This window comes from Alexandromys fortis, unplaced genomic scaffold (genome assembly GCF_014885135.2).
Source record: "Alexandromys fortis isolate MF-2015 unplaced genomic scaffold, M_Fortis_MF-2015_v1.1 scaffold_18, whole genome shotgun sequence".
Lineage (NCBI taxonomy): Eukaryota > Metazoa > Chordata > Mammalia > Rodentia > Cricetidae > Alexandromys > Alexandromys fortis.
In genome coordinates this window covers 14,239,819-14,380,805 of record NW_026067897.1, presented here as the reverse complement: position 1 = coordinate 14,380,805, position 140,987 = coordinate 14,239,819, and the positions used below count along the sequence as shown (strand labels likewise).

The following is a 140,987-nucleotide window of genomic DNA, read 5'->3' as shown; positions in this document are numbered from 1 at the left end:
CTCCCTCCCTCCCTCTCTCTCTCTCTTTCTCTCTGTGTGCACAAAATATATATGACAAATAAGAATCATCTTTGGGGGCTGGAGAGATGGCTCAGAGGTTAAGAGCATTGCCTGTTCTTCCAAAGGTTCTGAGTTCAATTCCCAGCAACCACATGGTGGCTCACAACCATCTGTAATGGGGTCTGGTGCCCTCTTCTGGCCTGCAGGCATACACACAGACAGAATATTGTATACATAATAAATAAATATTTTTTTAAAAAAGAATCATCTTTGCCTTTAAAATTAAAGTAAAAAACTAGCAAAATGCTTTTTATTTGTTCCTATTTAATGGGAATGAAGCACGGCAGCTCTGTAGAGGTTAATGCACTGTGTTTGGTTTTTACAATTTTTATGTGTATGTTAATTGTACAAAAAGAGTGGGGTTCTTTTTTTATTTCTACACATCACATGTAATGTACTTTGATCAGACTTAGTAACCTTTCTTATCTCTCTTCCCTCCACTCCCTTTTCCCCTTCCACATTCACATAAGTTGGATACCCATCTCTCCCCAGATTTCTTCGTATGAGAGAAAGTGAGCAGCCCTTATCTCTGTAGACCGATTTGTTTCTTCCTCACAAGGAAATCTCCGGTTCTATTTGTTTTCCCGAAAACAGCCTAATTTCACTGATGGCTGGATAACGCTCCATCGCGTACGTATACCACCTTTGCCCACTCGCCCACTAATGGGCACCTCGGCTGAGCCCTAGGCTGCTGTGCAGAGTGTAGTGATAACGTGAGTGTGTACTTATCTCTACCCTAACCTGATGTCGAATGTGTGCTGTGCATTCTCGGGGGGGGGGGGGGCAAGAGGCTGGGTCGTTCTATTGTTACGGTTTTTCAGAAACTTCCATACCGATCTCCATAGCTGCTGGACTAATTTACACTCTACATTCAGAGTATATTGTAACCCCACATCTGCCGTCTTTTCTTCCTCCTCTTCTCCTTCTTCTTTCTCCTCTTTCTCTTCCTCCTCGGACTCCTTCTCCTCCTCTTCCTCCTCCTTCCCAGCCATTCTGCCTGGGACATGGAATCTCAGTCATCCAAAGATGTTAAATATTTATGTATGTATGTATGTATGTATGTATGTATGTATTTACCATTTGTCTGCTTTTGAGTAGGGCGTGTTCAGTTCACCTTCCCATTTATTTACTGAGTGTTTTGCTTTCTTGACTATGTAATTGTTTTTGCGTTTTGCATCTGTCTGGATGCTGATCTCCTGCTGGGTGGAGTGTCTCCTCACCCCGTGGCCCTGCTGTGCAGAGACGTTTTCATGCTGACTTTTGTTTCTCTAACCTCAGGCCCAGCCCTATCACTGCTTACCTTCTCCCACGTGTTTGCGAATCGTCAGGCCAGTGCCCTTGTAGCAATGCTTTTCTTTTTAGTAGGTTAAGAGAGGAAGTGAGCTTGGTCGTTTAAAATGTGGACATGGTGCTCATTAGGGTAAGAACAGCTTAGTATTTAAAGATAATCAATAATTCTGACAAATCTCCAAAAGTCTGGATTTTAAGAGATAAAACATGCCCCTACTGTATGCTTGAAGGCTGTGGGAAGAAAAACAAATGAACCTTAGGTAAAGCTAAGCCCAAAGAGCGAAACAATTTGGAGCCAACGGACCGTTTACAGTGGATTAAGTTTTATTATTAGTCATGGCTTGGGCATCGCGACATGGTTCTTGTTAATGCTGCTCATTGTGAATTTTAATGGTGGGTGGCTGCGCCAGAGAGAGTCTGATGGCTTTCTCACATATAAATTCTTCAGTGAGAGGAGAATCAACATAGTGGGAAGTATAAATTATTGATCTGGCAGCCATCGTGAAAAGCACACAAACACACACATATACATACATATATACATGTTTCACACACATATACACGCACATATGGACACACACATGCGCATATATATACATACACACAATGCACACATCATACTCATGCACACACATATCCATACACATGTACCATATACCATGCATACCTATACACACACATCACACTCACACACATCCATACCCATACCCAAATATTATATACCATACATATCTATATCATCCATATTTGTATCCATATATCTATGTATCTATCTATATACGTACACATTTACAAATATGGTACAATTATGGATAGGAAGAGAATTTTTAAATATTTTATATTTTAAGAAATACAAGTTACTGATAATAACTTAAGAAAGAGTCTAACTTGGGCTGGAGAGATGGCTCAGTGGTTAAGAGCATTGCCTGCTCTTCCAGAGGTCCTGAGTTCAATTCCCAGCAACCACATGGTGGCTCACAACCATCTGTAATGAGATCTGGCGCCCTCTTCTGGCATGCATACATACATGGAGGCAGAATGATGTATACACAATAAATAAATAAAATCTTTTAAAAAAAAGAAACAGTCTAACTTAAGTAAAAGTTGTTAAATGAGTCCTTCTACATATATTCATTATGTTATGGCATTTTCTTTTTATAAGAAGCTATTTTCAACACACCCTCGTGTTGTTCTGAGCATGCTTTTAAGAGGAAAATGTAGTGTCACTGTGGGAATAAATCACAATCAAAAAGTCAACTTTTAAGGAGAACAGCCTTCAGACCCTCTGGTGAACATAGCGAAAAAGCCAAATCCATACTAATATTCAGTTGCTACAATAGAAAAATGATCCAGAATTTTTTTGGGCTGAGAAACTATGTTATTCATCATCTTACTAGGTTAAAAGAAGCATTGAGTTTGGTGCTCATTGGGGTAAGAAGAGGGTTTGTCTCTGGGCAGGGTTCTTGGTGCGACCAGCTCCCAGGTAAGGGCTGAGCCCTGAACGCATTGAATGAATACACACTGTACTGATGGACAACAGGGTTCAGCTCTCTGCAAAGATGGGTATTTCCCTTCCTTCTGTTACCACTTTTCAATACACAGCGATGAATTAAGAATTCAGCTCCTAACATTAGGAAGTAGAATAAAATGAATCTGAGATAAAAGGAGAGAAGGAGGAAATGATTTTTTTTTTTTTTAAAAATTTGGATCAGGAAAACAGCAAGCAGTTCTTGAATTGTTTCATAGAAAACGACAGGGCTTTAACTGTTGGGAATCTATAAAGAATTAAACGACAAGTATGGGCCAAGAAGGCAGACTAGCCTTCCTCAGAGATGTTTCATTTTTTTGTATGGCTTGCCTGTTAGAAAGGACAATATATAAAAATGCAGGAAGAGTCCTGCAGCTTCACAACTTCACAGTGTTCTGGAGGGAACCAGCAAACTGAAGTTCAGAACATCAGCCTTGAAAGTCAGCACTCCCACCAGGTGCCCTTCAGGCATCAGGGAGGTCTGCCCCCTGGTGGAGGGGCCTACCCTGTTGCTGTGGGGCCTTGAGACTTCCAAGTCAACAAGGCAATTTGGATTCTTTCTTGGACAGGTGATCTGGATTTAGCTGCTGGATCAGAACCTAAATGACTTAGAGGGTCAATTATTATTGTTGCTATTATTAATGCCATTCCTGGGGCAATGTTTGATGAAATGCCCAAAACAGACACTGGGACGCCAAGAATCTAGACTACTAGGAAAATGGCATTCTATAAGAGTTGAAAATATTTGTTTGACCATTATATTTAGGATAATTTTTAATTATAGAAGAACACATAGCTAGATATCTGAAGGCATTAAGAGATAATCATGAGGAAATTAAATTATGAGTAGTCAGGTGAATGTACAGATGATTATAAGATCATAGGGCCAGGAAGAATGTTTAAACACACAGGAAGGAAAGAACCAGAGAAAAATTATTTATTTGACCACATTGAAATTATTGTTTGGTTCATCAGAAAATGCTATAAGTAAAATGCAAATGGTTAACTTGAAAATGGCAGAAAAAAATCTTATGGTCTTCATAAATGTATAAAGCCCTCTTATAAGTACATATTAGCAAGAGAATTGAAAATGTGGATTTTCTAGAAAAGCGAGTCACGGAGGAGTAAACAGAGAGAGACTCCAAGGCGGTGGGAAACCATTAAAGCACACTTAAAGCTACGGAAATATGCATTGCAACAAACGCAAGAACCTCTCTTTTTGCATTTCATGTTGGCAGAAGTTAACTAATCTATCTTTAGTTCCAGAGAGGGCTATGGTTGGGTGTGTGGACACAAACCATATGTGCTTGCTTCCATCCATCCTTCCTTGTGGTTAAATGTTACCCATTTATCTTAGCTTTTTTTTTTCTTCTGCTGCTGTTCCCAGATAAGGTCTTATAGTCCTTCTCAAAAGAAGGACTATAAGTTCATCCCTGCTAGTGAATCAGCGCTGGTACCACAGAGAAAATCTAACTGCCATTCACGAGCTAAGCTTTGGCAAAAAGTGGAGTTGTTTTACGTGGTTAGCTGTTGATGGAGCTGATTCAATCGTGTATTTATTTTTAAATGCTATGATGATGACCTTATCATTTATATGGGAAAGTTTCCTAAGGAAATAGTGAGAACTGAGCACACATATTTACAAACAGAGATGATTGTACAACATTAATTACCTAAGTTAAATGCTGGAAATATTGGAAACACCTGTAGCCAATAACAGTAGAGTGGTTAGAGCACATTAGATGAATATGAAGACAATCCATACAGCATTACACCTATGTTTTCAAAACTGTTACAAATACATATATATATATATATTAAAAACACTCCATTCATTCTAGTGAGGTGGGAGGAGGCAAAAATATATGTTCAAGTCATGTGATTTTTAAAAAACATATGAGCATAGAAAAGATGATGAGAAGAGATATAAACATATGTAATAATTTTACTCAAGCTGCTGTTGGTTGCTATATTCATTGTATTTTAAGCTATATTATATATAAATGTGTGTGTATACCCAGATAGGCAGGCACATACTGTAAAATATATATCCCATGGTTAATAACTTAATGGGATCCTTAACTTAAATAACGTAATGCTGTAAATATCCAGAGAAGTTTAAATATCATATAATGATGCTTTCCTAATTCTTATTTTTAGACAAATAATGGGTATTGATTATCCATTGTGTATGAACTACCCTAGGTCCTGAGTTCAATTTCCAGCAACCACATGGTGGCTCACAACCATCTGTAATGGGGTCTGGTGCCCTCTTCTGGCCTGCAGGCATACACACAGACAGAATATTGTATACATAATAAATAAATATTTTAAAAAATAAAAAATCTTTAATAAATAAAAATAAATAAATAAAAAATAATGTGTTGTTATTTTCTCTGATCCTGTCAGTTGAGTGGAAGAGTTGAATGATTCCTTTTTGTGTTTCCCATGAGACCACAGTTAAATGCCAGGTCTGGAGCCATCTAGAGACGCAGTTCATCGACATCCAAGCAGCGTTTTCCATCCTCTTTATAAAATACAATGCATTTCTGCGTTGCTCTCCTCCCCAGACAATGGCATGAACTTTTTATGTTGCCGTGCATGGCTACAATAGGCAGAAAGCAGAAGCGTACAGACCTACTGAGAGCAATGTGTGGAACTGGAAGGGCACCACTTCTGCCATATTCCCATGGCCAGAGCCAACCCGAGTCCAATCTAGATTCGGACTGCAGCAGACCACATGGAGCAGGGGACAGGATACTGCCAGGAACCAGTTGGGAAACTACACTCTGGCAGTCAATATTCGACCCAAGTCTATCACTCTCAGGAATCTCTCTCTTGTTCTTCCAACTTGCTATCTCCTACCAAGAACTTTAATGCACTCAGTGGGTCTTAACCTCATGCAAAGTCGAATCGTTTAGGGATGTCTCTTTCCACTGCTTGATAACGGACTAAGTTACAGTAGTTTAATTAGTCCCCTGGGGCTTTTATCTAAGACTTAGAGTGTGTGCAAACTTGAACCCTTTAGAATATCCTCCGCTAGCTTCTGCTCATCCTATTAATTGGTACCTTGTTTGCCTCCATCCAGATGTTTCTTATATTTAATTCGCGTAACATATTCAGACTAGGAAACTATTCTAGCATTCAAATGATGCGCCGAACACACCCGCATTTCTTTTCCATACCCTTGGCTCTCTCTCAACCTGCTTTGCAGTTTTTAACGTCCTTAATTTCGATTGAACCCAGATGGAGCCTAAATTTGCCAAGGAAGGAAAACAAAGCGTGTGACAATTTCTCCTCCTTGTTCTGTTAAGAGTCTAAAGGTAAAACACCCCCTTCCCAATCACAGACACCGGACAAGCAGCTGAAGAACAGCATTGGAAAAGGCAGAAAGAAAGACAAGATCTCCTGAGTAAATTGGGAGGATTGGGACCTTGGGGGAAGGTGGAAGGGGGGAGGGGAGAGGTAGGGAGGGGAGCAGAGAAAAATGTAGAGCTCAGTAAAAATCAATTTAAAAAATAGCATTGGAAACAACCTCTAGGCAGCCCCTAACTATCCTGCTCTTGTGTAATTCTTTTCTCTTGAATGGAGTGGGCTTTGATGATTCGCTTGGACAAGATGTGGTAGAAAGTTCTCAGATGACATTTTTAAGATTAAGTTACAAAAAGCCTCTGTTTTCCATATTTGGCATTTCCCTCCCAACATCATCCTTGTTTGTCTGAGGAAAACCCATGACTGTGTTGTGAAATGCCCTATGAAAACCCAAACGGTAAGAATCTTCCTTTGGCCAAGAGCCAATGAGGATCTTGCACGTCAATGTTAAGACCTTGACATTGGAGATTCCCAATTCTGTCAATGCTCTAGGAGAGAACCTGGAAGTAGACTTTTTTTCATCAGCCTTGAGATGACTGTAAGTTCCGCCCAGCTCTGTAATTTATAATCCTAAATCACAGAAAATGTCAGCCGTTAAATGTTTGTTGTGCTAAGTTTTGGGGAACTTGACTCTGAAGTAGCAATACAGGTGTGAAAGACTCAAAACGGGTGTCTGGTGGTCCAGAGGATATTCAGAGAACCATCACTTTTTTTGTCTCTTGCATTTGACACTTCATCCTGAGGGTGGCCTCAGTTTTGTAGTTTATGCTCAGAATGAGGTACTGGCATTCTGAGAAATACCTTGGCTTTATAATTAGAGAACCAAGGAAAGGAACCCTAGGGACAAGAGGGTGTGGGGGACTGATTCCCTCATTGTGCATGCAAACTGACAAGTCCTTACTTGGGACCCATGACTACATGGAGCAGACCAAACTGACAAGTCCTTACTTGGGACCCATGACTACATGGAGCAGACCCAAAGAGTATAGTTTTGAAAAGTGACCTCCCACCTATATTCCAGAATAGGAGTTGGGAAAGCTTTGAAGATTAGAGCTGCAGCCCACCAAGGAGTGAGGGAAGTTGTGATCTATACCCTACTGGGGTGATGGACGGCTCAAACAGAACCAAACCAAAGACACCTCTAGAAGACATTTAAATAGCAAAGAAACTCACCGTATTCTTGTCAACATTTCCAGGACACAATCCCAAATTATTTTTAAGAACGAAAAGAGCCAGAGAAGCAATCGTGTATCAAGAAAGAAAACAGTGAACACATGCATACCCTTGGGGTCTGAGTTGACTCAGAAGTCAGGTCACCCCTCAGAAACCTGCTTATATGTGAAACCAAACGTTCTTAGAATAGATGGAAGAGTAAGAGCTTTGAGGGCGGAAAGCATAGAAACGTATCCAAATGCTTTAAAACTTTAAAACTGCAAAGTACAACCTCTGAAATAAAAAGAAAATATAGCAGATGGTTTCGGTGGCAGAAGAGAGATGGCAGAGGGAAGAGGGGTTCATTGAACCTGAAACTAGATAAATAGAAGCAGTTGAATTATTAAATAAAAAAGAAAGAAAAAAAAAGAGAAGAGAAGGAAGGAAGGAAAGAAGGAAGGAAGGAAAGAAGGAAAGAAAAAAAAGCACAGCTGCAGGGGAGGGGTGGGAAGTGCAGGGGTGCGGCAGGCTGTCTTTAGCATCAGGGGAGTGACACTGGAGATCTAACACTGTACTTTAGAGCCCTAGAGGGAGAAGAGAGAGCGAGTGGTGCCATGCTACTTTGAAGGGATATGGGGCAGCCTCGCTAAGTCATGTGGCTCTAAGGAAAATATTCACCAGAGAAGCTGCTTCTGAGACCCTTGTGCAGGATAATATCAAAGACACCAAGTCCAGACAAAACAAAATCAAACTGCTGCATCAAAGACGTCTCTCTTTTTCTCTCAGTTCTTAAGATGAAAAACCAAAAACAACAAAGACAAAAATGCCAACCACACCAAACCAAATAAAACCGGAGGAAACTGGAGAACTCTAGAAACAAAAGCAGCAGAAACCGCACACATGAAGGTAAACATAATGGCCTCGTCTTGCCCTTTAAAGTTCTTTAGCAAGCGTAACTATCAGATGTGAAGGTTAAAACGTTTTCTGGTTATATTTTGAAGGTAACTAGAAAAGGATATGTATAATTATAATATAAAAAGGCACACATAAGGGGAACTATTTATATAAAGCTTCTATATTTCTACATGTGCCAATAAAAAGAAGCTGACATGTTAGAATATTTTTAAACTCAATGCTATGATGACTATAAAAGATTAGCTTTAAATACGAGGATAGATAAAAGAAAAGCCAAAGATACCATGGCTTAGATACCATACCACTTAGAGGAACACTGAAGTGACTATGTTCATATCAGAGTAAAAGTCAGAGCAAGAAAAATTAGCAAGAACAAGGAGGGCCATTGAATACTGACAGAAATCTCAAAAAAAAAAATGTAACCTCCCTATAGAGTTTGCCCCTGACAACAAGAATCAAACCACACAAAGAAAGAGAGAAAAAAAAAAACTGAAGAGAACGTAGGTAAAGTGCAAGCCCCACTGGGGATGTCTCTACTCGGTAGTTAGAAGCCATGAAAGGAAGGCAGTGAAAGACCAAAACTGACCTCTACGCTCCATCCAAGACCATATCCTGACACAGGAAACAAATCTCAAGTGATTTATAAATATGCATGCTCCAATCATAATGGAACTCAATGAAAAATCAATGAGCAATATATCTAAAAGCTCTCCAAATATTTGGAAGTCAGAATTATCTGCGGGCCAAAGAAAAATTCTCAAGGGTAATTAGAGCACATTTTAAACCGAACAAAAATGTAAATATATAACAATTTATGAATGTAGTTGAAGGAAGTAATCACAGAAAACTTTATAGCATTCATGCTCACATTAAGAACTCTTTATAGCATGAAATGCTCATGTTCCAAAAGAGGAAAGACCTCAAATTGATAATTTAACCTCTTAAGAAGCTAGTAAAAAGGAAAAAGAAAAGAAAAAGAACAAATTGAACTCAAAGCAAGGAGGAAAAAATGTGTGCTTATGAACTAAAAAAAATGACCAGGAAAGGAGAACAACAATAGTTAAAAGTCAGTGAGACAAAGAGGTTTCTGATGAAAACACTAGCCAACCAGACCTTGGAGCTGGGAAGAGGCACAAGAGGAAAAAAAAAAAATCAACCCAGGACCAAAAAGTGCAGTGTCACTACAGACCTCACAGGGCACGGAAATAAAAAGGAAAGCACATACTACAAACAACCCACACGCGTCCATTTGACAATTAAATCCAGTGGGCCAATATCTTGAAATCCACAGGCTACCAGAAGTCGCTCCAAATCAAAGTGAAGGCGTTTACTTCAGGAGACTCTCCAGGTTCAGCTAGAACCATTGGCTGCTCCCATCAGAATTTACTTCTGAATCTCGGCTGATCTGACCTTTCCCCCCATAATCCTCTATTTCCATCTCCGCTCTTTCCCCAGACTGTGTTCCTTAGGAGTGAGGACTCCTGCTGCCTTCAGGAACCCCGTGCAGCTCAGCTTTCTTCAGGAACATGTGCGACATGATCTGATTAGTCCTCCCATCTGGAGTCCTCCCCTCGGTGTCCTCCTGAAACCCTTCTACGTCATCAGAGGTGTGCTGGAGGCCTTGGACCATCTCCCTCGGATCTGTGCGTTCCTCTCTCTTTTCTGACTCAGAGCTGAACGACTCTGAGTGATTTTTCTGCCGTGTGATCACTGTTAACAGCGCGGCATTCTCCTTCTTTGGGTCTTGCAACACTGTTTCCCCCGCTCAACCAATTATCGGGCGCACGTGGCTTGTCTCATGAGCTTTATTTCCTGCTATACGTGAAGCAACCGCGTTCTCAGAGGAGCCAAGTTCCTGCCGGAATGACTGTGGCAAGGCTAGGACACAAACAAAACATCTGCTCCAACTCTCCTCTATGCCAGGGAAGAGCACAGTGTGCTTCATACAACGTTTGCCTGCAGACTCAGTGTCTGCATAGACGGCTCAAACCTGCTCCTTTTCAGCTTTTGTTAGTTAGTTTATTATGAGAAATTTACAGTGAATATAGAGTTCTCCTCTCTGCCTAAAATGTGTAAGTAGTTTTTTTTTTTTAAGTCAAACACCATTTTTTTTTTCTTATTTTGATCCAAGGAAGCATTTTGCTAAATAATTCCTGTGATGGAAACTACAGACTTCCAGGCAGATTTTGTTAGCAGTGGGCGAGGCATGAGCAGATTGCGTCCCTGGCCATATGAGAGAGCAATACAGTCACTGATTAAGAAGAAAAGTTATATAATGTTTGAACCTCCCAAGAGCCACCCCCATATTTAATATGGATTTCTTTAAACCACCAGACTGGGCCTCCTCCCTCTCCCACACACTCCTTGAAAATTCCCACTCTCGTCCAAGACTGTCACAGCAATTTAAGACCACAAAGACTCTGTCTGTATGCCGTCTTCTACACCGAACTCCCGCTTTTAGTTATATGGGAGTGTGGTCGCATCCACCTGGGGAGAAGGGAGCAAATGCCTACTCGAGCCAGAATGGGAAGAGCTGACAGACCTAAGTGGGCCCACCAGTAGAGCCCAGCTTAGGGAACCAGTGAATTTATTGGGGTGAGGGGTTACACACAGGAGCAGAAATGATCCAGAGACAACTGCCAAAACCCAAAGCCAAACCCATCATGGATGGTGGCTCAGGAAAGCCAGCGTACAACCCCAAGGCGGTCAGTATTGGTGAGTGTCTTTTCCAGGCAGCTCTGTAGCTTGGCGAGCTTCAGCAAATGCCCTTTCAGCACTACAGAGATAATTACGTGCTTTCTATTCTTAACTGTGTGTGTATGGATCAGTTCATTGATTGACTGACACAGGTTAAACCAATCCCTGTCTCCAGGATGAAGCCGACTTAGAGATGTCTGTCTTCTTAATCTGTCCTTGAATTCAGTTTGCAGGTGTTTGGTGTGTGAGTCTTCAGCAAAGAAACTAGTCTGTAGTTTTTGTAGTTTTGTAGTTACTGTTAACTGGTTTTGGTATTAGGATAACTGTGGCTCCAGAGAATAAATTTGGTAATATTCCTTTGCTTTCTATATTTTGGAACAAGAAGATTTATTCTAAGATCTTCCATAAAGTTTCATGAAATTCAGGTTCCATATTCTAGGGCTTTGCTTTGAGGTGGGGGTCTTTTTATTACAGCTTCAATCTCCTTGCTTTGGGTCCTTTTATCCCCTGGCTTTAATTTTGATAGATACGATGTACTTAGAGACTCTTACATTTTCATCTAGGTTTTCTAGCTCTTTGAAGCAGAAGTTTGCAAGTATTCTCTAACAAAGGTCTGGATTTCATTGGAGTCTGTGGTGTATGACTGTTTAGTTCTTCGTAATTTCTGGTCATTCCAGAAATTTGTGCTGTGCAAACCTGTTACCCTGGGCCTTTCTTACGGGATCTCGGCATTTCCCTACCCCTGATAAGTTCAACGGGACCAGTTGGAGCTGCTGCTTAGTTTTAGTCCAGGGCCAAAGGCTGAACGGCACCTGTCTCCTTGGGCTCTTCTTGTGTCTGCCTCCTTTGGGATAGGTCTGTGTTCTTCTCCCTTGGGCTACATGTGTACTAAACCTGCTTGCACCACCTTCGGGCCCCACTAATGTCTTCCTCCTTTGGGCAAGGCCTGCGTCTCTAATGGTTTGTATGAGTCAACCCATCAGCACTGATTGCCCTCACGCTGCCTCTGCTTACTCAGTCTTCTTGGGGACAGAGAGGTGGTTATGTATATTACTCAACATACATATGAGATATATATGATATCAACCTTCCTGCTTCTGAGGTACTTAGACTGATCCCTCCTGCCCCACAACCCTACCCTTCCAAGCTAGGTGATGAGAGTTTTTCACTGTTTAACAGTCCTATTCAATCCAGGCAGACCAGAGGCCTAATGTCCCCTCATTACCTTATCTTTCTGTACTGGATGACTGTGAGGCCTGTCTTTAATGTTGAACCACAGAACTTTCCTTTTAAATTAAAGTTCTGACCCAAGGGACATCTTCCATTCTTCCTGCCCTGTAATTGTTCTCTTCGCTCACTGATTCTTCCCATGGGTCCAAAGCTTCTGGATCTAGTAAGAGGCTCGTTAGTGCAGACCTCACATACTCCTGTGTTCTTGCTCTTGTGTACAGCATCTCCATCAATCCTCTATTAAACATCAAATCCCACTGAGCGGTCATCTCAGCCTTAGACACAGCTTTTGCTACACATACAGTGGTCTCTGTGGCAGTGTGTTGACCCTCTCCTCTCTTACATAGTACTGTCTTGGACTGTGAAATTTAGGGCATCTCCATACTCATACATCAGACTCCACTTACCAAGCAAGCATGCTTCTCCATAGCTTATAAAGACAGACAGCTTCCCTGGGATTTATCCCACAGACTCCCCCACCTAGATTTTACTACTGAGTGGAGAACTCAGTCTTGGTTGCCTGTGTTAGCAGCCATATTAAAGGTCCTAAGACTCCCGACTTAAAGACAAAGGCACTATATCACATACCATATTGGAAAAGGTAGCCCTATGGGGTTTTCTTCTATGGACTCCTAACATAGACTTTTCCCCTGGAGAGAGGATTAAGTCTTGGCTACATGCCTCAGTCTCCACAGTAAAGGCCACATAATCACTGACATGACAAGAAGGCACATTATCTATCCTATACCATGTAGAGAAAGGTAGCCATATGGGATTCGTCCTCTGCCCCCAAGGATGCTCCAGCCTTGGGCTGCTCACCCTCAGTTGCATGCCTGAATACTCATAACCAGGACCGTGCAACCACTCCTCCCAGATTCATCTTTACTTCTGCCAACTCGTCTTCCAGCACCAAATATGTCATGAGACATTGTTTAGGGGGGTTATGCACAGATGTCTACTCAACCCAGACTGGGAACCAATGGCAGACAAAATAAGTATACCACCAAAGTCCAACTTGATGAACCAACTAACTTAATGGGTTTCTTACAGAAGCATGTGTGTGGGTTGACTTTCAGAAGCAGAAATAACTCTAAAGCACATATGTCACCAAGAGTCCGCCCAAAGTGGTGACAACTTATGAAAGCTAGAATTGTAGTGCTTACAACACAACTTCCATGTTAGAGAGTCTTCTCTAAGCAGTTCAACTGACCAGGGCCTCGTCTGGGCAGCTTGGCTCTTCTGAGAATGTCTCTAGTAGTCCACTGGTCAGCCTTAGCAATGATACACCTTTAATTCCAGTAGACACACTAGTTGCCATAGAAACCAGGTGGTGTATGCCTTTAATTCTTGTGGTGCATACCCTTAATCCCAAACTAGAGAGTATTATAAGACAGGAAGGGTTGAAGACTAGATAATTGTGATTACTTGGCCAAGATATTTATTATACAAGACTTAAACCAATGAGTCCCTTGGTTTGATTGCTAGCATCACATAAACAGGGTATAGTGGTACACATCTGTAATCCTAGCACTTGGGATGTAGAGGCAGGAAGGTCAAAAGTTCAAGGTCACCCTTCACTACTTAGTGAGGTAGAGGTCAGCTGGGATGGCATTGAAACCAAATGAGGCAAGAAAAAACACTTTTGGTTTTGACACATGAAGTTCATGAGCTAGAATAGCTACCTGAGGTTAAGTTGTAAAGGTTTATGGTCAGGCAAGCCACCTTAAGCCTTCAACCAATTGGGTTGAACAGGTTGTTTTTGAGTCCTGTCAGTCACCTGCCAATCATCTCTTTCCTGATGATCTTAAAGATGATGATTCTTGGTTTGCAAACTGTGGTCATGGGAACAGGAATAGAGGACGTGCAGGTATGGGAGATACCTCAAATGAAAGGTTATCTACTGTGGGAGCAATCCGGCTGCTCTGTCTCTAAGGATAAGACAAAGGCTCTCTTCACTTTTGACCAGCTAGCTCTGGATTCCCCAAAGAGCCGTGATACCATTGTGCTCACTGGTCCTTGCAAGGGCCATGAAAGGCACCAGCATTTTGACAAGGTATGGAGAACCCTCCACAGCCACCCCAAATCCCATGAATTTCTGAGAGCCAGATATTCAAGTGTAACCAGAATGTATTTTGTCAGCCACCATTATGAAAGCTAACCTAGAAAATTATTGTTACTAAAAACAAATGTAGATGCTGGGGGAAAATCTAATAGCATTGCATTTGTGAATAATTACTTTGGGGCCATTTCACAAGAGGTCTAGTTTTGCCTCTGCTGACCTCTTCCATTTCTTTACTTTTTAGGGTTAAATTTAGTGACTTCATACTTTTGTATTCTTCTAATTTACAAGCATTTACTTCTGCACAAATGACAAATTATTTATGAATATGCAGCTTGGATTAGTGTTCCTGAGGATACCTTGAAGAGCGAGGGTCTTACAGTAGAATTGGCGATTATTAGACTTCTTCCTGGATCTTGGAATAAGTTGTCAACATTTTTGACCATTGTCAGCTCTTCCAAATTCTCTTTTTTTTTCTGTTTATTTGCAGAAATATCTATCAGTGTGTAGGAGGATACATGTAGAAGCTACTGTCTGCTTCTTATTTATTTTGTACCAAGCACTCTGATGAACAATTCAGCTGAGAAGTCCCTTTCATTCAAGCAAGTCACAGTGAGTAGTGTTTCCTGCTGAAGACATTGAGAAGGAGCCTTTCAATTGTCCCACAGACTCCAGTGTGGCAGGAACAGTTCATTTCATAAAGCAATACACGTGTAGAACACAAATCAGATTTGTTATGAATTCACTTTCACTGGTCCAATAATTACTGAAAATTTCTTCCAGTGTCTAACAACAGCTGCTTATTTTCAGTGTGCTGTTTTGGATTGCTGTTATATCCTGGTGTTCATTCTCTCTCTCTCTCTCTCTCTCTCTCTCTCTCTCTCTCTCTCTCTCTCTCTCTCTCTCTCTTTCTCTCTGTGTCTGACATCATGTATATAGGTCATAGGACAATCTCAGACATTGGTTTTTGGACACCTCTCACCCTTTTTGTTTGAGACAGTCTCTCACCACCATGGATTTCACAGAGTAGGCCAGGATAGTTGACCTAAAAGCACTTTATGTGAGGCAAGCATTTTATTAATTGAGTCATTGTCCCAATACCATTGCTGTTTGAATAGGATTGCTGGATGTGCTGAAGGAGGGGCTGCTAGCCCGAGGCTGTTCTAACTATCTTGTATTACTTTGCTTTCTGTTGCTATGATAAAACACTGACAAAAATAAAAAATAAAAAACCTTGGAGAAGAAAGGGTTTATTTGGTTGACATGGTTGCCTCATTGTCCATTACTGAGGGAAGTCAGAGCAGGAGCCTGAAGGTAGTAACTGAAGCAGAGATCATCCAGTACCTCTTCTTACTGGCTTGCTCTCCCTGGCAGTTTGTTTTCTTATACAATCTAGGGCCACCTGCCTAGGAGTGGTCCTGCCCACAGTGGGCTGGGCCCTCCCATATCAATAACTAATCAAGAAAATGTCCCCACAGCCATACCCACAGGCCAATCTGATAGAGGCCATTCCTTACTGAGGTTCCCTCCTTGCAAGTGACTTTGGTTTGTGACAAAACTAACCACCACATTCCCATCTACCATGTTGGCTAGAATTGTCATTCCATGGCCTTCTGGGGAACACAATACCTTAGTTATAATAAAAAACTTTGTTTTATGTTCTGTTTCCATTCAGTTTTATTTTATACTAAATATGAACCCATGATTTCCATCTCCAGAGGCTTGGATGAGGTTCCTGGGTCACCTGTCATACTAATATGAGACATACCATGTCATTTTTCTTCTCAGACCTAAATGGGACATTTATGTCAACTCCTGTCCCCAAGGCTCAGGGACTATCATGGAAGAGGGATGGGAAGAATTTAAAGACAGAGGGGAGGAGGAAGGCTGTGAAATGACACGGCCACCGTGCCCATCAACAAACACACGGCAACTGCTATGACCTGCACACTATCAGATCAGCACCCATCAGCATCAACAGACCACGCTAGCTAGGTGCACTCAGTGGCTCCTAAGCCCCAAAAAGAGAGGATGCAAAGGGGCAAGGTGGGGAAGGCTGGTGGTATCTGGGGAGAGGTGTGGTACTTGTGATGCGCTGTTTACTTGTATGAAATGTTAAAGATAAATAAAACCCAAGGAAAGGAAGCTGTCACCCTTTTAAGTGGAAGACTTTGAAAAGAAAACAGTTTTGGTGACAGCCATCTCTAACATCCAGACTTACTTGATACCTATCTGTAATTCCTGTCCATAGGTAATGAATTCTGTTTCTAAAATAGCCATCTGCCATCTCTGTCTGGTCTCCTAGGCTTCTGCTTTTTCTTCCAATCACATAAGGGTTCTTCATGCAGATTCCTTTTTATATCTTCCCATTTCCTCTACTCTCAAATATTCATGAGAAGGAAATCTCCATTTCTAGCCCAAATGTTACTTCATTTTGTTTAAACCTTCACAATCTGTATCCATCATCCGCTGGACTGTGGGCATCTCGGAGATGATGTACACAAAACCGTAGCTGTCATTCCCAACGATCCTTCTACCTCCTGATCTATTCACTTCCTGCCCACTCCATATCCGTGGGTCACATGATGATTTAACTCAGTAAGTACTTGCAGTTTTAAAGAATAATCCCCACGGTGTCAGTATGGACTTTGCTGTTATTTAAGGCCTTTTCAAATGCATTTTCATGTAACTAAGCTGGAGGTTGCTTGGAATGAATTTAGATGCATAATAAAATCTTTTCCAACCTACAGTATTTATTTATTTTTTCCTTTTGGCTTAGGCAATATTGGTAATTTTATTCCAGCTATCTGTTATAGGAAATATCATGTGTTTTTGATAATTATATGGCAACAATTATTATTTACATCCTTCAACATCACTGAAGGAATGTTGTTTGCTTAATTTGTTTCTTCCTTTCTATATCTTCCTGGCAACTCATTACAGCTAGCTTGTAACTCAAGATAAAAGTTGGCAAGGCATTCTTAAACACTTTAAAATGAACATCACAGATACCAAATGATCACACTGAAATGCGAATATCTCTAGACCAAAATATTTTCCCGACTCACTGCCTTTTATTTTAATGTAATTTCTTCCCAACTTTAAAAGAAGAAAATCAGTCCATACCATCTGCTTCTACAGTATTTTGGCACCTTCACAAAGCTCCCCCTTCCAGACTCTGCACTTCTGAAGTTCCTTCAGGGAAGCTTGTTAAAGAAAATAAGCCAGACGAATTTCCGTCCTTTCCGGCCCGCTTCTTAATAAACAGCAGACGAATTAATCGAAATGCACACAGCTGCACAAATGCACCCTTGTAATCACATTTCCCTTCTAATTTCCCCCTAGACCCTAGGCTTGCCATTTGCCCACAGAGAGACTATTTTAGGCACCGTATGTACAACCTATGCACGATTTTTCTTTAAAACATACAGATACGGTTTGATACGCTGAATTACAAACTGGAATGAGCTTCTTCATCGTCTCACGTATTTCATTAGTAAGCAGAGGGTCAGTAAATGGCCAGATAAGCAAGAGAGGTTTTCCCAGGGAAAGTCATAAACAGAAGCGGTTCTACCAGTCAAATAATTTTTATGTGCCGGAGAGATGGTTCAGGGCTTTAAGGGCAGTGGCTGCTCTTCCAGAGGACCCAAGTTCACTTCCTAGCACCCACATGGTGACTTACAACCATCTGTAACTCTAGTTCCAAGGATTCTGACGCTCTCTTCTGGTCTCTGAGGGTACTGTCTGCTCATAGAACAGGCAAAACACCCATATGTACGTGTGTGTGTTTTCATGTCCACCTATTGGGTATGTCTTTGCCGCATATATATTATGTATATGATACTTTTTTTAAATTTAAAATTTTCAATAAATTAAATGTTTTCCTATCTGAAATTGAAAATTGTCATACAAAACCCAGAGATTTCTATTTTTTTTTCAGCAGTAGTGAAAACATGGTTTGCTTTTTGAATGTGCATTGAACTTGTAGAACTCAGAGTCTGGTTTGTTTTGCAAGGAAACATAACCAATGTCTATCCCACTACCGGCGCTGACACTGTGGGTGATTGGACAGCAACAGTCTCCCCAGGAAAAGTCCATATGGAAGAGTTAGCTCTTTAAGATTGCGTTCACCTCCAAAGTCGCCTTTTTGAAACATATTCAACACCTGGCAAATCTAGATTCTAAACAGCTTCCCTAACGGACCAGCAATTTTAATTTCCCCATCGTTTTAGCGATATGCTCAGTCTGTCTCCTCCATTCCTGGCCCGCCCGAGTCATCCGTCCTGCGCACTGGCCACAGTTAGCATCCTAAAGTTAAAACGGAGCTGCAAGCACACGCATCCTCTTCCGGTTCCTGTGCCCTTCTCTGCAGCCTTGCTCTTCCTCACTCACACACTGGCTTTTGTATCTGTAGTTCAGTCCAACATGTTTCCTCTGTTCTCATTTATCCTCCTTCTCTGTTAGTTCCAGGCTTGAATATCTTCTTAGCATAAGCTCTTGGAAACAAAGGGTTGTTCAGGTGAGTCCCTTTGATCCCTCCCATAGTATCTACACTTTCTACCTTATAGTCGTGCGGCCCCCTCCCCATAGAACAAGCTACGCACTTCTTTGTCACTTACTTGACTGTATACCTTTGAGGAACAGAAAAATACCTTGTTGTTGAATTCTGAATCTATCAGATAATATTTGACATAACTTAATGAATTTGGCGAGCCAACGGTGCACTTTTGCTTTAAAGACTATCAATTAGCCCATGACGGAGAACTGGTTCGCCAAAATCTTGTCTCTGCTGCCCTCCAGTGGCCGATCAGCTTAGGATCTGAAAGACTTCAAAAGAAAAGAGACGAAAAAAGGGAAAAGAAACAAAGCAAAAGACCAGGTTCTCATTTGCAGGAAGAGCAAATGCTCTGGTTTGTAACACTGATATTTTCCTTGGGTAGAGTTTTGCATTTTCCTCTTAGATATTATCTTTCTAATTCAAAAGCAGTCCCCCAAGGTCAAGGGGTTTTCCATTTCTTCTGTCTTCAGTTCCAGTTTATCCTTCGGTAAGCTGGACTCATAATATGGGCACGAACTGTCCAGTCGCCATTTGTAAGGAATGTTTGTGCAGGCCAGTGTTAGGAGCTCTTTGTGAACGGGGTTTGCGGTCATAATGTCTCGCCTTTCTTTGGAAATGTCTCTTGGCCCATGGCATACAAAGTGAATGACGATGTTGGTTTTTCTCATACACTCTTTAGGGGGTAAAATTTCACATAAACAATACATCTTATCGGCAGCCCAGTATTCAGAATCTTCACGTCTGAAAAGCTCAGCTTGGTGCTGCAGGAAGATGCGTACTCCACGGTAAACATCAAGAATCTTCGCAAGCCGGTGTCAGAACTGTGTGCCTGGGTCTGTGAGAGTCACGCCCTGGACTCGTCTGGTCCTTCCCGTGGCGTGAGCACAAACCTTCCTGACATTCACTGACTTTCCTGTAGCTCAGATCTCATCTCAGGACTTTAGGTCGCGCTGCTGACCTGAGTCTCCATAGCTGAGTCTACCCCATCCCGACCCCGTTCCTCTGGAATGCTGCTTTGCTTTAGCAGGTAGGTTTCTCAATTCCGTCCTAGACTGCGGCTACATCCCATTTTATGGTGTCTTAATGCTTAATTTCTTTTCTTACTCCGTACACCCCATTTGCCCTTCACAGAAGTGAGTTTTGTATCTTTCTTATTCTCAGCATGACTACTAGAATTTGAAGTACATTTTAAAAGCACTTGCACACAAATACACTATACAATATAACACATTGTTTTTCTCTAAAATACTTTACCTGCTTGTTTTATTTTACGTTTTGAAAAAAATAATTACAAAATGTCTTTTAACTACACCTTGATATCCTATAGACTTGTCAACAAGTGAATAAACAATATTTAAAGAATTTTAGTTTGGATAATGATCCTTTAATGATGGTACTAAATTTACATAATATAACTCCCATTTGCATTTATTTCTTTATTTGAATTAACTTGACTTTCTCATGTTATAAGAAAGCTTAGGTAAAACCATAAACTCTGGTGCTCCCAATTATGTATGTGACTGTAGGTGCACATTTCGCTCATCTAGACATTGGGGTCTCCAGGGATGTCACTTGTATTTCTGTCACAGGGCAGGTGTGTCCTGGTGCCACCACAGGGAGCGGAAGACTTTAGGCTTGGGCAGAGTTATCAGTCAGGAGAGTCACAGGAAACCTGCGGGTGTCACGGGAGTGCTGCTTCTTGGCTGCAGGCTGCTCACACCTTTTGTGTATGTACTCAAAGCGCATCTGAGTATGGATTCAAAGCTATGCCTTAGTGTACGCAAAGGTGAATTCACTTACAGTGATCGGGAAAAGCTTGAGTGGGGATTAGCTCTGAAAGAATTTCTTTCTGAAATAATTTCAGTTTCTTATTAATTAAAACTAATCTGTAAATACAAAAAAGAGGGAAGTGATAAACAGTGTTGAAGCAACGCAAGGATTTATGACCACACCAATAAAAATTCACCAGCTCTCCCCTTTGTAGAGCTTTCTTTAGTCATACTCCATGAAGGAAAGCCTTCGGGACAACCTCCTCCTGGGTGGCTTTTGCTTTTCTTCAGGGGATGGAGAGGGATGTGTGTTCTCTGATCTATTGATTTCCTCTTCTCATGGCTCCTACACACCCCAGGTTTTGCTTCTTTTTCTTGTCTTCAAGGGGAATTTCCAAATACAGCCTCTCTTCCATCTCTTTATCATTTGTCTTTCGGAAAGACTTGTTCTTTCTCAGTTGACTTCTCTCATCCATCTCTAAGTCCATTTTAAAGTCAACACTTTCTTTCAGGATTTTATGCCCCAGGCCAGGTCTTTTTTTTTTTGCTGGGAGTAATTTCAGTCTACTCCAGAGCACCCACATTTTTTTGAGACGGTTTTGCTCACTTTTCTGCCACTGGGATAGCAGGATGCATTCTTTAGGCCTGATGGTTTTAGTCCATCAGAGTGGGGAAGAAGGCACTGGGGGTAGGTGAAGTAGTGGGGATGAGGAGTTGATGGCAGTGGGAGCTACTTGCTCAGCTTGTTCATGTCTTGGTAGGGTAAGAAGCAGGAAGCTTGGGTTAGAGTTGAGAACAAGGACTCTCAAGGCCTGCTCTTACATCTGGCCACCTGGGGTCTATGCCCCAAAGGTTCCACAAGTTCCCCAAACAGTGCCACTAGCTGGGGACCAGCTATATAAGTACTTAAAGACTTCTCAGATTCAAGACTTAGCATTCTTTCTAAGCACTGTCCTCATTACCATGAGCGAGTTCCAGGGTATTTGCTCTTCACTTTTCTAATTGTATAGAAACTGTGATATTCGCAGAGGCAGGAGGTTTATGGAGACCATTTGTCCTTATTCTGAAGTTTCTCTCTACGGCATATTTGGGAGGCCTAAATTTTCACTACTACAAATTCTCCCAAATTTATTTGTACATAATAAAATTTTACTACTTTTAACTATCACTGAAAACCATATTTTCTTTTATTAGTATGTTTAGTAAAAATATAGACTGTTGATCCTGAACTTAAATGTCATTGTGAGTGTGTGCTGACTTCCATAAAAATAGATCTAACTGTTTGGGTCTCAAATATTCTTTGGACAGAGTTGAGGATGTAAATAGAAAAGACCACAAAGGTAGTACCATTTCAGATATAAGTTCACTTATGAGCAACACTTGCTTGAAATGGAGTTTGACATGCTTATGATGACACCAACATTCCCCGAGACAAACAGCTCAGTCATAAGGGCACACTGTGCAAGATCTTCTTGTCCTCTACAGTTCATTTTCTGTTTTAGTTATGGTCCGTTACCACAGTCCAACTTGTTCTTATGAAGCAGAACTATTATGTCCACTCAAGCAGAGTCTTACATCTCTCTTGGCCCAGAAACAGCATCCAGACTCTTCATGGCTTGCATTTTATGTGATTCCCAATCAGCGTGTGCTACCCAGTTTCTTTATGATAAACAGAGTGCCCTGCAGTAGAGCCACATGCGTGAGGAAGGAAGTACCACACGGAGGTGCTCCCTTCCTGCTGCTTCTGTCCCTCCTGGTCCAGCTTAAGTGACATCCTTGGATTAGGAATGTCAAGGCTCAGCCTCACCTGCTAACAGCATCATTCATTCATTCATGTTAAATCCTTTACTTGCTTATTTTATATGTATGTGTGTTTTACCTGTATGTATGACTCTGCACTACATGAGGGCCTGATGTCTGAGGAGTTTAGAAGAGCCCCCCTCTGTTGAAATAAGAATGACGGTGGGGCTGCGTCCCCAGCACCCCGGCCGCTTGCTAGCTTATGCCCCGAAATAACAACACACAAACTATATTCATTTAAAGACTGCTTGGCCCATTTCTATCTAGCCTCTTCTAGGCTAATTCTCACATATTAATTTAGCCCATTTCTAATAATGTGTGTAAGCACCCCAAGGTGCGCTTACTGGGAAGATTCTAGCCTACATCCATCCTGGGTCTGAGCTTCATGCGTCTGCCTCAGAGCGCAGAGCTATCACGTCTACCAGGGAGAGCTGAGCATGGTGTCTCTGCTCCAGAGAGCAGAGCTGTTGGGTCTGTCTGAGGAGTCTTACCTCACTTCCTCTTCCTCCTGTTTACTCCTCCCACCTATGTTTTAACCTATCAGGGCAAGCAGTTTCTTTATTTAATTAACCAATGCAATCAACAGATTGATATATGACACTCGCACATCACCCCTCTTCCCTGGAACTGGGGTTACAGATGGTTGTGAGCTACCATGTGGGTACCATGGAAGAACAGCCATTGCTCTTAACCCCTGGGTCAACTCTCTAGCCCTGGGATTATATACTTTTAAAATATACAGTTCCACAGAGATGAACAAGATAGTCCTTAGTAAATTTGGCCCATAGTCCATAGACACAAACCAGGCCTTTAGGTCATATTAATAGATTGGGTGTATGTGAGCTAGCCTACTCTCTGCCTCTGTCTCTGTCCATCTGTCTGTCTGTCTTTGAGAGAGAGGGGGTCTAATATATCCCTGGCCTCAAACTCACTTTGCAGCCAAGGACCTTGAACTTCTGATCCTCCAGCTTTCTCCTGAATGTGTCACCATCACTCTTAGCTTGATGCTGTGCTGGGGATCGAACCCAAGTCTCCATGTACATGAGGCAAGAAATCTACCAACTGAGCTAATGTTTCAGTACAAGACATACCCCTAATGTAGGTTCACACTCATCTTCTCTGTAAAAGAAATAGCCACCCAGCTGAGGATTCAATGATTGGAGGCACCAGCGGGCAACTAGATCAAAGAGAGACTGTACTAGTGAGGTGCCAGAATCACTGACACCTAATGTTTGGATATATCAAGGGACACAAGACTGAAAATACATACTTATGTTTAAATTTTCCATAGCAATAAAATGTGTTATGTAGGGCAATAGTAACAACTATGACTTTTGTAAGGCTTTAGACTGGATGTCAAAGTTGTTATGTCTTAGTCATTGTTCTATTGCTGTGAAAAGACACTGTGACCATGGACACATATAAAAGGAGGCATTTGATTGGGAGCTTGATTATAGTTTCAGAGTTGAGTCCATGACCATTGTGTTGGGAAACATGGAGGCAGGCAGACAGGCATGGCGCTGGAGCAGTAGCTGAGTGCTTACTTACATCCTGATCTACAGACAGTAGGCTGAAAGACAGTGAGACTGGCCCTGGTATGGGCTTTTAAAAACCTCAAAACCCACCCCTAATGACACACCTCCTCCAACAAGGCCATATCTCCCAATTCTTCCCAAACAGTGCACAAGCTGGGAGCCAAACATTCAAGTAGATGAGCCTGTGGGTGCTGTCCTCATTCAAACCTCCACAAAGCTCTCACTCACTGTTGACTAGACATGTTCACTGCACATTCGTGCTAATACATTAGCTGCACTGGTCTTCATTTGCAAGATGGATAGGTTTGGGAATTACTGTAAATATAGTGTCCCTAGAATTGAAAAGGTATTTGGAAAATCATTTATTATATCTTTGTGGACAAATATATAGGCTATCTCTAATAAATAAGGAGTAATAATATCTCTTATTATTTTCCCTAAGCTATTAGCATGTAACTCATCAGATACTCAACCATACAAAAAAGATCCATCAGTACGTTTTCTCCTTACATGCACTGAGGAATCTTCCTCATTTGTGACCTCACTTTTGAGCGAATTCAATCACCACACCCATCTCATTTATTAGGCTGCTTCACCTGATCTTGACTTTGAATCCTACTGCCCTCTCCAACTTGTTCTCTCACCTGTGCTCTTGGCTACCGCTCACATCCTCTCTTTGACAGCTTCTATAGAAAGGGGTGAGTGGGGGCCTCAAGACGATCCAATAATAAGATCCAACAAAAGCATAAAAAGATGGAGTTTGTGCTTCAATGTTCTGAGGAGTTTTAGTGGTGCCCCGAGCCAAGGTTAAACTAAGTAAATCTTCCATAGGTTCCTGCCTCTACCCTACTTCTCTTCTTAGATATTTTAGTTTGGTTTTGGTAGATATTGGCTCCCTTTGTCTCTGAATTTACATGTTCAAGTTCATCAGCAGATGGCACCGCTAACCTGAAGAAACCATAGTAGCCTGCACACAAATCAGATATATAATTTTAAAATGACTAACAGTTGGTAGTTCCACTGCAAATGTGGGTTGTAAAATTTGAGAAAATAAAACATAATTTTATAAGAAATAGATCTTAACATTTTAATATTGCCAAATTTCATATAAATGTATTTGATAAGAAGGCAATCTGCAGTAATTTACCAAGTGGACTTTAAAAAACACCCATCTATTATAAACAGATCACTATGCAATTACATCTTTCCCAGCAACATGATTTATTAAGGATGTATAAATATACCATAATTTAACTAAGAAATACGATGTTACAGGAATCTTAGGTTATTTCCAATATCTTACTCTCCTGAGCATCCTTCTGCTTATTCCTGAGCTGTGAGGCATATATTTAATAGTCCCCATGGGAAACATTATTAGAACTTCTATATCAAAATAAATTTTAAAGTATTATTTTCAAATTGATCACAAGAAAGGACCTTGCAATTTGCACCTTTCTTTTCCCTTTGCATTGTATACACTGGACATTGGAGAGCCATTTATCAGACTAGAGCGGTGGATGCTAGCCTAGCACCCACATAAAACAAATCACAGCTGCCTATACCTCCAGCTCCAGAGTATTTGACGGCCTCTTCTATCCTCAGCAGGTATCTGCAGGCATGTGGCACATGCATGCCCAGACACACACACAGAGACATACATACATACAAACACACTCTAAATAAAATTTAAAACCTTTAAAAAAACCATTTTTCTCAAAATAGGCACAAAATATAAATTTAATTTAAATAATTTATCTCTTATTAAAGACTCTTTAACTCCTTTACAAATAGATTTATTCTATTAGCACTCACATACAAAGTTATTCTTGTCATTAAAACCATTCTAAGATTCTTAATACCATCCATTCAAATGTTATTTATGAGGGCTATTGTTTTACTTTAGAAGCAATGTATCTGTTTTTCTTTTTAAACTGTTTTAAGCTCTTTGAACTATTTTGTGATTACTTTTTTAATTAATTAAAATTAATGTTGTCTCTCCTGGGATGATTTGCTCAAACTGTGAGCTAAGACAAAACGTGTGTGTGTGTGTGTGTGTGTGTGTGTGTGTTTTAAATTGCTTCTGGTCAGGTAGTTGGTCAGAGCAAGGAAAAATGTATGACAATCAGATCCATAAAGACAGAGACTACAACAGGGGATAATCAGGTACTCACACGTCTCCCAGGGTATATGTGGATCAGTGTGCTTGCTGTATTTGTGTGAAGTAGGACACAGTTTTGCAACCGTGACATTTCTGAGATTTCTTAACAATGTCGTGTATTTTTTTTTGGCCTCTTGATTTTTCATGGAGAAGGATAAAATCTCAGCAATTATATTTCTTCCATTTTCCCATGTATGTTTTATCATTGGGTTATCCACTGCATTAAGACTTGTAATGTGGTTTGGGCAGTTTTCCTGTTCCTAGAAGACATTCTGCTTCAACAGTGGTCTTTTGCTTTTTAAAATTGGCAAATTTACTTTTGCGTGTGGATGTGTGTGTGTGTGGTACATGTATGCATGTGAGTCTTCACGTGTGTGAGCACGTGTGCATGAAGGTCTGAAATCAGCACCAAGTATCTTCCTCCATCGCTTTCTGACTTATTTCCTGGGTCAAGATTTCAGCGAGCCTGAAACTTCCCAACTCCAGTTAGTAGAGCTGGCCTGCTTGCTCCAGCAACCCCTTATCTTGTTTTCCTAGTGCTGAGATTACAGGTGGCTGCCAAGCCCCGCTGGCTTCCACATGGGTCCAAAGATCCAAAATGCTACCCTCACACTCATGTAGCCAGCCCTTCATCCACGAGCCATCTCTCCAGACTCTGATTTTCTTTCCTTAGCTCAAATTATACACAATGTATTTCTTGGCCCATCAGTCTATCGATCACTATCTAATTTAATAGATGTTTTTGAGGTCAGCCAGGGCTATGTAGTGAGACCCTGTCACCCAACAGACGTGTCTAAGTGATGTATTCAATCCCCACCCATGAGTGAGGGCCTGGCCATGCCATTGATGACAATAATTATCTTTAGAATACTTAGTTTTGTTAGTTTAGTTTTTAAAAGGAAATCAGGGCATATTATATTCATTTAGACTGTCATCTAGAACAGGTGTCTCTCTGGGATAAAGGAGATTGGTAGTGCAGCCAAGGAGCAAGGCATCTCTCCACACATCACCTCCTTTTCAATGAAAACAACACCTCAGCCCCCCAGGCTCACTGTCTACCACCCTTGTACACATCCAGCCACTTACTCGAGTATCGGGATCCCAGTGAGCAACCAGTCCCTAATGCTGATGTGACTTGGCTCCTCACTTGAGCCTTCCTAAGATGGCTCTGGAACCTGCTGCATCAGCAACTCAGGGGAACAGAGAGTGGTACCCACAAGCCATGATGTGTATCTCAGAGACTTCTACGGATGGAATTTAGGCACGTGCCACAGCTATGCTTCAGAGTCCCATAGGGCGTGGCTGGCTTAGCTCTACAGGCCTCTTGGCAGTTCTCTTGAGTGTACTGGCTCATGACAACCAGGGACAGACGAAGGACTCCAGCCTTTCAACGGTTCCTTCCTTAATCAGCAGTCCTGATTCTGTAAAGGATGAAGGTTATCAACCCATTCCTGGTAACCCTGGGCACAGTAGCATTTCCTTAGGGACCCAGATGTTTCTAATAAAACTCAGACGTGGCTGGGCAGGACCAAGGATTCAGTTTGCACCAGACCCTGATAATCCTGTGGGGCGGCCCCTGAGCACACAGGCACCCTGCAGGGTCTGCCAGGAAGACTCCGGACTAGTTTTTATTACTGCTTTCCATTTAACTTTCTTGTTGAGATAGAACTACAGAGCATTAGAACTAAGGCATTCCTTTAATCACTAGTAGTCGGATAGTACCAGGCTCCTGGTAGCTTATCACAGAAGTAGCTGCTAATCTCTCTTCAATTCCCTAATAAACTCAATTTCTATGAGATTTAATATTTGCTGTTTTCTGAGTGCTGAGCAACTAAAAGTGTTCTATAGTTTTCAGGCCCTTTCTTCTTTCTTTTCTTTTCTTTTTCCTTTTTTTTTCTTTGCTTAATTATTACTTTAAATAATCTTTCTGTGCACTGTAGTTAGTAGCCAGTTGCAAGCCTTGCAACAAATATTTGCCCTTAAATTCTGATAGATAGGAAACAGGTCTATCTCATGCCTGATGTTTACATATAGGCTTTATTTGCATAAGAATCTTGCTTATTCTCCGACCCTGGTATCACGAGAGAAACTCTGTTATCCTATTGAAATGTTTGGAATGGAATGTCTGTTTATGTGTGCGCAGTACATACATGAGATATCACATATCCTGCTTATTACTTTGCTTGAGTTCTGTGTTTCAAGTTACCACGGATATAAATTTCTAATCTAGTAAGAACAGTATGATACGCTAAGGCACGTTATAATTTAATGCCAACTTCAACTATCAAGTTTGTAAACACATGTTTAAATCAATGTTCTGCAGCAAACCTTCATTACTCGATATGTGTGTGTGTGTGTGGGGGGTTAAATGCTGCTCTGGGTATGAGCTGGAAGTCTCCTTACTGCCTGTGAGTCAGGCTGTGGACTCGACCGTGCCACCAGCTGGCCTGCTGCACGACACAGAATTGTCTCCACCAGCCACAAATTACATCTGTCTATGCCTTTATTTGTTAGACAATCTGGCACCAGGGACAGCTGAGACAAAAGATTTTAAAACAGTTCTCTTGATTGATATGTCTAGAGCCTTCTCGAAATCCAAATAAAATGCTAAGTGCTATCAAGAACATGTAAATCAAGCCTGTCCCTTTTTGAGCCCTGGCAGGCTCTGGCTAAGGCCATCTGACACCCACGTGTGCAGTCTGCGATTGACTTGTACTCAACAGTACAATCAAAACTTGTTTGGTCCATAGAATTACATAGGTCACATTTGAAAGCTGGTTCAGTGGGGAGGTGGTGTGCAAGGCCCAGCATGTAAGCCATGATGCGATGAAATTCAATGGTGGGACTTAAGGATTTCGATGAGGAAAATGCAGTATCTGTTATGGATGCAGAAAGTGGTTGATGCGGAGGAGGCTCTAGGGAGATCACCTGTGGCCAAGGAGTGGGCATCCTACATGGTAGCTAAATGCCAATCACTAGGGCTTCCCTTTGGGAAGAACCCAGAGCTGGGCTTTCGGGAGATACAAGAACTTTCCAAGTTTTTCTGTCTGTGAAAAGTCTATCCATGGGTCAGGACTGCATTGGGTGGAGCTAGAACCAAACAAATGCGAACAACCCATTTTGTCATCTGTTGTTCCCATTGTCACCAAGAAACGCCAGCTCTGCCTGATTCAGGCTGTAAGGAACATACTAGAAGAGTGTGAAGCTCAAGAAATCAACCACCAGCCTGCAGACTTAAACTAGAAATCTGAGTGAAAGGCAGGGAGGTGGGCAGAAGTCACTGTGGCAGATTGAGCCCAGGAGCTCCTGGACTCTGTGACTTCTTGTCACCAGGGCCACTCTGCCAGACTGCTGCTGCCACGCATGGTGTGACATGAATGTCTGAACTCTAAAGCAATATTTTCTTTTGCTTTTGCATGAAGAATCTGATAGACCCACTATGGTCATGTGACCAGGTGATTTAATTGCAGGGGAAATGGAATCTGGATCCTTCAGCATCTTTAATGATAGGCAGGGCTTTGATGCCCGAGCAGGTCCTGAGCGTGGAAGGGTGAAGGGCCTGGAGGTTGGGTGTGTGTGCACGCACGCGTGCAAACACTCTGTACAAGTGGTGAATTTCTGGGTCGGTCAGAAACTTGAGTTTTTTGTTTACTTATTTACTTATGATAAAAAAGGTTTTTTTTGTTTGTTTGTTTTTGTTACTGGAGATTGAACCCAGAAGCTTATAAAAACCAGGCAAGTGTCCTACTCCCAAGCCAATAAAATGAAGTCTGAGAGTAACCCCTGTTACATGCAAAGGGATGTGGAAGCTGATGATCACGTCTTGTTAGCCTCTCTGCTGGAGTCTCTCAAGGCTGTCTCTCACAACTTCCATCCTTTGAGATCTCATTCCTGTCATCCCCTTCTGCCATCGCACTCAGCACTCTGAAGTTGGTGTCCTAACCCTGTGACACCCTTGCCAGCAGCGCTGACCTCAGCCCTGGTAGAGCTGTCTATGACTTGGGCCTTGTTGGAGAACTGCTTCTGAATCCTGTCTGGTTCCCCCAGGCAAGGGCTGCAGTGAGGTCTAGTGGGGGGGGGGGGAGGCTAAGGAGATAGACCTTGATCTATTGGACCACGCCCAGCGCAAGAGCCCAGCATTCAGAATGCCTGAGGTTTGAAATGACTTGCTCTCTAAAGCAAGTGATTTGGAAGTTCGTACTTACCAGCCTCCCCTCTGCAGGCCTCTTCAACCCTGAAACGGCAGGGATTCCCAGATCTAGATGACTCTTTCTGTTCTATGGGAATGTAGTTATTTTGCCATTTTCTGGGTCAAGTGCCCACCTCCCTCCAGCAGTCAAAGTGGTCCCATCTGTTCTGTCTCTTGTTTTGCTTTGCATCTTTGACACATTACTTTCACTTGGCATCCACAGAAAGGCACAGAAAAGAAAACTCAGGGGAGAAGAGCTCTTATGTCCCCGCACCCTTTGGCGTCCCCTCCCTGGGAATCTGGTCCTCTCCCTGATCTCCTATCTACCTAGTTAATGTCTGCTCAGCTCAAATGCCATCTTCTCTGAGCATCCTCTCAGATTGTTCCCATGTTGCTTGGCTCCTGTGTGTTCTCAACACACGTTTCTAACACATAGTGTCCTCTCTCCCTTCTTTCTTTCTTTCTTTCTTTCTTTCTTTCTTTCTTTCTTTCTTTCTTTCTTTCTTTCTTTCTTTCCACTCCCACCCCAACTGCCCCTCTGGATAGGGTCTCGTGTATCCCAGGATGGCCCAAACATATAATTAAGGATGACTTTGACGTTCTGATCCTTCTGTCTCCGCTTCTTATTGCTAGGATTACACATGTATATGTAGACCTGAAGACAGAATGTAGACCTTTATGTATTTTAGACAAGCACTCTGTCAGTTGAGATGTGCCCCGAGCTCACCAAAGTCCTGGGTAATTTTTAGTGCTGTGGGTTGAACTCAGAATCTTGTTCTTGCCAGACAAGCACTCATTCAACCACTGAGCTAAATCCCTGTGCTCATTCCTAATAGTGAATGTCATTACGTATCTCCTGGCCAGGTTGCAAGTTCCTTGTTAGGAGACTTACCCATCCCTGTAACCCAGAGTCAAGCTCAGTTACTTGAGTAAATGCTCCTGTTTGGAAAAGAGGTAGGGAAGACCAGGGATAGATTTTTCTTACACCCTCTACATTTTTTCCAGTGTGAGACATTTCTGTCTTGCTTTGTTCCTCCAATTTGAAGAACAAAAATATAAAGAACTAAATTCAACGGAGCCACTGATGATTTTTATCTGTTATATTAAAAGTTAACCAGCTGCTTGGAAAGAATTAATAATAGAATACAGCGATATAAATGTATCTTTTCATGAGAGTTTCTAGATAATAGCCACTTGTTAATAATGTGGTATTCTGTACTGGCAGAAAAATGAATTGTTGACTGTGAAAATACTACTCAGTCATATCCCTGTCCCTAAACAATATACAATCTCATCTTTCATGGCTCTCAGCTGTGCACTGGGAGGCACTTTAGACACGAGCCAATGTTCTACATATAACAAATGTTCAGTAAAGGCACATCGAACTCCAGTTGGATGGAGCTTACCCCTTCTGCAAAGGGCACATAAATGAATAAATACAAGGAAATCCCCTCCCATGGCACACACACACAGAGGCACGCACACATCCCTCAGAGCAGCTGGGTTGTATTATAAGTCGGAGGACTTTTGTTAGTTCAAATGTTCCAGGTCTGCTAAGGCACTCTGAAGAAGAAGTAAATATTATGAGTAAGTCTCATTTCCACGCTGGCCGTGGGGAAACACCAGCAAAGTTTACTACAGTTTTCTAATAAAACAGTCTCATGAAAGAATACCAGCGTTAGTCACCCAGCACGTGACGGCGAAGGCAAGATGGTCTTTGTTGTCTTCCCTCAGTATCCCAAACATGATTTCATTTTGATTGGCTTCCAGATGGACTCTCTTTTCAGTAAACACCATCAGAATAATCATGGAGTGTGTGCTCACTGAATCCATTATTTAGAAAAAAAATCCATTCTTTTAAATCAAGTATGACGTATTTATAGAACCTCATGAGGAAGAGTGAGGGTGGTCAACATAGAAGTGTTTGAACTATGGAAGGGAAGGCGGGTTGGAGCTGGGCAGGAACAATACAGAATCCAGACCATTGCACTTGACAAACCTGATAATTGCAAGACAGTGTGCTTAAGATTGGTAGAACATGAATTTATTAATTTTCAAGGAGAAAGGATTCTCATAACAAACAAGAACACCAAAGGTTTTGTTCAATAAGCACATTTTCCTTTATTGCCAAATTGTGCGGTAAGCCAGTTAGTATCTAAAACCAGATGTGGTACATATAAGTCAGAAGATGGGGACACAGAGAAACTGATTTTTAGGGCCCAGGACTAAGATGGATGTATCCCCCTGTCTCTCTGAGAGCTTGTCAAAGGATTAGAAAACCTTCCGCTGTGCTCTTCCCAAAGCCTGGTGCATTCTTTCCTAGTTCTTCACCAATTTTTACTAATCTGCCTAATCCTACCTTAATTATCACTTCAACAGAGAGACCTTCGCTGGCTGTCTTATCTCAGGAAGGGCCCCTCAGAGCACCCCATAGTACCCTGTAATTTCTCTTTACAGCAATTACCTCAGCTTGTGCCTCTGTATTTATTCCTTGCTCTTCCTACTGAACCCAAGAGAGCAGGTGGTATTTGTTCCGGCCCCACTGGTCTTTCAGCACCTAGCACCTAGAACCTAGTACCTAGCACAGTGCGCATCACCTTTGCCAACAGACAGCAGATACCTGTAGAATGGCTGAACAGATGCATGGGGAATGACCAGAGCACAAGTGCGGGGGTTCAGGATGTCTTGACTGAAACAAAATCAACCTCTTCATTGGTGAAATGAGTATATGATCGTACCCGTCTTGCAACATTCTCTTGAAGATGAAATTCACACACACAACACACACACACACACACACAACACACACACACACACTCACACACACACACACACACACACAAATGTAATAAAAATGTAGAAAGGGAAAGCAATTAGTATACCTATCTCCTTAACAATAACAATACAGGTGATAATCATGATGATTGTCTCACAAGTTTTAGTGACAAAGACTGTGTCAAAACACTTGAACTTTATGTTATAAGGGAGATTTTGCATGGTTGTTAAGAGACATTGTCTTCCACAGCCAAACATCAAGTGGAGCTGGGGAAATCCTGCAGAAGAGGGGTGAGAAAGGACTGTAGGAGCCAGAGGGATCAAGGATACCACAAGGAAACCACAGCATCAACTAACCTGGGCTCAAAGGAGCTCACAAAGACTGAACTGACAACCAGGGATCCTGCATGGGACTGACCTAGGCATTCTGTATACATGCAACAGTTGTGTAGCTTGGTCTTCTCATGGGACTCCTAACAGCAGGAAAAGGGGCCATTTTTCACTGGCTTTTGGGAACTTACTCTTTATACTGGTTTGCCTTGCCCAGCTTCAAAACTGGGGAGATGCTTAGCTTTACTGCAATTTGATATGCCATGTTTTATTAACATTTGCCAGAGATCTGCCCTTTCCTAAACAGAAACAGAGCAAAAGTGGATGGAGGGGCAGTGGGATGGAGAGGAGGGAGGATGGGAAGGGCTGGGAGGAGAGGAAACTGCAGCTGGAATGTATTTGTCTTAGTCAGGGTTTCCAATTGCTGTGAAGAGACACCATGACCATGGCAACTCTTTTAAAGGAAAACATTTAATTGGGGTAGCTTACAGTTCAAAGTTTCAGTTCATTATTGTCAGGGTAGCATGCAGGGAGACACTGTGTTGGAGAAGGGGCCGAGAGTCCTACATCTTGCCTGCAACAGGAAATGGTCTGTCTCACTGGGTAATAGGTTGAGCATATATGAGACCTCAGAGCCCTCCTCCACAGTGACACATTTCCATTTCCTTCAACAAGACCACACCTGCTCCAACAAATCCACACCTCCTAACAGTGCCACTGTCTTTGGGTACCCTTTTCCTTCAACCACCATGGCCTTAGTCTCTGGCTCATTCATTTAGCTTGTACTGATATCAAACGCACCAGGCATCAAGAATACTTCACAAAAGGTTAAGTTTCATATTAAGAACATATGAGCACAGGTTGGTTTTTTTTTTTTTTACCAGTTAATTTAATATCAATAAAGTCACCAATGATACTGTGCTAGAATACACGTGGATAGAATACCGGTGAAAATACTCCAAAGAAAATTTGGAAACGTGGACACAGGGTCTCATAAATACAGACTTTGACTAAGTAATTCAAATTCTGTATTTGCCAGCAGACTTCAAGATGACTTGAAAAATAATAAAGGTTTACAGAGAGTTTATTTCTCACAGTTAAATTGCAAGTCGAAATGAATGAGTACAGAGATGATGTCATATCTGTTTATTAAAATAAAAATAGCATCATCAGTGAGGGCAGAAATGTACATGAGACCATATTTAGGGTACTCTGAGTATCATTGGACATATATTTTTTATGTGTCATAGGAAAGAGAATAAGAAATTAATGTACATATATGCTAATAATATTGTTTTCTAGATAGAGCCCCACTGTTAAAAGATGGTTGCTGAAACAAATCACTGTTTTCTTCTTATTAATTTTAAATCTAAAAAAATATTTTTCAAAAGAAAACTATGAGAGATTAAAATTGACTAAAAGTCTCATTAGCTTACGGCAGTCTCCAAGTATTTCTTAATCCACAGAGACCTAGCCAATCATGATTTCACCTGGCTGATGCCAGAAACAGTTACCTCACTCATAAACAGAGAAATCCACGGAAATCATCTTTCTGAGTGCTCTGTATAATTATACACAGAGGGCCACAGATCACTCAAAATTTCCACGGCTTTCTCTGGTCATCAGTTCAATCTGGCCCTTGCCCGAGCTAACCCAACACAACCTCCTGCCTGGCCCGCAGGGCCACACACTCAGGCTTTGAACAAAGGCCAGGAGCGCGGCTGGCTTGCTAACCCTAATCCGACCCATTACCAGGCCATTACAAAAGTAAGCCTTATCTGTGGTTTTATATTTTAATTAAACTGAATCTCCAGAGTGTGTCAGAGTGATGTGTAGAATGCATTTATTTATCTCTGCATCAGCTCGAGGAGATTGTTGCAAAAAATAGACTATGAATAATTTGACCGTGGCATGTTGATTGGCTCGTGCGGTACAGTTGTTCTAGAACTGCTTTGTGCTGTGACTTGTGAAGAGGCTAAAGCAAAGGTTGCTCTTTCCCTGAAACGGTCTACTTTCCTAGACTAGAAAAGACCTTTCCAGGTACTCTGGATGCTGATGTTGTACAATTCTGAGCCATCTTGACTCAGCATGTTGCCAGTGTGTTGCACAATGTTAATAGATGATGCTAGAAGGTGTGGATGGTGCTAGAAGGTGTGGATGATGCTAGAAAGGTGTGGATGATGCTAGATGGTGTGGATGATGCTAGAAGGTGTGGTAATAGACACAGACAGAGTGTTTTTGATGGTCTGTGTGCACAAATGGAAATTGATTGGGCAAGGAAGGCAAGATGGTGTATTTGTCTTTTGATCTTTCAATCAGCTGGCAATGAAAGGGCTGGTACCTTGGGAAGATAATTTCTATAGTTCTAATGTTCTATGCTCCCCTCCCTCCCTCCCTGCAAAATGAAGGCTCCACTGGTCAAATGAACTCAAACTGAACATGACGGATTCGGGGCTCTCTGAAGTGCTTATGGGGAATGTTTCTAAGCTGTGTTTTGATTTCAGGGTAACTCTCAGATCTGCGGTATGAACTAGCCTGTTAAGCTTACTAGCTTTGTAGATTAATTACCACTTCCGGTTCCTTAGCCATCATCATCAACAGCAGTGTTTGACCAAGCTGGCCTCTTCTTCCCTCTTTAGAGACTTTTTCTACTTCTGCCCACAAGAACGAGAGTACCTGGGCTTTCTTCAACTTCCCTGGCAGTTATAACTCACTCTTTGCTGTCTTTGAGTGCACACATGTGTGTGCACACACACATACAAATAAATACATATGTGTTCCTGTGGATACATGTATGTGCATGCGTATGTGGAGGCCTGAGGTCAACTTCTGGTATCATTCCCCAATAGCCAGCTGCCTTGGGTGTTTTGAGACATGACCACTCTTTGGCCTGGCGCTCACTGATTGGGCAAGGCTGTTGGTCAGTGAGCCCCAGGGATGAGCCTGTCTGTTCCCTAGACAGATGACAAGCAGGCGCCGCCATGCCTACCTTCTTTTATGTGGGCTCAAACTCAGTACCTCATCTTTGCAAGCAAGCACATCTCCCATCAAACAATCTCCAGCCCTCTTTTGCTTTCTCAACTTGAGCTTCCTTCTCACAGTCTCTGAATGCAATCCTGGCTAAGGGCCACACCGCACTTTTGCTCCGACACGAGACCTCTGCTGCTTGATGGTAAAACCTCAACTTACTGACAATCCCAAATTTCACTCTGCAGCCCAGATTTTTCTGTGTAGTCAAGGGTGAACTTGACCTGGCATTTCTACCTCCACCTCCCAGGTGCTAAGATTATGGGCCTGCACCACCAAGCTTGACTTTATGGGTGGTGGTGGTGATTGAACTCAGCGGATGCTAGGGAAGCAATCTACCAATTTAGAACCGACCTTGTCCTGAGAACCTTTCAATTTTTAGATGTTTCCTCTTATCCAGTCCTCTGCCTCTTAGTGACTCCACCATATCCATCCAATAACCAATCCAATCATCCACCACTCTTGTCATGGTAACACCTACATGGAAGCAGCAATTTTTTTTTTTTTATAAACTAATCTCAGAAACGACATGCCAGGAATGTCTCTGGCATTCTGATTCTGAGAAGAGAGTCATTGTGTCCAGCTTCCACTCAAGAAGAGGGGGTTACACTGGGGTCACTGTAAGGGTTACTGATCACATTCTATTACTTTGAGGGCAGGAGTGCTGGGGAGTATTCTCATCCTTCATTGTTCTCTGCCTTGCCAAGAACATCTCACACAAGGCCACACAGCCTGATGGATGCAGTTGTTCATGTTGCTTTTGGATTGCACTACTGGCTGAGGGCCTAGCTGTGATTTGCTGTACTGAGTTGAATTGCACAGCTGTAAGCCACAGTCAGAACATGTAAACAGTGCTGACGGCTGGGAGTAAATTGAGAAAGAAAGAAAGGAGAAGTCAAACTCGTTGTTGGGGTGTTCCTTTTGCGGATGATGTAGCTCAGGCTTTTATCGTTGCTTTCCTCAAGGATTTCCAGTCATAGCTGTTTTTGTTTGGAGATGGGGGTCTCACCATAGAGCCCACACTGATCTTGAACTCATAAGCAAACGAGATCCTGCCGCTTCATCTTCTGGGTATCCAGGATTACAATCACTTCTGTCCTGCCTGATGCCTGATCACTTAAGGAATGTGTTATCTCTAATGTGGAGCACCCCAGCTAAGGAGAAGCAGGAGGAGGGCAGTGGGAAGGGATGGGGGGAGCTTTGGTGCTCTGGTAGGGCAGTTTCCAGATCCCCTTCTCGGTTTGTCCATAACTTCTGAGGAATTTCTATTTAAGATCTAGGATTCATGGAGACTAAAGAAATGAGGACGCAGAACGGATGCTCATCGGATACTCAGGGACCAGACAGCAGCTGGGTTATAAAAGGAACTAGGCAACATAATTGCTTAGCACTGCCCTTCTGACTCCAAATGACAAAGGCTGGCTGGGGAAAGTTCAAATCATTCTTTTTCTATATATGGGATATGTCCAGAATTCCAGCCTGGTATTTTTTTTTTTCCTGAGAAGTTAGATAAGTAACAATTTCCTTTGATTTCTACCAAAAGCACAGATTTCAAGTGTTTGCTACCAACTTCCTGGTCTTCCTTTCTTTCCCATTGAGATAATTTCCAACAGTCACGCACCCAACCTGTGAGATTCAATTCTGAGCTGTTTCATGTAGCTGCACTCCCTACGTGAACCTTTGCGGAAAACTTCGTGTTCAAACCGCAACGCTGGTATGGAGACATACTGAGAGGGAGCTCCACAGCTGGAAGGTAGGGGGAGGAGAGAGACAGAGACATAGAGATAGGACAGAGACAGAGGAAGAAGGGAGGGAGGGAGGGAGGGGAGAAGGAACAGAGGAGAAAGAACCTGTAAGCCTACAAAGCTCACCCCGAGTGACACACCGCCAACAAGGTCACTTGTTGCTGCACTTCAGCCAATAGCCTTTAAGATTCCAGCTCACTGGGGCGTGGTCTCTTATATTTTAAAAAGCAGCAGAACTTTGCATGTGCGCTCTCTCTCTTGCTTCTGGCCCTCATTCGGGCTTCTAGACTCTCTGTTTCCTGGTTGCGACAAGAAGACTGTTGTTTGGGAAGGTGATCTGTAAGTTTTTCCCCTCAAATCAATAACCTTTTTTATTATCCATAATTCTTAACTGGCGTGGGATTGTTCTGCGGCTTCAGCACACCTCCTAAACCTTAATTAATTAGTTAATTAATTAATCCCTTAATCCAGGCATTCTCAGAAACCAGTCTATGGGGGCCAACCTCATTTAATTCACACCTCTACCTGGCTCCCCCTTGCCAGTGTTAGATCACAGACTTATGGAACCACGCATATGTTTCCCTATGGGTTTGGGGGATGAAATTTAGGTTCTCATGCTTTCCAGGCAAGCGCTTTACTGACTGAGCTGACCTCACACACCTCCACTTGAAAACTTCTGAATTCACCAGCAACTTGCACATGTTAAGCACACGATCATGAAACATGCTCTTGACTTGTATATAGTACGGCTGTCATTGACCTCCCCAAGGAGGCACAGGGTCCCAGCTCTTCTCCTACAGTTTAGTGAATGGGATCTTGGAACTAGGTTCGGCATCAAGTCATGTTAGTCTCAGAAGGATTTTAGTGCAATGATTTGAGTTGAAAGCTGAGCGGAGACAGGACCTATAAATGGCATTCTGTTTTAATGAGTCGGGAGAGAAGTGAAAAATTGTTTCTGGTCCCCACTGATCTCACTGCTAATTTAGTTTAAAGTCTTACAAAGATTAATTTAACGTTGCAAATCAACAGCTGGTTTTCACTGGCCTGCAGCCGGCCAGATGTGCAACGCCTTTAAGGACAGATTTGGAGGCACGGGTGTAGGGTTTGTGCAGCTATAGATGCTGTCTACTGCCAAAATGGTTAGAAAACAAAACACAATTTTTGAGTGTGTCTCAAGTGGTAAATAGCAATGCCAAGGACTTACCACTGGGGAAAACCAAGAACTAGATGCTGTGTGGGGGAAGCTTTAGGAAGAGAACAAAGCCAACAATGAAAGCATCAAGAAAAGCAGGAAGGCACCTGCTCAAAGAAGTTGGTAAGAAAGAGCCTCAAGCAACAGCAATAGAGACAGCCGATAGCATTACACACCGAGGGAACTCGGGCGATGTACACACAGATTATTTATTAGCGAGTTATCTCATTTCTATTTGACTTTTGGCAAACACATTTTGCTAGACATGATACTAAAACTTGACCTAGGAGTTGGGGGATGTGGTAGGTTGCTTGCCGAGCATGCGCAATGCCCTGGGTTCAATCCCCATCACCACATAAACCGGGTGGCACGTGCCTGGGATCTCAGCATTCAGGAGGGAGATTCATTAGGGCTAGCTCTTTAAGGCCGTCTTTGATTGCATAGTGAGTTTACAGGCAGCCTGGGATATAGGAGACCCTGCCTTAAACAAACCAAACTTTGCATTGTCAAACGTATTCATTCTTATATAATTTTTAAATTTTGTCTCATATAGAAGACTTTCCCAATAAGATCGCATTTTCCTTTTTGTGCCCCTGTGGTGGTTTGAAAGAAAATGGCCCCCAAGGAAGTGGCGCTATTAGGAGGTGTGGTATTGTTGAAGCAAGTAGGCCTCCTTGGAGGAAGTGTGTCACTGCGGGGGTGGGACATTGAGGTCCCCTTTGCTCAAGCTTCCCAGAGTGTGATACTCACTTCACTCCTTGTTGGTGCGAGATGTACAACTCCCAGCTACCTCCCCAGCACCATGTCTCTGTATCTGCTTCCATCAGTTGTTGGTTGAAGGTTCTATGATGACAATTAATATAGGGAAGGTCAATTTAGGTGTCCTCTCTACCATTGCTTAGAGTATTAACTGGGGTCATCCTTGTAGGTTATTGGGAATTTCCCTTTTGAAATTAAGAAGCTTCTGTAAGGCAAAGGACACAGTCACTAAGACAAAATGACAGCCTACTGAATGGGAAAAGATCTTTACTAACCCCACATCAGAAAGAGGTCTCATCTCCAAAATATATAAAGAACTCAAGAAGCTAGACATCAAATTACCAAATAATCCAACCAAAAAAAATGGGGGTACAAATAGATCTAAACAGAATTCTCAACAGGAAAATTTAAAATGGCCAAAAGACACTTATGCAATTGCTCAACATCCTTAGCCATCAGGAAAATGAAAGCTAAAATGACTCTGAGATATCATCTTACACTGGTCAGAATGGATAAGATCAAAACCACCAAAGACAGTTTATGCTGGAGAGGATGTGGAGTCAGGGGAGCACTTCTCCATTGCTGGTGAGAATGCAAAGTTGCAGCCACTTTGGAAAAAAAGTATGGCAAATTCCCAGAAACTTGCAAATCAGTCTTCTTTGAAACCTAGCAATACCACTTTTGTGCATATAACCAAAGGCTGTATTGTCACACCACAAGAACATGTGCTCAACTATGTTCATAGCAGCATTATTTGTCATAGACAGAATCTGGAAACAACCTAACTCCCCTCAAATGAAGAATGGATAAAGAAAATGTGGTGCATTTGCAGAATGGAGTTGTTCCCAGTTTTTAAAGTATGAATTCTGTGCTTTGTAGAAGAGAACGGAGTGTTCCAGCAAATTTTCAGTTATTGGAAAGGTTCATGGAGAATAGAATATAGCTAAGGTCTTTAAGCATGGAAAACCCCGCAATCAGCACTGAAGGCAGCAGGCTGAACAGGTTAAAGTCAGCCATATAATCTTCCTCTCACTACTCTGTGGGTGTTGAAATCAATGGGCAAACACGATGACCAGATTCGTGAGCTAAAGGCTCCTGTTCTGGGATCTACAGATACAGAGTCTGTCATCTCAAGCTCTTGCAGGAAATCATGATTATTTATCTCCATTGATAACTAGAATGAGCTTGAGGAAGGTAATTTTGAAGGCATTGGGTTCTGAGGCTTTTCCATTCACTGGACACTTGGAAGCAGAAGGAAGAATTTGCTTAGATAAACACCCTGTGGGAAGTGCCTTATTCTGGTGACATTCAGGAGCAGAACTCTATCTGCCAAGGAAGCTACCACATTAGATTCTAGAAGGAGGTCACTAGGACCAGAAGTCCGACAGACCTCACCATGAGCCCTGTGCACACAAGGCCAGACCATCTACGTCTGACTAGAGAGTAACTTTAATTAATTTAGGAAAAAACAATAATTTATTGAAAGGCTATTGGCTAGCTTATGGAATGCTAAGAAACCCAAGAAAGCTACCCAGGAATAAAGGTCAGCTGGTGTCTAGCACAATGGCCAAGGTCTCCTAAGAGGGACAGCTGACTCAGGGTGACACAGCTCGGTTACTGAGCACAGGACACAGACTCTGTCATCCCTGGACACTGGATACTGTAGAAGGTGCTGCCGAGACTGTGTTCTGCTTATCACTGCCTCTGGAATGAATCCCCACTTCCCCTTTCATGATCCAGATTTCAAGTCCCTGAAAGGTAGCTGACCATCTGAGCTCAGGTAACTTATCTGTACCCAAACATCGTTGAGTGAGAGGAGCCAGGGTTTGCTTTTCTTGGCACCTGTGGAGAGCAGATAGCAGACTTCCACTAGATTTTCAAGTACAGGATTTCAGAAAGAGTTCACTGTCAAAGACAATGACATCCGTGCAGTGATTTGTTTCCCCCATGATCACTGCCTGGTCAAAGAATGGCATTCTATTCCTGTTATATTTTCCAGTGTTGCTCTCATTTAGATTCCTGTCAACAGCGAGTGAGGGTTCTCTTTTTTCTCCATATTCTTGCCAACACTTGTTATAAGTACTTGCTATCATTTGGGATGGGGACAGAGTGAACAGGGCAAGTGTGAGGTTAAGTTTTCACTATGCGCCTGCCTGTATCATATCATTTACTGTGTTTTTCTTTACATAGGATGTGGACACACTACATTTTAGATTGTTTCACAAAGGGGAAGTTGTGAAACTTTGCCTTCGTTGCTATGGTTTTGCAGATGTAACGGTTAATCTTCATTCTCGTCTTGATCCGACTTGTAGTCACCTAGGAGACACACCTCTGGAAATGTCTGCAAAGGTGTGCCCAGAAAGGGCAAGCAAGAAGGGAAGAGCCATCCTGAATGTGGGTGGTATCGTTTCATGGGCTGCAGCCCTGGACTAAATTCAGAGGGAGAAAGGAGAAAGCAAGCCACACGCATCCTTCGGCGTCCCTGCTTCCCGAGGATGGATGCAGTGTGACCAGGTGCCTCAAGCTTGGGTGGAGTCTATTAGAGTTCTTCCTCCTTGCAGAAAAGCGGGACTTCCCCACTATGATGGGTTACACTGCACGCTTAAAATCAGAGCAAGTCTTTTCTCCCTTAGGTTTTTGTTGTTGCTGTCGTCAGCTATTTATTTGGTCACAGCAATAAGAAAAATCATGAAGGCAGCTCCTGAACGTTACTCAGCACCTCCTTAAGATTGGATCTTACTGGAAGAGCTGGCGCAGCCTGCTTTCACACTTTTGGTAGGTGTGTTTTCATGCCCTCTCCCATGGGTTTCAGAAGAGGTCAGCCTTCTCGTCAGTTAGGGTTACTTGGGAAAAGGCAATACTAGCAGGTCTTCAAATAGGATACAGAATAAGAAGCATGGACCATAACAGATGAGGCTAGAGAGACAACCAGATACCAGCAAGTCCCCCTTCATCACAGCAGGCAGGCTTGCATGCAAGAAGTCTCTGCAGGCTTTGGGCTTAGGAGGGAATAGCTCATAATAAGATGCCCAAGGGAAAAGGTACAAGAATCTAAGGACTGTAAGAAACAGGTTAGGGTCACATCGTATTACTACAAAGGGGCACAGGGGAAGAATCTAAGGGGGTGTGGAGTGGGTAAAATCAGGAGCAGCTGGGCTGGGTTGGCTGGGAGATGGGGGGGTTCGGGAGAGAGATGGAGAGAGGGGTCAAAATTAGTTTGATCCGGATTCCTCGTTTGAGTGCAGGAGAGGTGGTGAACCCAAGGCACATTAGGAACCCCGTAGCTCAGGGAGAACTGTCGTGGCTGCAGATGGCATCTGGTATTGTCCTTCTGCCACCGTCTTAAAAGGGATTCTGCAGGGATTTTCTTTCTCTTGTTCCTCCAGCCCTCCACTTGCGTTGCTGGCCTAAATGGATCCGCCCCAGCTGGTCACGTCCATCACCACAGTCAGGTCTGAAGATTCCTGATATGCTGAGAGCCTGTGGCACTGCAGACACAAACGGTCGTTAGTGGATGGCCCTATTGTAACAAACCACGCGTTAAGATGTAAACCCCGGAGAACTGGCCTCAGTCGTCCAGAAGCAACCTTTGCTCTGAGCCTGGATTAGCCATGAGAGAGCTCGTCAACATTCCACTGTTACAGATTCTCTCCCTGGTCGCCTTCAGCGGAACCGAGAAACTTCCAAAAGGTTGGTCTGCATAATCTAGCCCTTATGAGCTTCGTGGTGACTGATTCACGCTGTGGTGTGTTTGGGTGATGGAGGGCTGGAATGTGTGGAGAAAGAGAAGAGCGTGGTTGGTTCTTCTTCGATGCTGGGTGTCTTCTAAGCTCTGCGATTACAAACAGCTTCATGTGTCCAGAGCCCTCCTTTCTAGGGAGAGGTTGCCAGGTCGAGTGTGAATTATGGCGGTCTGTTCTGTTTCTGTGTATGTCAAATGGTGGGGTGGTCTACTCGGGTGATGAAAACCATTCCCTGCTGGGCTTGCCAAGGCTATAATCCACCCCACTTCCAGATACCCAGAATGTTTTGCTCCTAAGCAAAAGCCATTTCTATTTTCGGTTTTAGCTTTTATCAAACTCTTAATGTGCATTTTAGCAGCTAGAAATCAGACCCAGGGAAAGACACACAGAAGGTACAAAAGCCTGGAGACATCCGATTCTCTGTGCTTTTGCTACTGCTGTTGTGATTTGGGCTTGAGAGAGATTGCACTAGCTTTTTTTTTTTTTTTCCCAGGGCTTTGGAATGCACCGGAAATAACACCACCTAAGGGGGAAAGCAACTTAAGAAAGTGACAAACACCTGTTGTAGCTCAGGCCGTCCACGGCACTGTGGTTTCTGGCCAGAGTATTATGAAAGTTAGAGTCAGGAAGCGTGGAAAATACGTGATTTGCAAAGCCGCCGGGTCTGCGCTGAAATCTTTTCAAAGCGAGGCACGAAGAAGCAGACTCAATGTCTTTAGATAGGGCTGTGGTAAGAGTCTCACCGCAGAGTTATGAAGAGTGCTGAGTTGTCGTCAGGTGAATAATTTCCCATTTTGACCAGGTTGCCTAAACACCGAAAAAGTTTATCTTGAATAATTAGTGAAGGTGATGTTTGTATGTACATGGAAAATACATCCTCAGGTTTGTAGTTCATCTACATTTCAGGAGGCAACAGATCAAGGATCCCTTATAAGTAACAGACAGCATTCGCTCCAAACAATCTGATTACATGGATTTATTTTCTTGTTTATTTACTTGTTTCTCTTTCTCCATTTTACTCGGGCAAAGTGGTTGACATCTTCTACCAAATCGTTTACATCACGATGGCACTTTTAGGCACTTTTAGATAAAAAAGAATCCAGACCTTTTAAAAATAGCTAATAATAGCCAGAAGGACTTAACATTGGCTTCGGGTCATCCTAATACTTCCTGGTCAGATCACGGATGTCCGGTAGAACAGCACCTAACTGTTCGGACCTATGGCTCCTAATAGAACTTACTCGTTTTAATCTATACCAAGTAGTTACCCATAAGCGAGGAGGATGCAGTTAAACCCTAGCTTGTATAGAGGGCAGCTGCTTTGAAGTTCTAAATCAAACCTGGGTGCCCCAAACAATCACAACGAAACCCCACAAACACCTCTGTATTTGTATATGAACTTAGATTCTGGAGAAAAATGCCTTGATTTTTAGGCCCCAGTCATCCTAAACCTTCATTCAAACGCACACGATCACCTCTGTTATGCAAACTTCAGAATCATGGCACAGGGTAGCAATACCAGGTATTGCAGCCTTGAAAGAAAACCGTCAGAACATCCATCCGATGTTTTTTTTTTTTTCAGTGTGTTTGTTGAAATTTTTAAAGTTTAAACAATAGTTTTCTTCACCTACTCTGTTTATTAGGAAAAATAGAAACTAGCACTGGGCTCACGTTGGGTGGTTCACACCACCCCTAACTGATTAGACATCCGTTCGATGTACCAGATGACTTCTGAAAGCCAATAACGTCACGGGACATGAAAGCTTTAGGATTTTATTGTTAAAATATGTGGCGTAGTTTGAGAGAGAAGAGTCGTTTGAATGAAGTGCTCTCTTATTTACCAGTGAAAAATGATGAAGCTGTCCTGGCTAAACTTGCTCACGGCACTTCCGGCGGAAGAGAGTAGGGAGCAGTCTGTTGGAGGGTTTGCTTGTCCAGACTGAGATCAAGGGACCTCCACAGTGAGGTATCACAAAAGAAACAGTTCTGTTCAGTGTAGCGGACAGGTTTAGAGCGAACGGACTTAAAACAGGGCTGTTCAAGGTGTGAATAGTCAGAGGACTATTGAGAGGAATCGTGAGTCTCTCTGCACCCTGTTTTCTTCATAAGATTATTTGGCTTTGTAGATTTATAGTTTATTATTTTAGCTTTAAATTAATTGAAATGCTTAACATTCCGATGCCGAAAGGAAGTCATGATTTTCTAGGTCATTTCAACTCGTGACTTTTCTTTTTTTTTTAAAAAAAATGAGTTTCATTTCCTCACCTCAAGTAGGAAACTTCTAGAAATCATCATCTATGAAAACAGCCAAAGTTTAGTTGCATTTGCTCAGCCACAGGTTTTAAGAGCACCCTCTGATTTATCAGGGTGTATTAAGCACAAGGTGGGGCATTCTAAAAATTCCAAAAGAGCACAAGATTCACGTTGGTAGAATTGGAATGATTAAACATTCACAAGGATTTCCTCACAAAACCCCGCCTTCCAAATGACCCATTTACAGCCAAACCTACAGGGTTGAATGTCTAAGTAATTTCTCTTTAGGTAAAGCGGAGAAGCCCTGTCTTTTAAATCACGTGTGTGCGGGGACAGGGTTCGCAGATCGCACTTATGAGTCAGTCAGAGCTGATGCAGCTGTCGTGCACTCCTTCCAGGACAGCAAGTCCTGGGTGAGTGTTTCATACTGACACTCATGGTCACTTACTCATCCTATGTGTGGGAAAAACACTTGCTTTACATCATGGCTCTTATGGGGCCGGGGGGGGGGGGCGGGGAGAAGAGAGGAAATTTCATAATATCTCTAAAGGTGAAGTAGGACTTGAGGCCACGGAGGAGGGATGACGTGGCCCTCCCTGGACTTGTCCATTCGGGAAGATGACTGAAGAACACAGGCCCAGCAGAGCAGGCAGACAGCCTGGTAAGGCTGCAGACAGCAGTTTAAGAGTGATTCTGACCTGGACAGTTGTCTCCCTGTGTCTGCAAATGCTGTGTGAACACAGGAGTAGTAGGGCAGGTATTCTAGTAATTTAGGATCAGCGCTTTTCAGGGCCATTCAGCTGAAGATCTGGCGGGCACAGAACCTGGGGTTATGTGAGAAAGACCAGCTACTAGAGGTCAGAAAACGAAGAGTGTGAAGCAAAGATACGGAAGGCTTGAACAGGTGTCACAATCAATTCCCCCTTTCCTGACCCCAGCATCTTGCTGCAAATCTCTAAAGAAAGCACGTAGTCTCTGACTTGGTTTCCTTGCGGACATCTTGGACTGGTCCATCGTCCAGGGTCACACTAAGGACTACTCATGGTGGCTATGAGGGCAATATGTGGCATGCTTTACTTGGGTCCTTGCAGGAGGCAGCTTAACCCAACGGAACACCTCCAAGGGATGCAAATTCAGATATTCTGGAAGTCTACACAGAACTCCCGTGAAAGTCTATCCCAGATGGGAAGAGTCTTCGAGGAATTAATGACATAGCCTTCAAAATGGCTGAGAGTCATTCTAGGCTAATTTTACATGTTACAAAAATGTTCTTTTCACTGCAATTAGAAATTTCACAGCTATTAGGATATGTCACATAACCATCAATACCTGTTATTCTCTTTGGAGAATCTGAAAAGTTCCCCAAACCAAAGTGTTTTCTTAAACTGAAAGAAAGAATTAATGCTGTATTGATAATAATTAGAAAAACATGATTTTAAGGTCTCAGCACCAATCTTTTTTCTTTCTTTCTTTCTTTCTTTCTTTCTTTCTTTCTTTCTTTCTTTCTTTCTTTCTTTCTTCTTCTTCTTCCTCCTCCTCCTCCTCCTCCTTCTCCTCCTCTTCCTCCTCCTCCTCCTCCTTCTTCTTTTTCTTCCTCCTCCTCCTCTTCTTCCTCTTCCTCTGCTTCTTTCTCCTCTCCTCCTCCTTCTGTTTTTTTTTTTTTTTTTTTTTTGAGACAGGACTCTGTATAGTCCTGGCTGTTTCTAGAACTCACTTTGTAGACCATACTGTCCTTGAACTTAGAGATCTGCTTGCCTCTACCTTCCTTTTGTGCTGGGATTAAAGGCCTGACCTCCCAGTTGCCAATTTTCTTTTTGAAAAAATGCACCTGGCTTCTTTTGCATTTGGGTATGTTCATTAATAACGGTTCAGCCAGAGGTTAGTGTGTCAGTGCCATCTTCCAAAGCCCCTAAAAGACAGAGGAGGGTAGTATCAAGCCCCCCTCATCAACGCTAGAGTTCATTCAAGTCAGGTTTACTGTGGATCCGAAAAGCGCTGCGTTCATCCTCACGTGTTTGCTGTCCGTGTGGTTTTTGGATCGTGAGAAAAGACAGAGGTTCCGTTTACACAGGCTCTGGCTGGGATGAAAGCTGGGCGAGGAGGAGAGCAAACAGGAAGCGGCCCGCTGAGTCAACCATGCCCTTTGGTACAGCTATGTGATGGTGTCAGTGAACACTTCAAAGGGAATTTGGAAAGCTTTGGAAGGTGGGCAAAATAGATCTGAAAAAATACACTCTGCTCATAGAAATTAATATTGATGTAAAGTTCCCACTTTCTCTGCATATAAGACACAGTTCATCCTAGAGTTCAGAGATAGGCGTGCGCTCTCTCCCTCTCACACAGTGTATGTGTGTATGTAGTGTGTGTGTGTGTGTGCCTTCATGTGTCTGTGCAGGTATGCACAAGCCAAGGCATGTATGTGGAGATTTCTCACTTGCCACTCTATAAGGCAGGTTAGCTGGCCTGCCGACTGCCAGAGATCCCTGTCTCCCACCTCCCATCTTCTCATAAGAGCACTGGGATTGCAGACATGCCTGGTCCGGTGCTCAACTGTGTGTGTGTGTGTGTGCTCTGGAGATCCGAACTCAAGTCCTCATGATTCCACACCAGGGACTTTACTCACCGAGCCATCTCTCCAGTCCCAAGACACGAGGCCTCTAAGCCAACCTTAACCCTGAAGCTCATCTCTATCACTTCCTATTTTTGGGGATGGTTACAAAAATGATTTAACTATCCTTAGTCCTTGTCTAGTTTGCAAATACTTAATTGCATTTAACTCATTTTTTTTGATAAAATAATAAAGATGAAGTCTGAGATGGAACACGTAGAACAATTTTAGGTACTGATATTACTAAAACCAGACTCAGACCGTGCTCCAAGACTGTCTGATCACTGGGCACTATGGGAAGATGCGAACATGATTCTGCTCCAAGTGACACTTTGTGCATTTCTCTGTATCTCAGAGTTTCCAGATTTTGCCGGTTGTATCTCACTTCTTTGATCTCAACTGGCCTCAGCTGAGTGTGCATCACTGTCATCCCTGCATTTCTGTGTCTGTGTGGCGTGAAAGAAACTGACAGATAAAGTTTATTTTTAAAATAAAAAATAACACACCGTCATTAAGATTTACTTTGAAAAGGGCAAAGTGGACAAACAAGACAGAAAAGGCTACATCTGCTTCCAAGACTGTTGACGCCACGTGTTTTCTTCCGTGTTGCTCAGCTGCCTGACCTGTTTCCCTCTCATGAAACCCTGAGCACCTTTTATTAGAGCTGCCTTTCAAGGCGCCAGTTTGCAATAATCTCGTCCTGTCTGTTTATTAATCAGTATTCTGAAACATATTTAGCATCCAGTTTTCTGAGAACAAAATAAAGCAAAACAAAACGACTCCACTGATTTGTCCTGCTTCTGCAGTGAAAAGATCCTAAAACCACATCCAGTCTCAAAGAACCAACAAATCCTGGAGGCAGTCAAGAATCTGCATGCATAGTACCATTGTAGGCCATTTTCACCCTCAAAGTAACCCAAGAACATAGATACAGTGTAGCTAAAAAGCAATGGATGGATTTCGAGCTGTATCTTTCTCAGCTTCTTTTCACCTTATTTTTTGAGATGTGCTAAATGTTTAGCTCACTGATTAGCTAGACCAGCTCTCCAATAGGCCTCAGGGACCCTTGTCCCTGCCTCCGTAAGGCTGGGATCACAGGCTTGTGCTCCTGTATCCAGTTGCTTCAAATAGGTCCTAGGGGACTAAACTCAAGCCTTCTTTGCAGCCTAGAAGTGATTGATTTTAAGCATTAAGTATTAATAGACCTTAACCATAAATTTATGCAATTTAGTGGATCAATAATGGCTACTTAGCAACTATTAGCAATATTCCTGGTAAAATAAAAAAAAAAAAACCAATTCATTTCTGCCAGGGCAAAGCAGCTCCAGGAGACCACAGCAAGAAGGCAAAAACCGCCTGTGCCCTCACCTCACTTTATTCCATTTGTTTAGCTGAGCGCAATTCATCTGCTTCATGATCCGAGTCATCTAATTTCCTATGTATGACCACTCACTTGCGATGGATTCTAGAGTGTCAATAATGACTTAATTTTTTTGTGGGGCTGGAGAGATGGCTCAGCAGTAAAAGAGCACTTGCCGCTCTTCTAGAGCACCTGAGCTCTGTCTCCAGGACCTTGTTGGGAGGCTCAGCATCACCTGTAATCCAGCTCCAAAGGACTCGACACCTTCCTTCCCACCCACTCCCATTTTTGCTCTGTAGGTTTGTGAATTGCACATGCTTTAGGAATAGGATCTTATACCATGATCCTCTGTGACTATTTTCATACACTTTGATTTTTGTTTCCGTGTTACTCCATGTCATAGAATATAACACTTCCTTATTTCCATTTCCAAATAATATTCTGTCATATATTTATGTTAATTTTGTTTAACCATCCATTGGTGGGAACTTAGGCTTCTTCCATCTTTTGCTATTATGAGTTTGTGCTGCTGTGAGTAGAGATGTGGAAATATTTGAGTATCTGAGTCTTTCTGTTTTCTTGACTTTGTCCCTGGAAGAGGCATTGTTGATCATGAGTCTCTTTTGGGTTCTTTCTGTGGAACCTCCATATTCTTTTCCCCAGTGACAACCATTTTAATTCCTACCCACAATACACAGGGTTCTAATCCATCATCATTCCCTCTAACATTTGCTATTTTTCTTTATCTTTATAGTCCCCCCAACGAGTATAGTTTTAATTTACATTTTCATTTTTTTTAAATGTTTGCTTGTTGTATATTTGTGTGTGGCTCGGTGAATGTTTTCACATCTGCACAAAGATGTGGTGGGGTCAGAGGCTGACATGAGGGGTCCCCCTTGGTTGTTCTCTGCTCTATTTACTGACAGCAGGATCTCATGCTGGCTCAGCTAGTCTACCCAGCCAAGAATCTCCTGTCTCCTCTGGTGCATTGACTTCACAGACATGACGCCCCATGTCTAGTGGGCATTTGAACAGTAATGTTCATTCAGGTATGCCATGGCTTCTGGCTGCTAAAGGGCGAGTAATGAGTAACATTCTAGAAAGTTCTCCCTTGTTTCTGCCCTGTGTAGCTCCTGTCATCACCACGCCTCTTGAAACCGTAGATGCCTTAGTTGAAGAAGTAGCGACTTTCATGTGTGCCGTGGAATCCTACCCTCAGCCCGAGATTTCTTGGACCAGAAACAAAATCCTCATTAAGTAAGTACTCTGTCCCATCCTGCTAAGGATGCCGTCTACCTTAGAGTTCCTCACCCATGGAAATACAGCCATATTGTTGGGGACACTACAGGTCGCCTTATAGAATATACAAAGTGAAAATATACTCATTTTGTAATTGGAAGATCTGAGGTTCAGGGCAGGGCACTGATTTATCTCGCATGGGGAGTTGCCAGGTGAGAATCCTGAAGCTTAGCAGGAGCTGGGCAGCACCGCGGTATTCTAAGTCTGCGGGCATGTGTCCCAGGACACACAGAGGAGCTGAGGGGCCAGCCTGTCACCCCCTCTGTGTCCCCAAACTATGATGTCTGTTTTCTAAGAGTCTGACTTCTGTGTCACTATCATCTTTTTCTTTCGAAATGAGACAGATTCTCAAACAGTTAGCAGTCCCATTTGGCAGATAAAGGGTCTGCTTTGTCCCGCAGCACATTGGCTATCTGACCAAAAATACTCTAGAATAGTCGAGAACAAAGTATGCTGGAGGGTGCTCTAACAGGCAGCGTTGAAGCCGAATGTTCTTAGTCCATATGAGCTACTGTGAGTGAATTGTTAAATCTTGTAGCTTATAACCGAGAGAAAATTATTTCTCACAGCCTTGGAGGCTGAGGAGTTCCAAGTTCAAAGAGCCAGCAGATTCAGCATATGGTCAGGGAATGAGGATTTTACTTTATTCACAGATGGCCATCCATTTGATCCATTAAACAAAGACAAGTGTGTGTGTGTGTGTGTGTGTGCGTACGCGCACATGTATGTGTGTGCATGTGAGTGCATGTGTGTGTGTGTAATATCACACGTAGCTCACTGATCCTCCTCTCTGCTCCATGACCGGCAGACTGTTTGACACCCGCTACAGCATCCGGGAGAATGGTCAGCTTCTCACCATCCTGAGTGTGGAAGACAGTGATGATGGCATCTATTGCTGCAGCGCCAACAACGGAGTGGGAGGAGCTGTGGAGAGCTGTGGCGCCCTGCAAGTGAAGATGAGTGAGTACGGAAGGGTGTCATCTAGGACCCGAAAGTTGTCTCCGCACAGTTCGTAGCAGTCATCAAACAGAGCTCTCTGCGTGCTGAAGTTCAACCACAGCACAAGCTCAAGTACAAAATATAGGTTCTGGGGCCAACCCTTATTCCTGCCACAACCACATCTTCAAGCAATCCTTTAGTTCGCTCTCCTCTCCCGCCTTGGTTTTGGCCTTCACACTGCTCCTGATTATATTCGGGAACTTCCTTCTGAAATCATTATGCATTTTTTAAAAATTCACACACACACACACACACACATCAGAAATCTGTCCCACAAAGGCGTCTCTTGGCTCTGTATCTACAGTATCAGATCAGTAGGGATACGAGGTAGAGTAACTGCTTTTTGAGTGCTCTGAGGCATTTGAACGCCTCTGTGCTACACGTTAGAGTTAATGGCTTCTTCTCAAAGCTTCACAGAAGAGACTAAGATGAACCAATATCACCCATTTCTTCAGAAAAGTTGCTCCGAGTGCTGGCTGAAGAGACAACTTCTCTTTGTAGAATCTTGATTCTCCAAACTGTGTCAGAGTCAAAGGTGGGAACTGGACCTAGAAGCAAATGTAGACTCATATCTCGGGAGGCAGAAGTCTCAAAATTGAGGCCAGCCTCTTGGATACAGTGAGTTCTAGGTCATCCAGAGCCATGTAATGAGACCTTAACTCAGAAAAGAATAGTAATAAAGAGATGGAAACTAAACAGAAAGGAGATCATAATTCAAAATGATATGATTATAAAGTGTTTGACATCTAATGGCATAAATTGCTTAATGTTGAATCATTATGGGAACAGTTTATGCTGATAGACATTTTATTAAGTGTCATTTAAAATAAAGAGTACTAAGAAATTTCAGATCTCTAGTATGCTTCATAAAAACGAGTTTTGAAAAAAAAAAAAAGGGAATAGAGGTTTTACCAAAGCAGATCTAACCATTCTTTAAGATGGATTTCCATTTGATGTCTACTAATGACCCGTCTTAGCCTTTGTCAAACTTCGTAATTTAAATTCCCTAAGATGATCCTTGAAATGAACGCCGATAATGAACTAGAAAGCTAAAAACCCCGGTTCAATTCAGATACATTGTCTTTTTCTGTTTGACTTTCATTTCCCCACAGAACCTAAGATAACTCGCCCGCCCATTAACGTCAAAATAATCGAGGGGTTGAAAGCAGTTCTACCATGTACGACAATGGGCAACCCCAAGCCGTCCGTCTCCTGGATCAAGGGGGACAGCGCTCTCAGGGTAAGTGATTATTATATTAAGGCTCCCTTTGAAAAGATTTATATTTAACTTTTATTCATGTGTGTGTGTGTGTGTGTGTGTGTGTATGTACATGGATATGGGCATCCATGGAGGCCAGAAGAAAGTATCACATCCTTTTGAACTGGAATTGCAGATGGCACAAGCCACCCAATATGGTGGCTCCAGTCCTCTGCAAGAGGAGCATGCACGCTTCATGGCTGGGCTCTTTTTCTAGCCAGTGGAAGTCATGTTTTCAGCATAATTATCTCGGAGCATCTCATCTACACATGTTAACAAGTTTCTAGTATATGTTTTTCTCTATCTGCATCACCCAAACTTCCATTCTTGTCTTCCTAATTGCACACGCTCACTTCAGGACATTCCAGCAGGGACTGTCTTGGAGACAGAGAGATAGAAATCAGCAATATTAGAGAGGAAAAGGGGGCAGGAACCAAGCAAGGCAAGGCTTGTTGTTCTTGCTTGACTGAATCTTTATTATTATTATTATTATTAAACATAGAATGTTTGAGACTTTCGGTATAACAAAGCTGAACTAACACCCACGTTTTAAAATGGACAGTTTCTGGGATGAGAGAGATGGGGACTGGAAGGAGGAAAATGAGAAAACAAGGGTGAGAAATTAGAGCTAGGAGACTCAGAATGATAAACAGAAGCAAACATGTCTCAGTAACAAACAGGGGTTAGATTAAAGCTACATCATCTGGGTTGGAGAGAAGGTATCATGGGTCAGAACCTGACCTCGTATGTATGAGAACCTGAGCTCATATGCAGCTGCATAAAGGTGTGCCTGTAAGCCCAGCACTTTGGGAGGAGGAGACAGGCAGGTTGTGGGCCTTGCTGGCCGCCAGTCTAACTCCAAGCCCAGTGAAGATCTTGGCTCAAAGGAGCAAAGTAGAGAGCAGTAGATCAGAATATCCAAAGTCCACTTCCTGCCACATACACGCACATGGACGCACACATTTGTTCAGGCGTGTTCATATACACCATATTCATATACACTCACACACATGTGCGCACGTGCACACACACACTTATAAAAGATGCACTGTTAATTGGCTTAGCTTGTGTATTGTACCCATTCTTACTAATAAATTGTTATCCTGTACTACGATCACCTCCACGGCTTTGCCTCACCTGGAAATGAGGCTACAGACTCTGTTCCCATGTTACCAGGCCCTACACGCTCCATGGGAAATCATCCATAGCTGTCAGAATATGTCAAGTAACTGAAACAAACTGTCAATCTGACGAGCTTTGCCAACTTTAAAGGCAGTATTTACATGCCTGGTTTGCCTGTTGTTTTAAGTCCCGATGCATTTTCTCAAGAAAAAGCAAAGCTGTCTGACCCTGTGAGCCTTACTTAAGTTACAGTGAATGCAAAAAGAGAAGATACTTGTCAATCCAAACTCCAAAGAGTCATTCTAAATTTCTCAAAGGCCATGCGTTCTCCTAAGGCCACCCTAAGGGTGTATGGTGAAGTACGGTAACTGAAAACAATATATTAAATTCTTGCCTGGCTTTGTGTTTTATTCTGGGGGTGATCTCAGGACTGTGTGTATGCTAAGCACACTTTCTACCACTAAGCTACACCTCTAGCCCCAAAGAACAATGCTTTCAATGAAACAGACACAGCATGACTTATGTAAGTCACGATCAGTGTTGTGTTTTAATGAGATGAGGGTAAGAGAAAAAAAAATGGATGCAATCTCATGAGATTACTGACGTGGTTAGTTTAGATGATCTCGCATGGTCTCAGTAGTACGTTAATATGCATACGTAGGGTAGAGGCTGATATTTTGGGTGTTAAGGACAGTGATAACCCAACGAACTAAGGCAAACGTGTCTTTGCCTAAAGCTGTTTTCAAACTCATGTCCCTGTCTTTGGCAGGAAAATTCCCGCATTGCAGTTCTCGAATCGGGGAGTTTAAGGATCCATAATGTGCAAAAGGAAGACGCAGGACAGTACCGATGTGTGGCAAAAAACAGCCTGGGCACAGCTTACTCCAAACTGGTGAAGCTAGAAGTTGAGGGTAAGAGGCAGCATTCCTCACCACGGGCAGCTGGGGAGGCCGTGCTTTAGGCTGAGAAAGCTGGGATGCAGGAAGCTGTGGTTCCTAACTCTGAGGGCAAGGCTATGAAAACAGAGAAGTCAGAAAATAAATCCCTGCATAAAAGATCAGATTCTATCCATTGCCACCACTGCTGATGAGTTTGACCATTGCAGCGAACAGAATTCATAATACTGATAAAACAATATGGCACCATCGTAGTGTGTCTTTTTGGCTTGGGCAAACCTCTTATTTATAAATTTTAAGACAGTAATTTTATGTTTTAATGCACTTGGATTGATTTCTAGAGAATAGGAAGATGGAAAAAGTATTTTTCAAATAATTGCTTTACCAAAAAAACGAGGAAAATAAGAGAATGAGTCAAACACATAAAACATGATCCTAATTCTGTGAATCATGTAGCGATTAGTGCTTTGAACATAGTAATTGTTTGTGAATGCGTTTCTTTTCACTAGTCAATTCAACAAATTGGTGGGAAAAAAATCTTTACTGAGAAATCAGAATCCAAACAGATTTTAGTGATCTATTTCCTTTTCATCTGGCTTTTTACCTAAAATTTTATCACATTTGGTTTAAAAATAACAACTAGGATCCAGATGTGAGGGGAGGTGGGGAGAAACTGTAATCAAGAAGTATTATATGGGGGGAAAAACCTATCTCAACAAATGGGGCGGGGAGGGGACCGCAGGCCTGGACTATGTGAGCGCCTTAGGGGTGGAGTCCTTTCTAACGCTTCCTGTTCTGAGCCACGGAGTCAAGAGCTCTGACTTCTTTCCTTGGTAAAATCAGGTTTAAGGAACTAATAAGCAACTGATTATATCCAGCAGTCTGGCCTTGAATGTGCTTCACACACGATGGCTATAGATTTCTCTGCTTTTATTTTCCTTCTCTGTCTGATGAAATGTTGAACTAGACACACAAGCAGAAACAGTGATTAAATCAACAAAGACTTTTATGGATCCCAGATTTTTGAGCCACCTCATTCTGCTTCGGTCAAAATCTATCTTTTCCCGCAATTTCCTTTCTGACTCCGGTTTTTATTGGAGTTATTTTTATTTCCTGAGTTGCCCCATGTCCTCTCTCTCACAGCTTTAATGACCTCCTTTTCCATATCTGTCTCCAGCTGAGGCAGCATTTTTATGGTGTCATTACACCAACTGCTCATAAAATTTCCATTAGGAAATGGCAACATATATATATAATAAATATAGACATAATATATACATATATAATGTATAATATATCTTAGGTAGAAGGATGTTTTACATATATATATCTTAGCATAGTTCTCAATAAGTTAGCATAAATGAATTCCTTCTAAATTATTCAATTCTATTTAATGATTAGAGAACAATTGATATTTTTCCAGTGAAACCTAATTAACATACAACTGTGTTCAGAAGCCTACTCAGACACCCCAAATTCCTGCCTAGACCCAGGGTTGCTCTGAACGCTCTCTAGAATGGTGTAGTATGAACACTGTCCACAGCAATAGTCCCCTGTCAACCTATCAAACTCGAGCTTCCCATCTTCCCAGCTGCGGAAACAATTGTGTCAAATTGGCTCAGAGGAAGTTATCATCAATACTGATTCACTGGAGCTGTATTACACAGCTCTTTCCTGGCTCTTAGTTGTGAGTCAGTGGGATGGGATGCCACTTTCATCTTCCTAACGCTGGGAAGATCATGCTTGTTTGTCTTGATTCTTAACATATGCTTGAGGTTTCATAAAGATTCGTCATGGCTGAGAGCTCATGCTAACACTTGAAGCTTCTCTAACAGTCGGTAAGAAAATCATTTCAGCTCCTATGTCTGATCGGGTTCCTCTCCTTCTGACCAAGATACCCCCAAAATGTGGCCTGCTTTTCCTAGCACATAATAAGCCCAGCATAAATGATATCTCTCATATTTTTGTTGTCATTAAGACACAAAAAGCACAGCAAATATGTTTTGGCTTGGAAGATCCTAAAAGTTGAAGTTGATTTCCTTTCGCACAAAGAGCTGGGCATGCGCACAAGTTACAGTTCAGACAGAACCTGCTCAAGGAAGAGTCAGTTCAACCTGCAACTCACAATGCATGGAAAAGTGATAGGACAATGATTGGGAGATGCCTCAAAATACCTGCAAATGCCTGCTGGTCCTGAAGAGGTGAGGGCCAAAGACAAGGCTGGGCCATGTTTGGTTGGAGCTAAAAAATGTACGTATCCACCACTTAGTAACTTCATATTAGTTATGGCATTGCTCTTTTGAAGCAGAACGCCATACTGCTATTTGAGGCTGTTTTATGTTAACTATGGATGGACATATAACTAGTAGCCTCTAGCAAGAAAAACGATGCCAGGCATGTCACTACACTGGGTTCAGTGCACTGAGTACATCTTAGCTGCCATCGAAAATATGAAAGAAATACCCTTCCTATTGGGATGTAAAACTCTTTTTCTAAATTACCATCTTTGGGCTTGCGGGTCTAAAGTGACAGAACAAAGAGAGTCTACTTCTATTAGTTACCCTACCGTTGCTAGGACGAAACACCATGACCAAAGCAGTTCATAAAAGAAAGCATTTAATGTGGCTACAGTTTGAGCAGGTTCGAGTCCGTGATGGTGAAGCAGAGGCACGGCAGCAGGAAGAGCAGAGAGTGCCCATGCGGATTCACAAGCAGAAGGCAGAGGAGGCACACTGGGAACCAAATCTCAAAACCTAACCCTCAGTGACATGTCTCCTCCAACAAGGCCGTTCCTCTGAATTCTTCCCAAACAGTTCTAACGATTACGGACCACATATCCAAATGTACGAGCCTATGGGGACAGTCTCACTGAAGCCACCATATTGACCTTCTGTCAAAAGATACCACATGTGACATGCAGAATTCCTGATGAAACTCAAGCCGGTCCAGGATATATGTCTTTCAAAAGGGCTAGGATGTCTAGAATGCTAAAATGTACTATTGCTCTCAATGTTTCTCGTGGGGGTCCTCGTGTGCCTGTCACTCAGAGCACTTGTCAAAACAGGATGGTCCTATCCTGTGCCGTTCTAGGATCTCAAGGAACAGTGAGGGTGGCTCGTTCACAGCAGATGGCAGGATCTAAGAAACCGAGGCACACCGAATGCTCTCTCCTCTATTAAGAGACAAGACGGTTCTCTATGATATTGTCTAGAGCAGCATCAGGATGGAAGTGAAGGAAGAATCTAGAATCCTGTAAATGCAGAAAGAGAAAAAAAATGGAGAGGGGGCACAAGCTTTTCAATGAGCCTGGCATAAAGAGGTGAGGAGTCAAAACAGGGAGCGGCGAGAAAGAGTGACCGTGTTAAAATAGAATAAGAAGGGAAACTTGACCACACAGAGGAGGGGACACTGTCAAAGGAACGTGGTACTGTGGCACACACAGGGACTGCATCCAGGGTGCAGGTGGAACTACAAACTTTATACGACCACATGTCCTGTTTCTCCTGGGACAGCTCTGGGTCACACCTGTTGTCCTGGAATCATTATTAATAGAATCCCGCTTTTCCTTTCTGAAGTGTCTGGGCTTCCATGATATTTTATACAGCTGCTCTCCTTGGGGAAGAACACTTTCTTCCTTGGAGGAAGAAGGGAAATGGGGTCATTTTCCCACATGAATCTGTTAATAAGCCAGGCATATTGAATTTAAGAAGGCTCTTCTCCTGGTCTCCACTTCCTTTAGGGAGTAGGTTGTAGGTTACCCTCCGTAAGGCGGGCATGGGGTGGGGGCAGGGGCAAGGAGAGTGGAAAGATTTTTAAAATAGCTGCGGATGGGAACGATGACTCAGAAGGAAACAGGGGGTTGTGGAGCGACTTTAAGGTTTTAGCCGAGGACAGGATCATGAACACGGAACGAGGGGCGTCTTCTGCATGGCGGAGGGGCGTCTTCTGCGTGGCCAAATCAAACCTCACCCCAACGACGAGAAGTTTGATCTACTCCACAGATACACATTCAGGAAAAGTATGTTTACATTATGTTTGAAGGCAAGGCATGAGTATTGGAGTCTTGGCGGAAAGGAGAATAGGGCAAAATAAAATATTCCCTGAGAGAGTGAAGCCCTGAGTCCCAGAATCTTTATGCATGAAATTCATGTAGCTTAATATCCAAACACCGAATCGATGAGGGTGGAAACCCTGGCTTAAGTTTTATAGCTCCAGCAATAGGACAGATACAATAACATGAAAGTCTTCCTACTACAAAGGTTAGACATTCAGGATTTGCTACACGACTCACAAGGATAAAATGTAAATATCCAGACACAATAAATTATTAGAAATCGAGCAACTTGGTTTGTAAGCTCCAGAGCAGCTTCCCCATTGTCCTGAAGCAATGGGTGAGGTACCCATCTCCATTTCCCAGCCTTAAGATCCACAGAAATGAGGAGACCAGGTTTCAGGTCCCGTGAAAAGTAGAAGCACACACTAAGAGCCTTGCTTAAGACTGAGAAGCATAGTGATGCTAAGAGGGGCCAGGAAAATTCATGGGTTTGCACAAGCACACAAATTTGCATGTCTTTATCTGAATTATAACTATAAGGGAGTAAAAAAAAGTCTTCTTAGAAACAAATATTAAACACTCAGAATACAGAGGTATGATATTAAATTGTTACAGCAATGCAGTCTGGGGATCTCTGGAGAAAGAAATTAACATAAAGAGTAAGTGTGAAAAGTTTAACAAGAAAAAATATGGAAAATGGAAATGTTGAAAATAGAAATATTGAAAATGAAAGTGCCTTACACTGGGGACCCAATATTTTGATGGATGAAAACACAGTAATGGCGTATTCACAGCATGAATTGTAGCTGTGTGGGAAGAGACTCACCTGAGTGTGAGTCGGCACAATAAAAAGGGAATCAGTCAGCAGAACAACAGTAGGGGACATAAATAAATATGCTCAAAGCAGTCAAAGACACAAAAGGAGGAATAGAAAAAAAATGTATGTTTCCAAAATTCCAACCTGAGAAGACTTCTGATTCCTCATCCCCGCAGAGAAGCTGTAGGCAGTCATACTTCATGGCTGTTGGAGACAGGGAGACAACTTTCTTTTGGAGAGTGATCATCCTTCGTGGGTGACCCCACACGCATGCAAATAAGGGCATCAGTGACTGGACCCCTGGTTAAATAAGAACATAAGTAAGAAGAGGATGTGAAGTTAGGAGTGGTGATGGATTTGAGCAGGTTGTGTTCTATGCATGTCGGAAACTTTCAAAGGATGAATTAAACAGTATTTTAGGAAGATGAAAGGCAATTTTGAGTAGGGCAGTGGTGGCGCACGCCTTTAATCCTAGCACTCCGGTAGACAGAGGCAGGTGGTTCTCTGAGTTTGAGGCCAGCCTGGTCTACGGGGTGAGTTCCAGGACAGCCAGCGCTACACAGCAAAACCCTGTCTTGAAAAACCCAAAGGGGGGTGGGGGGGAGAAGAAGAAAGAAAGAAAAAAGGCAATTTTGAGAAAATGATTTTAATAAATGAGAAACTATAAGGATGAGATCGAAATCTGATGGAAGAGTAATGACAGTGGACACAAAAGAGGTCATTTACTCATTTAAGAGACCACTTAGAATTTCGACGCCAGTGCAACTAGATTTAAAATGATGGAAAAGATGAAATGGGCTTAGAGATAATGAAAACTATGATAATAGAAAAATTTTTAAAAAGCACTCTTCAAGAACATGATTGGGAATGTATCAGAAGTAACAGAAGACTTAAACCCTGAAGTAGGCCATAAACATTAAGTCCTCATCAGTCAGCAGGGTCAGCTTTATCTAGACATATCATAATAAATCAACAAAGACTAGTTGTTGCCCACATGTTGACGAAAAGACAGTTTGAGTGTAAAGAATAACACACTGAGCAATCACTTTCAATTTAGCTGATAATTTGGGATAGCTGTGTGGTGGGGGAAAAAAATCAACTGTTAAGATGTATGCAGATTTGTCTTCCCAATTTAAATTCGGACAACTTATCTAAATAAAAGTTTATAAAAGTATGAGATGCTACAAGGCTGCATATAATTAAAAATAATTATAATACATGTCAATAAAAAGGACACTATAATAAAATTCTATCCAGCCATTTAAAAAGACTGAATAAAAAAAATTTTTTTTTTGTTGTTGTTGTTTGAGACAGAGTTTCTCTGTGTACCTTTGGAGCCTGCCCTGAAACTTGCTCTATAGTCCAGGCTGGCCTTGAACTCAGGGAGATCTGCCTGTCTCTGCCTCCTGATGATGCCGGGATTAAAGGTGTGCACCACCACCGACCAGTGTGACATAGGCTTTTATGTCTAAGAATATCTGTCATATATATTCTGAGTTTCATTTTCCCCATCTCTAAAATATAGATAAAACTATCACTGACATCTTAAATTGCCATGAGCATTGGTTGATACAGGTTAATACATAGTGAACAATACACAATTATTTACAGGCTATATTATTTTTCTTCTTTAATAAGTACTTGCCCTGGAATTACCATATTCTTGAAAATATCAATTAATTACATATATAAGCCAAACATCATCCATCTCATGTTCTAAAGTACACACTGGAGTAAAAGTGTATTAGAGCTAACAGCCTGTGTGTCCCTGTATAGAACTATGTGAGAAGCTACTTGGATTATACAATTCATATAGCTCTATGCTTTTTGAACCTTTGTAAAGAGATTTTAATACGCATGTTCATGCTTTGAAAAAAGAGTATATTCCAGATATTGTGCTACTCCGCTAAGATATCATGAACCTTTCTATTCATAGACGTGATGTGTTGTTTTGCAGACGTGTTCCATGCTTTTCTAGAACAAGCTCAAGGATGGGGAAAGTTTAGTCAAAAGCCGTTGACCTAGCCTAGGGGCTGACTAGGGATTCATAGCACTTGCTTTCTGTTGAAGAATATTAAGGGTGAGAACCTGGGTGAGCAGAATAAGAAGCATGCCTGGGGAAGGAAATCAATCCACGAAGACATTTGTATGACATCTACAGAGGGAGTGAGCAGAACTTTCTAGATAGAGTAGCTGTGGGGGAGGGGGTGTCACAGAACAGGTACCTGCCTGGATTCTCTGTGCATTTGGCTCCTTTTCTTAGCGACGGGCAGAACCCTGAAAATTTTTGTTAGCATTCTCCAGTGGTCTAGAGGCTCCAGCGTGAGCACTCGGTTTGGGCTCTGACCCTTAGGAGAGCTTTCCAGCTCCATTGGCTACTAACTGATGGCAAGAAGGAAAATACCAAACAAAAGTAAGTTCCCATAGAAAAAAAAGTGCAGGGTTCTTCTAGGTGAGACCCAAGGAGGCACATTGGTTAGATCTTGTCAGGGAGTTTCTGTTGTTTTCCGAATTCCTCAGCCATCTAAACTTTAGAAAAAGGCTGTTAGTCTCATGACTGTGGCCATCCTCCTACGGACAATTGACTGATGTCTCTGGCGCCTCTGGGACAATGGATTTAGGATGGCAGGATAAAACCAGGGAAATCTACTTGACCTAGTCCATCAACCCCAAGATGCTCATTTTTTATTTGACCGTATCTTGGTCACATTGTAGAATCATTGGTTTCTTACAATCAGGGATGGTTGTTTTTATTCCTTTGCTATTAGAATTGATCCTACAGATGCTAAAGGAAGACATACCTGGACTGTGGTTTTCGGCCTTTAGCTACGGCCATTCCTTAACTATCTTTAAATATGTGAACTAATATGCAGCTATCAGACAGAGATAAGCTAAGCATGCTAGCTTATAAAGCTGTCTTCTTTCAGACTAAAATTATCCTTCTCCTTGTCAACGCTTATTTCAACTAATAAATACAGGTGCTTCCTGTAGAAGCAAGAATCCCTCTTCCCCCAGTAGAATGATGTCATATATAAAGTTCTACTCCTCAAAAAACCGTTACCCATATATTGTTTTTCTTAGTTTGAAATCAGAGATAATGACTTTCCAGTGCTGTAGAGTAGGAACATTTTTCTCAAGGGCAAGTCTTGCCCATCTAATAGGCTCTTCATTTTACTTAGATATGATTCACACCCAAAGAGTGAGCTAAAGTGTTTCCTTATATACCTGAAACTTTCCCCCGAGCACCTCTACAGCCAGGGGTAGGGGGAAGATACTTGGTGGCCCAGATATGACAGGGGCAAGTACTGATGTGAATGGCAGGGCTGGCTTTCAAAGCCATATGGTCACTGGGGAAAACTCTCAGTGCAAGACTGAATTTCTTCTCCCATTCTTTTCTTTTTTTTTTTAAAGATACCTTTTTAAAATGAGAGAGGAGAGAAAGAGAGAGAGAGAGAGAGAGAGAGAGAGAGAGAGAGAGAGAGAGAGAGAACATGTGCCTATGTATATATGTATACATCCCAGGCTTGCAGGTAACAATAGAGTTGAGAAGAGGGTGTCAGATCCCCTAGAGTTGGAGTTACAATCAATTGAGAGCTACTTGTCCTGGGTGCTAGGAACTGAACCCTGGTCCTCTGCAAGAGTAGCAAGTGCTCTGCACCCCTGAGCCATCTCTTCTGCCCCTTTGCCCCTGTTCTTAACCAGTGACACAAACCTCTTTAAAAATAAATTTAATCAATAGTAATTAATCCTACAGAACGGAACCATTTTTAGTATGATGATGGATTTTTTGTCTTGTTTTTTATGTTCATATGGGTCTTTTCATAATTGGGAACAAATACTACAATGCAAGCTTTTTAATTTGTTTTGTTTTGTTTTTGTTTTCCTTTCCTTGTGCTCTTGACCTAACCATGAATTGCAGGATTTACTTATCTGGCACTGAGTATAGATCTCATTACATCATGTAGATATCACATCCATATGAGTCCTGTTTAATGAAGAAATACTAAATGAGTGGAGAGGTCTCAAGACCCAAATTAAAATAGATGGATGCTGTAATGTGCCAAGATCCCTGGTGACTGCATTATCAGTTACGACTTGGCTCGCTTCTGGCATTTTAAGCCATGGAGAAATAAAGATTGGACTGAAAGGGAGCTGGGGCTGCCTGAGAACTCCTGGAGATCTCGTGGCGTGAAGTGACTGGATAGTTATACAAAAGAGGCAAATGAAAGCCAGAAGGGGGCTGGAAGTGGGCAAGAATGCGTACCGAATCCTTCTGTGTAGAGGGCTGCTGTATGCTTTTCTAATGTTTAGCATCTCCTGTTTCCATGAGGCTTTGAAAAGCAGCATCTTATCTCAACATGAATAGGAATGTTGGCAGCAGGGAGGGAAAGCGAGCAGTGTGGAAATTTTAAGTGGCTCCAGGACATGAGTGTCTGTTGCTAGTCTAGACACCCAAGGGCCATCAACAGTTTTCTTGCAGTCTGGAAGGCTTTGCTTGCAGCTGGCTGAGTCTATTTAGAAACTTGCCTTCTCGAGAGTTCTTGCAAACAATAAAGTAGATCCTCTGAAACTAAATAAAAAAAGATGTCTGCTTGTCTGTCTACCTACCTACCTACCTACCTACCTACCTACCTACCTATCATCCATCTATCCATCCATCCATCCATCCATACATACATACATACATACATCTACCCACCCATCCATCCATCCACCCACCCACCCATCCACCCACCCATCATCTATCTATGTCATCAATCTACTTATCTACCAACACTCCAGTCACTTGACCACCTATCATGTTTCTGAAGTTTATTTTAATAAATAAATATAATAATAAATAAATAAGTATAATAGCACTGTTTTCACAGTCTTAGACTTCAGCCCGCCTCCTCTGTTGGAGATCAGATTATATTGTTGCATCTACGAGAGTGGAAGCAATTGTGTAATGTTTATACCACATTTGACCTGCTTTTTCCTTTGTTTACGCTACAGCTCTTAATATGACAAATGCCACAGAGAGAGGTATTTAACCCCACGTGTGCTGTGTCTCAGTGGTTGCAGTTTTAATAGATGTGCAGTGGTCCTGTTCCCGACATCAGTTCTTCTTGCTTGGTGCCACTAACAGGCTTGCTTTTGCTTTCACGAGTATATCCTGCATTTTAAAATCAAACAAACAAAAGAAAAAGCTATCCGCCTCTGACATCCCTAGGGGTATCTTTGGCCAAACTAAATCTGCATGAGTTGATAGGTGCATGCTTCAAGAAGAGTCTGCCCTTCTGATCTGGACATATGTGTGGCGTCCTAGAGTTCCGTAAGACTTTGGGTGAAGAATGCTATAATTGTCCTGTAGATGTGTCACTGAAGACTCCAAGAAATAGAAGGCACATTAATAATTATGATACTGAAAAAATAACCATGTAAGTCAGAGGGATGGTTAGACCCTTTGAATCTAATCTGAAGAAAATAGGCTTGAAAACAAGCCAATGGTTTGTGCAAAGCTTTTTATTTATTAATTATTTACAAAGAAAATTAATTTTAAACAGAAATTAATGGTCTTTATTTGGAGGAAGTTTTAATGAGAGCTATCATTTTGATACACAGAAAGTGAAAATTCCTAGGCTGTGTATGTGTATTTCTGTGTATTAAAATGAGAACCCTTTATTTTATGTACCAACTTCCTCTTTGAGGCAGAAACAATGCAATCCATCAATGGCAACAGAGATTTTTTATCTAAAATGGAGACCATCTTTATTAAGTTTGAATCTGTTAAAATTGTAATCTTTACAACTGGAATGGCAGCCTTACAAAATAAGTTCAAATAAATAAGTTAATTTGTAGAGAGTGAAACTTGGCACCAAGGTTTGCAATAGAATGAGGAGGTCCTGTTTTTCTGGTACATCTTCCACTACCCATTTGTGACTCCTTCTTTTTGTGTACAGAAGTAGCGTAGATTAGTCCTCTGGTAGGATCACATACTAATTGGTTGGACCTGGGTGTTAATCCTGGTTCTACTTATTAGTTACAAAAGTTTGAATAACTTGTCTGGCCTTTGAAAGTCTATTTCTTCGTGTGTAGAAAAGGGAGGGAGATCCTGAGAGCAGAGTTCTTCAGAGAAACAGCACAGAGCGCGGCAGCTTCTTCATAAATTCTAGTGGTGCTCAGAGTTCTTGTCTGCTGTGAGCATTGTTATAAAGCTGGATGACTTCTATCCAGAGAAAGCTCCTGCCTACGTTTCTCATGTTTCATAAACAGAATGTCAACATTCCCAACTGCTCATCTGGGCTCCAAAGAACATAAATCCATCCTCAATCAGCATTGCCTTGCACCTGCATGCCTGCTGCTTGTTAGAGATTATAGCCTTGCTTTGGCCCCACTCTGACGAGTGGTGTTGGAAAGCTCATTGAAGGAGGTGTCTGAAATAAGAATGGGTCTTTAGTAGTACAACAGAAAGGAGCTATGTGGAGACAACCTTTTTGGAAAAAAATATATATAAAATACCAATTCAGAAACAATTTGTGTTTCCCAAACTTGTATCATTTTTCGTTCCCTATAAAAACAGATATTTGCCCCCAAAGTCTTGGTGGGAATATTGATTATTTTTTATCACTTACTTGTATCAATAGCTTACCCACAAATAGTAATACATAAATGTCATAATTTTAAATAATTATATTTGTTTAGTGCTTACTATGTTTGATGTAATGAGATAGCTTAGAAAGATATTTAAAAAAAAGATGTGTATCAGTCAGCTTTTTGTTGTTGTGACAAAATGCTCAAGGTGACCAGCTTAAAAGGAGAGGCTTGTTTTGACTAGGAGTTTCAGAGGATTTTTGTCAATGGTCTCTTAGCCTTGTGCCTTGAGTCTAGGGCAGCACAATACATCATGTAGGGAGTGCGTAATAGGGGCCTGAAAGCCAAGACTGGGCGCCACATCTTTTTCAAGGGTGTGTCCCAGTGATCTATTCTTTCTGTCAACTTCCGCCTCCTGAAAGTTTCATCACTTCCTAATGGCATCACAGACTGGTGGACTTCCTAGCACAGAGGTCATAAGCAAGCTCTAACCTGTGCCACATGGCTTCCTGTCTGGAATCTTTCCAAAGGGAGCGATAGTCATGGGAACTTAAGAGATTCAGAAAGGTGGGACCCGGTGGATCTTTGACTGATGAAGGGCCGTTTGTTGTGTGGCTCACACCTCAATGAGAGAGGAAAAGAAGATGGATGGGGTGGGGAATGTAGATCTATCGTGCACACAGGGAGCCTGACTCTGAACCATACTCAGAGAGTAGTAAGAAGGGAGAGATTGGGGCAGCATCTATTAGTGGTGCCGCAGGAGACACTATACCCTGTGACTCGCATCAGGCTCTCACTCAGATTCTTTGTGATTCCATTCCGCATCAAACGTATTTTCTAAATGATGAGGTGAGTGTGGTAATTTACAATTTGGAGGCAGGTGGCCCTACTGGACACTAGAAATCCCACCTAAAAAGTCACAGATATTACTAAGCCCTTTAGTAAGCCAGAGCACTATGGTGGTATTTTAGACCAAGGAGGTTAAGGCTGCCAGGCTCTGATTTCTTTTTCTAGCTGAAAGTTCTGGTTGAAAAAATAAAAGTAATAGATTTTCTGAACAAGAAAACTTGATGGATGACCGAAGCTTTTGTTTATGTCCGCCACGGCTGTACAAGATTAGGAAAAGTTGGGTGAATGACACATGGAATTGTCTATGTATGCAAAGCTTTTGTAAATTGAAAATTATTTCAGTTGCAGAAGTTTTAGAATGGCAGCCTGTGAAGGATTTCCTGTAATTGGCCAGTTCAGCATCTCTTCTCACCAAAGCTGAAGGTGATTTTTCTTTTAAAAAGTGCATTGCAGCTGAAACCCAAGACTTTATTAGCCAATGGTTAAAGTGAGATATTTTCAGGACCAACTTGATGAAAGAAATTTTTTTTCATCATGGTACTAATCTACAGATAAACCTGAACAAAAAGCAAGTGAACTTCATTAGGCTCTGCTCGACTCAACTCGGTCTCTTTCTCATGCCTATTCGTCACCAATCCTTACTTGTGAGCTAGGAAAATGTTATCATCATAAGGGCCACAGAAATGTCCTCGATGCCAGCTACAACAGAGTTGTTCTCATGAGGTGGGTAGCTCTTCCTCTGGGGACTCAATGTCATAGTGAGGTCGATGCTTTGGTTCCACTTTCTCCAGGGATGGAGTCACAGTGGGGACTGCCTCATGCATGCTCCTGCCCTGCTTCAAAAGAGACAGAAAGTAATACCAGGTTCCTCTTTCTTTTCTTTACTCCCAAAAGTCAAAAAGGAAATACAGTTGTTGTTTTTTTTTTTGAAGGTTTGCTATTCTTTCCAGATTTTCTTTTAATAATTGAAAAACAAAAGCAGAATCTTTCGAGAAACAGAGTTCAACCCCCTTTTGTTCAATTAATGAAAAATAAATAAAATGCTAGTAAGAAGATCTCTTGGGCTGTTGATAGCATTTGTCTACCAAGAGGCATCTCCATTTCAAAGATTCTTAGAAAGCACAATTCTAGAAGAGATTGAAATACCCTATGGAGATTAACATTCATGGCTCAGCATCAATGTCTATAGAATGAATTCGTCTTTCCACAAAGTAGTCCCTCTCTTAGATGGCTTAGTTTAGAAATGAAGGTGGGACAGAACAGCCTTCATGTGTCAGAAGAGTATGATGATAGATAGATAGATAGATAGATAGATAGATAGATAGATAGATAGATGATGGATGGTAGACAGGCAGATAGTTAATAATAAATAGATGACAATAGATAAATAAGCAAATAGAAGATAGAAAGACAGACAGATAGGTAGATGATAGGTAAATAAGATAGATGATAGATAGATATAAATTTTGCTTCAAACTTTGCCTCCCATACTTTGTAGCTGTATCTTCCATCAGTGCTTTATTATTATTTATTATTCTTATCGAATTATTATTATTATTAAAATTTCTATGAAATTTTTGTCTTTCTTTTTTTGGTTTTGATTTTTTTTTTCAAGACAGGGTTTCTCTTTGGAGCCTTTCCTGGAACTAGCTCTTGTAGACTAGGCTGGCATTGAACTCACAGAGATCCGCCTGCCTCTGCCTCCCGGAGTGCTGGGATTAAAGGAGTGCACTGCCTGGCCAAAAATTTAATCTTTAAAATTCAATATTTTAGTAATATGTTCTCTTACAAATTTGTCATGTTTATACTCTGTTTTGGTCACCTCACTCATTCCAGAACTCTCTCTCTCATCCCCTTCAGACCTCCACACACTCCCCCTTCCTCCCATTAAGTTCCGATCCCTATTTTATATCTTTAAAAATAGTTTTGGAAAATTTGTACTTGTGTTCAATGTTTCTTCGTCATATATATCCCCACTCCCTCGCTCAAGCTTTCTCATCAGCCCACAAGTATCTCCCTCCCATCTTTTCACGACTCTTTTAATTTTCACAATTCTGAGTTGAGAGTCAGTTACTCCATTTTCTTATTCTGGATGAAAAAAAAAAACCCTGAAATTTGTAAAGTCTAGCAAGAACCAGATCAAAGAAACCAGTGAGCGGTAAAAATTAAGATTAAAATTCAGATCCACCACTGGGGTGGTTCCCAGGGTATCATATATAAATGCAAGAAGACTATTTTAGTGAGGAGTGTGGTTTCCCGGTTTCTGAGTTTGTCCTTAGCAAAGTCTCCGGAGTTGGGTGGAGCTGTGGCACCAGAGTCAGGATTCCTTCCCTAAGGCACTAACTGAAGAGCAAACTACAAGCATGTAAGAAGCAGCACCGAAAGGACAATCTTCAAAGGAGAGGATATTTTAAAAAGGCAGAGAAAATCCCGGTGTTTTACATGAGGGGGATAATTTCTATTTCTCGTGGATAAGTACTTTAGAAGTTTTCTTTGATCTTCATCTTCAATACCATGACCACGTGAAGCCTCACCATGTAACAGAATGGCCCAGAGCTCTGTTTGGAAGGTGCATAGAGACCAGGGGAACTTGACTTTGCAACCTGCTATTTTGAGAAGCTGCTTTGTAGCGTTTATAATCTTTCTATTTTAGTTTTATGGTCCATAAATTTATACTGTGGTAGAAAAGTAAATTGCACTTGGACAAGAGTAGAAGACACAGGTTTCTTTTCTCCTCCATTCACATTATTTTTTAAAAAAATTGTGACTTTCCCTTTTAAAGGTTGACCTTGCCGTCTAAGATAGGTTCTTTAGCCCTTGGAGGGCTAACTCTTAACAGACTTCCGTTAGCATCATTTGATAGTGGGTCTCTCCTAACTCCACCAGTTTGAGCTTTACATGTTTTGAAATTATTATTTTATTGAATGGATGTACATTATTGTTCTAAATCCCCTTTATAAGCTGCGTTTTCAACCTTTGGGCAATGTTGTTCTTTCTCCCTATGATTATTTCTACCATAAATTGTTATATTTATATCTGATATTAATTTGGTTGACGCATTTTGATTTGAGGTTTTCCCATTGCTTTGTAGTCTTTGATGGCTTCATTTCTAATCTTCCTGTTATGAAGTAAGCAAAAGATAACTTGGTTTGTGTGAAAATAATTCAGTCCAAGAGAATTAGTTGTTTTCAGTATAGAAGCTTAGTCATTTATACTTTATTTGAAAGCTTATTTCTAATATTTGTTAGTTAGTTAACCAATTAATTAACTTACAAGGCCGTTTTAGGTAGCTCAGCCTGACATTAAACTTGTAACCCTTTTGCCTCACCCCCAGGATTCTATTTATCTTTATCGTGTGTTATATTAATTTTGCCATTTCTTTTGTCTGCCTCCTATTTTATCCCAACCTTTCCTTCTGCTGAACTTATTTCCCCCTTTCTCTCCCACTCCGCGCAGCTTGCTGACACTGACAATAGAGTCCTTGTGCTCTACTTTGGTGACTTCACGGACATTTTTAACCCAGAGAGGGTGCTTAACAGTTTAAAACCCACAGACTAGCATCTCTAGTCTTCGCGCGCAGGGCAGACATCCTACTCTTTATCTAATATTTCTTTAACCTCAAAAAGTAACTAAGTTTATAGGCCATAGTTAATATTCCTGCTAAGAAGAGACACCGGATCCTAGACGCACACTATTTCTTCTTCATGGTTCCTTCTTCTTTATATGTTCAATTTCTCATCTCTTAAACATATTCTTTATTAGTTCCTTCCATGGTAATTGCTTTGCTTTTTTTTTTAAAAAAAAAAGAATTTTAAAAACGTATTTTACGTATATAGGTGTTTTACCTGCATGTCTGTCCATGTACCACATGCTTTCCTGTTATCTGAAGAGTCCAGAGAGGGCATCAGATCCCCTGGAAATGGAATTACTGCTGTGAGCTCCCATGTGGGTACTGGGAATTGAACCCTGATCCTCTGCAGGAGCAGCCAGTGCTCTGAATCACTGAGTCATCTCTCCAATCTTTTTATGTCATCTTCTTTTACATAGAATAATTTTTGTTTTACCCTCAGACTGTACATGAGCTCTGAAATAGCAGTTGGCAGACATTTTTCCTTCAGTCTTATCTCAGGACATCCCATAATAAATGATGGGGGGGCGTTCTCAGTCATTTTTGTTCTTCTGTTGGTGAGCCACCTCTGTTTGTGGTAGCTTTGGCATTTTTTTTTCTCTTGACAATCATTGCTTCTATCTTAGCTTGTAATAGGGCCTGGGTCAGTTATCTGTTAGCGTGTAATAATTCACAGACAAACTTGATGTCTAAAGTCTACGGACAACACCATCGCCATGTGTCAGGAGTTATTGAGTGGTTTTGCTGGGGCTCTCTGATAGATTTACAGTTGAAATGCTTACTAATTCTTCACTGTTGTGAAAGCTCTCTGCCCCTTTTCTCTTTTCAATCTTTCATGCTCTTTTAATGTCCTGAGCCTCAAATCTCTTCTTCCAACTCCCCTGGTCTTTCATGGTTTCCTCTCCTTATCTGTATGCCCTGAGAGCTTCATGATTTCTTAAGGATCAACTAAGTACGACAGTGAAACTCCCAGGCCAACCTTTAGGATTGCTCTTTGGAAAACAGCAAGTCTCAGAAACTGCTGCATCTCTCCAGCTGGTTCTTTCTAGCTGCACTATGACTATCTGGTGGGGACATTCTTTCACAATTTGTCGGACTTAATGTGACTCAAAGACGGACCTCTGTTTAATCTCTTCTGGTAATGTCTGTGATATAACCAGGGACCCTTCCTAGTCATGGTGGAACACAGCTAAGGTCCTAGCACTCACGAAGGGGAGACAGGGACTTCAAGCATAGGCTAGGACACACAGTGAGACCTTGTCCCAAAACCAAACAATAAAAATGCAACAAAAGCAAAACAGAGACTCTAGTTTCCAAGTGTCCAGTACAAAAGAAACGAATACTTATCCTGTGCTCTACCTGGTGCTTTTCGGAATGCCCTAAAAACCCGATCTCTTCATCCAGATTCAAGGTTCATTTGACAGACCACTTCTAAAAGTTCTGTAATGTAATTGGCATCCATTTATAAAAATTGTAAGTGGCCTCTAGCCTGGACTCTTAAAGTCAGAAAATAAAGCAAAATGCCACCGACTTCCTTGGTGAAGGCAGGGGAGTTCAGACAGAGTCAAATGTAATAGGTCTTACACTCATTTCCCTTTAAGGGAACTAGGTGTGAAGTGTGGAATGGAGATGCCATGATGACACCAGGCTAGAGAGGACTGGCTCCATGTCCGAACCTACATACGGATGTTAGATTTCTGGTACTGCTGTGCCGGTAGATCCCTGAGTCTTAGATTTTTTTTTTTCATGTAAAATATCCCCAGTCACATCAGTAATGTTCAATCGCAGAGATGTGGGCAGGAGCTCAGTGAGTGTGTCTGCCGTGTGTGGGAATATCTACTACCTATGAAGGACAATACAGGGCTATTCTCATCAGAAGCAGGGCTCACCAAAAACATCACTGTTTTGTCCATATACACACATACTGCAACTGGCTTATCTTTAGTTAATTCCAAAAAGGTCTAAATAGATTTAAACAAGTAAGTCTTTGGGAAAGGAAATTACGGTTCTGTGTGGATGTTTGCCTGTGATATGGTCATAGTAAACAGTTTAGAACAACTAATTTATTTTTATTTTCCCTTGGCTACAGTTTCTAAAAGTATACAAAAGTCTCAATTCCTATCCAATGTAGAGGTTTTTTTTTTTTTTTTTTTTTTTTTTTTTTTTTTTNTTTTTTTTTTTTTTTTTTTGTATTTTCTCCCAGAGCAACCTTGGCTGTTCTGTTCCCAGAATGCTTTGTTCTGCTCTACTCCCTGAGCTGCCTCTGGGGGTTAAATGAGCTGCAGCTCTTTGCTGGTGGTAGGCTTTGGTTCTGCAGAAACCCCCTAATCCCCTGTTTACCACAACACGAGTCTATTGCCATAGAAATGATAGCTGAGATCCCACAGTCCACACCACTGACTTCACAGCAGGGCCTGGTAAGACGAGACGCCAAGCCAACAGAGGAGCAGAATTCACTAGAATAGAAGGGACTCTGTTGCCTTGAAAGAAAGGGGGGATTGTCCTGGTCCACATTCAAACAAAAATGCATGAGTGAGCTACGTCTTTGGGTATGCTGTAGTTTAGTTTCTGTATAATACTGCCTGACTACCAGTAGTAATTTGGAATCTTATGCCATGGGATAGCTTGCTTGCAAGAAAAAAAAAAAAGGTCAGCATTCTCCCTCCATGGCGTTTGCTTCTTATTGAAATAAGAAACGAGTAGATTCTAATGAACCGTGCACAGTTGATGCACTGCCGTCTAAGAGCTCCCTTCTCATGATGCATTGTTCTGTTTGTGTTTGTTGTGTGTGTGTCTGTTTTGTCCTCTTCCTATTAACAGAAGACAGTGAGCCCGAGCAGGACGCTAAAGGTATTTCCTCCTTCCTTCTGCCTTGCTGCTTCTTTTTACATGAGCAATATATTCAGTTGCTTGTTTTCCTGACCTTAAGTGCTATTATTCTGTTGAGAAATGACCTGTGGGAATAAAGCCATAGCCTTAAAGAGGCACCTGCAGGGCTTCTTCCCTCTAGACTTGGGTTATTGACCAATCACGTTTCTTAGGAGAGCATTGAATCCAGAGATGTGTTGGAATTGTGAATTCCATATTCTAAAATCACAACACGAAGTTAAATGAAAATAACAGACAAGAGAATTAAAACACACAGGCCAGATCAGAAATTTCTTTTTTTGGGGGGGGGGGCGTGTGTTAAAATTTTGGAGAACTGTTAAAACTTCAAGATGGAGACATAAGTGTTTGGCTATCAACATTTCAATTTGATGAGGAGTTTAATGCATTTTACCTAGGTAAATAAAAATAGTTTCATTTTAGTTACATGGAAATGTATATTTCATTAAATATATTCAGGGAGAAAAAGCAGCTGGAAATGAAATTTGTCTTGGAAAACCCTCAAGTACAGCAAGTCTCCCATCATGAAAAATACTCTGTCTCCCAGAAAGGTGATAGCTCATGCTCTTCTCACCCAAACTTGGATAATCTGAAGATAAAAACCACAAGTCCCAGGTCATACAGCTTGGTTCTAGGACTCTATCTTAAACTATTATTTAAAATGATGTGCCCTCATTTTATAGACACAAATATAACAGATTAGGGACCCTTTGCCTCAGGTTCTCGGGGTCAAAAGTGTTTCAGGTTTCCGAGTTTTTCAGATTCTGGAATGTTTGCTCACCCTAGGGCAGCAAGGCATCCTGAATATGGAGATCTGAAGTTGAACTAGGGTGCTTTCAAAACGGAAACTCGTTGAGAGTCCTGCTGGCCCTCCAAAAGTTTTGGATTTTAGAATTTCAGATTAGGGACACTGTATTAGTTACTGGTCTCATTGCCACAACAAGATAAATGACAGAAGTAGCCATCAGAAGGATAGGTTTCGTTTGCTTTGAGATCCAGGGGATGCAAATCTTGGCAGGGAAGCTGCACTCCAACTGTAGCCGCGAGAGTGTGAGAGATGACAGCCTCTGGCATCACAGCGGATCAGGAAGCAGAGAGCTTGGACCAGTACCACAAAATGCATACAGTCTTCAAGGTCTGTCCCCCAGTGACCCATTTGTGCTACCTGTCCTAAAGAATCCAGACCCTGGGACAGAGAGATGGCCCAGTGGTTAAGAGCTTGTACTGCGTTTACAGAGGACCCAAGTTTCATTCCTATTGTGAGGCTCACAGCTGCCTCTAGCTCCAGCTCCAGGGTCCCCACATCCTTTTCTGGACTCCTCAGTCACCTGCACTCATAGGTGCACATACTATACACATGCCTACGTGTGCATGCATACTTAAAATAAAAAGATACATCTTCAAAAGAGAAGAATCCCAAACCTCCCAAAGCAGCATTAGCAGTTGCAGACAAAGTGTTCGATCACGTTTTTTAGATTGAAACTGTAAGAGATGCCCAATCCGTATTTGGAATGTTTTCCTCTTTCTAGATACTAGGTTGTTTGCAACACAAATCAAGTAAAAGCGTTCCAAAATGGTGCAATGGGTCAGTTTTCAGTCTCTCTGTTCCCTTTACTCCCGCCAGCCAAGGGTTATTTGAAAGCTTAAGACAAAACAAGCAAGCAAACAAACAAACAAAGCCCTCTTCAAGGAAGGGTAGGAAATAATACAGGAGGGAAAGAGGAGGGGAAAATACGAGCTCTCATTGTATCCTTTGAAATAACACTGAGAAACAGCCCAAACTTGGGACAAGCTCTTGATCTGCCCTCTCCCCAAGGAGGAGGGTACACTCTAACCACGAGAGCAGCTGTCGTTTCTCGACTTGGTCTCCTGGTCCCTGAATTTTCCATGGCATTACAAGAATAATTTCAGACTGTATGATCGCCTGACCACTTGATGGCATACTACCCTTTAAAATGATAACCACAGAGCTGATTATGAATCTGGAAGGAATTTGAAAAATGGTCGTGGCAGGTGCTCTGGGTGGGGACAGAGGACTATAGCTGTGCTCGCCATAAACAATTTGACATTGCTGGTGCCTTAAGCACGATTTTTGTTGTCAGATTTCCAGCCTTCAGAGAGGTCCCCAAATCTGCCCAAGAAATATAAAGGCCAAAATGTGTGAAAAGATTTCATAAGAGAAAACCCTGGGGTTAAATGCTGCCTCTGTCTGGTTTTCATGCCTGGTGATAAGACCATCCTTGTCCATGGGAAGACGAATGTGAAAGAAAGAATAGTGAGTCAGACAGTGATAACTAAGATGATCACTAACAAGAGAAGCTGTATCATATCAGAACGGTTACAAAGTTTCCTCAAATTATTAAATACTTTCCAACTTCTTTTCATCAGTTTACTTGCTTATATAACAAAACATATTTTCTGACATGAAAATAAATTACAAAATAAAGACATTTGATGTGCATCTCATTGGCTAAGAAACAGATCTCGTTGTGCTTTGGAATGATGGGCTAGAATGCATTTCAGTTTGTGGCTACTCACTAATGCAATGGGATTTGCTATCTGACTATATCCAAGTTCAGTACTGCAGGGGATGAAGCTGTCTGACATTGACTGTTGATTGCAGCTGTTAGGATTGTTGTCAATGGTCGTTAAATGGCTGGAATTTCTCTCAGCCCCTCCTTCACCTTTCACATTTAGAACAGGAAACAAATACAGATGGGTGGAAACACATGCGCATCATTGCTGATAGAGCTGGGTTAGTCTCCAATAGGAAGACTAACATAACTTCTGTGTTTCATTCTCACCTTCCCAGCCTTTCATGTGTCACATCTTAAGGTTTGGCTAGAGAAGTCCTGACCTGTTAAACTTTCAACCACATAGCAAGCTCTTCCCCTTCCTTTAGGTAGGACAGCCAAGACAATGGTGGTCCAGCAGGGTTGAGACACACATACTGTAGATTCTAACTTCATTTGCCTGATGTCACCAGAAAAGTCACTCCCTCGCTCACTCCTTCACTCCCTCCCTCGCTCGCTCACTCCTTCATTTACTCGCTCTCATTTAATAATTTAATAAATATTGATGTCTTACCCTGTTCCAGGGCACATCTGGAGATAGATATAGACCAACATATACGTAAGTCAGCCTGCAGTAATGAACAAAGCAAAGTCAGACCTTGCTGTCTTTTTATCTCAGGAGGAGGGACCATCAAAATACAGATAAGTAAAGGGACCCACAGGTGTCAAGGAGTGCTAAGTATTGTGATGAAACAAACAAAGTGAGGGAGAATTAAGGACAGTATAACAACAAGACGTCTCAATTCAAACCAAAAGACATGAATGGTGTTTAGAGCATCCTTTGGGAGTAGAGGAAAAGTCAAAGGAAGGGTTGAATATGTCTGTCAATATTGCAAAGGGAGGGCTGAGTCTGGCTTCTTGGAGAGAACCCAAGAGTGTGGGAGGGACCAGCTTCACTGTAATCTTTAGTCATCTTCTTCTCTGAACACACTGCACTTAATGATGAAGACCACTTGGAAAGAACAACTATTTATTAGCAGTTTTATATTCATGTGTGGCCAATAGTACCCATCATGTGTGCCCAGACAGAGCCCCTAGAAGGTTCGTCGTGAGGCAATAGAAGGGAATCAATTAAGTGCAACATCACAATGAACTGCGCAAGAACAGCTGACTGATTCGTTCACTTTCTCGCTTTCTGCCTAGCTGTGTTGTGCAATATAGATCATCAAGGGTTTTGCGATGAGCCTAAATGACAAGCCACGGGATGCAATAGCAGCTCAAGGAAAAACAAAAGCTGTGACTCAGAACACAATAAACCCACCCTGGCTAGTAAATTTCTAAGAAGAATTCAAAGTTCCCAAATTAAAACATAGGCTTCCATAAATCAAAGCAGGAGAAAGAATCTAGGTTTCCTATTTCTCCATTTTGTTTTATTGTTCTCCTCTCCATCCAAATCCAAGGGCATGGTCAATCATTAGGACGCTTTTCTAATATGAATGATATCGTGGATCCAGCTCCAAGGCTCTCGAGCATCTTTCTGTTTCCAAGGCTCAGAGGCGGGGCCCCATGTGGTACTGATTATAGTGACTCAACTCGAAGACTGTAGTGTCAGCCCCTGCATGCACTGTCTCAGTCACGTGTCACACATGGGCTGAGATGTGCGGCATGGCCTAGGTCTCATCATCATCACCAGAAAACAATAAGAGTGTGTGGAAGCCCCCCTGCTAGGATGCCTCTCAGCCTGGGTTTGGCTGTCAAAAGCACACAGCCTGTGAACTCGGATTAAGTTGGGAAAACAAGAATTCGAAAAGAGCACTTGAAAAATATGGTCCTTAAACCTCCTTTAGCCTGTAACAGATTGCTTCTCTCCTGTTATGTATTGGTTGAGGCAATTAAATGATTTGCCATTTTTAAGTTCCCTGCATTCTGGGTTTTACAGACATGGTCTACAGGGTGTTATTTACTGTGTTCCTGAACTTATTTTTGATACATGCTTAATTATATCCTGGGGCATTCTAAAGCCAGGATATTATTGTTATTATTATTTTCTTTTTTAAAATTTAATTTTATTTTTTTACACTCTTTTTTATTGATTTTGATGAGTTGTGCATTTTTCTCTACTTTCCTTCCTGTTTCTTCCCTCCCATTCAACCCTCCCCCATGGTCCCCATGCTCCCAATTTACTCAGGAGATCTTGTCTTTTTCTACTTCCCATGTAGATTAGATCCATGTATCTCTCTCTTAAGGTTCTTATTGTTGTCTAGGTTTTCTGGGATTGTGATTCATAGGCTGGTTTTCTTTGCTTTATGTTTAAAAACCACTTATGAGTGAGTACATGTGATAATTGTCTCTCTGAGACTGGGTTACCTCACTCAATATTATGTTTCCTAGCTCATTTGCCTGTAAATTTCAAGATGTCATTATTTTTCTCTGCTGTGTAGTACTCTTCTCATGTAGTCCAAGGTGGCCTTGAACTCCCATGTAACTGAGGATGACTTTGGACTCTAAATGCTCCTGCCTCCTCTACCTCCCCAGTGCTGGGATTACAGGCATGGGCTACTACAGCATCTGGTTTCTATGGTGCTGGGAATTGAATCCATGGCTTTGTACAGCCTAGGCAATCACTATACCAACTGAACTTCACCTCTGTCTCTCAATTTTGGTTTTAAGAGGCAGGTTAAACTCCATATTAAACATTCAAAACATTTTTAAACATTTTTATATTTTAGCTACTGTCATCTTTGAAGATGACACTTTTACTACTTTTCTGTTCTCCTGGCTCTGGGGTACAACATTTATATATTTAAAATGGATCATCACAGATATTGCAATTACCCCAAACAAGGTTGTAAACAATGCATGTCTTAGAGTCCACAATAGTAAAATATAGGAAGTTAAGTTAATAAAAGTTTGCATCGAAGACCCAGTTGTCAAGAAAGATTATATTTTTATACCCTTGAATTATATAACCTCATAAAGAGTTTATCAAAATCATAAATAATCCTGACAAGTTCTACATTTGCTATGACTGTTCTGTATATTTCTTGCCTTGCACACACAAACTCTGTGGATTTTGGTGAACTAAAAGAACCAAGTTTCAAAGTGCTAATTGGGGTTTAGAATTCCTGTCATTGCTCTGGGCTTATGCCCTAGGAAACAGCAGAAGAGAGCATAAAATATGTTGACAATATAATAGGAAAACAAAAAGATTTTATAATAGTTTATAAGAACATCAGAAAACCAGAGACCAAGCTTATTACCATCACTATGATACTCTGAGAAATAAATAAAGCTAATGGGGATTCGGTTTATACAGAAGAGCAGGACTCTAGTTGATATTGTAAATGGTGCTCTCCAGCTCATTCTGTGTTTCTACCTCTATCTTTAATTCAAGGTAAAACTGGATAGTCTGGAGAACTATTTTTTTTAATTAGTGAAGACTTGTAAGCTTAAGGAATGCAAATGACTCATTCTCCTCCTCATATTAATTTAAAATATCCCTTTCCTTTCCCCCAGGAAATCATCTCATTCTCTGAAATGCACAATATATTTGAATTTGTTCTCCTACTATGATAGATTTGAGGGTATAAAACAATCTTTTTTTTTTAATTCACTAAAATGGTGTCCTGCGTTCATTCTGATCACGAATGCTTCTGGGCACTTCATCCAGCAGTGTACAAAATAGGGTAAGACAATCTAATGGGGGAGCTGAAGAACAGATAGATAGGACTAAGAGAAGAGAGCAGCAGGTGTGGAAAGATCATAAAACAGAATGACAAAGTTGGGTGGGAGTTGTACTGTGTGTTGGATGATCATGGTCTAAGGAAATGTACTTTAAAATGAGACCTGAGTTGTATACATAAGGAACCCATCACATAAAGACATAAACATGAATGTTCTAGATTGATAAACAACAAAGACAAACTTATATGTTGGAATTAAGCTCAGTGTGGCCTTTGGGTAGTGAGAAATGCAAAATCAGAGACTAAAGAGCATGGAGGGCAAACATAGCAATACTGAAGGGTTGATCTCACTCAAGGGTACATCATGTGACTTCAGCTTTTAGAGCCTTAATATCTTGCTTAGTCATTTCATAAAGAGTTATCACTTGTGTCCTTTGTCTTCCTAACAGTTTTTGCAAGAATCCTGCGTGCTCCTGAGTCCCACAATGTCACCTTTGGTTCCTTTGTAACTCTACGCTGCACAGCAATAGGTATCCCCGTCCCTACCATCAGCTGGATTGAAAACGGAAATGCCGTGAGTACCTCATGTTTGGGATTATTTGGGGTTATACCCACTGCTGCTGATGTACCTGTAGTGTGCTGTGATTTAAATAAGAACAGCTCCCGTAGCCACAGATGTTTGAGTATAAGATTTCTGCTTGGTGGAAATGTTCGAGAAGCATTAGGAGGTATGACTTTTTGAGGAAGTGTGTCGCTGCGGTTGGACTTTGAGGTTTCAAAGGGCTGTTCTCTCTGCCACTCTCTTTGTCTCTGTCTTGTTGTTCAAGATATAAGTTCTCAGCTATTCCAGTCAACATACCTTTGCTCCACCATCATGGACTCTATCCCTCTGAAATTATAAGCCCCAAGTTAAATGTTATCTTTTGTAGATTGCCTTTGTCATGGTATTTTTCATCACAACAATAGAAAAGTAACTACAACATAAAGTTACCATTTCTATCTATATCACTGGTACTACGTGTATCAGGATTTGAAGCCATCTTTGGTCTCAGGAATCATTGACATTGAACCCTTGGAGTTTGCATCTTTCCCTACATCCTGGAAAAAGTAGAATACTTCCTTTGATTTTTTCTGTGTAAAAGAGAAATGTTTGTAAGTCCTTCCCACAACTGCAATAATTTTCATAAGATATACCAGTTCACTGGGGGAAATTACTTTAATGGAAAATAATCGAGAATTTTAATCCATCTATACCAATTCAATATGCCTTTCTGCATCTTAATAGTGATAGTAATAACTAGTGTGGTCACATGATTATCTTGAGCCAAGCCCTCTTCTAAGCACTTTACATACAAACATCCACTCAGTCTTTTTTCAAGCGCATGTTGAGCATCTGGGTATCAAGTTCTATTCTAGGCCCTGGGGAAACAAGGGCAAGCAGAATGGTGCCAAACGGCTTCCATTCTGGTGGAAAAGAACAGAGAATAAAATTAGAGAAAGAGAGTGTACATTTTGTGTGGATTGTGTCAATTAGGACAAAAAATAATAAGCATGAAGCTGGAAATGAGACAGAAAGTTGGGCCTTAGGAGAAAGATCCCGGTGTCAGTAGCGTGGTTGAGTCGAACTGAGACAGAGACAACTGGGAAGAGGTTTAGATATGATGACAGGGGAGGCTCTGTGCACAGCTGCTGGGAGGTTACTAGACAAGGTCTCTGAGATGAGTGTGTAGACATGTCTATTGGAGGAGAATCAGAGAGGTTAGTGTGGTTATAGATGAATGAATGTATATATGAGGGGTGAAGCGGCCACTGTGTGTCAGAAAGGCCTGTAGAGGTCCTTGAAGCAACTTCCACTTTCCCTTGTCTGGCAAGGGACTTAATTGCAAGTCTGTTTCTATTGAAGGTTTATCTATAACAGCTAGTTTGTTGGTATCTAGAAAGGGAAATTAATCACAACTATTATTGTCATATTTTTTTAAACATTACCTGTTGTCTATTTGTGTTTGGTGTGAATATACTTTTTATTTTATCTTAGTCTGCTTTCTGTTGCTGTGATTTAAAAAAAAAAAAACCCTGTGACCAAAAAGCAACCTGAGGTTTTATTTAAGCCGACAGCTTATAGTCTAACATGAAAGTCAAGGCAGGAACAGAAGTAGAGACCATGTAGGAAAGCTGCTGATGACTTACTCTCCATGGCTTGCTCAGTCTGCTTTCTCATATATCCCTGGACCACCTGTGTAGGGATGGCAACACCCACAGTAGCCTAGACCCTCCCTAATTAACCATTAATCAACAAAATACCCCACAGACGTGCCTATAGACCAATAAGATAGAAGCAATTCTTCAATTGAAGTTTGTTCTTCCCAGATGATTTTAACTTGTGTCCATTTGGCAAAACAAAAGACAAACCTCCAACTAGTACAGGTTTAAGGTTGTGTTTATGAGGTGAAGAAACATATTTTTATTATTTTCATACAGAGGCAATTTAAATCAGTATATTCCCCCTTCATCAATTGTATCAATTATTGGAGAGCACGGCATCTCAGGAGTGGCGGTTTCCCTTGTGTTGCTCCATCCCTTCACCCCATGTAGCCCCACATTTTCGTCTTGCTCTGTTTTCGGTTCTGGATTATTGTATCTGTTTTCTAAACTAGGAGCAGCCTGTTCTTCCAGCAAGCTATCAAGATCATGTGTCCAAGGTCAATGTTAGGCCAGCCTTATGGAATTGCCTGGCAAGCTTGCATTTTTTTCTTTGGTGCAGAGCCTGAAGTGAAGAGGGTACAAGGCAAACCTCTAAAACTCCGAGGCACTTTCCGCTGCTATACCTTTGAGGATGGCTTCTCTTTCCTCTACATCCTCTCTAGTCAGACTCCCAGTCAACAGATACCTCTCTGAAGTCAACTTGACTAGATTTAGAATCACCCAGGAGAGGAAGGAAGCATCAGAATATTGATTAAGGATGCTACACAAAAAAATGTTCAAATGATACACAATGGCTAGTCACTTTAACCTTCCAACATGGTAATAAGCCTATAATACCACAAAAGACGAGACTGTTCCCCATCTCCCACACCAACTAAAACACTGGACAGCCATAGATGAAGAGTAGAAGAAAGCAATGCTCCCTCACTTAAGACATATCTCCTTTCTTCCAATGGAAATGTTATTTCTCCCCCATGGAAATTTGTAGTCAGATAAACTTGGGAATGGCAGGTATCATTTATTTATTTATTTTTTAACACAATATTGGATATAGAGAAGAGAATATCTTTTGAGACAGCATTTCCTCTATGTAGCCACGGCTGTCCTGGAACTCACTAGGTAGACCAGGCTTTTCCTGGAACTCAAGGAGATCTGCCTGCCTCTGCTGCCCAAGTGCTAGGGTTAAAGGCATGGGCTACTGTGCCTGGGAGCTTACCATTTTTAAGAAGAAAGTCTTTCCATGTTCTAGAACCATGTTTATTGAAAGCTATTCTAACAATAACTGCTATATAGACATTTAGCTAAAGTTTAGAAAACTGTCTAAACACAATACACAGTAGTCCTAAAAAAATTATAAAAGTTGAGATAGTTTTGTTAAAATAATTTTATAAAAGAAACAGGCAGTACATATATTTTGAAGATAGTGCTGTTTAATATTCTAATAAATAACCATATTTCACCCAGATTTTTAAAAGGCCATTGTTGTAGAATATTATTTTAACTAGGGAAAGATGTGTCACATTTGTTCATACTGCAATTGTTTAATTATGGAAAGAAGTGTTGTATTTGTTTCACTTTGTCTGTCTAAGGCACCTGATTGATCTAATAAAGAGTGGAATGGCCAATAGCTAGGCAGAGAAAGGATAGGTGGGGCTGGTGGACAGAGAGGAAAAATCGGAGGAGAAATCTGGGCTCAGCAAAAGGAGGAAAGGAGGAGAGAAGGGGGAGAGAATAAGGGACAAGCCGGGAGCAAGAAACCAGGCAGACGCCAGTCAGTCAGATGTAGAGAAGCAGAGAAAGTAAAATAAAACAGAAGTCAGAGAGGTAATTAGCCCAGAGGCAAAAGATAGGGAGAGAGAAACAGGTTAAGTTAATATAGCTAGCCAGAAATGCACCTAAGCTAGGCCGAGCATCCAAAACTACTAAGTCTCTGTATCATGGTTTGGGAGCTAGTTGGTGCCCCCCACCCCCAAAAAAATCTGGTACAAGACATGATTTTGGCTTCAAGCATGTGAACTTTGGAGTCATTTTATATTATTAACTGGTAAAACAAACTAATTACATATCGTGGGACCTGTGTGGGGTTATCAGTAGCCAGCTTGAAAGAGAACAGTATTTGTGGCTAAGGTAATAAATAAAAATCAACACAGAAACGCCGCTCAGGTCAGCACCTGTTTTTCTACGATGCAGAGACAGACAGTATTTATTATAACAATGCCAGGAGCATGGGCCTTACTGGGGCACACACCGACTGTTTTATGATGTTTTCCCAGCTAGCTGAAATTATTGATAATGTAATGCTGTTGGAGCCAGAATACCTTTCTAGGCATTTCTGTGTTCGGATGAAGTTATGATATACCAGACTGTCTATGGCTGTTACTAGATCATCCCAAGATGGCCTCGTTAGTGGATTCACGATGCGCACAAATGTTGTACAGGTATACATTAGCTCAGATATTGTTATGTCTGATAGAACTTTCTATTTTACTGCCTCTTTTAAAAGTATTTCTTTTTCAAAAGCTTTACTGTAGTTTTAATTATGTGTGCACGTGTGTGTATGCCTGTGAGATGGTGTATGGGTAAGTGCATGTGCCCGTGGAGTTCAGAAAAGGGCGTCAGACTCCCTGGAGCTGGAGTTACAGGCAGCTGTATTCTGCCCATTGTGATGTGGGTGCTGGGATCCAAACTTGGGTCCTCAGCAAGAGCAGTACATGCTCTTAGTCACCAAGCTGTCTCTGTAGTCCCCAAGTTTTCTTTATTATATTTTTCCTATAATATGTTTTAGACAGAGACTATGTTTTGCTTGTAATGTACTTGGTGAAATAATCCCTGCAGCCAAGCAAGTTAACAGATTCATCTACCTCCTTACAGAAGTCATCACCATCAGAAAGACAGAATGTTCTAGCCAGAGAAGAGAATTTATTCTGGCTTCCTTAGTTTAGTCAATCTGAGAGACTTGGCAAAAACATCCTCACTGCAAATGCCAGATATATGCACCTGAGTTAAGTCCAGTTGGCTCTTGCTTAACATGGGATATTTGTACTAGGACCCTCTCCATGGATAACCAAAACTTTGGATGCTCAGCCTCTTATGTCCAATGGTGTAGTATTTACACATACTCTTCTTTGTACTTTAAATAATCTCTTGGTAAAAAATGCTATGTAAATAACTGTTACACTATTTTATTTAGGGAATAATGACAGGTTCAAAAAACAATATACTTTAAAAAATATTTTCAATACAAAGTTAGTCAAGTCCATAGAGGCCACAGATAAGCTTGCAGGGCCACTGTTCCGGTAGTCTTTAGACATACCTTGGTAAAAGGTCACAACAATAATCTGAACTCATCCCTTTGATCTTTTAAAAACCCAGCGAAGGGGCAAAATGATCCAAATAGAGGGCAGAGGGTTGCTTTTATTTTTAGATCATCAAAAATACTAAAGTGTTAGTCAGGGTGAGCTGTGAAGAAAGAAAAACAAATTCAAACTATGACTAACAAGGCCTGCTGTGCATGAGTCACTGAGGGAGCGAGGTGAGGCCCCTGGACGCAGGAGGAAACGCGCTGAAAAGCCACACCAGCCCTGAGGAAGGAGCTGGTCTCTCAGCCTGAACATTCAGCACTTGGATGGAGGTCCCTGGAGAGGTCAGGTAGCTTGAAGAGCTCTTCTTTCAATGAGACGTGTTTTCAGTGACCTCATGATCTCTGGAGGTGCTGAGGAATGGTGTGCTTAGGTGTGAACAGCAATGGTGGGCAGTCTCGGCAGCCCTGGGGGTCACCCATTTCTAAGTGGCTGCATAGCAATGCTGGGTTTCTTCTCAAAGGAGGGAGCCAAGGTCCTCCCCACTCCATCCAGGTCCAGGAAGGTGCGCATCTAAACAGACTAGGCTCCCTCAAAGCCAGTACATGCAGTAGGATCAAAACCCAGTGCCATTGTCCTTGGCTTCTCAGTCAGCCCTCATTGTCCTTGAGTTCAGTGACCTCACTTCAATCCTTGAGCGCCACATCATGGAGAGAGAGAGCCAACTTGCCCTCTCACCCACGCCATGACATGAGTGTGCCCATACACTAATGCAAAAATAAATAAATGAAATATAACTTAAAATTAAGAAAGAAAATGTGGGCAGTCTTAACTATGTAGTTGAAATGATGACTAGTGAGTGAATAAGCATTTGTATAATTAATCTTGACAATTACATGTTAATATGTTGATTAATATTCTGCTTCTTCAAGGACATTTGACTTCTGGTTTAAGGGTCCAGAAGAGTTTGTATGAGTGTCTTGGCCCCACAAACAACTTTTCATACTACACATCTATCAATCTGAGGTCCATTTATAGAGAAGTGCCCAAATGTTATGAAGTCTAAAACCTCTTAGTTTTGTCTGCCCCCATCTGTGAAACAGGATACATCTTAGAACACTTACAAAGAGTATCATTGGAGCTTGTATTAGTTATCTGTTGCTGTCTCACAAACCAGCTCAAGGCTGAGTAGATTAAAACAATAACTGTTAGTGGTCACAAGTCTGCGGGTCAGCTGGGTGGTGGTTTCGCTGGTTTGAGCCAGGATTGCCAAACACTAGGCTAGTACAACTCTTATGAGTGGCAGCTGGGGTGGGTTCTGGTTAGTCTAGAATAGCTTTCCTCATATGTTTGTGATTTGGAACTTCTACTGGGGGATAGATGGGCCATGTTTATTCCATCCTCCAATGTCCTAAGGTTTCTATTGTTGTGAAGAGACACCATGACTACAATGATTCATATAAAGGAAAACGATTAATTAATTGGGGCTTGCTTATTGGTTCAGAGGCTTAATCCATTATCATCATGGTGGGAAGCATGGTGGGATGCAGGTAGACATGGTGCTGGAGGAGGAGCCAAGACAGCAGGAAGAGAAAGAGACACTGGGTCTGGCTTGAGCGTCTGACACCTCAAAAGGCCCAGGGATGGGGAACCTGTGTCTGTGTTTGCTGGTCTTTCTCATGCCTATTGATCATAACTGAAATGCTTTGTCCTTCCAGACTGCCAATGTGGTGTATTAGGAAAGGGTAATTTCGTTCTATCTTTTATTGTTCCCATACCCATCAGATTTCCTCAGGGTCCATTCAAGAGAGTGTGAAAGACCGGGTGATTGACTCAAGACTCCAGCTCTTTATCACCAAGCCAGGACTCTACACATGTATAGCTACCAACAAGCACGGAGAGAAGTTCAGTACGGCAAAGGCTGCGGCCACAGTCAGTATAGTAGGTAGGTGCTGCGTGTTTGCGCTGCTTCAGAGAAGGCACAGAAGGCACGCCACAAAATCCGGGTGGATGCTGGGGATGCAAACTCAGGCCCTCAGGTTTACATAGCAACCACTTTTACTCCTGGAGTCACCTTCCTATCTCCAGTAAACACTCGCTTAATATCCACACACAGAAATGTTCGCAGACCCAACCGATTGATGAGTAAGACGGGCTTACTCAGGGTACCATGGGGATTGGTGGAGGAGTTTAGAAAGAAACACGATTCTTAGCATCTTTTACCTCCCCAGCCTCCTCAAGGCTAATTCCTTGTTTGTTTTGACACTCTTGAGTGATGGAGACATAGACATTGACTTGGTTGTATTAAAAATTAAATCTTAACATTCTTGCTCAGATAGCAGATACCAATTTGTAGGACCTTATTTTTCTCTTTTTTTCCTTTCTTTTTTCACTTTTTCCCTTCTCTCTCCTTGTCCCTATCCACAAGTCGTCCCTCCCTCCCTCTGTTTCTGTCTCCCTCCTTTCCTCTCCTTCCCCTCCCTTCCTTGTCCCCATCTCCCTTTCTGAGTTCCTTCCTTCCGCCCTTCCTTCCTTTCCTCCCTCCTCCTTCTCCTGCACCCCCCCATCTGGATTAAGCGAACTTCCCAAGGCTCTCAGAAACGTGAGGGATATTTAACATGGCTGGGTCAATTTCCATATGGCTGTTTCTTGGAGGCATTTTTTACTCTGTGTGTGTGTGTGTGTGTGTGTGTGTGTGTGTGTGTGTTCACTTTCCTGTGTTATCTAAGTGACAGCAAGACTTGTAGGTATTTTCACGGGAAACAGCTGACACATGGGTTTCTAGGTTAGCTACATTGTGTTATGAAGGGTTATTTTTCAAAGTTAAATATCCAAAAAGACTTCTAGGCACATTTCTGGAATTCCTAGAGGTGGAAATAATCCTTGTATCAGGAAATGCCAGGCATGTCAGCCTCATGGCAGGCCTACTGTTCAAGGACTAGTCGAAAGGTACTTGGCCTGACATGTAAGGCCAGCACTGGAGGACTCAGGGCCAGCTCCTGGGGCCTGCTGTTTCTTATTACAGCCTATTCCTTTGATCTTCCCTGATGGAGAACTTTCCATCAGTGCCTATGATTTTGAATCTGAAATGAATAAAGGCCAAAGAGTATAAGTAGCAGTAGACAAGGCTGGACCTTGAGGACATGCCCACAAAGGCAAGACATAGGCTCTCCCTACCATCTTCTTGGAGGATTTGTCTGTCTATAGGGCATCAGTTAAACTGTATCACAAGACGCAAATTCAATTCAATATACTAAAGAGAACAATAGAATGATCTCCGCTTACCCTGCACTTTGCAGTTTATAACGGGCTTTATATGAATTTATTAAATATGATGAGTGTGGCCCACTCTCTGGGGCAGAATAAAACAAAAACCGAATAACAACGGATCTTGCTTTCCAAGGATGGCCATGGAGAAAGGAAGTTTTCCAGCCATGGGCATGCTGGCACAGAGCCTGTTCTGTCCCACACATACTGACTGCACAACAGGAGGGCAAGAGAGGTTGAAGGGACAGAGGCCATTTGGGTAGACATGGCTATGAGATGGATAGGTTGAAGTGTGTCCAAAACTCAATTAACCTCTGCGCTGGAGAACAGAAGGAGGTAGCAAGTCACGAGACAAGTTTGAAATGTGAAGTGTAGCCAGCTTCCGAAGAGCCTGGATTGGGTCAGTCCATCCTCCATAAATGAGAAGTCATTTCTTCATTGTAGAGGAGGAAGCAGGTGCTACGGCCAGATACACCCTTCAGCAAATCAACATGTAGGAAGTGACGGGAGGTTGGCGGGCATGCCCCGCTGGAGACTCCTCAATGAGCCTAGAAAAGACATGCTATCTAGAATACAGTCTCAATGGCAGGTAACTGAGAAAAGAGGAGGGGATACCAGAATAAAATTGAGGCTTTCAAGTGCTCAAACGTGGCACTAAAGTCGGAGAATTAGTTAATATACGCTTGAGATTTCAATATTCTGTTGAAAGAATGAGCACCTTTACATAGGGATATTTCAGGCACATAAACTGATGTGATTTAGCTTAGCTTTTTTCCTCCACTTGACAGAAGATAAATATTATTGTTGCCAGTCTACAGAGGGTCCCAGTTATGCAAATTCTTGGTGCTTTAGTGATAATCCCTTGCTCGAGTTCCCCCTTCTTCCTTCTTCCATCCCTGCCCTATATGGCAAGGAAGAAAGGGGCTTGCACTTCAGTGGTGCTCTCCGATCCTTTGAATCTAGAACCTGAAGCTGGAAAACTTGTGATTTCATCTCTTAGCTGGGCTAGAACCCGAAAGGCTTCCCTGGATGGCTTACTGCCTGTGGGAACTTTCTAGAGAGTTACAGCTCTTGGCAGCTCAGCCAAATCCATCATCAAATGCCTACACAGAGTCTGCTCTGTAGCCTTCACTGTGAGGTCACCCTGTCTACCTCCTCTGAGACCTGGAGGCAAGCCTGCTGACTCCTCAGCGGCCCGTGTCCTCTGTGGGCCTGAAACCACCTCCACCTCTGCATCTCTTGTAAGGTGTGCACAATCAAAGCGCGATTTAGACTTCCTCACTTGGTCTGTTGTCCGTGTATTCATGTCATGCTGTTCTGTTGACAATGGTGCTGTCTTCCCACATCAGGGCTGGAGACCCTTCTGCTGTGCTTTGTTTTTAGAATTCCAAATGAGAAGTCACAAGCAAAGCTCTTTGTTTAGCGTTTATCTTACTAGCTATTTGGTATACAGAAATTAGGCTCTGCAATCTACAAAATTGCTTATTCAAATTCTGCACCTCTTTACCTTCCTCTTGTCCACCACAGACCAGCTGGGAGGATCCATACCCCTAGTGTGGTAATCTTTAATCAGGACAGTAAGGTTGTGGATGTCACTTTAGAGTTGGGAAGAACTGGGTCCCTAGGAGTAAGACTTGAAACTATCCTGGAAAGCGTGGTCCATTGAACTGGAAAAGGACCATCGAGGTGGAGCACACAGCATCTGGAAGAACTTCCTCTATAACCCAGCAAGCTTGAATGGCTCATAAATTCAAGAGGACACAGTGAGGTGACAAAGTCCCAAGATGACAATGTGCAATCGGCGTGCTGAAATATGCAGAGAGTGTATTGAAATCTAGACTTGATGAGCACACAGAGAAAACTCTGTTACTTCTCTCCAGTTACCAGGGACCAAGAAACAATGCTTTCTAAAATCTTTTCCCTTGAGGAAGCAAATTCATTCCAAACTTTTAAGTAGATTCTATGACTCTCAGGTGACGTTTAAGAGTTAAATACAGCAATCTACTCTAGTTTAAACATCCAGTCTTATTGTCCACTTTGACCTTCTTCTGCTTCGTTCCATCCACTGAGAAGCAACCATTTTTTTCAGGAACTCGGGGAACAGGTGAAATATGGCCTGCTGCTGTTGTGCAACTAGCTCCCCTTCCTCCTCTGTTTTAAGTCCTTTATAATCAAAGAAGAGGACTTCTAGGGAAAGAGTAAACGGCTTTGTCTGAATAGACATTCAGTCCTCTCCACGTTGCCTCTTTCAGTTTCACCAACTAGTAATGATACAATTAGCATTTAGAAACCACATCCCAGTGCCAGTAATACCTCTTAATATCTACCATCTATATATTCATATCTATCATCTACCTATCATCCATCCATCTATCTATCTATCTATCTATCTATCTATCTATCTATCTATCTATCTATCTATCTATCTATCTCTTCTATTTTCCTATCTGCCTGTCTACCTTATCTATTAACTTAATCACAAAATTTGATAAAATCGATATTTTCTTTCACGTGTGACTGGTGGTACCCATGGCAGCCACTATCTGAAATGATTCCAGCTCCTGGGGGCAGTACTGTCTTACTCTCCCCCAGTTTCACCTCTTAATGTAGCCTCTAGCTTCCCAGTAGAAGCAGAGAACATCCCAGAACCTTTGGTTTTAGTGGTTAAACTGTAAGTTGAGCATGTACTGACTTTTCCTTTGTTCTTTTTCTTTGTCTGTGGTTTCCTATGGACACTTCCTCTCCTGTTACCAGAGTGGAGGTAAGAATTCATTGTTATCCCAAAGTTTCATGTCACTTGTGGTTTTGATTTACCATAACAAGGATTTGTCTACTGAGAACTATAAATTTTTGAGCATTTCTCATGTCTAAAGCTGTTCCATATTTTTATAAAATGATAAAAAATGAAAGGTCAACTGAGTATTTACTATGCGTCAGATGCTCTCCGTAAGTTATTTGTATCCTCCAGCTATCCCCATCACATAGAGACCATGATTGCCTCTGTCTTCACAAAAGAAACCGAGAAACTCTTTGCACTGAAAGCTCACTCAGGTAGAGATGAGGCAATTTGAATGAAGCTCAAGACTAACTCCAGAAGTCTTCTTGTATTTTTCCAAGAGATAATAAATATCAACTTATAGAAGTTTTAACCATAACGTTTTATATTAAATTGACTTTCATTAAAACTCTATATGGCAACCCGACATAGTTCATGCATCTAATTCCAACCCTCCAAAAGGTGAATCAGAAGGATCAGATGTTTAAGACCAGGCTGGACTGCATAGCGGGTTTGAGGCTAGCCAGGCTACATAGTGAATTTGAGGTCAATCTGTGCTACATGATATTTTGTCTCAACAAGCAAATGAAAGAAAAAAGAAAAAAACAATCAAGCAATTTACCAGGTGTGGTGGTGTCTACTTGTCAGACACTGGAAGCTAAAACAGAAGTATAGGATTTCAAAACCAGCCTTGGCTTAAGGAAACCCTGTCTTGGAAAACCCAAAACCAAACAGGTGAATAAACAAACCAAAAAAGCTTTCAAAATGCCACGGTGTGAAATAAGTACAAAGGACTAATTTATAATAGCAATAACGACCATTGCAGTTAGTGTTATGGTACCCGTTCTCATTTTAACATTGCAGGGACTTTAGGGGGAGGTGTTTTTATTCATGCTTTTCCATACAGGGACCCAGATGCAGCAAGGGTTGCTAGACTTCATGGGTCACAAAATGCTAGGCCTCCATCAACATTCGGGCAGACAGACTCCAGAACTCAGGCTCAAAACCACTGCACAGCAGTGCCCTAGCAAGGGGACCAGAAAGTGAGAAGAATGTAAAACTCTAGACACTAGCTTGAATTCCACAGCGTATAATAACTCAACACACAATAAAATGTGGTTCCTTCTAAATCTCATCTCTGCACATACAGTCTCAACGTCTGCTGTGAGGTGAATTGTTAACTATTAAGTGCTTCTCGCAGTTCCTAGAGGCGGTATACTGCCTCGTAAGAGCTTGACAGTGAAGTCTAGGATATCTACCTGTCTACTGAAGGAAGGGGCATATGAAGGAAGCACGACAGGAGTTAAAATACAAGCCATTTGACAACGAAGACACACGTGACACCTTTCGTTCCCATGCCTGTTAATATAACTGCCCTTCGTGCCTTTTTAAAACCAAGTATTCTATTGTTGGAAATATTTTGGAAATGGACACACAAAACCAACTTTACTCTCCCATGCCCCTGGAGGTTTGTATTTTCCTATATAGAAAGATTAATTGTATGATAGCGTAATAGTGGAATTATAGATTCCAAGGGCTTAAAGAGTAGACATAGGTCATCTCCATAGAAGTGAACTCAAATGAAGACGTTCAAGCATATTAGTAGATAAATGGACGCTAGACAAAGAACAACTTCCAGCTGGATGTGGAAATGGCGCAGGTCATCCCAAGCCTCAGAAGACGGGGACAGAAGACCGGTGAAGTTTTGAGGCCAGCTTAGGCAAAGTGAGACCACGTTTCAAAAGTAAAAGGAACCACCCCATCCACTTTTCTCTTGTGATAATGTAAATACTCTCAGACTCTGCTGATAGTGAGATAGTGAGAGTGGTTTTATGAATTCCAACTTAGAAATTTTTATTAGTCTTAAGTTAGTTGTATCTACAGACAAAAAAACCCACTTTTAGAAATCTATTCTAATGAAATAATAAGACTTATGAACACTAGGCACACTGCTCGCTCTCATGGATATAACATATAAACATTATATGTGTCTACTGATAAAGGAAATTGATTAGAAACTCTGTTTTTTTTTTAAGGCACAGACAAGGTTTATAGTATGTTATGGGGCAAAAATACAGGATGCAAAAATGTATTTACAGTTCAATTCTGATATTTCTGTATATAAAAATATATAACTTATTATACACAAATATATAATATAGGAAATACTGTCTATGGGATTAATATAAATCATGTTAGGTTTAGAAATATATTTATGTTTATTTTATTTGCTCTTTGAGAATTTCATATAGTTTATATTTCTTAATCATATTCTATCCCTGTTTTCCAAGCCCTCTTGAATCTGCCCCCCCTTACCCACCCAAGCTCATATTCTTTCTCTCTTTTAACTTCTGGAAAAGACAAAATTAGTTTTCCCCATTTTTCTGGTTTTTTAATAAAAAAGAGCTTCTTCTTTATACTCCAGTACATTTTGTATAGAAAAAGTTCTCAGCTTTTGCTCACAGGAAGCACGAGAGGTCATGTCCTCCTCACCGAGGACATCGCGCTTGGCAGTTCAGCCAAGTGACATTTGATAGCTATGCTACAGCGGAGGTTGGCTAACATCCTCTATAAAGGGTCAGATATTAATATATTCACTCAGTGAGCCATAAAGACACTATTAAAACTGCTCGCCCTGGTGGTTTAGCCCAAAGCACCTGTGGAAAGTGGGTAAGCAGGTACAATTGCCTTTTTTTTAAAAAAAGAAATAAATAAAACTTCATTTGTGGACATATATTTGATGCGTATGCAGTTTCACATGTCATCAAATAGTCTTTTTAGTTTTTCACAGCCACTTAAATATAGATATCATTCATAGCTCTCCAGAGAAAATAAAAAGTCTTTAAAGCAAAAGCATAAACTTTAAAATAAGAAGGATACGACCTCAGTCACATAGAGGAACAAGTTGAAGAGACCTTTCATAGGACATGGTGACCAGAGTTAATAACAATGTAGAGAATTCTTTTAAAAAGATCTCTAAACAGACTTGAATTGTTCTCACCACAAATGGTAATATGCATCTGATACAATGCATGTGTTAACAAATCCAACTTAGCCATTCTGATATATGTAAATGTCTAAGTATCATACACAACTTCTGTCAATTGTATTAGTTAAAAAGAAAATTTTTCTTAGACAAAAGACTGAAAAAAATGCCATTTATATGCTACTTTGAAAAAAGGGTGTCCCTTCATGGTGCGTATATGTGAACATTTAAATTGGTTTTAAGTACATGTAATCATGAGTAGTAATAACTGATCTCATTCCCAGGTTTTAAAATATTATCAAAAATCATGAGGTCCTTTTTTGAATCTGGGTATTTCTTTAAGAGTGGAGTCTGACAGGTCTTGAGTTATACATGCTGGCCTGAGCCTTAGCAAAGGAATGAATCACTGACAGACAACAGCGCTTTGAAGGCAGGGGAATGGCTGGGAACCTCCTTCCGCATCACCTTTGTAGGGGAAGTGCGGCAGTTGCTATGTAAGGGGAGATCCTAGGAGAAGGACGGCTATCGGGTTTACCTCCACTACAGGAGCTAATGTCAGAAACCAAACAGGACATAGCTGGCCCTCTGCATATGCCCTTGGACAAAGTTCAAAGGAAAGAGATGCTCCCTCCTTCACAGAAACAGGAAGGTAGTCCTTCGGGATGTGATTCAGACTTGTTTTAGAAGAGAGGAAAGGGGGGAAGAATCGCATGAATGTTCCGTTTGACTTCAGGGCCGTCCTTCTTAAGAGGCGGCGAGGGAGGAATCTAGGACCAAATACCCGTTCTTGCTCCTGCAGAAGGTGTGCAGCCAGGTCTGCAGTAAGGAGGTAATACAGGAATGGGTATCATGTGCAAGACTAACTCCTGGATTGAAGAGCTGGTTTACCGGAACAGTCCAGAATAGTCGGCTTTCTGTAAAGGGAGCTCTGTGACCTCTGCCCCACTGTTCAAAAGAGTCACAGAACCAGCTGCCCGCAAGACAGGAACGATGTGTCAGGAACTATGATAGAGACACACAGTCTCAGGTGGGCAATGCGAAAGCCCACAGAAAACACAGGGGTAGAGGGCTTCTATTCACCTCAACTCCCAGTTCTTGCTGGGAGCCCCATTCAGGGTTTTTATTAGTATTACTTCAAGATAAATTTAGAAAGTTTGTGGACTAAATAATTCAATCTGCATCCATTTCTGGTATCTAAAATTAGATAGCTGTGTAAAATTTGAGTTTTATAAACGTCTTCAAAAAGGGGAGGTTTAAATTACCAAAACTGTGACTAGGAAGTTCACTGGTTTTTAAGAGGTGATCTCTAGATATATAAGATATATCTTTCTACGCATTAATATGTCTATATATACATATATAGACATACATACATACATAGTGAATATTTGTATGCTTGGGTTGTGAAGGTGATCAAACATATGTACGCTAGCAAAAGTCTTCAAAACTTGTTCAACTCTCTTCTGCTCTTTTATTCTTTGATGACTAATTCCTTATTTCTGAGACCATTTTTACTAGTTTTCCGTAGGGTCTTTTTCTTTTTCCAAAAGGACGTGTTTTGTTTGTGCAATTAAAGGGAAATCACCAATGTGCATTATATTGTGATGTTCATGGAAAAACAAGAGTTAGCTCCATTCAGTAGTTAGCACTCGACATTAGGACCCGGATGAGTAGCCCACGTTGTGAGACACATTCAACTTTTACAGGATACAGGGTTTGTTTGTTTGTTTTTTCCTGCTCTTATTCACTCCCTCATTTTTACTAAAAAAAAAATCTATGTAGTACCATTTCACTTGTATTTTAATAAATAAAATTTGCCTGGGATCAGAAAAGCAGAGCAGCCAGCCACTGGTTCTTACCTCGACCTTAGTCCAAAATGGCAATGCCGGCTCCAGGAATCTCAGAAAGAGACTGTGTCTGAGAGCTGTTTCCTCCTGTCCTATAATCCACTCCAGGGCTGGGATTGAAGGTGTGTACTGCTACCGCCTGCCTGTCTATAAGGCTGGCCAGTGTGACTGTTTTACTTTTCTGATCCCCAGGCAAGCTATATTTCTTAAAACACAAGTGAAACGCCACTAGAAATACGTGAGACTGCTGGCAAACCAGGCTGGGCTCCTTCTGGTTGTTGGTTGTTAGTCTGTTTTGCTGAGCTACAGTAACCACATCTTTTTTTTTTTTAATGCCACAACAAATTGGCTTCCCTAAGTGGGTTATTTTCTGATTCAAGGTTTTTTATTTTAAATATCCCGTATGAACTAATTGGCATAACAATGGTTTGGCTGGCCAATTACTAAGTGACCAATCCAAACTGAAACTATCTTATGAAACATGGTTTTATTTGGATGCATGGTGTCTTGTTCTAATGGGTTTGTTTCAAAGACCTGACAGTGTTAATTTATACAGTGTGGACTTTTTAAGTTCAAATAGTGTTCCCTAAGCATTTAGAAGTTCACAAACTTCAGTCTGCTGAATTTCTTTACTCTCAATCTTTTATAGACTGGTAATGAAAAGTTAAGTCTTAATAGTAAATATTTACAATTAATGGCATGCCTTTAATGAGAAATATGATTGAAGTTTTCCATCCCATTAGTGATTGAGATCTCGTGGGAACCATAAAAATACAGAAGCCCATGATGGGGCCTATACATGATAAATATTCAATAATTGCCAAGGAGTCTATGAGTTATTATCGTCCCAGTAAAGAAGTGACATAGCCAAGATGGGAATGTACTAAACATTTTGGGTACTTAGCTACGGTAACATAGATGGTTTTCAAAACTGCTGATACTTTTTCCACGGGAACAATTAATATGTTCTCTCATCTGTTATCCACCACAAAGGATATTTTTTTCTTGGATTTTTATCAATTTGTGTGCAAATCAGTATGTGAGCTGACTGGAGCAAGAACAATCATTCTGTGTATAACGTAAACAACAAAAACGCCTAAATTCATTCAGTTCTCGACCGTAACCAAAGCTTTCCATAGCTTGCGGCATCTGGAGGTGACACTGTTGCTCCTGGGAATGGGGAGATTTTTTTCAGACGAAACATTTCACCACACTTGCCGGGACAGTCTCTCCCTATTTCTGTGATGCAGATGTGAGGGGTGGCGGAGGCAGAACGGATGCCAAGAAATTGCATCTGACGGGTTACGCTGCTCATCACTTCTTTCAGTAAATCACAGAAAGACAGCAAAGGCTACTGCGCCCAGTACAGAGGGGAGGTGTGTGATGCAGTCCTGGCCAAGGATGCCCTGGTCTTTTTCAACACCTCCTACTCAGACCCCGAGGAGACCCAGGAGCTGCTGATCCACACTGCGTGGAATGAGTTGAAGACTATGAGCCCACTCTGCCGGCCGGCTGCCGAGGCTCTGCTGTGTAACCATCTCTTCCAAGAGTGCAACCCAGGAATGGTACCTACTCCCATGCCCATTTGCAGGTAAAACTTTGAAAATGCATAAAATATTTCATTCTTTGTATGCCAACCGTTTGCAAAAGAAGACATAGTCAAGAGCAGTAGGCACTTACGTGGTGCACATACATGTACGTGGAAAAACATTCCCACACATGAAATTAATGATTGGCAAAATTCCTACTCATTCAAAGAAAGTAATTAAAAAGACAAAATTTCTCCCATTTCCAGCACTGATGCCAATCTATGATGCAGATACTCTGAATTTGCAGAAACTATTCATCTCAATCAAAAAGTGGCTTGCACACAAAAAGATCCCTGTGATATATGTGTGCATAAGCACACACACAAAATTTTCTTTCTCTTTGATAGGGATGTAGGACACGTGTTATAGTGTGTGTGTGTGTGCGTGTTCATGCTACACAAGCTTGGGGTGCACCCAAGCCCTTATGAATTTCCATTATTTTCCCTCTTAAATTATTTTCTCCTCTTATTATCAGCCCTAACAACCTTAATTTGGAATTACCCAGGGTTGTCTTGACGCAATTTGTCCCAGGAAGTCCAAAAACATATGTTATCTTTCCATCCCAATTAGTACAACTAGCTTTTCCTCAGCTCTTCTACACACTCCACAGCTTCCCCGGGCTGAACAGCCTCACACTGTCTCTAATTGGGCATCTCAGGTGGAAGCCCTTAGACCCCTAGGGCAGAACTCTGCTCTCCAGGGAAGGGCTGGCCTAGGAACCCAGGGTGCTCCTGCAAACCATTGCTGGTGCCGCTGTTCTCTTCCAGGGAGCAGAGCAAGCAGGTTCAAGGTGTCCTTTCTCAAGGCCGGCCCATCAGGCCATCAGGCCTGGGGTGATGCCATGTTCCTTAGTTCATATGCTCTTTAAACTATCAACTTTGTTTCTGTATCTTTGTTTTTTTTTTTTAAGGTTACTGATTTAATTTTATGTGTATGAATGTTTGTCCTGCACGCATGTATGTGCACATGTAAGTGCCTATTGGATCCCTCGGAACCACAGTTACAGACGACTGTGAGCTAACATACGGCTGCTGGGAATTGAACCTGGGTCTTCTGCAATGGCAGCAAGTGCTCTAGACCTCTGAACTATCTCTCCAGCCCCTGTACCTTTATTGTTAATATGAACTTCAAGTGATGATATATCAGGGACTCTTATCTAATTCGTTCTAAATTTAAGGGGGAAAAAAACCTAAACAAGATAGCATTTCGTCTCACAGCACAGTATACTACATTTTTAATGCTTATATTTTATAATGCCTTGCATTGGTTAAGTCACAAAGAGTCATTTAAAAATGCTTTTGTAAGCAAAGACACCGTGATGCGACGCTGTTTCAAAAATACAAAATTTAAGCCTCACTGCAAATTTGCCTTTAACTCGCCGTGGTTCATCAGGTCTTGCTCGCCCTTCTACATTTTAGAGAGTACTGCTTGGCCGTGAAGGAGCTGTTCTGTGCAAAGGAATGGCTGGCGATGGAAGGAACGACCCACAGAGGACTCTACCGCTCCGGGATGCATCTCCTCCCGGTGCCAGACTGCAGCAGGCTTCCCAGCATGCACCGGGATCCCATGGCCTGCACAAGACTGCCCTATTTAGGTAACATGGAGTTCCCTCCAGACTTTGGAAGTTAAAGCAAATTTTCTGTTTAGAGTCAAGTAAGGTGTGTCCTTAAAGCGCCTAACATTTTCAGGCTTTCTAGGCTGTTCTAATGTTTTTCGCTTTGCCCTCTCCACACACGTTAACAGCAGAATCCTATAATACTACCCTAATCACTTAGGTTAGCGTAAAGATTAATTTGATTTGTTTTCAAATAAACCAAAGGGCACTTTTAACTGCTGCTTGGATCTTGCTTTATTTCTTTCACAGGGGATCCTGAGTGTAACATTTTCTGGGATGTATGGGCAAACGGCTAAGAAATATCTCATAGTTTGTCAGAGGAATGGCGTAAAGGAACAAATAATCCTCTTTTTTAGCCAACGGTGCAGATTTTTTTAGAGCATGCAGAAAACAAGCCACATGTTTGGAAACGCTGGCCTCACAAAACCACACCGAGCGACTGCATGGTGTTTTATGAGTTTCGTTTGTAAGGACGATGCTACCCTAACGGCTGGTTTCGTTTCAAAGATGCGCTCTTCACGTTTGAATGCTTTTCTGTCACTCATGTAAACGCTGGCAGGGAAAGTCGCATTTCTTAGCGGTAGCTCAAGGATCTAGGAGATACCTCAATGCTTACTTAAAACCAATTTTTATCCTTTCCCCCTCAGATTATAAGAAAGAAAACATAACAAGTAAGTAATTCCGTTTGTGCCTCTGAAATCTTCTGTGTCTGTAAGTGGGTTCGTGCATGTGTTATTTACATTACTCTCCCCATCTCCAGAACAGAATGCACTGAGCGTCATCAGCCCCCCCCCCCACACACACAGGGGCGGGGCTCATCCCCTGCCTCAGCTAGAACGTGATGCTTAGCGAAGGGAACAAATATTATCTCCTTCCTCAAGATGGTTGGCCTTTTTTATACCTCAGATGTTTGAAAAATCAGTCAAGTTTAACTGAAGATTTTGGATTCTGCAGCAACAATTTCATACAATGTAATTATTTTTGGGTAGAAACAAATACCATTTTTCTCTACTGAGCTGTTTTGTGATCTTCATTTGTAACAAGTCTTTCTTTTTTTGGGAATAGGTGTACTTTAAAAAAAAATTTTTTCTTAGTCTTCTTTTAGTCCTTGAATTTTTATACACAAATTCTATATTAATTGCAGAACGTTTTGTCATTTGAACCAAGGTGGGGGGGGAATGAAAAGGCAATGGATCATCTATAATCCTACTTTTCGTAATATTTTGTTTTAATTCTAAAATTAACCATTCTACTAGTAACAAAGAGGAAGCTCTTAGTATGTCACTGGAACCTCCTTTTTCTTGCTGTGTTTATTTATTAGTAGTTCTTTGGGACTTTTGTGCGACACATTTTGATCGTGTTCATTCATTTAACCTATTCCTTTACTCAACTCTTCCCTGCCCTCCCCAAATCAAACCTTCAAGACCAATGTGGGCCATTGTTTCTATCTGAAGACTCAGAAAAAATTCAATCCTTCTTAAAAGGCGCTCAAATACAGTGGGGTTTTTAGTGGTGATGGGGAATCAACTCGATGTCAGACAAGCCTTCTACATCTGAGATGCATCCTGGATTGTCTTAGATGTGATCTCTTTCAGTAGCTCACACTGGCCTTTAGCTTTCTGGCTTTGATTCTTCTGTAGCTGCAAATGTTGCCACCATGCACTGGCTCAGAGTGACTGCCCTACACACTGGCTTCAGTGGGAAAACTTTAAGAAGTGTAGCTGCCCAGGTTCCCCACATACACATTCTGGAGCATTTGGTGTGGAGTGCAATCTAGGATTTGAGCTTCCTCTTACATTTTTAAATTGATACATAAAATTGGATGTATTTGGGGGAGTATTTTGTGATGGTTTGATTTCCTGTATTAGCATTCAAGCCAGATAATCCTGTTCCTCATCTCCCTATTTATCATTTCTTTGAGGTAAAAAAAAAAACCTCAAAAACCCTTCCTTAATTTCTCTGTAATATAGAATGCTGTTTTCTGACTGTGGAATTAGTTTTTGTTTGATCGTTTGGTTTTTATGATTGTTGTTGCTTCAGAATAGCCACCTTTTAGTAGAGTGTTTGCAAAGCTAAGCAAAATAATGTTGGAAGGGTCATCAGGAGGGCCAGCAAGACAGCTCAAAGGGTAAAGGTACTTGCTGCCAATCCTGATGGATCAGTCCCCGGGACCCACATGCAGGAGAGAAAGAACCGCTACGAGTTGATATACTCAGCAGCACAAACTAGCTACAGATGTTAGTTTCTTGACTTTAGAAAAACACTCGTATGAGATTTTTTTTATACATTTGAGAAAATCAGCTCCAGCTCTTGTAAAAAGATAATTTTCTCTGGACTTGGGTGGGGAATGTCTGTGCTCTCTGAGTTAAAAGCAACTTGTCTTCTCTGCTAACTTATAGTGGGATGATTCTCGCAAGGAAAGTGTTCTGAATACACACACCAAGTCGCATTCAATGGGAATGTTTTAAATCTTCAAATATTCCTCTTTTCATGATTTACTTTTTAAAAAGGTCTTATTACATTTATTTACTTAGCATGTGTGCGCATGCGTGTGCATACACTCACAGGCCAGAGGACAACGTGTGAGAATCAGTTCTACCATATGGGTCCTGGGGATCAAACTCAGTTCATCTGGCTCGGTGGTAAGTGCCTTTCCACACTGAGCCATCTTGCAGGTCCTGCTTTATGGCTTCTCAGTAAATCCCAAATATCATTACTAGCTCACTTTGAGGTGCAACTGAAAAACTTTTAAAGTCCTTTTTCTTTGCTTTAGTTTTTTTCTTGCTCAACACAGAAGCTAGAGTTTCAGCAGTCTCTGGGGTTGTTTTACATTAACATCATCTTTTGCTGAAGTGAAATATCTCCCTGAATATGCCATGACTTCACCATATTTACATCACCCTGCGCTAAACAGACTGTTTGTCTCTTCTGTGGGATTCCACATGCCTTCCAGGCACGCTCAGCAGTGCGCCTGCCTTCTATTTCAAAGCCTCTGTAGAAACGCAATGCAATCTGGCTTACTCTGGTAAGGGAGAGCTACATCCCTCCCATCCCCTTGTCCCTTCCAACTCTGCTCTCACCATTTCTGCACCCAGAGAATCTGTGTAACCCAATTCTGACAAACTGATTAGTGTGGTTGTGCACAGTCTCTCGTGAGGCCCCCAACAACCCTATTGAAGTAGGTACCATGAACACACTCCATTCTACATACTAGTCAGTGTGAGAAACAGATCAACTGACTCCCCTCATCCTCCACCCTCCCCAGGTCCTATGCAGTGTTGGCGCTAAGTCAGTATTCAGGCCCAATCTGTCTGCTGCTGGTCCTACCATCAGACTCTTCCCCCTCTCTGACCTATGTAGTATAGGGGTTAAGCCAGTATTCAAGCCCTAATATGCCTGGTTCTGGCTCCATTATCAGACTCTAATTTTTCAATTGTTACAACTGATGGTTTTCTATTACTCCCCCCCCCCTTTTTTTAATTTCCCAGACCTGACATGAAAAGTTTGCCTGGCTGTTCTGATAGATTTGCTCTACAGGAGATGCTGTTCTGGGGAAGCTCCTCTCATTGGCCAAAATGTTTCTAATTCTAAACAATCCAGACAACTTGACAATCCTCTTAGCAGCATTTCAATAAACGTATGCGTTGTTTCTAAAATTCAGTTTCCATCATGGTCAGATACTACTTTGGCCACAGATGAAGTGAGAGAGTGAGGGAAGGAGAGAGAGAGAGAGAGAGAGAGAGAGAGAGAGAGAGAGAGAGAGAGAGAGAGAGAGAGAGAGAGAGAGAGATGTAATGAACTAATATTTTAATCAATCATTTGAAATGCTAGTTGGGCCCATCTTATAGGGACAGGAAAGCTAGGAATTCACAGAATCAGAGTTGGAAGTGATGTTTGGAGTTCTCTCACGTGATTCCTCTCCTTGGGGAGAACATCCTCTGCATTGTCCCTGCAGACATTCCCTCTCCCAACTCAAACTCACCCCTTTAATTGTGAGAACATTTCGACCATGTCAAACTAACCTTGTTCCTCTATAGCTTCTCATAGCTGGTGGTTTTTCCATTCCTTTGGCTCACCCTCTGTAGCACGGACTTCAAAAATACTTGGAGACACGTGCCCTGCCTCCTTGTCGTTTCTTCCTCTTTCCACTAAACATTCCCATCTTCAACTTTTTCTTCTGTGAGTTGAGCTCCAAAGTCCGTACCTTCATGTCTGCCCTGCACTGGCAGTAGGAAGATGAAGGGACGTTCAGGACTGAATGCAGCAGAGAGAACAGGGTCTGGTGAAAATTAGAATGCAGTAATTGTCTGTGATTAAGGCTTGTTCTTTCATTAGTGTTGAGTAAGCTTTACGCTAATTGCCTAATCATCTCTCTCAATGATGTACGTTCAACCCTAGCACCACGTGAAAGAGAACCGGGATGGCAAACACTCAATGCCACTGCTGGAGAGGTAGAAGCAGGACAGGTCCGAGGACTCATTTTTTTAAAACTAATTTTTGACAAGTTATTTTTCCACTTTCCTATGAAAGCCAGGTCCTAGCTTTTCTTTCACGTTCCTCATTCTTCCCACTTTTAGAACCTTTAGAATCTCTAGGGAGAGCCTCAGAATACTCTTCCCTTGCTGTTTACTTCCCCGGCATCAGGTTTTACCTTGCAGAATGACTGTCTCTAGACTTTTATTTAGAGAATTAGATGAAGTTCCCAGTCATGTCATCATTATCTACTTAGGCTAAAATCAAATATCTTGTATTATTGCTTTTTATTCTTATATTGATGTCTCCTTCAGATTCAGCTGGTCTGTAGTCAGATGTTTTATGTATTTCCTCAGAGGAGATCTTGAGAGTGAATCGTTGAGGTGGTGAATATCGCCCAACAGTCTCCTCTGACCTCAGTAACTGGGGTGAAATAGCAGGACAGGAAGATCTTAAGTGACATAGTATTTCTCTATCCAGCATGTAGATGTTATTGTAGCTTTTCTAGCTTCTAGTTTGGAAAGCGAGTATTTTAATGTTTCTGGCTATTTTTTTAATATATTTTTCTCTCTGTCTGGGCAGAAGCTTTTAGTTTTTCTCTTTGTTGGTGGTGTGTGTGTGGTAGAAATCCTGCCCAACGGTGTGCATCACACATGTCTTTCTGATTCTTTCCTTAGGAGATCCTGTTAGGAGCTAGAGATCAGCCACAGTGGGGATGATGTCATAGACAGCAGGGAGACGTCTTTCTAATGCACCAAGCTGACCAGTTGCTGCACTGCTTGAAGCCTCCTGTGATTTTCTCCACTTGCTGCAAGGCAAAGGCCAACCAACTCCCCTTGGCATACGAGGCCTTCTTATGACCTAAAGATGGATGATACCTGTATTAACTATAAAATTCCCATCTGCAGCAATGCAACTCTCAGGCACACTTTGGGAGAAGTCCAACAGCTTGGTTCCAACCCAGTAGATGCATTTCTTCCTTGGAAATCCTGTCTCCCCACCCTCATTCCACTCAGCTGTCATGACGCCCCCTGTGCAGCCACCTGCAGTAGCCGTGCTGGCTTTGGCCTATTAGCATACGGTAACAAAGCACAATAGAAGGAGAAGCCTGTAAGCCACAGGAATCTGTTTCTTGGAGTTCTGGAATTTGGCTATCCAGGATTAAGGCATAGACATATTTAGTGTCAGGTGACGATACAGATTACTGCCCTATACATAGCTTCGGATGTCACCGTCTTCCCACAGGGGAAACATAAAGACGCCAAGTTTGTTAACCAAAAATTAAGGCTAAGGCAGAAATAGAATGGAAATCTGATTTGGTCATTTGGTTTAGAGAGGTAGCTGACAGAGCTCTGGAGAAAACCTGAGCAACTTGTTCTGCTGAGCAGCAATCAAAGAATCATAATAGAACTAGCCAGAAAGGAAGGAATGTTTGAAACCATACAGAATTACTGGTGAAACTATGTCAATTCTTGTGTTTTAAAAATAAATCTTTCAGATTTATGGAGCTTTAAAACACACGTCATTAAAATATACTTTCTAATAATTTAGTGTGTGTTTGCGTGTGTGTGGGTTGGGTGGGTGAGTGGATGGTTTGTGTGCGTCTGTGTGCACATGTGTATTTTGGGTAGATACACCTGTGTGAACATACGTGGAGATGAGACATTGATGTCTTCATCACTATCCATCTTATTTTCTGAGACAAGGACTCTCACGGAACCTGGTGCTTACTTAATGGCTAGATACGCCAACCAGCAAACTCTGGGACCCAGCTGTCTGTGCCCCCCTCCCCAGTCCTGGGATTACAAGTTCATGTCACCACACTCAGCTTTTCACTGGGTTCTGGAGATTCAAAACACTCATCCTCATTCTTGTATAGCAAAGGTTTTATCTACCGAACCAATTTTCTGATATTTTTTGAGAGAAAAACGACCCATATGCTTCCGGATTCTATCAACTTTAGAAGTTATATCGTATTATTTCGTGTATTATATGCAATATGAATAGCTCTATAAAATCCACATATAAAAGTAACATTAATCTGTATCTTTTAGTAATTTTACTGTATTTCGAATGAGGAATTTGCTGACTTTTGTAAGATTTCCTTTGGACTGAGAAAGCTGGTGGTGACCGTGGACCAGTGTTAGACCCCAAGCCCACCACGGCTGTGTCTTGATGTCTCTTGCTGTACTGAGTGTTTTCCTGTACCACGTGCCTTCCTAAAGTCACAGCAGTGACCAAGCTTGACCTCTGCAGTTCAAAGCCACTTGCTTAGCCATCAGTGGGCAACAGTTTTCACTATGTCCACTCCTCAATGAGAAGTCATACATAAACACCCCTTGTAGCCTACACTTTCACGAACGCTGTTTCACATGGCCCTGGGCACTCTTGTACTAAAGATTTTCTTTTGTTCAGCCAGCAGTGGTGAGCTACCACGACTCCAAACTAAGTAGGCAGAGGGAGGCACTTCTTACAGCCCATCGCTTTAAGGATGCCCTTTTCTAAATGTCTTTGGCTCCTGTTGAAATACGGTTTTCTTTGGTGGTTTTGATTTTTTTTATATTACTATCTTCCCACTTGTGAAACCTGTATTCTCTTACTGTACTGGGATCAGTCAGCAACTGCTCACTTAGACACTTCTGAAGCTCTGTCATAGTTGGCGTGTGCCCTTTGCTTCCATACTAATGTTTCTGGGTTACATACTAGCACTGGAACTTCCGCAATGGGTTAAACGTGTGTTCTCTAGATGGGACGTATTGCGATAACTGGAATTTTAACTCTCTCGTCTCCCAAGCATGTTTGTCATTATGCAATGGTATTTAAAAGTAATTTCTTACTTACGGTTCTACTCCTCAAGCATATTTTTGTTCATATTTGGTAACTGCTGTATTCCTATCATTTTCTCTAAGATTTTGAAATGTGATTACATAATTACATACTGTTTTGTTTTTATTGATCTTTGAGTCTGTCGAGGCAACCCTTCTTAATTGCTACCTTTGTGGCTTTCTTGTCTTTATCCAATTAAAATTCCACTCATTCGACCATGTTCTAAATATTTAAAAGACTTGAACTTGACTCATCTCTGTCATTTGGGGTGTGTGTAACTTAGTAACTTCTGCTTGCACACAGGTATTGTTGTGTCCCCTGTTTTCCTTTTGTTCTCAAGAGTTCCTGTTGCTTGTCTAAGGTCTCGCATTCCATTCATTCTCCTCCTCATGTGTGACAGAAGCCGAGAAAACCATGAGTTCGTCAGTGACCGCAGTTTTAGGCTAATTTCATACATGCCATTAAGACTTTTTTCTGACCTCTAGCTATGGCTACTTCTACTTCTAAAAAAGAAAAGCAACACATTTCTCTTTTTCTTCGTCATCCTGTTGGATTCTATTTAATCTCTCACTAGATGCATTTTGGGCGAGAGAACAAAGCTGTGCATTTACGCTTTTGAAATTTATTGAGGTTTGTCTTTATGGCCTAATGGCAGCCACATCTGTCAGTCTTCCCCAGATGTTTGAGGAAAAGATCTTCTTCTTTTAGGCTACGAAGCTGATTCTTAGCTGTCAGGACTGGTTTGGGTTATGTATAAAATATTCTCTTTCCATGGTTTTTGTCTTCACTCCCTCTGCAATGAAGATTTCAAGGTATCCATAATAAGGCTTTTTAACTACATCCACCATGACCTTGCAAGCAGGGCAATGCAAGGGTAGCATCTGTCTATTCTAGCACAAATGCAGATTTTACTTGTTTTCTTAATCTTATTGGCCTGTTCACATGGGAGTTTGACTAGAGTTCAAGTTTTAGATGAATTGACTTCTGCTCCTTTTTATCCCAATGATTTCGTTGCTCATCTTCTTCCATTATTTTTATTATTTGTAAACCCACCACACACATGTTCAAACACACACACACACACACACACACACACGCAGAAGCTCAGCTCAGATGTTCTCACCTTCAGTCTCTTTATGTGAAAATATTTTTAGTGCATATTTTGAGTCAGGCATAAGAAGCCTAAGCCTGGTATTTATATTTCTTTCAGAAAATCATATTTCTCCTCTGAGTCTCCTCTTCTTTTGCAAAGGAACCTTAATCCAGGACTTTACAGACAGCTCACCAAGGAGCTCCTGATACCCTAGCATATCTTTCAGGCTGTGGCAGTGAGTGCTGCAGTTAAAACACTGATTCTGGAAGTTTCCAAGATAAACAAGAAGCACTTTTGTTTCCCTGCAGCATTCCCGCCGATAACGTCCTCCAAGCCGAGTGTGGACATTCCAAATCTGCCTTCCTCCACCTCTTCCTTCGCTGTCTCTCCTGCATACTCCATGACGGTCATCATTGCCATCATGTCCAGCTTCGCCCTGTTTGCCCTCCTTACGATCGCCACCCTTTACTGCTGCCGAAGAAGGAAAGAGTGGAAAAACAAGAAAAGGTATGGTTCGAGTCCAAGCCCGCCACATACAGCCATGCCTTTTAGCCCACATGCTCGGTTCTGGAACTAGGGATTAGAAGGGGAGCGTCTGCCACACCACCGTCACCTTACTAACACGTCCATGCCCTGGCTGTAACATTAACCTAACTTGAACTTTAAAAATGCCACAAGTACCAGAGTCAGTTTTTACAACAGAGAGACCTTAATCATTTGGTGAAAATGGCTACTCTTGCATCCCGTCTTCTCCCACCGCTGCCGCTGATACAGATAGTGATAACATGTGCCTCCCGACTAGAGACCAAGTGACACACTTCATTGTTCTCAAGCCCCAGAGCCCTCAGCAAACTTAGTACTATATACTCTAGGCATTTCTTAAGGATCAAGATCAAAGGCCGTTGTTGGTCTTGCCTCTCTCACCTGCAGGGAGTCAGCGGCCGTGACCCTCACCACACTGCCTTCCGAGCTTCTGCTGGACAGACTCCATCCCAACCCCATGTACCAGAGGATGCCACTCCTTCTCAATCCCAAGTTGCTCAGCCTGGAGTATCCCAGGAATAACATTGAGTACGTCAGAGACATCGGAGAGGGAGCGTTTGGAAGGGTCTTTCAAGCAAGGTAAAGTTAACCATGGTGTGGGGCGGGGTGAAAGGGCAGGGAGGAATCTCTGTGGAATTCACTGTGCTTGAAAAAACCCACCGGATTGTTAGACTGATCTACTGTATACAAGAGGGGATTACAATGGGCATGTTAGCTCTCTCTCTCTCTCTCTGTCTCTCTCTCTCTCTCTCTGTCTCTCTCTCTCTCTGTCTCTGTCTCTCTCTCTGTCTCTGTCTCTCTCTCTCTGTCTCTCTCTCTCTCTGTCTCTCTCTCTGTGTGTGTGTGTGTGTGTGTTTCCTCTAGTTGGTAAGTAACACATTGTTAAAAATAGTCTATGTTGAAAATAACTAGTGAATTTCCTATTGACATAAAGAACTTTAAGTTGACGACTGTCGTCGTCGTCCTTTGGTTGGTGGCTCAGCTGCATAAGCATGGTGGGGGCTCTATAAATGTGAATAAATATAATCCCGGGGTATAAACACCCCCATCTGTGCTTTATCTCTTAGGGCTCCAGGCCTACTTCCTTATGAACCTTTTACTATGGTGGCCGTGAAGATGCTGAAGGAGGAGGCCTCTGCAGACATGCAAGCAGACTTTCAGAGGGAGGCGGCCCTCATGGCAGAGTTTGACAACCCAAACATCGTGAAGCTCTTAGGTATGAGAATATCACCGAAGGAAAAGGCTTCCTCAGAGAAAACCTTTTCTAACCTTTTCTTCCTTTGTCTTTCTTGATCATCAGTGGGATGTCTCTTTCCTCCTTTCCTAGTTTAAAATCTTCACCCACTTTCTGACATACAGTTCACCCCAGCTTTCAGGACACTCGGTGCCTCACAGATATCCCTTTAATTCCATTGCTTCCAATGGTCTCAGTCACTGCTGCCTCTGTTCTGACTAGAAACTGCTTCAAGCATCTCCACACGAAGAAAATTCCCTTGAAAATAATTCACCATCACAGAATTTAATAAAGCTTAGAAGAATGTATGTCATAAGTCCACTTTATTTTTCCTTAAACTAGACCATCATGATTTCAATCATATTTTTGTTCATTGTTGTGTCCCCATTTCATCACAGATTCATAAATTTAATAAGTATTTCCCGAACAGTTTATAGAATTACATAGAAATAGCTAAACCTTTTAACATTATCAGGCCTTGTGGAGCTTACATTCTTTGGGGGAGATAGCAGAGGTAAACATGCATGAATGTGGCTTATATGCCTCTGATTTGTTTTAAAACTCAAAGTAAAGGAAGACTCTTTGGAATGTGAGATACTATCTTTGAAGACTTCAGTGGACATGTGTAAAGGCCTGCCTGAGGTAAGAGGACACTGTGGATAGATGGGAGAAGGCACAGGCCCCACGGCAAGCTTATCTAGTGCTGAAAACACAGCGGACAGGGCTGGGAAGAGGGTGCTCTGTGCACAGTGTCCACTGCACCAACATGAGCGCCTGCGTTTGGATCCCCTGCACCCATGTAAAGGCTGGGTATGGTGACACATGCCTGTAAATCCCAACACCGGGAGAGCAGAGACAAGAGGATCCCTGGGACCTAAAGTCAGTCCTTCTAGTGGGGTTCGTGAGCTTCACTATTAGTGAGAGAAGACAGGGAGTAACTAAGAAGAACCCTGACATTGGTGTCTATACCCCATACATGGGCACATACATGTGCACACATACCTACATACACATACACCTTACACACAAACATAAGCATGTGTACACACGAGGGGGAGGAGAGAAAGAATAAAAAAGTGATGGAGATGGTTTAAGAGAGTGATGTAAGACTGGATTCAATAGTAAATGCCGCAGGGGCTGTAGGAAGAGCCCGCAAGGCCTTCACATAAAGAACGAAAGAATAATGAGAAGGGGAGAAATAGTCTTCCTCAGGGAAGAGCTCACAACTCTTATTCAATGCCAAATGGTCAGCCCTGACAATATACAGACAAGTAACATTAAATAGGCTGACCATTGTACTTAGAATATGTCTTTTATACATACACACACACCAACACACACAGGCACACACACATATGCATGTAATAACAATTAATAAAAAGAGGCTATGAATTTGAAATGAATAAATTTGAAAACAAGGAGGGGGAAATGATGTAATTACAGTATAATCTCAAAAATGAAAGGCAAAACCCCTGACTTTTGAAATGTAAGTAAAATGGGAACCAAACAGAAAGTCCTGCCAAGAAGTGCCAGGCCATGGCATGACGTGATTCACACCCCCTCAGAAGGTCTGTGTCTGGTTTGCTGAGCAGGGCTGAAGGGAAGGCACTGAAAACAAGGGCACAGTGAATGGTGTCTTTCAGTATGCAGGAAGAGATGCTGGCACAGTCCAGGGAGTAAGTGGTGAGATAATAAAAAGGGATGGGTCTGTGTGCAACCTGAAGGTGGAGCCAAAGAATCCCTCGATAGAGCAAATGTGATTTTTGTAACAAAGAAGGAAAATACCCAAAGAGCAATCAGGGAACCCTGACGAGGCTGACGAGGGAGGGGGACTTGATTGGGGGAGGGGGAGGAAAATGGGAGGCGGCGGTGGGGATGAGACAGTAATCTTTAATAAATAAACAAATAAATAAAAAAAAAGAAGGAGAATACCACACATTTTGTTTAGGTTTTTGCTAAAAACCAACAAGAACTAAGATTCATACTACCTATACTAATTGGAGGTAGAAGAAGAAGAATCCAGAGTTCAAGAATTCAAAGTCACAGTTGGCTCAAAATGAACACACTTTTTCTTGAGAGGAATATGTTGTCTAAAGCTTCCTAATGTAAGAATTTTTTCCAAACCAATCCAACTATTGTAACAAGGGCAAAGTCACCTGATGATATAGGTAAATAATTATTGACAAAGACCCAAAGAAGATCATGTAGGAGGGACAGTGAAATGTGACCAACCTTTGAGTTCCTATTTAATGTGCACATTGTCAGCTAAAATCCTTTGAATTATAGAACTAGTCTTTCTTTATTGTAATATGAAACTATGCCGATCAGACATAATGGTACAAGCTCATCATTTATTTCTCACATACAGTAAGATGTTAAGGTTTTTTCAAATGTCTTCCTGATACTGTGTAAAATTCTGTGTGTATGAACATTACTTTCTGTTTTAGAATGGACATCAAAGATAAAAATCTAAATTTCAAACTACTTTACTACAACCACCTAAGGAGTTCCTCTAAGAATCTTGGGGTTTTTGTATTGTTTATCCTAAATGTGGTAGATATTTCTGTAAATAGAAGTTTCTGTCCCGCCTGGTTCCACAGCCATTCAGTTCCAAAGAAACACACAGAGGCTTATGTTAATTACAATTAATGGTTGGCCAATTCGCTCATGCTTATTATTAACAAGCTCTTACACGTTTAATTAACCCATAATTCTTGTCTATGTTTAGCCTCATGATTTGATAACTTTTATCAGTAAGGCATTCTCATCTTGCTTCCTCTGCATCTGGCTAGTGACTATATCCCTTCCTTTTCTCTTCCCAGAATTCTCTTAGTCTGGTCGCTCTGTCTATACTTCCTTCTTGGCTACTGACCAATCAGCATTTTATTAAACCAATACAAGTGACATCTTTACAGTGTACAAAAGCATCATCCCACAGCGTATTTCTTGTTCTCATTCTTCAGAGAACTAAACAGAATGATTACATCACACATTCTCAGCAAACCCCTGCTCCTGAATCCACTTACCATATGCTACTTTGCACTTGCTCTCCAGATACCTAGTTAGTTGGAGGGATTTAAAGAAACAGGGAATAATCTCTCCATTCCAAGAGATAAAATGTTCAAGAAACATCTCTAATACAATGGATGTATAGGAAGTAAGATAACAGAGGGGAAAACATCTTTTCTGGCTTGGTCCTTTAATTTTGGAATGCCCTTTACTGTGGAAAGACTCAGCCTAATCAAGATATTATTTTGATTGCAGGCGTGTGTGCAGTAGGAAAGCCCATGTGTCTGCTCTTTGAATACATGGCCTATGGTGACCTCAACGAGTTCCTCCGAAGCATGGCCCCTCACACCGTGTGCAGCCTCAGTCACAGTGACCTGTCCACAAAGGCTCGGATGTCCAGCCCTGGTCCTCCACCCTTGTCCTGTGCAGAACAGCTCTGTATTGCCAGGCAAGTGGCAGCAGGCATGGCCTACCTGTCAGAGCGCAAGTTTGTCCACCGGGACTTAGCCACCAGGAACTGCCTGGTGGGGGAGAACATGGTAGTGAAAATCGCAGACTTTGGCCTCTCCAGGAACATCTACTCTGCAGACTACTACAAAGCTAATGAAAACGACGCCATCCCTATCCGTTGGATGCCCCCGGAGTCCATCTTCTACAACCGTTACACCACAGAGTCGGATGTGTGGGCTTATGGTGTGGTCCTCTGGGAGATCTTCTCCTATGGCCTGCAGCCATACTATGGCATGGCCCACGAGGAGGTCATTTACTATGTGAGAGATGGCAACATCCTCTCCTGCCCCGAGAACTGCCCCTTGGAACTGTACAACCTCATGCGCCTGTGCTGGAGTAAGCTGCCCGCAGACAGACCCAGCTTCTGCAGCATCCACCGGATCCTGCAGCGCATGTGCGAGAGAGTAGAGGGAACGGTGGGCGTCTAGGGTTGACTGTGTTCAAACAACCCAGACAGGCTCTTTTCAGATGGTGGGCTGGAGGAATCCTACAGCAGAGGCTGTAGGACCAGAGAGGAAAGGGTTTAATGTAGATATCACAAGCCAGTAGCTTGCTTGCCGCAAGAAACAGATGGTGAAAAACCCGCAGGTTAGGAGGGTCCCATTGAAATAGGAGGTTGGAGAACCAAGCCAGGAAAATTAAGAGGACCGTAGGTGGCGCTTCACCCTCAAAGGGACAGTTCTGAATACATACTGTATAATGAGAGTAGCCCGGGTTCCGTTCTTGCATCACCCCTCAAGCCGTACGTGCAGCTTCATTTTTTTTTTTCAGTTTCATTTTTGAAAGAAGACACCCTGTCCGTTGTAAAAACAGTGTGTCTCTGTGTATTTTGATGAGGACAGGAATCTAAAGACAGGAAGCCATTCTTGCATCACTCAAGACACACGACCCGTCCTTTGTGTTGCTTTTCTTCTTTCTCGCGTTGAATGTGCAAGCACATATTGGCATGCTAGAGCTGTGCGTCTATTTTACTGATGGGGTTTTAAGGGATAAGAAGGGGGAAACCTGCAAGCTCTGTGCTGACCACACCTCCTGGCTTCTTTTCTCTGCCTACTCTCCACCAGAAGCCGTTCCTGTGTGCCCTCAGCTTCGAGGTGATTGGTTCGCCTCACTCCTCCTGTTTTTCTGCAAAAAATATTTCGTAACTTACCAATCTACCTTGCTTTATGAGAACTATATTGACACATTTTTTTCCTTAAAATATCATAGGCTACAGATACATTTTATTTTTATCTCTGTCAAGGGTGATATTTTTCTTTTCTGTGTGCTCTTGAGTTTGCCATATAGTAATTATGTTGCCACAGGCCACTTAATATTGTAAAATATAAGGTATAATATCAGTTATTGCAAGATGCTTTGTGGTTCCAAGTTATTTCACAAGGAATGTTTTTGTGCATTCTGACTGGTCTTTTTAGAAGGCATTTTGATTGATGAGTCCTATGATTAGCAGAGCACTGTGCAGAAGTTCTGCACAGTGGATCAAACCACCTTGTTACTTAATATGACTTTTTTTTTTAACTTCCTGGACTCAGGTCCCCCAATGCCTAAGTTTTTCAGTGGAAACCTACACACATACATAAGGACATGTGAAGGTGACTTGTCATCTGGGTGTGGTTTCAAAGCCTACACCATATACCTTGTTACTGTTTTTCTAAGGGTTTTCAATGACTAGGAAGAAAGCCTATTTAGTATTATCGATTTAAACCTCTCTAAATATCCAATGGATGATGGCATGTTTGTCTCAGCATGAGTTTTACTTGCACTTTTGGATTATAACCATTAAGTTATTTCCTTGGTAGCCGGCTAGAATGTGGCACAGTGTAGGAACATGGGTCCAGTACAGCAATTTGAAAAGCAAGGGATATGTTACCAAGTGCAGGATGATAGCAATAAGTCACCAGCAAGTCTGTGAAAGTGTCCAGATACCCAACACAGCCAATCACCAGGTTATTTTGCATATGGTATCAAAATATGTCCTCTGGAATTAGGATAGAGTAGAAAAGGAAAACTTCCCATCACTTCACAGTTTATTATGAATTTGTTACATGTCATTATTATTCTAAGAACTAATGTAATGTCTGATACTATCTATGGGTGTTCCATAATGTAATCAATCTTAGATTTCTGAACATGTAGGGTTCTCCTAGTTTCATCATCATAAACAGTATTATGATCACCTGCATTTGTACACAGCCCTAAATACCTCTTTATGGGCAGTCTAAAGAAAGAAATGTATAGATCACATGACACACACAGTATTACAACTTTTGCTGTGGAGCCTGGAGAAATGGCTCAGCAGGGAGCACACACTGCTCTTGCAAAAACTGGAGTTCATTTCTCAGCACCCACCTTGCAACCACCTGTAATTCCAGGTCCCAGGGGTTTCTGAGGGCACCAGCACTCATGGGCACATACCCACAATATACATAATTAAAATAATAATAAAAATAAAATTTCATTGTGTATTGTCACAGTCTCTAGAAATGTTATCATAGCTGCATTATACAAGATGACTCATAACACTAAGCATTTTCTTTAATAAAATAATTAATAGCCTTTTACTAACTTTTTATGTGTGGGTACACAAGCATATGCGCACGTATGTGGGGGGTGTTGCCCAGTGTCTTGGTGCACATGGGGAGGACAGAAGACAACGTCTAGTGTTGGTTCTCATCTTCTTGTTTGAGACAAGATGTCTTTTTGTTTGGCACTGACCTGGAAGCTCCTTAGGCTTCTCCCATCTATACCTCCATCTTGCTGTAGAAGTATAGGCGTTACAGCAGGGGTTACTGCATATGGGTTGATGTGGGTTCTAGAGACCTGAACTCAGGTCCATCCCTGTGAGACAAGGAGTTTACCCACCCGACACTCTCTTTTTTAAGTAAAGAAGAGAATGGCATTTTCATTTCAAACTCTGGTGAAACTGAACTAGGCACAGCAGCACAAGCCTTCAACCCTAGCACTTGGGAGCCTGAGCCATAAAGGTCAAAACTTCCAGCCCAGTTTTGATTACACAATAACAAAATTCAGTCTCAAAAAGCAAAAGTAAGAATTGAAATTTTCTTTTCCTACGTCATTCATTTATAGTTTTGTTTTAGTAATTGCCTGCAGTCTAATGTTTTACTTTGTTCATTTTAAAATTGAAATGTAAGATTTATTTTTAAAAAGCAAATTATGCTTCTGCAATACTTTATAAGGTATATTTTACCTTAAAATAAATAATTGCTTTCTTCCTTGTAAGATAGTTCATTTCTTATGAAAAGGAAAAAATAACAATCAACATACATTAATAACATATACTTCACAGTAATAATAAGTCATTGTAAGAATGAAGAAACACCAGCTGTTGCTAATTAATTTTAATATCACAAAAATATTCTACCACCATTTATCAATAAGTGGATAGGGAAGTAGATGGCAGATAGAAGATAGATAGATAGATAGATAGATAGATAGATGATAGATAGATCATATATAGTTAGTTAAATAAATGATAGAGAGATGATATATAAATAGAGCAACAGCTGATTGATAGATGATACATAGATAAGAGATAATTTAAAGCAAAACAGACAGAATGATACTGTTATACAGATTTGAGCTGTGTTCTTATAATCTAGTGTATGCTAACATATTCTGTATCAAAAATATTCATGTACAGCATCACTTGTAATGATTGGATATATGAATTTATCATAGTTTTTATAATGTAATAGCTCATTGTTGGAATTATGCTTATATCTATTTTTCATAATAAAATATAATCTTTCAGAATCTTTGTTGCTGGATATTGTGAATATTTTTCTTAAGTAATTTCTTTAGATATCACTCCCAGAAGTGGAATTTATAGATTAAAGGGCACTTGTACTTTTAATGATTTTGAATATACTGAAAATTCCATATCTTGATTAATTTGTCAATACATATATCTTCCAGACAAATGACAGAACACACTTCTGCATTTCTCCTAGTCTCACCAGTTCTAAGTACATTAGCATTGTGATCATTGCCAATACAGTAACTCAGAATTTTTCATTTTGCAGCTTGCACTTACAGTTATTTAAATATTGTTTATTTTAAATACTTCTCAATGTTTTGAGCACAGTTGACTTAGGATTTGTGTGATACTAATATTTTTCTGTTGAGTGTACCTCTTTCTCATTGCTTTATAAAAGCACTTTATATATTAAAGCATTAAATTTTGTCATACACATTTGAACCACTGCTATTGTGTTGAAATATAGATTTTCTTGTGTCTTTGTTATAAGTTTTTATTCACTGAAAACTGACGCTGAATTTCAACATATTCAAATGACTATTTTTCCCTAGTTGATATGTTAATAATGTAAATTGACTTCTTAATATTAAAACCACCTTGTATTCTGAGAATAAATTCTTTTTGGATGTCAAGCTTATATTTAACTTCTGATCTGTTAAGATTTTGCACCAATATTTCTAAGTTGAAAATTTGTCATTTCCTTCTCAGTTACAGTTTTATTTGCAAAGTGATGGTTTCATAAATTTAAGAGATTTTTTTTCTGTATGATATTGGCTAATGCTATGGTTTGGCTGTGTCCCAAAGGGTTATTTTATGGAAGCTTGGTCCCTGGGTGACATTACTGAGGAGCACTGAAACTGTTATATGACCAGGGGCAGGGTGGTTTGACTGTATGCATCAAAGGCATTGCAGGCATCACCCTCAGAAAAGATTAGTTCTGGTGTCTTAGAGTAAAGAAGTCTTCATAATAGTGGGTTGTCATGAAGCGAGGTCAGTTCTTTGTGTATTCCAGCTTCCTCTGTACTTCCTGGACACGTTGTCATAGTCAGCAACCTAGTACCTTACTGTTTGGACCCTCCATCCACCAGAATCATAAGCCAAATAAGGGTTTGCTTTCAGGTACTTGGTTATAGCAAAAGGAAATAGAGTAATATATAAGAGTAAAAGCCCCCCAGACCTTAGCACAACTGGTGCCATGAGTTATACAACCATCAGGCTGTATAACCTGGCACACAGAAAGCACCACCTGCCAAAACTAAAACAAAGACCTAATCCTGATATGGGATGTCCTTCTGTATGTGTTGCATTTATTAGCTGATGAATAAAACTGTTTTGGTCAATGGCTTAGCAGCGCAAAGCCAGGTGGGAAATCTGAACAGAGATATAGAGAGAGTAGGCAGAGACAAAGCGATGCCATGTAGCTGCCAAAGGAGAAAGCCACCAAAACAGAAACTTACCCAGTAAGCCGCAGCCTCATGGTGATATACAAATTAATAGAAATGGGTTAATTTAAGATGTAAAAGTTAATTAATAAAAATTAAAAAAAAATTGAGCTATTAGGCCAAACAGTGTAATTAATATAGTTTCTGTGTAATTATTGGGGTCTGGGCAGCTGGGAAATGAACAAGCAGTCTCCTACTACAAAATGGCGTCCAACATGGGACAACTGCATCCGCATAAAAACAGAGAGAGAACTTGGGATGGAATTCTAGATACAAAAGAACAAGTTAAGCACAGCTTCTTGGTAGCTGCATTTTTTCAAATAGGCTCTGTTTGCTGGGAGCAAGCAGAGACTTGGCTACTTTAAAAGAAGGCTTCCTGACTCGGCATAAACAGCAAAAACTGCGTGGCTTCTTTAAGAGATGGCTTCCTGATTCGTGCTGGCAGAATGAACTTTGACTCTTTCAGGATGCCCTGCACTTAAATGGGGTCTGTGAGCACTGTGTTACAAATTGCTTAATGACAACATAGACCTGCTGTGTTCCTGGAACTGTGGTGGTGTGCATAGCACATAGAGGTGGTGAACATACCTCTTTCATGTTGGACTGGGCAAAGCACACAGGCAGGGCCATGGAGTTTGTCTTAGCCATACCTGTTTAGCATTTAAAAAAAGGGGGGCTCCTGGTCAGAAAATGATTACAGATATGCAATAAAGACAGATTCAGATGAAAAAGAACTCTAAATAGGTCAGTGTTTAAAAATGTACATAGGCTTGGGAGAGAGAGAGGAAAAAGAGTATAGACTGTTATAAAAAGAAGTAAAGTCTTTAAAGAGACAGTAAGAACAATATATATAATTTTGTTTTCTTTGATTTTTTTTTTTACTACAAAGAGATATTTGATTCTTGGGGCTACTAAGTTAAACCAACATAAAGGTATCTTGACTTCAAAATTTTGGGTCTAAGGATATGCTACTTGGCTGAAATCACCATCTTGGATTCAAACTCTTGAGCTTCTTGACTTCCAAACTTTTGATTCATCAAGATTTCCTTCTGTCTGTCTTATCTAGATAGACAAAGTCATCTTATTAAAGGATAGTGGCAGGATGTGGTGACACTGCCTATCATCCTGACATTTGAGTGGCTGAGGGAAGAGTAATAAGAGTTTGAGACCAGCCTGGAGAATGAGGGGGTGGGGATTGCACATTGAAGACCTCTCTTAGCATGACACATTTGCAAGAGTAATAAAGTTGAGTCTTTTGGGGTGTTTCAGGACCCCTCCTTCTTTTCTTATTAAAGAAGCAACTGAACTTCAAAAGAAATGTTGTTTGAATGGGAAATGTCTCCCCAGAGGCTCTTATGTTTGAACGCTTGGTCCCCAGCTGGTGGCCCTACTTAGTAGTGAAGCCTGCTGGCCTTCAAGGAAGTTGCTAGGAAAGGCTTGAGATTTTATGACCTGGCCCTGTTTGCCACCTGTCTCTGCTTTCTGACTACTGACCAACCCAATGTGATTAGGCACCTCAGACTCTGGCCACCATGTCTTTCCCACCAGGAATGAATTTTATCCACTCCAATTGTCCACCAAGACAAGCTCCTGCCCCCTGAAGTTGCTTCTGGTCAGATAATTGTTCACAGTCACTCATCAGAAAGAAGCATAGTTTGTAAGTTTTGGCTACAAAATGAATGTGAAAGCAATTTTTGCATTTGATTTTTTTTCTCCACAATAGTAATGCTACACAATGAGCCCCATAAGTCATTACAACGAGAAAGCTACTGCTGGTCACTAGGGGTGGGAGGGGATGTGTGCAAGTCTCTTTGGAGCTCTGAAAATGATACAAATGCTCAGAGCAGACAAAGGAAGAAAGTGGGGGAGGGGGAAGAGGATGAGGGGGAGTGATGGGTCCAACAATCCATCCCCTTCCATATTTACATAACATAGGCCAGCCCCAAGTTCTCTCGATTGCACAGTCTGGGTTCTCAGAATTGAAGAAGAAACTGATGTTTTCCACCAGCTCAGATGAAGAACATTCCTGGAGGGTTATGTCTCTGCGTACCGGAAATGACAGTGGGGAGTATCCCAGCTCCAGCTTGGTGAACCATAATTCTTTCTGCTGTCAAGCACAGGCCATGTTCACTCACACTTGAGAAAGTTCTCCAAGCAAATGTGACAATACTTCACAAAGACCACAAAAGGAATTGTTCAGCAAAGAAAATGCCAGACTTAGCACTAACAATGCAATCTAGCAACTGCTGCCAGTGAGTCTCAGCTGGTATAAAGAATCCACAGCAGAGACCAGATCCGAGTTCAGAGCCTGAGCAAGGGAGGCCCTAACACGGGCCCTTAGATCAAGCAAACTTTACCGGGTTCTTCTCTAGCCTGGATTGTCCTCAGGAAGGGAGAGGCTCAAGGATAAAAGAGTCTGTCTCCTTCCTTATGAATCACAGCACAGTTATCAGGAACCCCAGAACCTCAGCTCCAGCAAATGCCTTTCTTGCAGCTCTGGGTAACCTGGCGTAGACTATGCCTTGATGTGCATGCACAGGCCGGGACTTGGCTAAAAGGCGACTGTAATGAAAAAAAGATAAAAATCTGTGTCCTTCATGAGTTAGGTACCCATAAGGATGGAAAAAGGAAGGAGAAGGCCGGAGTCCAGAGCTCAGCTCTTCAACATCATGTTCCAGCAAAACACACTAAAGACTGCAGAGCCTGAAAAGTCCATGTCTGTCACTCTCCTCACTAAGACCAAAGAGCTGACAAGATGCAACTTAAACGAAGAAAAATTTATCTTAAGTAAGAATTTCACAGGGGTGGGGGCTGGTGGATGAGGCTTTACCCGTGGTAGCAGCAGCTGGCTGTATAGTTTGTTACAGTTCTATAGATCAGGAAGCAAAGGGGACAGCAAGCAGATCCAGCCTTGAGGCCCTTTTCTAGGAACCCGCTTTCTCCAGATGTGTGTCACCCCTTCAACTTTCCACAGTCTTCCACACAGTACCACCAGCTGGGGACCAAGCATTTAGGCATATGAGCCTATGGGCAGCATTGTATATCAGGTTCTCTCAAATGCACACATGTGTGCTCTCATACTCTCATATGTACGTATACATACATATGTACACACACACACACACACACATATATATTCAGTTTTACCACAACCTTCTAGGAAACATACTTCTAGGGAGTTAGATAGCCCACATCAGGCCATACAGTAAGTATTGGGTCTATGATGCTATGCAATAAGGTTTCAAAGCCCGCACCATTTTATCATCCAAAATATGATTTTACATCCTTGGAGAAATCTGAAATGCACCTGAATCTTCTGTGGAACCAGTATTTTAAAAATCAATATTCGACTGGAGAAGAATAACAATAAACTTGCTTAATTATAGTAAGAGAATGGACGAGGTGCAAGAGAACGGTTCTCCTGCTGCAAGAGCATGTAGTAAAGGGAATTCAACTCTAAGCCACGGAGTTGAGGAGTCTTCCTGAGGCGGACAAGGCTTCAATTAAGTATTGAGGGATAGACCCTTGATAGACCGCTGAGAGGAGAAGGACATCTATCCCATCTCCCCACAGAGGAACAAAGAAAACCAGATCAAGGCAGAAGGCAGGGCCCTCACATGTGTGCGTCCCTCTATCCACACAGGGAACACTCAGAGTTAAAGGGCTATCATGTCTCTAAGAGTGTGGAGTTCATTCTAAAAAAAAAAAAAAAAAAAAAAAAAAAAAAAAAAAAAAAAAANAAAAAAAAAAAAAAAAAAAAAAAAAAAAAAACTCCCCTAACAATGTGTTCAAAGGCAAAGGGGACCTATACCAGTCCTCTGCAGGATTAGGTATTTTCAAATATTCAAAGACAGGCTTGTAGGAATGCATTGCCTTACTTTATGAGCAAGAAAACCAACTGTAAAAGTGACAGGATCGTGATCTCTTGAATCAAAGCAGAAATGCATTTTTGTTCTTGGTCATTTTTTTTGGGGCCTTTAGGGAAAAACCCCAAGCGCTTATTCAGGACACAGTGTTTGGAAAGAATGGCCTAGGGTTTAACTTGCCCTGTTCACCGCTGACATACCCATTCCTCTCTTTCATGGAATCACTTAAATCTGAGAGCTCAGCCACTTTCTCGTGACACACATGAGCTTTTAAATTATTACAAACCTAGTCTGGAAATCTAGTCGGATATCTAAAGTCCTGTTGCTTTAAGTGCTCTGAGCACCCAGTGTCTCCAGGAATCTCTCCACATTAATAGAGTATCTAGAGAGGAAATGCCTCTTACCACTCGACCCCAAAGATCTCTGTTCTCCTGTCACCCAGAAGAATGTTCTCCAAACCATGCTTTATCAACACACAGCTCCACGGGAGGTACACGTCTTGCTCTCCCCTCTGCTGGGAGTGGCCAGTGCAATCTCTGCAATTGGTTTTCTAGATTTTTCCATGTGGATCCATGAATCCATCCTCTGTTCTTCAGAATGGGACCTAAACAAGTGGCAAAGGGATCTTGTGACCTTGCGACACATCTGGGCATCTACGATGGTAGGCAATGCCTCTGGATCTCGAAGATTATCTGTGTCCGTCCCGGATTGTGACCACCGAGGCAGAACTGCTCTCATCATAGGTTATTCAGCTTTAGACCACAAAATTTCTACATCTGTTATAGTCAGATAATGAGATAATTCAATTGAGATGAAGGAGCTTAGCTGGAAATAACCCAAATGTTGAGAAATACATAGGACACTAGAGCAGCCAGTGCAGGATTTCTCTCAAAGTGTGAGTGGAAACACCTAATAGATTTGACACACGCTCTTTACTTTTAAAAGATACTGGTTAACTGAAGTTGATATATTCCAAAATAATGCCAAGTGTTTTTTAAGTGCTAGGAATTATATACTTTTCATAATTCAATGATCAAATGAAATTCCAGCAGGTGATAAGTTTTCTGTTACCCTGAATATGCCGAGAGACAACGATGACATGGTGGCAGGGTTCAGAATTCCTTTCCAAAGCTCCAAGCTGGGACAGAGGGAGGAACCTCCCACCAAACCTTGAAGACAGGGATAAAGCAGTCACTCACCTACCCTAGATCTTAAGCTCAGAGGTGAAGACAGCTAAAGAAGAGCTTAGAGCTTTAGGCTGTGGCTAATCAGTGGCTGTGGATCCGTTGAGGAGGGTGGGTATTTGCCTGAAACAGTTGTGAGATCTTTAAGGTTGGATCGTCCCTTTGGAAGTTTATCTCCGGGACATTTCTTCTCGGGGAAGAGGGGGTGGGGAGGCTTAGCATGAGGACTGGCTACAGTCTGGAGATGATTTAAATTGAGAACTTTCAGAAGGACCTCCCCTCATATCTAAATACATCTTTCCCAAAGTGAACATGGAAACGCTGAGAGGACTAGAGCAGGCTGAAGGGCAAGAGGATTCATTTAATGGTAAGTCTGTGGATGCTATGAGCAATTTGCTTCTAGACTTGGTAACAGCAAGAGTTGACCCCTAATGGATTTGATGCGTGTGTACCTTTTGAAGGGAGATGTTTTAAATGAACACTCTTTTTTGTTATCGTTTTGCTACAAAGGAAAAAATGAATAAGAGGCCATAAGTGCCGTGGGATTGACAGTCTTAGATATAAGTGAAGTTGTTTCTATTCCTGAACCTGAGGATTTCTGTTGAAATAGGAGCGGTGGGGCTGCGTCCCCAACACACCGGCCGCTTGGCTAGCTCATGCCCAAAATAACAACACACAAACTATATTCATTGAAACACTGCTTGGCCCATGAACTCTAGCCCTTACAGGCTAATTCTCGCACCTGGACTAGCCCATTTCTAATGATGTGTGTAAGCACCCCAAGGTGTACTTACTGGGAAGATTCTAGCCTCTGTCCATCCTGGGTCGGAGCTGCCTGGGAGAGCGGAGCCTGGCGTCTCTGCTCCAGAGAGCAGAGCTGTTGGGTCTACCCGGGAGAGCTGAGCATGGCATCTCTGCTCCAGAGCGCAAAGCTGTCGAGTCTGTCTGGGAGCAGAGCAGAGTCTGACCTCACTTCCTCTTCTGCCCAGCATCCTATTCTGTTTACTCCTCCCATCTATGCTTTAACCTATCAGGGCCAGCCAAGCAGTTTCTTTATTGCTCAATGACCTTCCTCCATCAGATTTCATGTTTGGTAGTCCTCTTCGCTGGTGGGGGCGGGGAGGCAGTAAGTGTGGGGTTTCCAGTCTCAGGCTTTAAATCATTTCCAGTTTAAGACAGAAGAGGAAGAAAGATGTGTCTTTATCTCCTCATGGAAGCTCCAGTTGGCCATCAGTTTAGAAGATGGCAAGTGGGAGGGGTTCTGCTGGAAGATAAATGATGACCGTCAAACAAGGAAGGACCATAATGTAAGTGGGAGCTGTCTTTCCTGGCTGAACCTGGCTAGGGCTCTGCCCAGACAGAAGCAGATGAAGACCGAAAGACAAAGGTGAACCGGAGATCTCCTGCACAGCTAGTTTCTTATAACCATGCCCTGGGCCCGGCCTGATGACAGGCTCCCACTTAACCTCAAAACAAATGTAGTGTCTATTGTCTGAAATATCACATGATTGTCTGGACCATCGAGATTGCGCTAGTGTGTACTGGTACCTACAGGTGAAACCATCCTTGTTTGGGTAATCATCTATGCGGTCATTGCTTTTACTTTCTGACCTAACCCCTGCGAGCAGGGCAAGGCTGCGGTCATTAGTGTTCCCTGTTCAAGTGAGGCCCATTGGAGGCCAAAGCTCACAGCTGCATTTGATATTGGCTAGCCCAGACCTTCACAAATGGAAGAGACCTCAGCACAGAAGGTGCCTGAAATGAGCCACAGAACCAAGAGGGCCCCCAGACGAACAGACAGTAGCAGCAGCAATAGGAATGCACACGAGGAAAAGAAGCACTTTCTGCAGATGTGAGGTCTCCAAGGCTCTAATCCTTATTCTAGAGAAGCTCAAGAAGACGCTAAGATATTGTATCCAGAAACCAAGAACAGCCTACTGTGAAAAAGGTAGGAAAAATGAGCCTTAAAACACTTTTATTATTTTAGTAAAAGGCAAAGAAATAAAAGTCAGTTGAAGTATATGGTTGGCTGACTGCACAGATGGTATTATTCCTCCATCCCCCACTTCCTTCAGGCCCTTCCATCTCACTTCGTGGCACCTCTTTTCTCTGCCCCAGGTCTGTCTGCGTGATTTGCCTTGGTCAATGATGCTAGCGACATCACAGCAGAACCTGGGAAGGTGTGCTCCTTGTGCTTTCCTTTGGCATTCACCATAGAGATTGCCTGATTGAGGCTTCTAGACAGCGGTGGAATGTAGAGAGCCAGGGCAGCCTAATGACTCACGGATATATTATCAGACATAACAAACACGAGATTACCATTCAAGTCTCTGAGAAATGTTCTTCCTTTGGGACACCTCCTTTTACAATGGCCTTATTACCTTTATACTACCTCCACAGCATCTCTCTCTCTCTCTCCCTCTCCTATCTATCTAATTACCTTGTATATTGGCAGAGTCTTGCTATATGTTCATCTTAAACTGGTGATCCACCCACCTCAGTTTCCTGAGCACTAGTATTACAGATATGTTTCCTCGTGCCTAACTCATAGCAACCCATAACCAAAGAAGTCATCTTGTCTCTATTTGTTTATGAAGACTGTTAGTTCTCTCTATTAGAAGGAAATGGTCCTTGACTGTCCTATTATCAAGTGTGCTTCTGGCATCTGCAACAAGGCCTTTCATTAGGCAGCTGAGCAGTATTTGCTGAATAAATAAATTTAAAAAGATTGGATGCTTTGCTTTGGGGAAAAATTGTAAACAAGCTTGGTAGTAGGATTGATGACCAAAATATGTGCTAAATCGTTAACAATTATGAAATATTAATAAACTCTGAAAAATGTTTAGATGTTCCACATCCTGCAGTAGCAGATGTTTGGGCCTTATTTAACCACTTATTAAAAAAATAAACTGTCCTATTAAACTCATTAGTATGAAAATTCCTTTCATCTTGAATAAATGGTAAAATCAGATGTATACCAAAGATTTGCTTTAAAGTAAATGTATCAGGAAATGTTTGATATATGTACCTATTTTATATACCAACACACCCAAGTCGCATAGAATTCTTCTGGCTGGACTGGCAAGATGGCTCAGAAGTAAAGATGCTTGCCACCGAGCCTGGTGAGCTGAGTTTGATTCCTGGAATAAACAAGGTGGAAGGAGACAGCTCCTGAAGATTTTCATCTTACCTCTCCATGTGTGCCATGGTACACACACACACACACACACACACACACACACACACACACACACATGTAAATACATGTTAAAGAAAGGAGGTCTGCTCTATACCACCTGCTAATGTTCCCAGTGCTGTGCATTGCTATTTTTGGATCTCAGTGCATTCTTGAGGCTATGTTAGAAGAGGACTGATCGGCTCTCAGACATCATTCTTTGCCTTATGGGGCTGAAGTCATCCAAGGGAAGAAGTGAGATCACTTCTATGGCTCAAAGACAGAGGCTCTCCAAGCTCCCCCTGCTCCCACCCACATTTCTCTGAAGCCAGCGAGGCACCACATGCCTGGCAACGAGAAGCTGCCTCTCTGATTTCCCAATGTCCCCCCTTCTTTGCCAAGATAATCTTTCCCAGGCAGGGATATTCAGGAGGAACAGAAGTCTCCAGAAATGGGGAGGTGTGTGTGGGGTGTGTGTGTGTGTTTGTGTGCCGGGGGGATCACACAGAAAAGGCCCTGGCAGCCGCACGTAGTTGGATGATTCAGTGCTTGGCTGGAGACCAGCAGCTGCAAAGCATGTGCGAGGATCAGCGGCTTGCGAGTTGAGTAGTGGCCCACAACAAAACAAAGGTGGACATTTTCAGGCGCATGGGGAAGAATGCCCCTTGAAAGATGAAGCGATTAGTCTTCCATACAAGTATCTGTCAACCGCAATCGGCAAGTTCTCTCTCCAAAGTTACCAGTGCTACAAAAACCTCCCTCACTTGGGGATAGACTACAAGTCAGAACTCGGAGGTTTGTTCCTCTAAAGGCTGTGTAAGTGAAAAAGCTCTATGAACTATTAACAGTCTCTGGAAAACTTCAAAATGAGTGAGAATCTCTCTCTCTCTCTCTCTCTCTCTCTCTCTCTCTCTCTCTCTCTCTCTCTGTGTGTGTGTGTGTGTGTGTGTGCGCACGTGTGTCTGTGTATCTCTGTGTGTGTGTCTGTGTGTAGTACATATGAATAAGTTTGCAGGTGGAGACCAGACACAGACTCAAGTCTTGTTCCTCAGCCGCCGCCCATCTTTTCTTCTTGAATTCTCACACTGGCCTGAACTCTCTGGCCCTACGCTGGTTGGCTGGTAAGCTTCAGAGATCCACCTGTCTTCGCTTGCCAAGACTAGGATTAAAACATGTGCAAGCACACCCAGCTTGTTAAACATAGGTTCTGAGTATCGAACCCCTATCTTTATATTTGTAAGGCCACCACTAAGCTGGCTAAGCCATCTCCTAAGCCTAGAGACATTTTCTGAATGATGTCAGACTGCTACTTCTGGCGACTTCCAGCGTGCAGAGGAGTGGGTGGCCATCCCTGTGTTACCTTTAAATGGGAATGGAGCATTGGAAAGGGCATTTTCTGAGTAAGGCTGGAAGATCTTCCAGGAAACATTCACCTCATCACCTTTTCCCTGCCTGAAGCCCAAGAAGTGTCTCCACTCTGCTCTGGCACAGCTGCCATAGCCTTTTATATACCTTCCCTCAAATCTCCTCCCCTAATCATTAAAACGCCACAAGGGACCAAAAAAACAGCCTTTCTATGTTTCAAAGAAAGCGAGAATACATCCCTAAAACTCAGAAAGATAAACATGCTGATGCTATCGTCCATTAAAAACAAAATAGGCATTGAAGACTAAACCTGACCTCTTACAATCTGCCGTTAGAGCTAACCAATGGGCCTCATAGCAACGACAGAGAGCGAACAATAGAGCTGTGTAGTGGGTATCCATAGACAGGGTGGGAGGTGGGCATAGACAGGATGAGTAAGCTTATTAAGTACTATACTCCATCCCATAGTCGGAGTTGACTCACTGCTTCATAAACCCCAAGCTGAATCATTGCAGTTGGAAGCCACGGGAGCTTAAGTGTGAGTGCTGGCTAGACTGCGTCTTCACTGTCCTGACTGAGGACGACACCCCCAAATTTTAGCAAACAAGCCCCCAAGCAGACTCCACACCAGAAACCAGTTTGCACATTCAATTGTCATACCTGCCCTAATACAGAGGGAGCCCATAAATTAAGCTGAGAATTGATTCATAATAGTAAAAAAAAACTTCGAAAGGCCATTTACCTTCTTATCAATGCAATTTCAGACACCTTCTTTTATGATAAAAATGTCAGATGTGGCCCATTTGCAAAGAAGAAACGAAGCACAAAATAAGTTCAGAAGCTTGGAAGAAGAAAGATAGGAGGGGGAGACAGACAGAATATAAATGTTGGGCAAAAACTGAGAACATGCCAAAGCAAAAACTCAAGGATACCCGACAGCAAGCAGGCATCAATAGTGCCCACACAGCAGGGTCCGCGAGGAACTCAGGGAAGAACGAATGCTTAATACTGGCAGGCAGGTATCATTCTATTGTAAAGAACCAAACTCCATGGCAACAGAGAACAAGAACCATAGGTAAATTACAGGTAAAGGAAGGTAGAGGAGGTACATGGAAGAGACAAGAACTGGGCTCTTTGCACCTCTCTTAAACTGTTCTGACACCTTTTAAGGCCCAGCAGATACTCTGCCCTTAGGTTGCCCCAGTATCTCCCTTAACATCACAGCAAAAACTTCAACCAGTTTTCTTTATGCTAATTCAAGTTACTTCCTTACACTTGTGCTTCTGATGTGCATTAGCATATCATACATATGCATATTATAAAGATTCTGAAGCAGGTTGCCAATTTGTTTTCCAGGAGGAGCATACCTTCATTTAGCCAAAAAGAGAAGACTTTTTTCTCTACTCAGAATATTAACTCTAGATATGTCCATTCCTTTGAATCATTACGAATTCTTCAATATATTCCAATGACTGGTAGTGAAATGCAACTTTCATATACCATGGGTTAACACACACACACACACACACACACACACACACACACCCCGAACAAACAACAGAAGGAATAAATGCCAGGAAGAGATTAAAACACAGAGAACAGAGGCTCCTATTGATAAATTTTGTTTACCTCCATTGGAAAAATGATGAGATCATCTGTGGCTCAATATGGAATAAAAAAATCACAGCAAGCTATTGAAGCGTTGAAGGAATGAACAGAGGACGGGTGGGTGTGCGCTATGCCACCGTCAAAGAGGAACGGAACATGGTGAACACATCTGGGTCCCTTTGAGACTGCTGGGCACATAAGGATTTGTTCTTCTCAAGTTCCCACTGATGAACACTGCTGGTGCATAGAAAGGATGCCTGGTCAACTGTACTCCAGTGATTACAGCTTCACTCAACTACAATGGAGGAAATGCTCATTTAAAATGTGTAATTATTAATTTTTATTTTATGTGTGTAGGTGCTTTCCCCTGCAGGCATGTCTTGGTCCCTCATGAGTACCTGGTACCCTAGGAGACCAGGAGAGGACATCGGATCCCTCAAACTAGATCTACAGGTGGTTGTGAGCCACCATGTGAGTGCAGAGAATCAAATACAAACCCTATGGAAAAGCATTCAATGCCCTTAGCCACTGAACCCCAGAAGTGATCAGTTTATAGAAAACACTCATTCCTCTGATGACCCAGGAGAAACTAGAAGTTACAAAGCTCAGGAAAACATCTGGTGTTTTACAGATAAACACGGTAAGTCCTCAATGACACCAAATAAAAGGCACCTCCTGAAAAGTATGAATCTCGGAAATAACATGAAGTCATGTGTAAAGTATGCATAAAATGCAGCAAGAACAAAACCCTAAATCATAATTACAGAACAACTGCTTAAATGAAGAGGTCTGTTTGGAGATGAGTCAACTGATCCTCATATCATATCCTGAATTCAGTTAAATGCAGCAAGGCATGCTTAGAATATTATAGCACAAATGTTCATCTTATATAAAAGCCCACTGGCTCTAGAAAAATGTCGGATGAATGACTTGGGAAAGGGCATTTACCTAAACATGTATTAAAATTACCATAAACCTACAGTAGTTTAAAATGGTGCTGTATTACATGGGAATAGAAGGGGATGGTGTTAGGAGAGCTCCGGGTTGCAACAGGATTGTAAGAGGAGAACAGGAGGGGAATACGATTTAAATACAGTGTGCGCATGGGAGGAATTGCCAAAGAATGGGTAAAAAACAATCTCAAAAGTAAAATAATATTATCCTATTTGGAAATAGGACAAATAAGAAGAAATCCGTTTAATAATTTTAAATATATAAGTATTTGACATATGATAACAGTCACATTTGAAATCAGCAGTTGGACAATAGACCAGCTAGTAAATTGTATTTTGGAAAATTAAAGTTAGAGCCATTGTGTCTCTGTCACATTCAGTTACAAAAGTTCATTGTCTTCATTAGCAAGTTTAAGCAGAAAGGAACTTATTGCCTGGAGCTAAGTGGCTTGCAGAAGCATTAAGAAGGCCTGGGAGCAGGGCTAGGGAGGACTCCAATGGTGTCACTAGGTGTGGCATCCAAAGCCATGGGGCAGGTCTAAGCAAGCAGACTTGATGCCGAATTGGTGTACTGCGCCTATACTTGCTGCCTACGAGCTCAATGCCCTTGCTGATTTCTACCTCAGTGGATGGGCATCTTTCACTTTCTGTGTCTGCCTTGCTAAGCTAAGTCCCACAAAATATACTCAGTCAACAAAACCCAATCACCCCCAAAATAAATACATATGATAATTATGTAGTTATTATACATATATGTTGTCGGCACTGCAGGCTCTAATTTTCCAGTCCGGGGGAGAGGGAGAGATGAGAGAGAAAGACAAAGTGAGAGAGAGAGAGAGAGAGAGAGAGAGAGAGAGAGAGAGAGAGAGAGAGAGAACCATTAGAAGAATAGGAAAAATAACACTCCAACTATTCACACATGAAGACCCTAATTAATGAGAGACAGTGAGATGGCTCAGCTGATAAAGGTACCTCTCTCCAAGCTTGATAACCTGAGTTTGATTCCAGAACCAACATGGCCCTCAGAAGCAGCCGGGGGCCCCAGGTCAGCATCACCCTTGCTGTAGGCCCTCTGCCCCCAACACTGCCCCAGGTGGGGGACCAGATCCTGGGCATCCACACAACCCCTGATGGTGACAGATGCCATGGACATCAACCCAGATCCTGGCCATGGTATCATTCAGGCTACATCCACTGCTGAGGGCCATGTCAGGATCAATGGCCCTAGAACAGCCAGGGTCTTTGTTGGAGTCTGTGGTTCCTGGTACTATCAAGGACATGCTGATGCCAGGGGTCTGGACCATGTTGGTGCCCAAGGGCCACATTGACTCAGGGGCCATGATGATCTCAGGCATCATTCATTGCCACCTGGGTCCATGGTGACATTGGGTCCTGGGCTGCTGATGAGGAACATATCTGGGTCTATGGTCCTACCACAACCAGGGTCTGTGTTGATGTCCATGGCCCATGGTGACACCAAGGGCCACATGGATGCCTGGAACATTAGGAGTCCCAATAAAGAAACCCATCCCCTCAGCCATCTTCTGCCTCCTTACACCCTAGGCACCCTACTAGTGTTTCCCTTGTGTGCTCTGTCCTGCTGCAGTAGCCTTTTATTGCAGGAGCTCAAACCCCTCTATACAGATGAGAATAGAGAGGATGAGAAACCTGCCCATGGTTAAACAGCCAGAAAGCAGTGAACTAGAAGTTGGACACAAGCAGCCAGCCTGCTGCCAGGATGCATTCTCTGGACTGCTCTGACACATCATCCTATGTTAGATTACAGAAATGAAAACTCACAAAACCTAGGCGTTATCTCAGGGATGTAAAGATGCTGCAATTTGAAAAGAGAAAGTAATGTTATTTACTGTAGGTGAACTTTTCTTTTCTGCCTGCCAGTTCCCAAATAACCAACATGGGGATGATATGAACTACAAATGCTCAGCCAATAGCTCAAGCTTCTTCCCAGCTAAATCTCATAATTTAAATTAACCCATGAGGTGGGCTTCCCCTCTGTATGCTATGACTATGTCTTATTACCATTAGTTTTTAAACAAACTGTTGGCCAATGGTTTGGTAGATAGAGTAAAGCCAGGTGTAAAATCTGAACAGAGAGAAAGTAGGCAGAGTCAGGGAGATGCTATCCATGTAGGTGTTGAAGAAGAAAGATGCCAGACGCCAGTCAGAACTTTACCAGTAGGCCACAGTCTCACGGTGATACACAGGTTAATAGAAATGGGTTAATTTAAGATGTAAGAGTTAGCTAGTAATGTGCCTAAGCTATTGGCCAAACAGTGCTGTAATTAATATAGTTTCTGTGTTATTATTCAGGTCTGGACACCAGGGAAATGAACAAGCAGTTTCTGCCTTCACACTCATTTATATTACTCTATGTTCTGCCACGTGGAGTTACCTTCCCTTCCCCATCTGTGTTTCAATGGCAGCTCCCCTGACCTCACCCTTCTTTTTCCCATTGTCCTTAGTTTGGTTTTCCTATCTAACTTTATTCTGTCCAGCTATTAGCTAGTCAGCTTCTTTTTTACACCAATCACAGCAACATATATTTACACAGTGTAAAGGAATATTCCACATCAATTTATTCTATAAATAATTATATATTTTTTTGGTTTTTCAAGACATAATTTCTCTGTAGCTTTTGGATTTTGTCCTGGAAATCACTCTGTAGATCAGGCTGGCTTCGAACACATAGAGATCTGCCCGTCTCTGCCTCTTGAGTGCTAGGATTAAAAGAATGTGTCACCACCATCTGGCAAATAATTACAAATTTTAAAATCATATTTCCAGAGGCATTAGATAGCTCTCAGTATCTATTTCTAAGAGGAAAAAAATTGACTGGAAAAAAAATCCTCTTAGTAAATAAGAATAAAAAGATCCACTTGTAGTAGCCATAATACTTTATCATAACCGGATGACAGATAAAAATAGTTAAGAATGATACAAATCTGTCCTTGTTATCATGTTTGAGTTTTGATCAATGTGTTGTTAGTAAAAGTGCAGTTGCTATTACAATGAAAATTCAAAATAGTTATTTCTATGTAGTCAATTGTTCCAACAGATAAGTGAGCTATTAATCATTTTTGAGAGTTCAGATGGTCAATAACTGAAGAAATGAAACTTAAAAAAAAAGAAGCAAGAAGATGGGGCTGGAGAGATTGCTTAGCAGACAACAGCTTTGGCTGCTCTTCCAGTGGTCCTGTGTTCAAATTTCAGCACTCACATGGAATGTTGTGCAACTCTATTTCCGAGGAATCCAGTGTCCTTGTCTGGCCTCCAAATGTACTGCATGTACAAGACGTACACAGGCAAAACAGTCAAACACGTAAAATAAAATAAAAAAATTTAAAAACAAAAAATTAAAGATAAATATGTGTGGAGGCAGGAGGTCGGGGTTAAAGCTCAAATCTATCTTTCAGGCTGAATGGTCCCCATAAACTTGGAATCAGTAAGTACTATTTCATCTCCCAAGAATGAATACCAGTTAGCATTCTTTACATTCTTTTCCCTTGCTTATTATGCCTGGAAAAATACTTGAAACCACAATGCAGGACGGAGAAATTATTTTTGTGCGTCAACGTGCCAGTATTTTCGCTGGAAGAAAGGGGAGATGGTTTTCATAGATCCTCAAGTTATGGTGATTTGACGTTTTTACTTAGAGGACTTATCGCGAATACAGAAAAGGGGAAGACTTCTGCAGAAGAACACTAGCAAAACTAAGCCAATTTTATGTATTGCTCCCTTCCTTGACCTGATAGTTGAAACTTCCTGTTTTGAGGAGTCAGCAGAAAAGACCCCAGAGAGCTTTGAAGTCTGTGGCTTTGAGGAAATGACAGAGCACAGAATATCCCTGTCATAGAACATCTTACAGGACACTCAAGTCACTAGGGACCTGTTCAGTCTTAAGCTTTGCTCTGCCGGGAGCTCAAATACCTCTGTTCAGTTAAAGGTTATCTCTATCCCAAGAACTTGGACCTAACATACTTACTGAGCGTTTGATGGATCCGCTACTTATGCATCTTCTCTAGCCTCCCTCACCCTGAGGCTTTGTGGCTAAGATGTCAGCATTTTGATTGATCTTTAGAGCTAACCAAGCGTCTGGGGTGTTCCACCTAAAAATGGACTGAGAGTCAGAAACATTGGTCTCAGCCTCAAATTACCCATATAGATAGATATCTGTAGTGATATTTCATTTGTATTTTAATAAATAAAGCTGGATTGGAGCTCAGAGAGTAAAACAACCCCACTGGCCAGCCTTACAGACCAGGCAGTGGTGACACACACCTTTAATCCCAGTAGCCACACTATTTGCCACAGAAACTGGGCGGCAGTGGTGCACGCCTTTAATCCCAGCCCTAGGGAGGAATATAAGATGGGAGGAGACAGCGCTCAGACACAGTCTCATTCTGAGATTCCTAGAGGCAGAATCACCATTTTGGACTGAGGTAGAAGTAAGAGCCAATGGTTGACTGTTTTGCTTTTCTGACCTTTAGGTTGAACCCTAATATCAGTCTCTTGAGCTTTTATTAATTGTGCTATAGATATCAGTGTGTGATCTCGGTTGGGCCACTTACCCCCACTAACCCTCTACACTCACTGTAACTTGAGGGCCGGCTGTGGGGATTCCTGTCCTGTCCGGTTCCCACAGCCAGCAAGTCCCAAGAAAATCACACAGAGGTCTCCATAAGAATATAAACTGATTGGCCCATTAGCTCAGAGTTTTTATTAGCTCTTATCACTTATATTAACCCATTATTCTTATCTCTCTTAGCCACACGGATCAGTACCTTTCTCAGCCAGGCAGATCACATCTTGTTTCTTCTGTGGTCTGGGCAGGACTGGGGAATGGGCTTCCTCCTTCCTAGAATTCTCCTGTTTCCATCACCCTGCCTCTACTTCCTGTCTGGTTGACCCACTTATACTTCCTGCTTAGCCAATCAGCGTTTATTCAAAACATGATTGACAGAACATAGACAATTCTCCCACACCAACTCACCCTCATCAATGTTCTAATTACCCGCTGATTATCAGGCCTAGTGGCCTTTGCTATTACAGCCTTATTTGACTGATCACTGTGCTCTCCCTCCTTACCCTTCATGATGTACCTTTGGGTTTTCCTACCACCTGTCAGCAGCTTATTATGCCAGCTTCACACATCTACATAATGTATTCTGACCATATACAACCTAGTACCTTTTCCTATCCCCCTTGCGTCCCCCTGCTGAACTCCTTCGTGGATTTATATTTCTCATGTCTTCGGATCCTTTACCATACTCACTTGTCCACCTCTAGCATTTAGTATCTGCATCAAGAACTCAGTTATTTAGATTTAAAATTGCTTTCCCTGCACAGCCTCACCCAAGGTGAGACACTAAAGTTCCAGGCATTCATCCTGAGACTCAGACTACAGACTTCATATTTTCATCCAGCAAAAGCCCAAAAATGTAACCTCAACAGGTCCTAGTCCCAATGACTATCATGTCTCCTCCTCACACTTCCCAGATCAGGTCATCTTGGGTGAAGCTGATGTTACTAGTTTGTGATTGATGATTTAAGTAGTAATTTTGAGAAGCAAGGATTTTTTTCTCATAACTTCAACCACTAGATCAGGTCGTGTGGGTTCTGCCTTGTCTAATTTCCTTGCTCTTTATCATCCTTGCCTTCACTTCCCTAATTCAAGATCAACAAACCCTTCTTCTCTCGCCCCCTACCCTTTATACCTTGCTTGACCCCACTAACTTCTCTTACGTACGCCTCCCACAGAGGCCTTTTGTCAAAGAGTGTGGGACTCTTGCACAGCTCCCTATGTCTAAAAAGACTTAAGCTCTTCTGTTTGTACTCTAGACCCTTTATGATCTGGCCTCAGACTTTCTCTCCACTCTCATCCTCCAGGCTTCTCCCCACATCTCTTGCTCTCCGATTATACCTTTTATTTCTCCAGACTCAATACGTTGACCCATGTATCCTTTCCTCCCTGGTATATGCTCCTTCTGATGGAATGCCATTCTAAACCGCAACATGGCTTTTTGTGTGTTTGTTTTCTCCTTCTCCTAGGTTCAAGTTCACTGGACCTTCTTGCAGTTTATCCCTTATCCTCAATGTGCACTAGTGACCACAACAATTTACAGCTATTTACAGGTTTCTGTCTTTACACTTTTTAAGATTTATTTTTAATTACATATATTTGTGCGGGGCTGGGGCTGTCTGTGCAGGTGAGTGCAAATGCCAGAAGACCTTGCTCTTCAGCAGAGGCCAGGAGAGGTTATCAGATCACCTGGAGCTGGAGTTGCAGGTGGCTGTGAGATGACCAACACAGATACTGGGAACCAAACTCAGACCTTCTGCATGAGCAGTATTGGCTCGTAACTACGGAGCCACATTTCCAGCCCTTGCATTTATATTTTTGCTGTGGCCTCGCCGTAATCAAAACATACTTCCCGAGATCTTCACTTTGCACTTGGCTAGTGTCTTGCTTCATAGAACCTCAGAAGCAGAGATAATATACTACATCTAGGCCCCTTTAAGGAATCTGCTAACACTGCTATGAAAAGAATGATTCTGAGTTTGTCCCAGGAAAAGGACCTGGACCAGAGCTTCTCCAATGAGTTGACCTAACTGAGTCTAGCTTCAATCAGTTGACCTTCCGGTGTGAATGCTCACTTATTATGTGAAATTGAGATTGGTGGCTATTCAGCTTATTGTAGCAGTAGCTTAGCTGGTCTCCTGGGGTTACTATTGCTGTGATGAAACACCATAACCTAAAGCAACTTAGGGAGGAAAGCAGTTATTTTGCTTCCTATTCTGAATCACAGTCCACCGAGGGAAGTCAAAGCAAGAACTCAAACCTAATGGAATCCTAGAGTCCTGGAGCTGATGTAGAGGCCATGGAGGGGTACTGCTTACTGACTTGCTCCTCGCAGCCTGCTCAGTCTGCTTTCTTATAGAACCCAGGACCACCAGCTCAGGTATATCCCTGCCCACTAGGCTGACCCCCTCTCCATTGATCACTATCTAAGAAAATGCCCTATAGACTTGCCTGCCTACAGCCTGGTCTTATGGAGGCGTTTTCTCGGTTGAGGCTCCCTTCTCTCAGCTGACTTTAGCTTGTGTCCCGCTGACACAGAGCTAACCAAGGCAGCTGTCTCTCAGGTGTGGCCTATCACTCATTCTCCCACAGTGCTCTTGCCTTCTTACTTTCTGCTGCTCTCCAAGAAAATTAAAAAAAAAGCAATGCCAGCACCTTGATCTTCTGCCATTCCTATCTAGCACATCTCCGCTTCCAGCTGAGAACTGAATTCTGCATGTGAAGACTGCCCTTTGAAGGGAAGATCTGAGGCTGGAGATGGGTTCCAGGGAGAGAGCACTAGCAGCACAGGTGCTAGCTGCTGAGTTCCCATCATCAGCACCCACCTGTAAATACAGTGCCTTGGCTGCTGGGGACAAGAGGGACCCCCCAACCCCCCCAGGGCTGACTGCCTTCCGGGCAATGTTCAAGTTCAATGAGAGACACTGTTTCAAGGCGGGACACCTAGTATCCTCCTCTGGCCATTAGGCACACGGTTGTGTGTACACCACACACATGCATGCACACACACACAGAGAGAGACAGAGACAAAGAGCCAGACACAGACACACACAGAGACAGAGAGGGACAGAGACAGAGGGACAGAGATAGACAAAGAGACAGAGACAGAGATAAAGAGACAGACAGACAGAGAGACAAAGAGAAAGAGACAGAGAGAGAAAAAAACAATCATTCTGTCTGATTTATCACATTTACCTCAGATAATGGAACCTTCAACCTTTTTCTTTAAGGAGTAAATTCTCTAACCCAAACAATATGTTTTTGAGTATGATATCTACACATCTTTTATTAACAGATAGGAGAATTGTGGGGACAAACATCTGATTGTCTAACTTTAACCTTCGTCTGTCATAGAGATCAGCGCTTTTGGATCAGGGAGACCTTGAAGTGCTTTGCAAGTAAAAGTCCATTAACTTCTCATTGCTTTTGTTCAAAATGCCTCTTTGCATAAGCAAAGATTTGAGAATTTGTCTATCAAAGGTTCGGTTTTCCAGATAATTCTGTCTTGTACAAGGGAATGTAGGTCAGGCCTTTGTCAGTAAGGGAGGAAATCTGAGAGGTGTGGTCTTGGGACCATGCCAAAGACAAAAGAGGCGCTCACATTCCACACTCTCTGCCAAACCCAGAGGAAGGAGCAGTGGAGGAGCTTGTGGGAGTCCAGAAAAAGGCAATCTGGGGAGCCACTTCCCACACTCATGAAAAGGATTGGTGTAGCTGCTTAGAGTCATCCAACCTTGAGCATGCTAAGGGCCAGTCATACTGGTAAGATTTGGACAACCTCTGTCATAAAACTTTTCACATTGTGATGAAGGAATTTTGTATTTAATTCCTTTGTGTTTTATAGGCAAGTGGCAAGCCTTGTGATGCTGCGGGGACACAAAGAGTGACGACTGTGGTCATGATAAAGCTCTCTGGAAGACATGATTATCCTGTTATATTCTAGGAAAACTCCAAAGGAAAAGTATGTATATTATTATCATGTATTCCTATAACATACTTGTCCAAAGTGACTGTTATGGAAGTTAAATCGATTTTTTAAAAATTTTTCTACTTTTCTATCCTGCCCAGCGCCATGGCAGACTAAGTGCAGCCAAGAGACTCACATGCGGGACCACCCCAGGCTTTGAGAAGAAAGCATGGGCCCTATTACGGTGAACAAACGTAAGGTGTGTTGTGGGAGAGAGAGAGAATGGTTCGTTTTATATGGACAGAGGCAGATCTAAAGAGATGAGAGAGGTGAGGAGCAGGCTGAGGTGGGTGACTCGCATGCCACCTGGGGCCATGGTAATGTCTAGGTCCGGGCTGCTGCTGGGGCCCATGTCTAGGTTCATGGCTCTGATGCAGTCATGGTCTGTGTTGACGCCGGAGGCTCCTAACACCACCAAAGGCAGAGAGGATAGGGCTGTGCAGAGTTGGCCCCACCCCCCACTGACTGTAACACTAGAGAGAACTGGTCCTGCCCCTGACGGGCTGAAGCACTCAGGACAGAGGATCCAACATCTCACCTCGGCAGCAAAATAGAGCTGATCCTATTCGCCGGAGGTGTGTGCAAGCTGGCCCTGAGGGTGTGAGAAAGGAAGAGCAGGTTGCACCCTCTCTTTTGCCATGTGGTGGCATGGATGAAGGAAAGATGCCTTCCTGCCCTGACCCAAGCCTTCACCAGCAGCATCATTCGGGAGAAGGGGCCCTGCATCTTGCCTGGACAGCACAATAGAGCCAGCCCTGTTGTTGGAGGTGTGGGTGAGCCAGCCCCAAAACTGTGAGCATGGGAGAGTGGCCCTCACTATTCATCTGTCATGTGTCGATGTGTTGATGTTGGCAGGGGAGAGATGCCCTCCTTACCCCTTGCCTTCATTGCCCACAAGGGAGTCAGTCGACCCTCCCCCTTACCAGCTGCAACACTCAGGAAACCAGGCCCTGCTCCTAGCCTGGGTAGCACAGTAGAGCGGCCCCTAGTGGTGGAGGAGTAGATGAGCTGGCCCCCAGGGTGTGATGGTGGAATAGCTGGGCCAACCCCCCCCCCCCCCCCCCCCAATAAGGCAGAGTTAGTCATTCCACCACTGTAA

General features: G+C 42.0%; 1 protein-coding gene and 1 long non-coding RNA gene across 7 annotated transcripts; both read left to right on the top strand.

Moving 5' to 3' along the window:
- The first annotated feature begins 43,751 nt into the window (after positions 1 to 43,751).
- Positions 43,752 to 116,433, top strand: Musk (muscle associated receptor tyrosine kinase). Of its 6 annotated transcripts, XM_050165738.1 has the most exons (16): positions 43,752 to 43,830; positions 51,235 to 51,361; positions 52,212 to 52,363; positions 53,515 to 53,642; positions 55,552 to 55,693; positions 74,420 to 74,449; positions 81,131 to 81,255; positions 87,968 to 88,127; positions 92,204 to 92,210; positions 98,386 to 98,649; positions 100,066 to 100,241; positions 100,910 to 100,933; positions 108,963 to 109,161; positions 109,585 to 109,776; positions 110,265 to 110,413; positions 113,696 to 116,433. In XM_050165738.1, the coding sequence occupies exons 1-16, from the start codon at positions 43,752 to 43,754 to the stop codon at positions 114,376 to 114,378; spliced, it is 2,637 nt and encodes an 878-aa protein (XP_050021695.1). In that variant the 3' UTR covers positions 114,379 to 116,433. The 6 variants fall into 6 exon arrangements, with proteins under 6 accessions (XP_050021695.1, XP_050021711.1, XP_050021702.1 ...); XM_050165754.1 differs by lacking the exon at positions 74,420 to 74,449; XM_050165745.1 differs by lacking the exon at positions 100,910 to 100,933.
- A 23,148-nt stretch (positions 116,434 to 139,581) lies between these two features.
- LOC126515413 (uncharacterized) lies at positions 139,582 to 140,067 on the top strand. The gene is made up of 3 exons (XR_007595846.1): positions 139,582 to 139,683; positions 139,766 to 139,882; positions 139,990 to 140,067. It is a non-coding gene; the product is annotated as an uncharacterized lncRNA (long non-coding RNA).
- Positions 140,068 to 140,987: the final 920 nt, after the last annotated feature.

Excerpts from the sequence above, each read along its gene's own strand:
- Musk (XM_050165738.1), top strand. The coding sequence starts at position 43,752 with ATGAGAGAGCTCGTCAACATTCCACTGTTACAGATTCTCTCCCTGGTC. Across the intron at positions 51,362-52,211 it reads AGAAACAAAATCCTCATTAA|ACTGTTTGACACCCGCTACA; the intron begins GTAAGTACTCTG and ends CATGACCGGCAG. Across the intron at positions 109,777-110,264 it reads GGAAGGGTCTTTCAAGCAAG|GGCTCCAGGCCTACTTCCTT; the intron begins GTAAAGTTAACC and ends TTTATCTCTTAG.